At 45.1% G+C, this 144,179-nt stretch overlaps 3 protein-coding genes across 5 annotated transcripts; 1 reads left to right on the top strand and 2 right to left on the bottom strand.

Moving 5' to 3' along the window:
• The first annotated feature begins 2,194 nt into the window (after nt 1–2,194).
• Nucleotides 2,195–28,722, top strand: LOC128303669 (calcium-transporting ATPase sarcoplasmic/endoplasmic reticulum type). 2 transcript variants are annotated; one of them, XM_053040711.1, is made up of 9 exons: nt 2,195–2,320; nt 5,640–5,788; nt 13,379–13,396; nt 15,932–16,014; nt 16,956–19,124; nt 19,204–19,319; nt 19,399–19,635; nt 19,707–19,824; nt 19,901–26,336. In XM_053040711.1, exons 2-9 carry the CDS (start codon nt 5,671–5,673, stop codon nt 20,096–20,098), a joined length of 3,057 nt encoding a protein of 1,018 aa, XP_052896671.1. In that variant the 5' UTR covers nt 2,195–2,320; nt 5,640–5,670; the 3' UTR covers nt 20,099–26,336. The 2 variants fall into 2 exon arrangements, with proteins under 2 accessions (XP_052896671.1, XP_052896672.1); XM_053040712.1 differs by lacking the exon at nt 2,195–2,320 and adding an exon at nt 27,848–28,722 and having other exon boundaries at nt 19,901–20,018.
• Nucleotides 28,723–45,889: 17,167 nt separating this feature from the next.
• Nucleotides 45,890–46,925, bottom strand: LOC128303893 (uncharacterized). The gene is made up of 3 exons (XM_053040976.1): nt 46,780–46,925; nt 46,514–46,711; nt 45,890–46,430 (listed from the first exon to the last, which is right to left on the bottom strand). Exons 1-3 carry the CDS (start codon nt 46,859–46,861, stop codon nt 46,087–46,089), a joined length of 624 nt encoding a protein of 207 aa, XP_052896936.1. The 5' UTR covers nt 46,862–46,925; the 3' UTR covers nt 45,890–46,086.
• Nucleotides 46,926–57,437: 10,512 nt separating this feature from the next.
• On the bottom strand, nt 57,438–135,374 carry LOC128301212 (triple functional domain protein). 2 transcript variants are annotated; one of them, XM_053037576.1, is made up of 13 exons: nt 135,324–135,374; nt 79,894–80,887; nt 74,238–74,324; nt 65,384–65,507; nt 63,261–64,116; nt 61,954–62,867; nt 61,719–61,880; nt 61,435–61,638; nt 60,228–60,486; nt 59,871–60,143; nt 59,478–59,808; nt 59,016–59,405; nt 57,438–58,946 (listed from the first exon to the last, which is right to left on the bottom strand). In XM_053037576.1, exons 2-13 carry the CDS (start codon nt 80,597–80,599, stop codon nt 58,645–58,647), a joined length of 4,608 nt encoding a protein of 1,535 aa, XP_052893536.1. In that variant the 5' UTR covers nt 80,600–80,887; nt 135,324–135,374; the 3' UTR covers nt 57,438–58,644. The 2 variants fall into 2 exon arrangements, with proteins under 2 accessions (XP_052893536.1, XP_052893537.1); XM_053037577.1 differs by lacking the exons at nt 74,238–74,324; nt 79,894–80,887; nt 135,324–135,374 and adding an exon at nt 69,579–69,678 and having other exon boundaries at nt 57,441–58,946.
• Nucleotides 135,375–144,179: the final 8,805 nt, after the last annotated feature.

The following is a 144,179-nucleotide window of genomic DNA, read 5'->3' as shown; positions in this document are numbered from 1 at the left end:
CATTCTTCCTTGGGTAAAATTTATGCAGTACCAGTAGTCACCCAACACCCGGCGAAGAAAGTATAAACAAACGCCTTCCGTAACAGTGACTGGGGCGCAAATATCGGATTATTATAATATTAACGATCGCAACTACGGGATCGGGCCGTGGTCGTTGAAAGGTGATCCTCTTCTGTTGTGTGTATGCGTTATCCACAACAAGGGTGGTTGTTTTCGTGCTTGGAACAATACGCAAACAACGCGCCAATATGGACAGGATTAAATTACACCTCATATGTACTGGCGGAACAGAACTACATCAGTTGTACTAAAGATACTGGGATCTTTAGTACACGTGTTTCTAGTGCAGGAATACAAATTCCATTGGCCTTGATGCTACGAAAGCAATAGTCGCAAGATTTCCTAGCGCTTCGTGTTCCAGTTCCAACCGGCAAGACATCATCAGTTCACGCGCGGAGTTCAAGTACACGATCGTATATTTATTTATTTATTTATTTTCAACATCAAAACTACATCCCACACGCGGATGAGTAGATGATGGTACACGGCGAAACAGGGCAGGAAACTGCAGCTAAAAGAGCGGGGAAAAAGTTAAATCACCCAGCCATATAATTCCAAATGGCGATGGAAATCATTTTCTAATTGCTTCCACCGCCTCTCGCATGGCGGGTGTATTTAAAACTGCCAATTTTTATGAGTTTCGCCCCGTTACGATACCGCCTGTCGTCGGGGAAGTTTTGTGGATCTGGTCGCATATGTTTTGCCAGACGGTTTGTGGAACACTTTCGGATAGGATGTGAACACTCAGCACGTTGTAAGATGTACATTAGGATGAGAGAGGAAAAAAAACTGGAAACCCGTGGAAAAGTGCACTCAAGAAGCATTTCTAAATTGAATAAAAATCAAGAATTTTACCGCTCAGTTGCTGCGAGGAATCAAGCGGCTATCGCCGGATTACAAGACCTCAATTTATAATTCCATATCAACCCATATCTGTCCATCAAAATGTAAACCCAACACGTTAGCGTGAGCTGCTCCTTTCAACTTCATTCAGCCTGTGCTGGCCCTATTTTCCGGTTTCAATTTTACCCCGTTCGGCAGCCGGAATGCACCCAGGGCGGGAGCGTAACGAGAGTGGGATTATTTTATTTTTAAAATAATTTATCTGCACCTTCTAATATTAACCGGCCGACCCTGGGATTGGGTAAAAATAATTGACCGATGGCTGTAAGGTGCACCGGGGTCCGAAACCAACAAAAAAACTCATTAGATCGCAAAACCTCCAACTACACACATCAGCATCGCCATTTACCATGTTGCGGATGTTGCGAAATATGGTTCCGAACGGACTTTTCTTTTTGCAAGTGAACTATACTTGGTGAGAGATTTCAAGTGGTTCACTGTTCGACGCAAAGGATGAAAGATGGAACGTTGCTTCCACTGACTCATTCGCATGATGGATTGGATTGAATTTAAACCGATCGATCAGTCCGCTCTGCCCAGACCACATGGCTGAAGGGTAGGGTTTTAAAACCGCATCGTTAGAAATGCTAGTGGTCGATGTAGCCAAAATTCATTCTCCACACGAGCGTCCATCATGTGTGGTGGACAACGATCGAATGGAAACCGAAAGAGGATAGCTTCTGGTGTAGTTCTTCTGGGATGACCGTAGTCCTAGGTACGGTCGAGCGTTCTAAAAGTGGTACCTCCATTTCCCGGGGACTTGCGTTGACTTGAAAAGGCCATCTGGGGACCGCCAAACTTGTAGAGGCAGCCGGACTTTGGCAGGTGGTCTACTGCGCATGTCCGACGCAGACGATCTGACCTGGCCCCTCTCGAACATCTTGAAAGATAGAAGAGAGAACTGTATCTCTCGTGCTCTCTGTATTGTGATCGCGATCGTACGGGTTTTCCTCGTGTGTTAGAGGGGTTGATTGTTCGTACAGGTTGGTAGAGATTTTTCTTCCCTTGGAAAAACTAACAACAAGTGACGTTCGGATAGAACAAAATTACTCAAAAAAAAACTCGCGCTTTAGCGTATCAAGAGCAATGGATTGATTCTTTTTCGTCTTGAACAACATGCTACTCTCGGAGATACTTTCTGCACCGATCGCTGTACTCCACGGCAAGAGATCTTTAGTTGTTCACGAACGTTTCACTGGTGTGCACAGTTTCGGTCAGTTCGTTACTGTCCTTGTGTGTAACGTTTTGTGATCACTGTCTCTACCCGCCTGCGTGTAGAGCCCCAGCGGCACCAACTGACCGCGACTAGTTGGCTGCTCAAGTGCACTGTTACATAACGATCGCGCAGATACATTCGGTGAGTGTGTTCCGCCTGTTCTTGGTTATGCAGATGTACAAGAATTATCTTACTGTTTGAGGATCGTGTAACATTTGCAATGACTTCTTGATGGTCCTTTGAAACAGCGGAGAAACAAACTGTGCCTATATTAAGAGGATTTGTGAGGATAGATATGGACCACAATTTAAGAAAACGTGTAAAAATGTGCTTTAAAAGGGGGGACTAAGATCTCATGCAATTCCTAAAAGATAAAAATTGCAATGATACTGTGCAGTTTCCCAACGGTTTAGTTAATTTTGTTGAACGAAATAGCATAACGTGTGCGCAGTAATTGCGCCGTCAACAAATAAATACCATCCGCTGGACGTCAACAACCATCGTCTGCTTGCCGAATGCAACTCAAGGGAACCCATGCCGATGCCGAGGACATGACTGTTGATCTCCCACGTGAAAGCCCAACCTATGATCAAAGGCGATCAAACAGATTCGGTCAATGGCAGTTTCACTTTCCCATGTGTGTGTGTGTGTGAGTGTGTGAGTTTTTTTCAACTGATTTGGCTTGTCAGACAGTTTAGTCCCAAAAATAGCTTCAGCCCTTTGAACGGTAGCTGTATCTTTATCGGTGAGCTAAATTAGTGCAGTTCGTGTAGGGACGGCAATCCTCATGAGGAGGTGTAGTTTGTAGAGCAATGTTAAACTGTTCTAAATTGCTAGTCCTCATGTGCCAGCCATTTGCGCGAGAAAGGAAAACCCCATTAGCAGCATCGTTAATCAATTAACGCGAGGAAATGCTACCTTGGTCCATATTTTCATTCATTGAACCACTCTACAGTGGAATTCATGAGATATGCTCTCAGAGTTTTACTATTGAACAGTAGCGCCACACGGATTTAAAATCCTTTATTTACAATACCTTAAGAATTCAAATGAGTTTCAAGGATTACATGAAAATTAGAAAGCTTCATTTGTTTGCAAGATGTTGGGAATTCCAGGATTACACGAACATTTCTCTGTACTAATAGAAACAGATCTTGACTCCTTAGACTCATTTGTTTAGTACGTTGTTATTGATTCAATTTAACCTAACATTGAAACGATCATCAATGCTAGGAAAATGATGGTAAATAAATACAGTACAAGAGCTTACACGAAACGAAATCCGATACCAGTTAAAATGTTGTCAGTTGAGATTCAAAATCAAGCGAAACCAGCAACTGACAGCTCCTCATTCTCATTTTCGCTCCATTGCTGCTTGGGAAATGTCCGGGTGTCCTACGTTTACGACCGTCCACTACAATACTTCTGTATTGAATTAATTTTTATTAGGCTCGAAGCTGCACAATTATCCAACCAAGTTGCACTAATGGAAAAGGCCTACTCTAAGCTGTTTGCACTAATTTTGCAACACAGCATCACACTTGCCCATTCGTTGCAGGATAATAACTTATCCGCGCAAATGTCAACGTGGTGTGTCCGTTGGATCGCCCACTGTGGAACATTTGGCAGCTGGCAGCGAATGAAAAAAAGTAATCAAAGATCCGGTCGCATCGAAAAAAAGCAAGTTAATTTGTCGTTTATTTCCTTGCAAAGCGAACGGTTCGTACGCGGTCCGTCCTTTGTGCTTGCGATTGTTTCTCGTGTTGCGCGCGGAGTGCAGTTGTTGTTTCGTTGCAGTTTCCGTGCGCTTCTCCTCGCTGAAGCGGGGGTGCGATAGAAAATAAAAAAATCCTGGTTAGTAATAGTGGAACAGCGGTTGTTATCTTGGAGAGTCTCCGGGATTAGTTGGCGATTTTTTTTTTCATTGCATACCCTACCTGAGTTTTACTCTTTACTTCGAGATGTGCGGGATTTCCACGTAAAATACCCAGCTGGTGCTAGGTTATTTTTTTTGCGATGCAATTGCAATGCTCTCCTGCAACAAAGCAAAATCATGCGTTTTCAGTTACTGATGTGCATGAATGTGTGTGAGTGTGTGTAAAGAGTGAAGCAAAGAGCGGGCAAGTGTGATGTGGAGCATCTGCTGTAAGGACGTTTTCGCTGATAGTAAAAGCCCATACACGGTAAACATTGCTCCACCAGCTTAACTGGAAACGATTCGGTGAGAATTGTGTACATTATCATGCAGAGTCATAATGTTAAGAAATCTACAATCTCCGCGCAGACATCGCGGTTTTGGGCCAGCTCATTTCCTACCGTTTGAAAGCTATACTCTAGAGCGGGAGAGAGAAAGAGAAGGTGTGTGAGCGCGCGTTGAGTGTGTGTACGATCGCACCGCGCGCGTTTGGTTGTGTGAGTGTGCGTGCGATTTTTTTGCTGTTCCCGTTCACGGCTCGGTTGCGAATGCGTGTTTCCTTTTTCCGATTCCCTTCTCTCTCTCATTTCCCGCCCTTCCCTTAACCGTGGCGCAATACACAAATCACCACGTAAGTGTTTATCGAAAAGAGCGAACGCGAAGTCTTGCCTACCGACTCCGCAAACCAGAAGGAATGTTTCGTGAGATAATTTTCCTACGTGTATCGCTTTAGATTATCTCGTCTTTTGAACACAGTAGACGTCGTCCTTCTCGGTGTGCTTAAAGTTGTCCAAATGAAAGAATCTTCGCTGCAGTAACAAAGTGACCTGTGAAGCTGTTACGCACTGAAGCAAGTATTGTGTCAACCCGTTTGCCCATTCCAGGAGGTCCCCGTCATCCGGGTTGGAAGGTTTTTTAGGTTATGTTTCGTTACGGCGGTACGAGTGCGAAGAAAACGGTGCCAGAGCTCTTGTGTCGCGCAATTTTTAGGGTTGGAATTGTTTTTTTTTTTGTGTCTGTAGAAGATTTATAGAAGTATGTTACTTGAACCCACCGTGAATTCGAAGTGGGTTTGCGTTACACCGGTTGAAAGCGCCACCGGGTAACTTATAAACGTCAACAGTGCCACATAGTGCGGAAAAAAGGGTTAACGAACTCCGAAAATGGTGCCCGGTGGGTCTTCGCATACACGTGTACAACAGTTGTGCTCACTCGGCATTTCACCATCGTTCAAGTTGCTTTTACCGCGAATCGGAACATTAGTACGTACACAGTGTGTGGGTGCATGTGTCACAATCTGGGCCAAGCAATCTTCTTATACCACCTTCCCGTCAGAGTTGCTATCAGCTGTGACCGCTCCGATTGGATCCGCTGATCAACTGCCACCAAAAAACAGCGTCACCAACAACAAACGATCGTGCAGATCGGGGAAAATACGGATTCATAATTCCACTTGCAACATAGAATATGTCTTCCAGCAGAACCAATATATTTATGTTTTCGTTTGTTTTCTTCTCCTTTTTTTTATTTTTTTCATGAATACAGAACTGCCGGTAACACAAAATAATCACCCACCATGGAGGACGGCCATAGCAAGACCGTCGATGAAGTCCTAGGTTTCTTCCGCGTCAATCCGGAGACGGGTCTCTCCTCCGACCAAGTGAAGGAATACCAGAAGAAGTATGGACCCAATGGTAAGTGTCACGCACCGGTCGGTGTTATGTTTTCTGGTTTTTTCTAGATCTGTCTCGCTGTCTCCCAGAGCACCACGAAAGTCAATGTTGTCCCACGATCGATCCCATACAAGAAAATGCTTTTTTACCACGTTGGCATATTGTCGACTGAGAGAAAATATCGTGCGGCTATTGTCTGTTTTGTGAAAAGAAAGGGAAATAGGAGGATTCCAAATCTCGAAGAAATGACTCCCAAGTTGACGAAAGTGTGCAAAGCTCATACCGCACGAGGGACTTGACGTGACACGAAGAAGCACCATGACAATGTCGATTTGCTACGTTGGCCAATACACCGGCGTGACCACTCGTGGCGTGAGTAACAATATGAAGTTGTTGGGTGAAAATCAAAACCACGAGCGGTTGTGTTCGTACCGTTGTGCCGCTACCGCCGTTCGGTACAAAGAAGATAACTATCCGGTATCTCGCTGTGGAAGTGCTTGTTACTTTCCGGAGATAAGGTGTATGCGAGAGAAGGTCATTAAGGCGGTGGATGCCTATTAGCCTTCGGGGTGTGTTTTACGTTTTTCGTTTGTAAATGTAAATGAGGGAGCTCAGTACCGATAAGCAATAGCACGACTGTGAAATTCTAGCCCGCCACCACCTGTACTTCAAATAATAATCGTGCACGCTAAGGGACAATTTCATATGCTAAAGGCTTTAGATAATTTATGGTAACGCAGCATTTTATATAGCTCACGAATTGTAGACACCCGGCGTGGAGTAGTTAAACTGCTCGTAATTAAAAGAATGGAATAGTTTATAGTCGTTCTGTTTTGGTTTTCATCTGGAAAAAAGACCTTGAACCGACCACCTTGAACCAAATGAGCAAACCAAGGTGGTTTGGTGAACATATTTTATTCAGAAACCAGGAACATTACATCCCATTCCCTTTTCGGACATTGGGATCAATTTATACTTTATAGCTAAAACCTTTACCAGCTCCACCTGGCAATTTAGTAAACAGCAGCACCATGAAATGAGTCAAAATTTCGAACCGAATCAAGATGCTGCGATTTGTTTACTCGTGGCATATTCACCTCTCCCTCCCTTTTGTGTTGTCCTTGCTTCACGCTGACCTCAAAAAGAAGGCTCAAAAAAGGGCCCATTTATTACAATACATCACGAAAAATCAATTAACCGGCACCGATTTAAGACGGTGGAAGAGCGCTAAATATAGCATTTGCGTGGTGTGGCGCGTTCACCAACACTTTTCGCTAGAGCTCACTGGAGACTGGCTTCGTTCCGTTGGCTGGAAGAAAACACAGTATCATTTTCATCAAACTGCGGCTTGTCGTGAGGAGGTTTTCCTATTCGCCCGACCCTACAAGCAATCGAATGAAAACTGAGTCGAATTTGGCAAAACAGTGGCTCGAAATTTTACGATCAATGTAATTGAGTTATTCGAACGGATCGTATAGGGGGGTTCTTTATATTGGCTGAATGGTTTTCGTTAAACAATTTACTAATGCCGATAGCAACGTTATACGGCGCTCCAGATCCGATAGCACGCTGTAAGATTAGGTTATCAGTAGCAAACCCGTCTACGAAACCACCTGTTTGCCCAAGTGTGAGCAATACCGAGCGACCTAACTCTCAACCGTGCTGCACCATTCGTTCCGGTTGCTTTCGGTAGCGCATGCCTTTGACTTACCAACAGTTTCTTTTACTGTCGCACCATTCGTACGAGTTTGTGATAATCCAATTAGAGATGGTGCCATGGCTCGTTCGTCTTTTGCCACTACCGCTTTCCATCATTAATCAATCGTCGGTAATTAGTCAAATGGATGAATAAAGTGCCTGGTTGCTCATCAGAGAAGGGATCCATTTTCTTGAAAAGAAAATTCTACAACTGGTCTAATTTTGAAAAAAAAAATTGCTATTGCAAATGTTTGTCGTGAGTCAATAGGTGTACGGTGCGATGGTAAACATCCGGTTTTGTAATCGGTTTGGTACTAGTAGTAGATAGTTCAACAAAAGCCTAAAACCCACACTACACGGTAGCATAATGTAGTGAAGTGTAGTGTAATATACTGGGTAATCTTATTACTCCAGAATGCATCCCAAACCCAGTTTGGGTTCTGTTGGACAGGATACTTTTCGATGTGCGTACCATAAATTATGGGCTAAATTGCATTTGGTAGTAAATTAAATCCAACATTTTGTGTACCCCTGTGGGGGCCAAAACCACGGGGTTGACAACAGCACGGCAAAAGTGCTCTTCCACAAAAGGGTCCTCTTGGTGTGCAGTAGCCTAAACCACCGGGAACTTCCATCCATCGAGCAAGGCAGACACAAAGGAAAAGTGTCATTGACGGTGTGGAGGTCATAACCACTTGAAAGTTTTCACCCTTTCATCGATGGGGCTAGGCTGGCTGGGAAGGACAATGTCAAGCAAAATTGCACTCCCGTTTTAAATAGCCAAGGGCCCCAAAAGGGAGGCAAAGGTTCCGTCGTAGCTAAGCCCTTTAACCGGGTCGCAGCACGTTTTTCGAACGCCTGGGCTGTGATTGATAGCAGCGCATGCATGCAAAGGCGCACCCTTTTGAAGGTGTAGAGGCTTTTGTGTCTGGTCATTGTGATTGAAAGAGATGAAGGAAGAAGCACTGGAGGTTGGTGGGTTGTACGATTACTTGTACCACGTGTCCTGTGCAATCGATTTCAACCAATTATTTGAGGGATCGTTCCAAAAAAGGTAATCTTGGTGTAAACGAAACCGAAGTATGGAGGCCCATTACTTAATGCAAATCTTATCTTGGTTGTAAATGAATAATTTACCTTTTTTACGCTTTTTTAGATGGCACGGAAAAGCGAAAACATCACAATAAGGTGTAAAAACAGGTGGACGACGTAAATAATGTTCCAAAATATGGTGCCTCACACAAACCCGAGGCTAAACCGTGAACAAAAGCAGTGGAGCGTGATGTTCTGTTGCAAAAGGGGGGTTCGGGAAGATATTGGTGTGATCTATTTTCGACATTCTTCAGCTGCCTTGACGGTTAGTGCACGCCTTGTGTTGCGTCGTAGTCAGTAAACGTGGGGATTAGAACGAAAGGTGCTAATCGATTGTGTACATCCACACCTTTGCTGTTTTGCGTTGGTCAAGGTGATTCGCGTTCGATATCACGAGATTCGCTAGCAAGAAGCTTAACTCGTGTAAACAAACGACCCTGGCGGCGGGTGTAGTGTAACAGTTTTTTTTTTCGTTGTGCGAAATGGAGATACCGCAACTTGCTCTGATACTGGTTTGTAACATCTTCAGCTTCATAACCATTTCAAAGGAGAAATGGGGATTTTTTTTTTGGTGTAGATTCGTCACAGGATGAGAAATTTCTCTCCCGACGAGCTCTTCTTGTTGGGAGAGCGCACTGTGTACAAGATGTGGCCACGTGCGTAAGCATCGCTCCCCCAGACGCAGGCCGCATGTACTCACTATCGAGCCGCTTTGACGTGTTGATCGGTGGTAGGGGTACGAACCTGCTCGGGTAGGCGCCTTGTGGAGTAAACCGCGATCGCGGAGAATCGCGTTGACGTCAAAGAACGTTACTGCTCATCCCACCCTTATTCGCCGGCGATCGTGCGGTTTACACTAACACACCAGTGCCCGCGAACGCCACCCCAATGTCGAGGATCGATTCCGCTCGCGTAGGGTGATTGCGGTAGCAACCGACCATGTTGTCTTCCTTCGCTAACGCTAATCTTCGAACGGGCGACAACCACGACGACGATGATGACGCTAAATGGCAAGGTGTTCCAGTACGTACGATGGTTTGCTTGGCGATAATCGGTGGAGGTAACGGTCGGGTGGCAAACAACGTCTACGTTCAGCTGTTTTGTCCTAAAAGCTCATTTGCTCGGGGGTGGTATGAGCCACGGACGACGGGCCCTACCGCAGCGTACCTCTGGCCGAGCAGCTAATGCGCCCCGTCGGGACAGTTTTTGTCATCTCAATTATTTTATGGCAAACATCATGACCCACACCGGAACAGAACGGTTTCGATTAAACTCGGGAGTTTCGCTCGATGGTCAATCGACGGATGAGAAGGTTTCCCCGGTTTGTTTTTCGTTCTTCTCCTACAGCTGCGCTAGCTTGTTTCATCCATTTGCTAATCGCGTGAAATGTATACTGCATCGTCGGCATTGCCGTCGGCGCAACAACCTCCAACAGTGTGCAAGTGTGTACACATTCGAATTGAGGTCGTATGTACGCGTGAGGTTCATCCAGCCCCCCGGGTTATTGGTGGGTCCTCCGTAAGCGGTTGGGTTCGGAAGTTAGTTTATGAATAATTCGCACTGTCGCACACCACAGCTCGACAATTTGGTTAACGAGTGAGTGCTGCTTAGCAGGTGTCGCTGTTACGCACCATGTTCTGCAGAAAATACACCCGGGACAGGTTTTACCTTCTCGGTCAAGGAACGATCGAAATGAAATAAATCATTGGGAAATTAGACACCCAATCCAATGCGTTGATTGCAGCGCTGTTGTACTGTCTTATATGGTTACGTTTCGATTGGCACCAGGGTTTTATGCAATACTCAACAGAACAATCTTACTTAATGTGCTTTTTCTTGTAGGTGTCTGGTATGTCTGGAATCTGAAACCTCACCACCCTAGTGCCATCGAAGAAGCATGCGCGCTGGAGATATAAAGTGAAGATCGATAATAAAAATCCCAACTTCAAACGATCCCTGGGTCGTCTGCTGTTGTTTTGGTACGACCGCTATTGAGACCAGAATAGCAGACTCCGAACGAATTCGTTTGGTGGATATTGATGTTGTTGCACGCGGTTCGTGGAATGAACTCGCATTCGATCGTTGATCGATTTACGAATTAAAGTTTAAACCGCTCTAGCGGGTTTGAAGGATATTTATAAAACCTCGCTCTTTCCGGGAAAAAAAACCATGAGAAGCCACGCATACGGTTGTGCGTGTATTGATTGCTTTTAACATTTTTTTTCATTCCAACTCTTTGCTGGAGAGATCCAGAATGGAATACAGTGTTCAGTATATTAATGAGTAATGCCAGGTTGACTGGATTATTCTGTTGCGCCGATACGATTTATTGAAGTTTCGTTACAAGAATTGGCACCCTAAACCACCTGCTACGTGTGGATATTCATTGTATGGGATTCCACATTCCAAAAGGCGGAACGGAACGGCAAACAAAAAAGGCAAACATAAAATATATGTAGCGTTGATGAAAGGTTTATGACGTCATTAACTAAATTCCCATTCCATGCCTCTTGCGTGTGCCACAACGAAAAGCAAGGGCAGGGACATGATCATCGCGAGAAGAAAGTGTTAAAATGTGGGAAATTAATATTCTGTTCACAGTGCCCTTGAGTTTGAACATGTGGAACCTTTAACACATCGATGTGTATCGATCCATCCTACCAGAGTCTGGCAGAGAGATCTGGGAAGCTCTCTCCATGATGATGTGGATCAACGGTTTTATTAGATCAGATTGCTTTGCAAAACGATAGAAGGCGAAGGCTAGTAGTTGAATATACCCTCTCCAGGCCCGGGGAAGCATGAGTTATAACATTCGTGTTTACCTTACTTTGGTTCAAATGAGAGTGATTCATCGAGGAAGAACTGCTGGTGCAAATTGGAGATTCCCTCGAATACTCTGCGGATATTTAGTGAAATTATGTTCAAAGCAGTTTCACTTCGACCAGAGCGTTTATGATCACGAAAAGAACGAGAAAGGAAAAGAGGAATCCGTTAAACTAACCCAGCAAAGCGAAGAATAGGTTGCTATAAGGGAAGGCAAAACCCTCACACACAATCTGAACAGCAGCAGAAGTGTATTAACAGATGTTCGATGTTTTTAAAACAATCTCACTTGACACGTGTTTTTTTCCTTCCACGATATTGTGGCGGAAGAAACGTGGCTCAACGCGTTGCGTAGATTTTCGGATGATGTTTAGACGACGGATTCCTTCGGGCCGAGCCATTGGTGGTTTTGAAGGACTGCGCACTAAATAATCTCTCTGTCAATCGCAAGGACAGTTGGGTTGTGTTGGACCATGCATTGAATTGAACTGTGGACGGTTGCAGTGAAGAATATTAAATGATTGGCACTTCGAAGTGTGTTTAAGGCCACAGATGAGTAATATTCCTCTCACGGATATCGGACTGGTCTGTTGTTCTAGCAGTTAGTGGATCTGTTTTATTCACATATCTCTTAGACGAGTACATTGATCCAGATGGCGAGAGAAAACCTTAGAATTGATTCAGAACACACATCATCTCGGAACCTCCTTTCAAATGGGAACTTTTTGTTGAGTAATGCTTAAAACCTTTAAGACAGATCTGGCTCCACATCCTTTCAAACATTGCAAACAGCAACACAGCTCTTCCGGGACTCGTTACCGCTCGCTCGGCCACGTTTCCGCTCAGTGGTGCGGCACGTTCATAAAGAAACACAATAATTTAATATCATATCATCGAGAGATTGTAGTAATGTGTACTTATTTATAAATATACAACTGTTCCGTCGTCCGTGTACGGGAGCGCTCCCTGCCGGCATTCTCTTGTGTTGTGCGTTTTTCACACTATGGTTTTCCGTCCCCCCGGGCGATAGGCTGGATTCTTGGACTGGATGTGTGGAAACGCACCAACAAAAAAAAAAAAAAAACAAACATCGTTGTCCATGCAGGAAGCCAAGGCTACAGCTGATGGAAGCGTAGAAAAACGCGTAAAGAAAACGGTTTTTTACCCATTCTATCTCTATCTCTCTTCACCGGTAATTCGGGAAAACGAAGTTGCGAAGGAAGTTTGTTTGCCGTTGCTGCTATTGTTGGTGGTACTGTCCGAGTGTGTTGTGTATTATAAGCGCGGGCGCCCACCTGATTGCGTACCGTCCTTTTACCCCTCGGCCCCTTCCGGTCCATCTTAGCTGCTGTCGGTTGTTGGTCCCCTCAAGTGGAGATGCGTCTATTTTTGGGGCGAACTAGACGGTTCCTCCCGTGGCACATTCTTACCAGAGTTGTGTTGCCATCACTGCGATCATCGCCAGCGCTAGCAGTAGCAGTAGCGAAGAATGGTTGTTGCCTTTTTGCGTGAGGTTGATTATTTTTCCTCCTCCCCTCCGCAAGATCGTCAATGTTACTGTTACTGTGTCTAGAGCAGTGTGATAGTAATACCGGTCTCTTATGTGTGAGAAGACGGCTCCCGGTATCAAATTGGGGGGGTGCGTAACGCACTGCGAATTTATGAAAAAGTTTCACCTTTTTTTCGATTTTCTTTCTTGCTTTGCGATTGTTCTGTTGGTTGATATTCAAATAAATATTGACGTCAAACTGCAACTTCTTGGTTGGTAGATCTTCTGGATGACCTCAAGTGGGATGATGGGCAAATCTTAACCGTGCGTTGCTCCAATTAGCACGTGAACGATCAATTGATCTTCGAAAACGTGGTGCTCTCCGAATCAGAAAGTCTGGGCTGCTATGCACGACCTTCCTTCCGTCATTTGTCAGTTTGTTTTCGTCCGCCCATTAACATCTTATGTACTAATCAAATGTTTCCTTCTGCATTTTCTCTCCTCCACAGAACTACCCGCTGAAGAAGGTACGTATCATCTACGAGTTGTGGCAGCGTTACGATAGTTGCTCGGTTTCATCATCAGCTGTGTACTACGCATCGCATGGCGAGAATCGGCCGATAGGGTTTTCTCGTTCCATACTAGAGAAGCGATTCTAGAACCTGGATGTTTATGCAAGTGACTGGCATATGCTTGTGGTTGCTACGAAGAATAATAGCAAAATATGGTGAAAGAAAACGCCAACGTCCGTACTGTGGATGGAAGTAGCGGTGATGGATGGTGCGGCGCAGCAAGAATAAATAAAATCGGTACCCTTTTCTGGGTCCGACGACGTCGTCACATTGACGTTTCGGAAACTGGTTCTAGACGTCCAGTGTAAGCGCACGTCAACGGCGCTGGTAGAAACATTAACCTGATAAATGAAACCACCGAGAGGCACTGAAGCGAACATTCATCAAACAAAGGCATCCCGTTGTCGTTGGTCGCCGTCCAGCAGCAGCACCTTCGCGGTTAACCTATCAGACTTTCGGTAGGGGTGGCTCCATCGAGATGAAACGGTTTTCATAAATCTGGATATTTGTACGCGAAAGTCACACGAACTCCCTTCCCACACAGACGTAGCTGTCTTCGCTTCGTTCGCTGACGTGGTGCAATTTCATTGCATGTGTATGATGCGTCCGCCCGTTCTTTGTTCTCCCTGTGTACTGTGCGCGGAACCCCGCACAGCAGCGTGCTGTTGGTCCCGAATGGTCTACTGGCGCCATAAGATAAGAAACAGATGAAGCTACCAATCTGTTCGTTCACAGGTACTATAACACGGTGGGCTAGCAATGTATGGAACGATTCACCAGGCGCGAGTTTAACCACAGACCAATTCATGTCGCTCTGTGTGTAAATGTTTGTGCCTGGACATAGTGCCCGTACATGATTCCATCATATCAGCCCGTATGCTTGTTCGTATTACTCGAACGAGTGTGCACGATGAAATGAGACAAAAAATAGGGCATGTAAATATGGGATGCATCCAACGTTGCATCTTTATCATGGACCAATGGGTGGTGTGGGAGCTCAAGGTGATGTATGCCGTTTGAAGGATGAAAATATTTATTCGACCTACGTCAGGATCACCCAACGGTGTACCAACCCCCAGGCGCATTACCCACCCAAATCCAACCGTACATCGATACTAATGAGAAGCGATCGTATGATGTGTATTTCGTTTACTTTCGAATGGAAAGCGGAAGTAAAATTAAGGCATGAAAAAAGAATGTGCACCGTAAAACTGGATAGCTTCGGAAGGATATGATGAAAGTAGCATTCCACCGGGAAAGTGGAGCATTATTCAACAAGGCAAATAGGTAAAGGCAACAAGGACACTTTTCATTCGTGATGTTTCTATTAATACTCTCCGGTTGTTTACCCGGTGGTACAACAAATTCGTACCGGTATCGAAATATATCGAGAAACTATAAGACAGGGATCTGGAAGAAGAGCACGCTGCAATCCCTTTTATTGACACAGCACTGTACACCATATCAGGTGACAAATGGAAATCCTGATGATATAAATTGCTTTCGTTTGTTCCGGAAAGACGGCACTGTTGATAATGCCGAACGCTTTTGTGCTGCTAATGCCTCGTAAAACAACACAGATTAACTGAAACCAAATGTTTGCCTGACTGGGGGTAATCAAGCTCGGCTGGTACCGGATTCATCATCATACGGGAGAGCACGGCTTCATACGGTCTGTGACGAAAGAGATACACACCACGCCATGCTGGGAAGGCGCTATTTTTATGCGCCCCTGACAAAAATAAGTATTACGTGCTAAGTACGTACGTGCGTACGTTCTCGCCACGGTTGCGTACGTAGTTAGAGCGTCTATGCGAAGTCACGGTGTGGTTGGAAAGCCGACGCACGAATCGCCTCGGATGTGTACGCTTACGGTAGGCGTTTGACCTGTCCTCATCCGATAGCATTCTTGATGCGAGCATCGTTACGCATGTGAATGAGCACCGAAGGACGAAATCTGTTATGCGTGCCGTAACATATGGCGTTTTGGGCCTTACCACGGTTCATTACACTCCAATCCAGTGGCAATAATTTTAAACAAAAGTGTCATTATGCTCTCTATTAATCTTTGCACGTGCAGCCATCGTCATGAGTTTTGGCGTTCATTGCGGTAGGACGGATTGGTTTACATGCACTAATGTAATGGTCCTGGCAGACTTCTGATATGAAAATATGAAAAAGTAAAGAATATGTAAATGCAACTTAAGCAACGAGAATATGCGAAGAACTTCGTGCCAAAAGATACTTCACCACCAGCGACGGGAATTAATTGGATAGCGTAGCAAACAATGTAATTGCCGGTGTTAGAAACGGGCGGTACCGCATGCTGATGAAAAACTTACCGAGCACTTCTATCGTAACGCGCGAAAGGCAACAATCTTATGGTAGTGAGACATCCGGGTGGATACGAGTGGCACACCGGAATAAACAATTGTAAACAGCTTCAGCGATCTAATCCCTTCTATCTCTCCTTTTCCCCTTTTTCCACAGGAAAGACACTCTGGCAATTAGTGCTTGAACAGTTCGATGATCTTCTAGTTAAGATTCTGCTGTTGGCCGCTATCATTTCATTTGTAAGTATTTGTCCATGAAAAACAGTAAAAGACCTTCAATGAAGATGTTTTGGATTCGTATGTGAACATTTGGTTGGCCATGTCTAAACGAGGCGAGCTGTTTTTTTAGAATTTTCCCCTAATGAATTGCTTTTTTTTTTCGAAAGTGACGATATGTTGTGATGCAAGGATGGTATTCTACACCGTTATTTTTGGGCTAATCCAATATTCATGAAGCATCTCCAATTCTGCACCGTTGTATGACGTTCTTGTCATATTCGCCTTCCAATGTTCTTGCCGATGTGCCAAAAAGCTGTTTATGTTACTCACTTCATTTTGAACGAAACCGCAAACACTGTGCAGAGGTGTGGTTGACAGGTTTTTTCCCTTTATGTTTGTATCATCCAACCTTCCTGTGTGTCTCTCCACTCTCCAAAGCATTTCCAACGGTCTGTGACGATTGTGGCGGTGTGATATTTGAAGATGTGGTTCTTTTTTTTTCTAGTCACACATCCAAAAATAACTATCCTTTTCGGTGGTGACTTTTGCCGCCACTAGACTAAAAGTTCTGGCAAAACTATGTGACGCGATGTTGTTTTCGTTGACACGAACCATTTTTAATATGTGCGGGAAGTTTTCCACGGTTTCCCGTGAAAGAGCACATAACCTTCAGATAATTTTGCTTGCGATTCTCCCTATGATATGGTTTCAGTGGAGCTGAAACGATAAGAATATTGTTGCTAAAAATAATATTGTCCAGATTTGAACTTCGAGCAGAAAGGCAAACGCGATCTGTTTTCATGTGAAAAATTCACCAGGAATTTTGTATATTGTGACGCAGTTCAGTTGATAGGGAATTGAAAAGAACAAACGAATATCAAAATTCTTCATAATCTGGATACGAAATACGAAATTACCAAAATATCTAATGTGTTTCTTTTCCGTTTACGCCAATTCCACAGGTACTAGCTCTATTTGAGGAACATGAAGGTGTTGAAGCTTTCGTTGAACCTTTCGTCATTCTGCTGATTCTGATCGCTAACGCCGTCGTCGGTGTGTGGCAGGAACGCAATGCCGAGTCTGCGATTGAAGCTCTGAAGGAGTACGAGCCCGAGATGGGCAAGGTTGTCCGTGGCGACAAGTCCGGTGTGCAGAAGATCCGCGCCAAGGAGATCGTCCCTGGTGATGTGGTCGAGGTGTCGGTCGGTGACAAGATCCCGGCTGATATCCGTCTGATCAAGATCTACTCCACCACCATCCGTATTGATCAGTCCATCCTGACTGGTGAGTCCGTGTCCGTGATCAAGCACACCGATGCCGTCCCGGACCCGCGTGCTGTCAACCAGGACAAGAAGAACATTCTGTTCTCCGGTACCAACGTCGCCGCCGGTAAGGCTCGCGGTGTTGTCATCGGCACCGGTCTGAACACTGCCATCGGTAAGATCCGTACCGAGATGTCGGAGACGGAGGAAATCAAGACCCCGCTGCAGCAGAAGTTGGATGAGTTCGGTGAGCAGCTGTCGAAGGTTATCTCGCTGATTTGCGTCGCTGTCTGGGCCATCAACATTGGACACTTCAACGATCCCGCCCACGGTGGCTCCTGGATTAAGGGTGCCGTGTACTACTTCAAGATTGCCGTAGCTCTGGCCGTCGCTGCCATTCCGGAGGGTCTGCCCGCTGTCATCACCACCTGTTTGGCTCTGGGTACGCGCCGTATGGCCAAGAAGAACGCTATTGTCCGCTCGCTGCCGTCCGTAGAGACCCTGGGTTGTACCTCGGTCATCTGCTCGGATAAGACCGGTACACTGACCACCAACCAGATGTCCGTCTCGCGTATGTTCATCTTCGATAAGGTGGAGGGCAGTGAAAGCAGCTTCACTGAGTTCGAAATCTCGGGCTCGACCTACGAACCAATCGGTGAGGTTACCCTCAACGGACAGCGCGTCAAGGCCGCTGACTACGAAACCCTGCACGAACTCGGTACGATCTGTATCATGTGTAACGACTCCGCTATTGATTTCAACGAAGTGAAGAAGGTATTCGAGAAGGTCGGTGAGGCCACCGAGACCGCTCTGATCGTGCTGGCTGAGAAGCTGAACCCCTTCAACGTTGCCAAGCAGGGACTGGACCGCCGCTCGAGCGCCATCTGCGTCCGCCAGGAAATTGAAACCAAGTGGAAGAAGGAATTCACCCTGGAGTTCTCGCGCGATCGTAAATCCATGTCGACCTACTGTACCCCACTGAAGGCCTCGAAGCTGGGAACTGGACCGAAGCTGTTCTGTAAGGGCGCTCCGGAAGGTGTCCTGGAACGTTGCACGCACGCTCGCGTTGGAACGACCAAGGTTCCGCTGACCTCTGCCCTGAAGCAGCGCATCCTGGACCTGACTCGCCAGTACGGTACTGGTCGCGATACCCTCCGTTGCTTGGCCCTGGCCACCGCCGATAGCCCAATGAAGCCGGACGACATGGACCTGAACGATTCGACCAAGTTCTACACCTATGAGGTAAACCTAACCTTCGTCGGTGTCGTCGGTATGCTGGACCCCCCGCGTAAGGAAGTCCTGGACTCGATCGCTCGCTGCCGCGCCGCCGGTATCCGTGTCATTGTCATCACTGGTGACAACAAGGCCACCGCCGAAGCTATCTGCCGTCGTATTGGTGTGTTCGGAGAGGATGAGGATACCACCGGAAAGTCGTACTCTGGTCGCGAATTCGATGATCTGTCCGTGTCGGAGCAGCGTGAAGCTTGCGCCCGTTCCCGTCTGTTCTCGCGTGTCGAGCCGGCCCACAAGTCGAAGATTGTGGAGTTCCTGCAGAGCATGAACGAAATCTCCGCTATGACTGGTGACGGTGTCAACGACGCCCCTGCCCTGAAGAAGGCCGAAATCGGTATTGCCATGGGTTCCGGTACCGCTGTCGCCAAGTCGGCCGCTGAGATGGTGCTGGCTGATGATAACTTCTCCTCCATTGTCGCCGCTGTTGAGGAAGGTCGTGCCATTTACAACAACATGAAGCAGTTCATCCGTTACCTGATCTCGTCCAACATTGGTGAGGTTGTGTCCATTTTCTTGACTGCTGCTCTGGGTCTGCCAGAAGCTCTGATCCCCGTCCAGCTACTGTGGGTCAACTTGGTAAGTAATAATCGCAATCTTTTCATTGTCGAATGCGCGACATTTGTTAATCTTATACCGATTTTCTTTCGATACCAAGGTCACTGACGGTCTGCCAGCTACTGCCCTCGGCTTCAACCCACCGGATCTGGACATCATGACCAAGCCACCGCGCAAGGCTGATGAAGGTTTGATCTCTGGATGGTTGTTCTTCCGGTAGGTTTCCGTGTGTATACTCTTGAAATTTTCCCACGATATTTAATTTTATGTATTGTATGATTCTTCCGCATTATAGTTACATGGCTATTGGTGGTTATGTCGGTTGCGCTACTGTTGGTGGTGCTGCCTGGTGGTTCATGTTCTCGTCGGAAGGCCCGCAGCTGTCGTACTGGCAGTTGACTCACCATCTGTCCTGCCTGGGTGGTGGCGAAGAGTTCAAGGGTATTGACTGCAAGATCTTCAGCGATCCTCACCCAATGACCATGGCTCTGTCCGTGCTGGTCACCATTGAGATGTTGAACGCCATGAACAGGTAGGTGTTGATTAACGATGCGAACTTTGATCGCATTGAACTTAACTTGCCTTGTCGTTTCAATATTACAGCTTGTCTGAGAATCAGTCCCTCGTCCAGATGCCGCCATGGTCTAACATGTGGCTGATTGCCTCCATGTGTCTGTCGTTCGCTCTCCACTTCGTCATCCTCTACGTTGACGTTCTTTCCGTAAGTTTCGGAGGAGTGCCTAACCTCGCACCTGCACAAAATGACATTCCTCAATATCCACGTCATCTCTTTGCAGACCGTTTTCCAAGTTACTCCACTGAACGGAGATGAGTGGATGACCGTCATGAAGTTCTCGCTGCCGGTCGTGCTGCTGGATGAAATCCTGAAGTTCGTCGCCAGAAGGATTTCGGACGGTGAGAGTTACATAAGAAATATGCATGGACTAGTGTTAGCGTGGGCAGTTTTCTTTGCTTACATCATATGGGGTCCATAATGGCAGTGAGATGATAACAGAACATCTGCGATTGCTACCATAACTTCTACCACTACTGCTACGCTAGCAAGCGTTTGCTACTAGGGACAAAAGGGAAGCAAGTAGACACGATCACACGCAATACATGGTAAAGCAGTTCGGTGAAAGTGTCGCCGGCAGTCGGCCGTCACAGAGTACCCCGTCACACTTTCATAAAGCACGCATATATAATATAGAAGAAGCAAATATTACACCCACATCTAACATTCATACACCCTCAATCGGAAGTACGGATAGAAGAGAAAAAAACACAAAAAGCTAGTAATACACGGATCCACTATCCCTAATTGCGTAGATCGGTTTGCTCATCATACGAAGAAAACGTACGAAAAATCCTCTTACAGTAATTTTTATCATACAACTTCCTGCACCAATGATACTTTAGAGAAGCGAAAAGGTGAACAATGATGCACGCAAACATTATGCGGACCCTCATTCGCATGTTTGTGTGTGTGAGTGGAAGTGTAGTAAGGGATAGAAAATAGCGAAACAAAAGGTTAAACAAACAATACGAGAGAGATAAGACAAAAGAATCATTCATCCTTTGAACGGCATCGTCCCCGGGTGTATTGAGACGGTGTGACGGGCAGCTCTCCCTGTCCCCCTATTGTCAGTTTGATGTTTATCGCGAGTAATCGAGAGTTTTCCCCATCTGTTTTTAATCGTTACTATAATCATTACTTAGCAAACTACTTCTATCTTTTTTTTATATGCTTGATGCGCACCTTTTGCGTGCGGCGCTCGGGCATATATATATATTTGAACTATTTAGCGAATACCGTTTTGTGTAAAGTTTAGATAAAAAAAGAAACGTTGACCGTGTAGAATCGTGTGCACCCACAGAGCCGTGCGTAGATTATTTTTAATGTGTGCCTGTGCTGCGTCGGATATCGTCCCCGGTGATGGTACCGGCGATTAACGCCAACAGTGGGCATTTAGGTATAAATCGGTCGAGGCAAAACATAAAGTCAGTGTAGGTTGATGAACGCCTTGATGATGCGTGCGCCACATATGTGTTAGTGTTTTGCATATCGTGGATGGAACCCGGAGCTAGTTTCAAAGCGAAAGAGGGTAGTAGTTGAGATATTGTTTGTGGTTGATTCATAGCTAGGGCCGTATCTCCATTCTATTTCATCTCTTCAAGATTGTAATCCCATTATATGTGGATTTCATTCATTCACCGAATCCGTATTTTTCGCCAGTGGAAGAAAGCTCATTCGTTACATCCCCGTACACTCCCACATCTCTTTACAACAGCACACAAAAACAGTCAGCAAAAAGAAAGTTTACACACCAGCGCAGGATGATTTATTTTACCAAACTTACCAATCAAAGAGGAAAACAAATTAGACAGGATAAAAATTGTATAGATTTAACAGCATTCTTTTTAAAACAATCTCAGCAGTATGATGGACCCCATATAAGAAATGTCAACAATTGCGTACTATTTTGTGTGTGTATGTATAAGGCTTATGGATGATGATAGCGCAGTACCGACATTTACGATCGAGCCCACATACTACAAAAGGGCGTGCAAGACGCCACCGTATGTGAGCGCATGCCTGTGTGCATAACAGCAGGAATGAGTGAGCAACAGCGCTGTTGAACAATTAATTACTATCTACTTTTAAAGCTACCATCCACCACTTCTACTTGTTAAATTATAACCCAACCCTCCCTGCTAGTTCCGGTTCTTCGTCCGGACCTTTGTTACTTTCTTTCTGAATGGCATGCCATCCGGTCCGTGATATCTATCTTCACAGAGGTTTTGCCTTACTACCACCACCTATTGAACATCCAACCTCTGCTCCTTTAAAACATCCCATATCAATCTTCCAAAGTTTTCTCGACATAATAACCCTAATACGGCATTAGTGTAAACAGTAATTTTGTAATCTATTTTACGGCCCAAACATGTTGTTTCACACCATACAACGAAGAATGGTGCGCTTAAGAAAGTGTTTTCTTTTTTCGTGTGTTTTTGTTTTCATCTTTACTCGGTTTTAGCTCGGAGTGTCTGCGACAGCTATGTTTACGTTACTTGTTTGATTTCATCCGTTTGGCTTTAGTTTGGTTTAAGCTTTAAGAACTTAATCCCCAACTTCGCTGTTGGTGGGAAGCTTTAAATACTTTGAAAACATCATCACTACACAGAAAGAAGAGGAGTTATCGCAAAGTAGCGTAATGCGTTGAGAAGAGACATAGTTTTTCATCAACTAACCACGCAGTAGCTTCCGTCAATCCATTCAAGCGAGAGCATACACACCAGCCGCGGTTCAACACGGTTCTTCCTGCATTCTGAATCTAACCGAAAAATGCCTCTAGTTTTAAAAATGCCCGGCACGCCCGACAAGAATGACACGCTTCTTCAGAGATTTCCTCTATCGCAATACGCATATATCTCTCTCTCACCCCCACACAAACACACCCTTTTCTAACCCATTCGACCATAGGTTTTTGTGCGTGAATTACTTAACTTATTTAAAATCGGAACATACGAAACACAAACGAAAGGGTTTGCTGTGTGGGTTTGTGTTTGGGAGTGTGTGATCAATCAGAAGGAATGATTACTACACGGTTTAGAAGGGAGAAATCTTATATAAGTTTCAATAAGTCTACATCAAAGCTTTTCGTGGGGGGGGGGGGGCACGCCAATGAAGCGAATCTGTTTTGCGAGTTATTATGTTTAGAAAAGTGGAAACAGAAGAAAAAAACAAGAATCAGACGAAGCCGAACGATAAGAAGTAGTTTTACGAAGAAAAAGTGGAACAGAAATCAAAGAAGAAATCGATTGTTTATTGATTATCGATGACAACACAGTGGCACCGGAGGAGAGACTTACTTGTGCAGTAGTGTCTGATTTAAGTGCGATGATAAGAACTTATCTGACTCTATATCCTTTAACGTTACCTTTCGCACAAACAGCGAAAGCTTTTCTTACAACGATTCACAGCATACTTATTTATGTTTTTTTCGTGTGAAAGGAAGAATCGTTCCTATTCCGTTCCTGTTTCGAGCGTTCTTATGCCTCTTCTTGCGATGGTGGTGGCTGTGCGCTTCCGGTGTGTGGGGAATGAAAACAATGAGACTAAGTAGTTGACGATGATGTGTGCCTAGAATAGGAATGAAATGATTGACGATGTGAGGCGAGAGGGAGTAACAAGAAAAAGAAAATACCATTGAGAGAGCATAGTTTTGCACCGTTATTCCATCCAGCGAATGCTAAAACACACAGAATTGCTTTAAAGAAAATTGTTCGTAGATAGGATTTTCTCATCTCCCCCCGTATTCCCCCGTTCTAATCCCTCCTCACCAGTGTAGGGTCACTTTTGGTAGAGGTCCTTGCGCGCACACGTCAAGTTGTACTGTGTGCATCCTTTCGAGGGAAGCCAAATCTTACATCGTTACGCCTGATTAGTGCTGCTTTTTTTGGGTTGAAAAATTCTTGTTGATTGTTCTTTAGTTTCAACACACAAATTTGCATGTCTATTTTTAACCTCTTCGTCGTCGTCGATTCGAAAAGACGACTAATGTGCGCGTGAACGGTAGAAAAAGTTGGGGTCGATTATTGTCGAACTCTTTTGGAAAGTTTTTTCTTGTTTTATTTATATAAGAAATCATAAATAGAAACTTCTGCCAACATTGTGGGCAACTGTGGCACATTGAAAAGAAGGATGATTCATAGCATCCTTTTTTCACAAAAACTCGATGCCACGCAAGCATAAATTGTGCTTGCGTGAGATGAATTGTTGTTTCCTCCACCCTTCCCACAATATAAAAGTAACACCCAGCAGTTGTTAGAATCATGCAAGAAGATTAAAATAAACCTGGAATCATAAACATTAAACCGTAACGCGTAAAGAAAGAAAGCTGTAGGTTAGAAGGACGAAAACTCGGAAAGAAGTTAGATTAAACAACCCCAGCAACCACTAAAAGGAGGATAGCAATCTAAGGGGAAAACTAGCAGTTAAATTTTCCCCCGCCCAAAAATCCTTGTTCAAATCGGAACATAATGAGGAAAACATAACTAACTAAAGGAGGGCGTGAGTGGGCGAGCTCTCTTTATGATATGTCTTCTTTCAGTAACTAGTATGAACCTCAAACAAGTCAAACTCTAGTTAAAAACGATTGGTATGATTTCAAACAGCGAACTAATTCGTTGATTAAACATCCCAAAAAAACCAGCAACGGTAAAGCAAATAGAAAAAAAAGGAAAACGGAAGAGTAAAAAGGAAATGTGGGAGTGAAAGTGAAAACAATGGAAAATGGGATTTAAAAGCAAGAAGAAAAAAACACACCCATGCAATCTTAACAGCAAAACGGAGGGGGGACAAGGAACAAGTTAAACTCGTTGAAGTTGATAAAGAAGCAACTACAGTAAGAATAAAACAAAACAAATAAACAAAACAAAAAAAAAACATTTTAAACATACCGAAATCCAGAATATTGCGATATACACTAACACTACACTGCGAAGTGCGTTTGCGTTCTTCTGTCCTTAATTCCATTTAGGCTACTTACTACTAACCTCACCTAACTGCGTCGCGCGTTTGTGTGTGTGAAGTAAATCAAGCTCGTACCTTGAAACTTTACACGCAGGTGCGCATACCATCATCAAACCAGCAGCACGTCACTTAGAAGATTTTGAGAAACATCATCACTGCTACCAACAAATATTTCCCACTAAAAAGTTTGTATCCGCACGCGGTCTAAGCTGGTTATCAATTCCAGCCGATGCAAAAACGATCTTCTTGTCACCTCAAAAACAAAAAACCGGATGCTGTCCTATCGCTATCCTTTCTCTAATCGTGTGCAAGTGCGAGTGTGTTATTCTTTTCAAAAGCTTTTTAGGCTAAGTGAGTTACTGGAAGCGAAAGTGATCACAAACAACAACTACCGTTCGTCACCGTGTCTTCCGGGTATGACGAAGTGTCTACGTACCAGAAGTCGAAATAATTCTGCATGGTTTGTGTGCGTGTGTGATTGTTACAAAAGCTACGAATGTGAAGAGTGCCTGTTGTGTGAGCATTGCAGCATCTCAATCAAACAAAATGGAGGATGGATACACCACGCATATTACGCTATTCCACTCTGTACACACCTGTACGCAGTTTGTTCATCTATCTTTTCATCACTCACACCAACAAACCGTACCCGCATGCACGTGAAAATGGAACGACTCTTATCAAGATCGGTAGGATAGATAGTGTTGTTGGTGATGTTTAGTCTCGCTAGTATTGAGATCGGTCACGATCGATCAACTGTGAATATGAGTAGACTGATTTTGTATTAGATTCAAACTGTACAAAGTGTTGATTTTACATAACGAAATTGGGCAGATTGTTCTAAACCAACATTTGCAAACAGATGCTTTATGCATAGAAATAGACCAATAGAGTAGATAGTGATCTTTGTAGTGGAATAGTACTACCGTTTGCCAGCGAAAGTGAAAATCAATGTGATAGTGATAATTTCCGTTTCTCTTCTTCTCTGCCCTTCCTACAGTCAATCCTGATTTCCATTAGAAATTTTTCTAAAAAAAAAAACAAACACACCAAAAGCAATCCTCCCCTCCCAAAAACAAAAACCCGAAACAATAGCGAAAATGGCGCGTGTGTGTAGTGTGTTGAACGCCACCAACCATTGTGCCCACCATCGACCGCAGCTCGGCCATCTTCTTCATCTACCTTTACACGCGCCTTCCAGAACTCCCAAAAACTTTGAAGCTTGAGCTTTTCTTTGCCGTTAAAAAAAACCAGGAAAATGCCACAAACCCGCAGGACAGTCGTGGTTGTATTTTGCTCCAGGTGTTTGTCCCATGCTCTCCAGTTTGCCCTAAACACACACACACACACAAACTTAAACCAAAGGAAATCATCAGCCTTCCAACAAAGCTTCGACCCTCCTGTTCGATGTTCTAACATCTTCGAAACGAGATCAAGTTAAGGATGCTTGTTCGAGTGTATGTGTGTGTGTGAGAGAGAGAGAGAGAAAGAGAGAGCAGATAAAGCAACAACAATCCGGAAACGATGGAGAGGAAAAATGCCGTGTCCTTCATGCTATTATCCTTCCGTGCGAGACTTCCTACCGCTTTGCATCATCCCGATCGTTTCCTCCCGGGTGGGGGAAAGGTGACAGAAAAGAAGCAGCATTCAGCAGAAGTACTAACACACCGAGTAAAGGATGAGTGGCGACTCCAACACGCATTCTCTCCCAACACAGCACGTGGTCCCTGGTGGAAGCAAGTCCTGGTGACGTGTATTTCCTCCCCAAACCGTGCGAAACAAAGATCTCTCTTCCACCGTATTATGTTGGAGGGTACAAACACCCAACGAGCAGCAACCTGCGGCAGACGACGTTCGTCCATTTTCTTTTTATCTCACACACACACACACACACATGCCCCCCTTTGGCTCTTTTGTTCTGTGATCATCATTCAGTTTTATCGTCGGCGGCCACACAACTTAAGCAAAGCTTTCGAGAAAAAGCTACCCCTAAAAACCTTTATGTATCCCCCCCCCCCCCCCTTGCAACAGCCCCTCCACCCACATCAGTGTGTGTTTGTGTACTTTGTGATGGCTTTATCTCTCGCGCCAAACAACCCCTCCGATTCGACGTGTCCTTCTGCTGTGTGTTGTGTACGTGTTCGTGTCCCACCAAACCGCCATTCATCAAACCACCACCTACCTACCTACCCTGCGCGATCAGCTTCAACACACATCCTACCCGCCAACCATCACACCCGTGTGAGTGCCCATCGCCCTTACGCGACAAAGACAACACAGTACGTGTGTTTGTATGTATTGTGGGTAAGCAAAGAGAGAGAGTGTGGAAGGGTAACGGGGAGTGCAGTGGGGATCCTTCCCCATACGGTTCTTCGGAAAACTTCCAAATTTAAGCAATACCACCAAGAAAACACACATTTGGTCAAGCTTGTTTCCTTCTATTTTTATCTTGTTTCTTAAATGTTAAGAGCTTCTTGTTTTGTTATGCTTTCCAAATTTTATATTCTTATAATGCTTTCTTTTCATAAATGTTTTCTTCGCTTGAACGATTTTACGTTAAATCAAACCCTTTTTTTTCAAGTGCTTTCGGTCCCTATTCCCATGACTTTTTTAATGATTCTTGTGCAACGAAAGAACATAACGCACACATCTTTACATCCAACAAAATGGATACAGCAACGATTGGCTTCACAGTTTATTCAAATGTTCTACCACACCCTTCTACCATTAAACAACAGCTCCCTTCCGTTTTCTTACGAGCTTTTTCTTACTTCCATTATGTTCTTGTTATGTTTTACAAATTTGCTTCAAAATTATAAACTTTGCTTTCGTTTTCTGTTGAACTATCGAAATTATATATTCTTCTTATCTTCTTTCATTATATTATGTTTTCAAATTACACTTACTGTATGTTACACATTGTGGGTTATCTATAATGTTTCGTTCTCTTTCTTTTTTCTTCTTTCTCTTCCTCTTCGTTTGGAAATTATTTTCCTTTTTTTTTGTTGATCAATCGTTGCCCAACTCCCTCCCGTTCACCGTTGTCCTTCTTCGTACGTCTTGCCAACCATCGACCACCAACCACCAATGTTCTTACCTGTGATCCTGATCTTGTGCCAAAAATCGTGTGTGTGGAAAACCACCGACAAAACTTCTACCATCTACCTTTTCTACAAACCAAAAATTAAAAAAAAAACAACAACAGCCAACGAAGTCATTAAGACCTGGGAGTAAGCATTAGGTTTGAGAGACGTGTTACGTGTTAAGAGATAAAAGTTGAAGAAAAGCATCAGAAAGAGAAAGAGACAGATAGTAAGTGTGTAAGAATGGAAATTTAAATAAAGAAAAAGAAAAGTTAAACCAAAAAAAGCATAACAAAGAAGAAGAGACACAGGCTGTAAAATGTGCCGTACCGAGAACGAGGAAACGAGTCCTTGGATAGTGTGAAACATGGATAAAAAAGCATAACAAAACCGTGCGAAAATACTCGTGGCAAAAGAAGAAACAAAAAAAAACAACACAACTACGCATCCAATGTGAAGAGAAATAAAATCGTGTGTGAGTGTGTGTGTCTTATGTATTTTTTGATCTCCGATTCTGTTAACCAAATAATGGCCCAAAATTAAAACAAAACAAAACGCGAAGCAAACCAACCCCTTTCTGCGCGCATCCTATTGTTTGCTACTCTCGTGAACACGAAGTAGAACAACGCTAAACAACAGCACAGCAGCGGCAGAGAGCAACACACAAACAACCCCCTTGAAAACCCCGTCCCCTGAGTGAGTGTGTGTGTAAAAGGAGGAAAGGTTGTTTGTAAAATAGTAATTAATATTATTAACTGCTGTGCGCGCGCGGACACAAACGTCACCACAGGGACCGCGCTCTCAAAGATGGTGAATGATAGGAACGGCAAATGGAGAGGTGTGTTCGAGGAGAGGAGAAACCAAACCAAAAGGGGAAGAAACAGCTTTAATCCCGCGAGAGATGCAACCAAAAAAACAAAGAAAAGAATACGAGAGAAAGAACAGTGTTAAACGTTAATTCATGCAAATAGTTAGCAAACGTGCAATTGTTAAGTAAGACAAAAATAAACTAAACCGAAAAACCAAACCCAGATTGTGCGATGGTGTGCGTTTTCTTTTCAATAGATCTATATAGAAACGTTTGTATGCGCTAAGGAGGAGGACGCGTTTGTATGCTCCATAACGCCACTACTTGGATGACATTTTCTACGATTTACGTACATTTACGAATCCTGATTAGTCCAACGCCTTCTACGATTTTTCGCCCAAGGTACAGTTTTCAATCGATTTACTTCGGTAATCGGTTTACGGGATCAATCCCTTGGAGGCCCAGGGCGGAATTATAGTTGAGGCCTCTAATTTTTAAAACGTTTAAGGAGGGAGGGGGGGGGGGGGGGGGCATTGAGGTCCTTGAAATGATCTGCAACCACATTTGTCCAATTTTCCTATGATAGTCCCGGTGCAAGAGTCGGTTCCTGTCGCGCAAATGAATCCAACAAAACAAATGAAACCAAACTGAAAATACAAACAGCAATGCAAATTAATTATTGTCTTTCGACTCTTAAATTCGCGATTTTCGTTTCGCAACAAGTACCATCCGAAAGTATTTTTATTGATAAAACAATACGTAAGTATAATGGGGGTGTATTATTTGATGAACGTGGTTATTTTTGAACATTCTGTTTTATGAACTCCATCCTCACCATGTCGATCGTTCCACGCACATTATTTTCGTGTCTTGCGCATGCGTTTGAATCTCCACCAGTCGATGAAAAAAATGCGTAAAACCTTGCCGTCGGCCGGTACGAAATTCCATACAAAACGGGCTGTTTTCAGATTTCCTACACCAAGAGAGCATCCAAAACAGGAGCTGACATCAATTCCCCTCCAGCGTGCATATAGCCGAACCGCTCTCGCGTGTTATCATTGCCGGTGATAGAAGAGTTTCTCATACGTTGGCTATTATTACAGGGTTTTTGGGGACTATATTGACATGTTCAGCGTGATGTTGTTTGGCTCGTTTTGGTATCTCAAATAATTGTCCTTCATATCTCATATAATATAATATAATATCATCATTGGCAAGTTATCGTTGCCAGCAATAACATTTGACGGTCATTCGATAGCTCTACCGAACTTGTCAACGCATATAGCCTTTCCCGAACAAAGCAATACCGAGTTGGACTTGTCAATACATACGACGCCAGCCCTGCAACGCACACCATCGCTCTCTTCAAGATGAAGAATCCCCTCCCTCATTCGCATACCTGGCTGATCACGTGGGAGTCTTATCACGCGGTGCTCGCATTTAGCATCGGCAGCCGATCTCGCTCTCACCATTCGAGCGATACGATCGCCGTGTGTGGCTATGTGTAGCGTGTGTGATCTATATCCACATTTTACTCTGGCGAGGGGAACTGTTTGCTCTTCGGTATGATCGCCTTGTGTGGTTTTGTGTTGCGTGTGTATGCACAACTGAGATAATCAGCTGCGTACCGTCGACTGATACGAAATTCCATACAAAACGGGCTGTTTTCAGATTTCCTACACCAAGAGAGCATCCAAAACAGGAGCTGACATCAATTCCCCTCCAGTATGCATATTGCTGATCCGCTCTCGCGTGTTATCATTGCCGGTGATAGAAGAGTTTCTCATACGTTGGCTATTATTACAGGGTTTTTGGGGACTATATTGACATGTTCAGCGTGATGTTGTTTGGCTCGTTTTGGTATCTCAAATAATTGTCCTTCATATCTCATATAATGTAATATAATATCATCATTGGCAAGTTATCGTTGCCAGCAATAACATTTGACGGTCATTCGATAGCTCTACCGAATTTGTCAACGTATATAGCCTTTCCCGAACAAAGCAACACCGAGCTGGACTTGTCAATACATCCGACGCCAACCCTGCAACGCACACCATCGCTCTCTTCAAGATGAAGAATCCTCTCCCTCATTCGCATACCTGGCTTATCACGCGAGAGTCTTATCACGCGGTGCTCGCATTTCGCATCGGCAGCCGATCTCGCTCTCACCATTCGAGCGATACGATCGCCGTGTGTGGCTGTGTGTAGCGTGTGTGATCTGTGTCCACATTTTACTCTGGCGAGGGGACTGTTTACTCTTCGGTATGATCGCCTTGTGTGGTTTTGTGTTGCGTGTGTATGCACAACTGAGATAATCAGCTGCGTACCGTCGACTGATACGAAATTCCATACAAAACGGGCTGTTTTCAGATTTCCTACACCAAGAGAGCATCCAAAACAGGAGCTGACATCAATTCCCCTCCAGTATGCATATTGCTGATCCGCTCTCGCGTGTTATCATTGCCGGTGATAGAAGAGTTTCTCGTTCGTTGGCTATTATTACAGGGTTTTTGAGGACTATATTGACATGTTCAGCATGATATTGTTTTGCTCGTTTTGGTATCTCAAATAATTGTCCTTCATATCTCATATAATGTAATATAATATCATCATTGGCAAGTTATCGTTGCCAGCAATAACATTTGACGGTCATTCGATAGCTCTACCGAATTTGTCAACGTATATAGCCTTTCCCGAACAAAGCAATACCGAGCTGGACTTGTCAATACATCCGACGCCAACCCTGCAACGCACACCATCGCTCTCTTCAAGATGAAGAATCCCCTCCCTCATTCGCATACCTGGCTGATCACGTGGGAGTCTTATCACGCGGTGCTCGCATTTAGCATCGGCAGCCGATCTCGCTCTCACCATTGCTGGAGAGCGAGCGATACGATCGCCGTGTGTGGCTATGTGCAGCGTGTGTGATCTGTGTCCACATTTTACTCTGGCGAGGGGACTGTTTGCTCTTCGGTATGATCGCCTTGTGTGGTTTTGTGTTGCGTGTGTATGCACAACTGAGATAAGCAGCTGCGTACCGTCGGCTGATACGAAATTCCATACAAAACGGGCTGTTTTCAGATTTCCTACACCAAGAGAGCATCCAAAACAGGAGCTGACATCAATTCCCCTCCAGTATGCATATTGCTGATCCGCTCTCGCGTGTTATCATTGCCGGTGATAGAAGAGTTTCTCGTTCGTTGGCTATTATTACAGGGTTTTTGAGGACTATATTGACATGTTCAGCATGATATTGTTTTGCTCGTTTTGGTATCTCAAATAATTGTCCTTCATATCTCATATAATGTAATATAATATCATCATTGGCAAGTTATCGTTGCCAGCAATAACATTTGACGGTCATTCGATAGCTCTACCGAATTTGTCAACGTATATAGCCTTTCCCGAACAAAGCAACACCGAGCTGGACTTGTCAATACATCCGACGCCAACCCTGCAACGCACACCATCGCTCTCTTCAAGATGAAGAATCCTCTCCCTCATTCGCATACCTGGCTTATCACGCGAGAGTCTTATCACGCGGTGCTCGCATTTCGCATCGGCAGCCGATCTCGCTCTCACCATTCGAGCGATACGATCGCCGTGTGTGGCTGTGTGTAGCGTGTGTGATCTGTGTCCACATTTTACTCTGGCGAGGGGACTGTTTACTCTTCGGTATGATCGCCTTGTGTGGTTTTGTGTTGCGTGTGTATGCACAACTGAGATAATCAGCTGCGTACCGTCGACTGATACGAAATTCCATACAAAACGGGCTGTTTTCAGATTTCCTACACCAAGAGAGCATCCAAAACAGGAGCTGACATCAATTCCCCTCCAGTATGCATATTGCTGATCCGCTCTCGCGTGTTATCATTGCCGGTGATAGAAGAGTTTCTCATACGTTGGCTATTATTACAGGGTTTTTGGGGACTATATTGACATGTTCAGCGTGATGTTGTTTGGCTCGTTTTGGTATCTCAAATAATTGTCTCATATATCTCATATAATGTAATATAATAATGTCATTGGCAAGTTATCGTTGCCAGCAACAATATTTGACGGTCATTCGATAGCTCTACCGAATTTGTCAACGTATATAGCCTTTCCCGAATAAAGCAACACCGAGCTGGACTTGTCAATACATCCGACGCCAACCCTGCAACGCACACCATCGCTCTCTTCAAGATGAAGAATCCCCTCCCTCATTCGCATACCTGGCTTATCACGCGAGAGTCTTATCACGCGGTGCTCGCATTTAGCATCGGCAGCCGATCTCGCTCTCACCATTGCTGGAGAGCGAGCGATACGATCGCCGTGTGTGGCTATGTGTAGCGTGTGTGATCTGTGTCCACATTTTACTCTGGCGAGGGGAACTGTTTGCTCTTCGGTATGATCGCCTTGTGTGGTTTTGTGTTGCGTGTGTGTGCACAACTGAGATAATCAGCTGCGTACCGTCGACTGATACGAAATTCCATACAAAACGGGCTGTTTTCAGATTTTCTACACCAAGAGAGCATCCAAAACAGGAGCTGACATCAATTCCCCTCCAGTATGCATATTGCTGATCCGCTCTCACGTGTTATCATTGCCGGTGATAGAAGAGTTTCTCATACGTTGGCTATTATTACAGGGTTTTTGGGGACTATATTGACATGTTCAGCGTGATGTTGTTTGGTTCGTTTGGAATCTTAAATAATCGTCTAAAAAAGCCAGAAATGGTAGGTTTCAATATCCTGAGGATGTCGTGCCGATTAAGAAGAAGGAGTTTGAGTACACGGCATATTTCCCTTGCGTAGCCGTGTAAACGGGCCGATAAAGCTAGTTAAATCGAAACAAATTTTAATTAGATGTTGTGCTATGAATTAACTCTGCTGTTAAATTTCGAAAAACCGCACAATCGGCACACATTTTTTTAGGCTCCCAACACGGTGAGGCCCTAGGCGACCGCCTACTCCGCCTACCGTTTGATCCGCCGCTGCCCCTTCCAACTCCATCGCTAACTTCCCGGCGCTTCCCGATAGTTGCAAATCCCAAGTGCAAGTGAGATGGATGAAATGGAAAGTATCTCTCATCTCTCTCTCTCAAACTTTTCATTGACTGGTACAAATTTCCATGCAAAACCAGCTGTTTTCAGATTTCCGACACCATAAGAGCACGTTATTCAAGAGGTGACATTTTCCTTCCCCTCCCCCCCCCCTTCTCCATCCATCGCTCACATCCCACCTCCCACGTGTCACCTCCCATCTCCTACCTGTCACCTAACAACTCCCAAGTGTCACCTCCCACCTCCTACGTGTCACCACCCATCAACCACGTGTCACCTCCCACCTCCCACGTGTCACCTCCCACTTCCCACGGGTCACCACCCTCCTCCCACGGGTCACCTTCCACCTCCCACGTGTCACCTTCCACCTCCCACGTGTCACCTTCCACCTCCCACGGATCACCACCCACCTCCCACGGGTCACCACCCACCTCCCACGACTCGCCACTCACCTCCCACGCGTCACCACCCACCTCCCACGGGTCACCATCCACCTCCCACGGGTTACCACCCATCTCCCACAAGACACCACCCACCTCAAACGGGTCACCACCCACCTCCCCCTGTACACTATCTTGTCCGCCATCTTGTCTGCCATCTTGTCCGCCGTCTTGTCTGCCATCTTGTCCGCCATCTTGTGTCCGCCATCTTGTCCGCCATCTTGTCCGCCATCTTGGCCACCATCTTGTCCGCCATCTTGTCCGCCATTTTGTGCAACATCTTGTTCGCCATCTTGTCCGCCATCTTGTCCGCCATCTTGTCCGCCATCTTGTCCGCCATCTTGTCCGCCATCTTGGCCGCCATCTTGTCCGCCATCTTGTGTCCGCCATCTTGTCCGCCATCTTGTGTCCGCCATCTTGTCCGCCATCTTGTCCGCCATCTTGTCCGCCATCCTGTCCGCCATCTTGTGTCCGCCATTTTGTCCGCCATCTTGTCCGCCATCTTGTCCGCAATCTTGTGTCCGCCATCTTATCAGCCATCTTATCCACCATCTTGTCCGCCATCTTGTCCGCCATCTTGTGTCCGCCATCTTGTCCGCCATCTTGTCCGCCATCTTGGCCGCCACCTTGTCCGCCATGTTGTTTCAACCATCTTGTCCGCCATCTTGTCCGCCATCTTCTCCGCCATCTTGTCCGCCATCTTGACCGCCATCTTGTCCGCCATCTTGTCCGCCATCTTGTCCGCCATCTTGGCCGCCATCTTGTTCGCCATCTTGTCCGCCATCTTGTCCGCCATCTTGGCCGCCATCTTGGCCGCCATCTTGTTCGCCATCTTGTCCGCCATCTTGTCCGCCATCTTGTCCGCCATCTTGGCCGCCATCTTGTCCGCCATTTTGTGTCCGACATCTTCTCCGCCATCTTGTCCGCCATCTTGTCCGCCATCTTGTCCGCCATCTTGGCCGCCATCTTGTCCGCCATCTTGTCCACCATCTTGTGTCCGCCATCTTGTCCACCATCTTGTCCGCCATCTTGTCCGCCATCTTGTGTCCGCCATCTTGTCCGCCATCTTGTCCGCCATCTTGGCCGCCATCTTGTCCGCCATCTTGGCCGCCATCTTGGCCGCCATCTTGTCCGCCATCTTGTCCGCCATCTTGTCCGCCATCTTGTCCGCCATCTTGACCGCCATCTTGTCCGCCATCTTGTCCGCCATCTTGTCCGCCATCTTGTTCGCCATCTTGTCCGCCATCTTGTCCGCCATCTTGGCCGCCATCTTGTTCGCCATCTTGTCCGCCATCTTGGCCGCCATCTTGTCCGCCATCTTGGCCGCCATCTTGTCCGCCATCTTGTCCGCCATCTTGTCCGCCATCTTGTGTCCGCCATCTTGTCCGTCATCTTGGCCGCCATCTTGTCCGCCATCTTGGCCGCCATCTTGTCCGCCATCTTGGCCGCCATCTTGTCCGCCATCTTGGCCGCCATCTTGTCCACCATCTTGGCCGTCATCTTGTCCGCCATCTTGTCCGCCATCTTGGCCGCCATCTTGTCCGCCATTTTGTGTCCGACATCTTCTTCGCCATCTTGTCCGCAATCTTGTGTCCGCCATCTTATCAGCCATCTTATCCACCATCTTGTCCGCCATCTTGTCCGCCATCTTGTGTCCGCCATCTTGTCCGCCATCTTGTCCGCCATCTTGGCCGCCATCTTGTCCGCCATCTTGGCCGCCATCTTGTCCGCCATCTTGTCCGCCATCTTGTCCGCCATCTTGTGTCCGCCATCTTGTCCGTCATCTTGGCCGCCATCTTGTCCGCCATCTTGTCCGCCATCTTGTCCGCCATCTTGGCCGCCATCTTGTCCGCCATCTTGACCGCCATCTTGTCCGCCATCTTGTCCGCCATCTTGGCCGCCATTTTGTCCGCCATCTTGTGTCCACCATCTTGTCCGCCATCTTGTCCGCCATCTTGTCCGCCATCTTGGCCGCCATCTTGTCCGCCATTTTGTGTCCGACATCTTCTCCGCCATCTTGTCCGCCATCTTGTTCGCCATCTTGTCCGCCATCTTGTCCGCCCCATTGTGTCCGCCATCTTGTGTCCGCCATCTTGTCCGCCATCTTGTCCGCCATCTTGTCCGCCATCTTGTCCGCCATCTTGTCCGCCATCTTGTGTCCGCCATCTTGTCCGCCATCTTGTCCGCCATCTTGGCCGCCACCTTGTCCGCCATGTTGTTTCAACCATCTTGTCCGCCATCTTGTCCGCCATCTTCTCCGCCATCTTGTCCGCCATCTTGACCGCCATCTTGTCCGCCATCTTGTCCGCCATCTTGTCCGCCATCTTGGCCGCCATCTTGTTCGCCATCTTGTCCGCCATCTTGTCCGCCATCTTGGCCGCCATCTTGGCCGCCATCTTGTTCGCCATCTTGTCCGCCATCTTGTCTGCCATCTTGTCCGCAATTTGTCCGTCATCTTGTCCGCCATCTTGGCCGCCATCTTGTCCGCCATCTTGTCCGCCATCTTGTGTCCGCCATCTTGTCTGCCATCTTGTCCGCCATCTTGTCCGCCATCTTGGCCGCCATCTTGTCCGCCATCTTGTCCGCCATCTTGTCCGCCATCTTGTCCGCCATTTTGTGTCCGACATCTTCTCCGCCATCTTGTCCGCCATCTTGTCCGCCATCTTGTCCGCCATCTTGTCCGCCATCTTGGCCGCCATCTTGTCCGCCATCTTGTCCGCCATCTTGTGTCCGCCATCTTGTCCGCCATCTTGTGTCCGCCATCTTGTGTCCGCCATCTTGTCCACCATCTTGTCCGCCATCTTGTCCGCCATCTTGTGTCCGCCATCTTGTCCGCCATCTTGTCCGCCATCTTGGCCGCCATCTTGGCCGCCATCTTGGCCGCCATCTTGGCCGCCATCGTGTCCGCCATCTTGGCCGCCATCTTGTCCGCCATCTTGTCCGCCATCTTGACCGCCATCTTGTCCGCCATCTTGTCCGCCATCTTGTCCGCCATCTTGGCCGCCATCTTGTCCGCCATCTTGTCCGCCATCTTGTCCGCCATCTTGGCCGCCATCTTGTTCGCCATCTTGTCCGCCATCTTGTCTGCCATCTTGTGTCCGCCTTCTTGTCCGCCATCTTGTCCGCCATCTTGGCCGCCATCTTGTCCGCCATCTTGGCCGCCATCTTGTGTCCACCATCTTGTCCGCCATCTTGTCCGCCATCTTGGCCGCCATCTTGTTCGCCATCTTGTCCGCCATCTTGTCTGCCATCTTGTGTCCGCCTTCTTGTCCGCCATCTTGTCCGCCATCTTGTCCGCCATCTTGGCCGCCATCTTGTCCGTCATCTTGGCCGCCATCTTGTCCGCCATCTTTGCCGCCATCTTGTCCGCCATCTTGGCCGCCATCTTGTCCGCCATCTTGGCCGCCATCTTGTGTCCACCATCTTGTCCGCCATCTTGTCCGCCATCTTGTCCGCCATCTTGGCCGCCATCTTGTCCGCCATTTTGTGTCCGACATCTTCTCCGCCATCTTGTCCGCCATCTTGTCCGCCATCTTGTCCGCCATCTTGTCTGCCATCTTGTGTCCGCCATCTTGTCCGCCATCTTGTCCGCCATCTTGTTCGCCATCTTGTCCGCCATCTTGTCCGCCATCCTGGCCGCCATCTTGGCCGCCATCTTGGCCGCCATCTTGCGCGCCATCTTGTCCGCCATCTTGTGTCCGCCATCTTGTCCGCCATCTTGTGTCCGCCATCTTGTCCGCCATCTTGTCCGCCATCTTGTCTGCCATCTTGTCCGCCATCTTGGCCGCCATCTTGTCCGCCATCTTGTGTCCGCCATCTTGTCCGCCATCTTGTCCGCCATCTTGGCCGCCATCTTGTCCGCCATCTTGACCGCCATCTTGGCCGCCATTTTTTCCGCCATCTTGTATCCGCCATCTTGTGTCCGCCTTCTTGTCCGCCATCTTGTCCGCCATCTTGTCCGCCATCTTGTGTCCGCCATCTTGTCCGCCATCTTGTCCGCCATCTTGTCTGCCATCTTGTCCGCCATCTTGGCCGCCATCTTGTCCGCCATCTTGTGTCCGCCATCTTGTCCGCCATCTTGTCCGCCATCTTGGCCGCCATCTTGTCCGCCATCTTGTCCGCCATCTTGTCCGCCATCCTGGCCGCCATCTTGGCCGCCATCTTGGCCGCCATCTTGCGCGCCATCTTGCGCGCCATCTTGTCCGCCATCTTGTGTCCGCCATCTTGGCCGCCATCTTGTCCGCCATTTTGTGTCCGACATCTTCTCCGCCATCTTGTCCGCCATCTTGTCCGCCATCTTGTCCGCCATCTTGTCTGCCATCTTGTGTCCGCCATCTTGTCCGCCATCTTGTCCGCCATCTTGTCCGCCATCTTGTCCGCCATCTTGTCCGCCATCCTGGCCGCCATCTTGGCCGCCATCTTGGCCGCCATCTTGCGCGCCATCTTGTCCGCCATCTTGTGTCCGCCATCTTGTCCGCCATCTTGTGTCCGCCATCTTGTCCGCCATCTTGTCCGCCATCTTGTCTGCCATCTTGTCCGCCATCTTGGCCGCCATCTTGTCCGCCATCTTGTGTCCGCCATCTTGTCCGCCATCTTGTCCGCCATCTTGTCCGCCATCTTGTCCGCCATCTTGTCCGCCATCCTGGCCGCCATCTTGGCCGCCATCTTGGCCGCCATCTTGCGCGCCATCTTGTCCGCCATCTTGTGTCCGCCATCTTGTCCGCCATCTTGTGTCCGCCATCTTGTCCGCCATCTTGTCCGCCATCTTGTCCGCCATCTTGTCTGCCATCTTGTCCGCCATCTTGGCCGCCATCTTGTCCGCCATCTTGTGTCCGCCATCTTGTCCGCCATCTTGTCCGCCATCTTGGCCGCCATCTTGTCCGCCATCTTGACCGCCATCTTGGCCGCCATTTTTTCCGCCATCTTGTATCCGCCATCTTGTGTCCGCCATCTTGTCCGCCATCTTGTCCGCCATCCTGGCCGCCATCTTGGCCGCCATCTTGGCCGCCATCTTGTTCGCCATCTTGTCCGCCATCTTGTCCGCCCCATTGTGTCCGCCATCTTGTGTCCGCCATCTTGTCCGCCATCTTGTCCGCCATCTTGTCCGCCATCTTGTCCGCCATCTTGTGTCCGCCATCTTGTCCGCCATCTTGTCCGCCATCTTGGCCGCCATCTTGTCCGCCATGTTGTTTCAACCATCTTGTCCGCCATCTTGTCCGCCATCTTGTCCGCCATCTTGTCCGCCATCTTGTCTGCCATCTTGTCCGCCATCTTGTGTCCACCATCTTGTCCGCCATCTTGTCCGCCATCTTGGCCGCCATCTTGTCCGCCATCTTGTCCGCCATCTTGTCCACCATCTTGGCCGCCATCTTGTTCGCCATCTTGTCCGCCATCTTGTCCGCCCCATTGTGTCCGCCATCTTGTCCGCCATGTTGTGTTCGCCATCTTGGCCGCCATCTTGTCCGCCATCTTGTCCGCCATCTTGTCCGCCATCTTGTGTCCGCCATCTTGTGTCCGCCATCTTGTCCGCCATCTTGGCCGCCATCTTGTCCGCCATCTTGTCCGCCATCTTGTCCGCCATCTTGTCCGCCATCTTGTCCGCCATCTTGTTCGCCATCTTGTTCGCCATCTTGTCCGCCATCTTGGCCGCCATCTTGTCCGCCATCTTGTCCGCCATCTTGGCCGCCATCTTGTCCGCCATCTTGGCCGCCATCTTGTCCGCCATCTTGTCCGCCATCTTGTGTCCGCCATCTTGTCCGTCATCTTGGCCGCCATCTTGTCCGCCATCTTTGCCGCCATCTTGTCCGCCATCTTGGCCGCCATCTTGTCCGCCATCTTGACCGCCATCTTGTCCGCCATCTTGTCCGCCATCTTGTCTGCCATCTTGTCCGCCATCTTGTCCGCCATCTTGTGTCCACCATCTTGTCCACCATGTTGTCCGCCATCTTGTCCGCCATCTTGGCCGCCATCTTGTCCGCCATTTTTTGTCCGACATCTTCTCCGCCATCTTGTCCGCCATCTTGTCCGCCATCTTGTCCGCCATCTTGTCTGCCATCTTGTGTCCGCCATCTTGTCCGCCATCTTGTCCGCCATCTTGTCCGCCATCTTGTCCGCCATCTTGTCCGCCATCCTGGCCGCCATCTTGGCCGCCATCTTGGCCGCCATCTTGGCCGCCATCTTGCGCGCCATCTTGTCCGCCATCTTGTGTCCGCCATCTTGTGTCCGCCATCTTGTCCGCCATCTTGTCCGCCATCTTGTCCGCCATCTTGACCGCCATCTTGTCCGCCATCTTGTCCGCCATCTTGGCCGCCATCTTGTTCGCCATCTTGTCCGCCATCCTGGCCGCCATCTTGGCCGCCATCTTGGCCGCCATCTTGCGCGCCATCTTGTCCGCCATCTTGTGTCCGCCATCTTGTGTCCGCCATCTTGTCCGCCATCTTGTCCGCCATCTTGTCTGCCATCTTGTCCGCCATCTTGGCCGCCATCTTGTCCGCCATCTTGTCCGCCATCTTGTCCGCCATCTTGTCCGCCATTTTGTGTCCGACATCTTCTCCGCCATCTTGTTCGCCATCTTGTGTCCGCCATCTTGTCCGTCATCTTGGCCGCCATCTTGTCCGCCATCTTTGCCGCCATCTTGTCCGCCATCTTGGCCGCCATCTTGTCCGCCATCTTGACCGCCATCTTGTCCGCCATCTTGTCCGCCATCTTGGCCGCCATCTTGTCCGCCATCTTGTCCGCCATCTTGGCCGCCATCTTGTGTCCACCATCTTGTCCGCCATCTTGTCCGCCATCTTGTCCGCCATCTTGGCCGCCATCTTGGCCGCCATCTTGTTCGCCATCTTGTCCGCCATCTTGTCCGCCATCTTGGCCGCCATCTTGTTCGCCATCTTGTCCGCCATCTTGTCCGCCATTTTGTGTCCGACATCTTCTCCGCCATCTTGTCCGCCATCTTGTCCGCCATCTTGTCTGCCATCTTGTGTCCGCCATCTTGTCCGCCATCTTGTCCGCCATCTTGTCCGCCATCTTGTCCGCCATCTTGTCCGCCATCCTGGCCGCCATCTTGGCCGCCATCTTGTCCGCCATCCTGGCCGCCATCTTGTCCGCCATCTTGGCCGCCATCTTGTCCGCCATCTTGTGTCCGCCATCTTGTCCGCCATCTTGTCCGCCATCTTGTGTCCGCCATCTTGTCCGCCATCTTGTCCGCCATCTTGTCTGCCATCTTGTCCGCCATCTTGGCCGCCATCTTGTCCGCCATCTTGTCCGCCATCTTGTCCGCCATCTTGTCCGCCATCTTGGCCGCCATCTTGTCCGCCATCTTGACCGCCATCTTGGCCGCCATTTTTTCCGCCATCTTGTGTCCGCCATCTTGTGTCCGCCATCTTGTCCGCCATCTTGTCCGCCATCTTGTCCGCCATCTTGTCCGCCATCTTGGCCGCCATCTTGTTCGCCATCTTGTCCGCCATCTTGTCCGCCATCTTGGCCGCCATCTTGTCCGCCATCTTGTCCGCCATCTTGTCCGCCATCTTGTCCGCCATCTTGTGTCCGCCATCTTGTCCGCCATCTTGTCCGCCATCTTGGCCGCCATCTTGTCCGCCATGTTGTTTCAACCATCTTGTCCGCCATCTTGTCCGCCATCTTGTCCGCCATCTTGTCCGCCATCTTGTCCGCCATCTTGTCCGCCATCTTGTGTCCACCATCTTGTCCGCCATCTTGTCCGCCATCTTGGCCGCCATCTTGTCCGCCATCTTGTCCGCCATCTTGTCCACCATCTTGGCCGCCATCTTGTTCGCCATCTTGTCCGCCATCTTGTCCGCCCCATTGTGTCCGCCATCTTGTCCGCCATGTTGTGTTCGCCATCTTGGCCGCCATCTTGTCCGCCATCTTGTCCGCCATCTTGTCCGCCATCTTGTGTCCGCCATCTTGTGTCCGCCATCTTGTCCGCCATCTTGTACGCCATCTTGTCCGCCATCTTGTCCGCCATCTTGACCGCCATCTTGTCCGCCATCTTGTCCGCCATCTTGTCCGCCATCTTGTTCGCCATCTTGTTCGCCATCTTGTCCGCCATCTTGGCCGCCATCTTGTCCGCCATCTTGTCCGCCATCTTGTCCGCCATCTTGTCCGCCATCTTGGCCGCCATCTTGTCCGCCATCTTGTCCGCCATCTTGTGTCCGCCATCTTGTCCGCCATCTTTGCCGCCATCTTGTCCGCCATCTTGGCCGCCATCTTGTCCGCCATCTTGACCGCCATCTTGTCCGCCATCTTGTCCGCCATCTTGTCTGCCATCTTGTCCGCCATCTTGTCCGCCATCTTGTGTCCACCATCTTGTCCACCATGTTGTCCGCCATCTTGTCCGCCATCTTGGCCGCCATCTTGTCCGCCATTTTTTGTCCGACATCTTCTCCGCCATCTTGTCCGCCATCTTGTCCGCCATCTTGTCCGCCATCTTGTCCGCCATCTTGTCTGCCATCTTGTGTCCGCCATCTTGTCCGCCATCTTGTCCGCCATCTTGTCCGCCATCTTGTCCGCCATCCTGGCCGCCATCTTGGCCGCCATCTTGGCCGCCATCTTGGCCGCCATCTTGCGCGCCATCTTGTCCGCCATCTTGTGTCCGCCATCTTGTGTCCGCCATCTTGTCCGCCATCTTGTCCGCCATCTTGTCCGCCATCTTGACCGCCATCTTGTCCGCCATCTTTTCCGCCATCTTGGCCGCCATCTTGTTCGCCATCTTGTCCGCCATCTTGTCCGCCATCTTGTCCACCATCTTGTCCGCCATCTTGTCCGCCATCTTGTGTCCGCCATCTTGGCCGCCATCTTGTCCGCCATCTTGTCCGCCATCTTGGCCGCCATCTTGTCCGCCATTTTGTGTCCGACATCTTCTCCGCCATCTTGTCCGCCATCTTGTCCGCCATCTTGTCCGCCATCTTGTGTCCGCCATCTTATCAGCCATCTTATCCACCATCTTGTCCGCCATCTTGTCCGCCATCTTGTGTCCGCCATCTTGTCTGCCATCTTGTCCGCCATCTTGGCCGCCATCTTGTCCGCCATCTTGTCCGCCATCTTGTCCGCCATCTTGTCCGCCATCTTGGCCGCCATCTTGTCCGCCATCTTGACCGCCATCTTGGCCGCCATTTTTTCCGCCATCTTGTGTCCGCCATCTTGTGTTCGCCATCTTGTCCGCCATATTGTCCGCCATCTTGGCCGCCATCTTGTCCGCCATTTTGTGTCCACCATCTTGTCCACCATCTTGTCCGCCATCTTGTCCGCCATCTTGTGTCCGCCATCTTGTGTCCGCCATCTTGTCCGCCATCTTGGCCGCCATCTTGTCCGCCATCTTGTCCGCCATCTTGTCCGCCATCTTGTCCGCCATCTTGTCCGCCCCATTGTGTCCGCCATCTTGTGTCCGCCATCTTGTCCTCCATCTTGTCCGCCATCTTGTCCGCCATCTTGTCCGCCATCTTGTGTCCGCCATCTTGTCCGCCATCTTGTCCGCCATCTTGGCCGCCATCTTGTGTCCGCCATTTTGTGTCCACCATCTTGTCCGCCATCTTGGCCGCCATCTTGGCCGCCATCTTGGCCGCCATCTTGGCCGCCATCTTGTCCGCCATCTTGTTCGCCATCTTGTCCGCCATCTTGTCCGCCCCATTGTGTCCGCCATCTTGTGTCCGCCATCTTGTCCTCCATCTTGTCCGCCATCTTGTCCGCCCCATTGTGTCCGCCATCTTGTCCGCCATGTTGTGTTCGCCATCTTGGCCGCCATCTTGTCCGCCATCTTGTCCGCCATCTTGTCCGCCATCTTGTCCGCCATCTTGTCCGCCATCTTGTGTCCGCCATCTTGTCCGCCATCTTGTCCGCCATCTTGTCCGCCATGTTGTTTCAACCATCTTGTCCGCCATCTTGTCCCCCATCTTGGCCGCCATCTTGTCCGCCATCTTGTCCGCCATCTTGTCCGCCATCTTGTGTCCGCCATCTTGTCCGCCATCTTGTCCGCCATCTTGTCCGCCATGTTGTTTCAACCATCTTGTCCGCCATCTTGTCCCCCATCTTGGCCGCCATCTTGTCCGCCATCTTGTCCGCCATGTTGTTTCAACCATCTTGTCCGCCATCTTGTTCGCCATCTTGTCCGCCATCTTGTCCACCCCATTGTGTCCGCCATCTTGTCCGCCATCTTGGCCGCCATCTTGTCCGCCATCTTGTCCGCCATCTTGGCCGCCATCTTGTCCGCCATGTTGTCCGCCATCTTGTCCGCCATCTTGTCCGCCCCATTGTGTCCGCCATCTTGTGTCCACCATCTTGTCCTCCATCTTGTCCGCCATCTTGTCCGCCATCTTGTGTCCGCCATCTTGTCCGCCATCTTGTCCGCCATCTTGTCCGCCATGTTGTTTCAACCATCTTGTCCGCCATCTTGTCCCCCATCTTGGCCGCCATCTTGTCCGCCATCTTGTCCGCCATCTTGTCCGCCATGTTGTTTCAACCATCTTGTCCGCCATCTTGTTCGCCATCTTGTCCGCCATCTTGTCCGCCCCATTGTGTCCGCCATCTTGTCCGCCATCTTGTCCGCCATCTTGGCCGCCATCTTGTCCGCCATGTTGTTTCAACCATCTTGTCCGCCATCTTGTCCGCCATCTTGGCCGCCATCTTGACCGCCATCTTGTCCGCCATCTTGTTCGCCATCTTGTCCGCCATCTTGTTCGCCATCTTGTCCGCCATCTTGTCCGCCATCTTGTCCGCCATGTTGTTTCAACCATCTTGTCCGCCATCTTGTCCGCCATCTTGTGTCCGTCATCTTGCCCGCCATCTTGTCCGCCATCTTGGCCGCCATCTTGTCCGCCATCTTGGCCGCCATCTTGACCGCCATCTTGTCCGCCATCTTGGCCGCCATCTTGACCGCCATCTTGTCCGCCATCTTGTCCGCCATCTTGTCCGCCATCTTGGCCGCCATTTTGTCCGCCATCTTGTCCGCCATCTTGGCCGCCATCTTGTCCGCCATCTTGTCCGCCATCTTGGCGGCCATCTTGTGTCCGCCATCTTGTCCGCCATCTTGTGTCCGCCATCTTGGCCGCCATCTTGTCCGCCATCTTGTCCGCCATCTTGGCCGCCATCTTGTGTCCGCCATCTTGTCCGCCATCTTGTGTCCGCCATCTTGGCCGCCATCTTGTCCGCCATCTTGTCCACCATCTTGTCCGCCATCTTGTGTCCTCCATTTTTTCCGCCATCTTGTGTCCGCCATTTTGTCCGCCATCTTGGCCGCCATCTTGTCCGCCATCTTGGTCGCCATCTTTGCGGGGGAAGGGGGTGGGGGATTCGCAATTTTTGAGGGGAAGTGGGAAGGGGGATGGAAGATGTTACCTCTTGAGCAACATGCTCTCCTGGTATCGCAAATCTGAAAACAGCTGGTTTGTATGAAAAGTTAGTGTATAAACATTGCATACCCTACGGCGGAAAATTGGTTGCAAAGATAGTGTATAAACATTGCATACCTTACGGCGGAAAGTTGGTTGCAAAGATAGTGTATAAACATTGCATACCTTACGGCGCAATACCAAGAGCTACCTCTTCCGTGCATGCTCTCGTGGTACTATACATTCAAAAACTGGTTGTTTTCGAAGAAATTTTTCACGACCAACGGGAAAGTTAGTGTTTAAACATTGCATAACTTTCGGCGGTTTTTGAGCAAAATTGCTGCAAAATTTTACTCGACCAACGGGAAAGTTAGTGTTTAAATATTGCATACCTTTCGGCGGTTTTCGACCAAAATTGCTGTACAAGGTGCTACCTCTTCCGTGGATGCTTTCCTGGTATCGGAAATCGGAAAACAGCTGGTTTTGCATGGAATTTCGTACCAGTCAATGAAAAGTTTATGTGTGGAAGATATTTTATGTATATTTGTTTTATTCACTTGAATTTCGCGCTATGAACTAACTGATGCCTCAACAAATATAGTCAATCCCCACTACGGAGGATCGGTGTGGGACTGGCGCCGCTACCAAATACACTACCGGGCCACTCTTGAATAGTGACTACAAAACATCGACTTTACGGTTGGAATATCCTTTAAAAAGCCAGTTACTAAACCACAGTGCAGTTTAGAAGCAAGGAATTGTACAAAACGTTCGTACTCTTAAGAGGACAATCATAGAAAAAAATCACGTCCTTGTCCCACTTGGTGATAGCCACATAATTGGCAGGAATACGTCTACTATCGGTGAACGACAGGAAAGGATGATCTTGTCCGTCAATGCTAACTTGTACCTTGCCGTTGTGGAAAACTTCCAGCACGAACATGGTGGGCTGAAACTCTGATAATAAGTTCGGCGTTTGGGCCACGACCAGCTGGTTAGTGTTGCTTTCATTCGAGGCTTTACGATACTGGTGTCGGCCAGCACTTTGTGTATTTCCCCATCCTCCCAATACTGTCAAATAAGCAAAGCAAACCAAAAGTTATATACACACTGATATACTTACTAAACTTTCCACACGTCCGACATCATCTTACCAATCTCTACCACGTACTTATCGTATGGAAACAAGGAGTCCCCATACCGAATGATTCCATCGTTCCGACCCAGGACGGCGATTTTAAAATACTTAGAATTTTCTGTATGGCCAACATGGAGTAGACTTGTGGTCGGGAAGTATGTAAGAGTTGCGTCGTAGGATTCAACTTGGTCGTACTGCTTACAACCTCTGATCACTTGGAGAAACAAGGTTTTTTTTTTTTCAATGTATAACATCACTTTTCATTCGAATTTCGATGCTTACCATCGAATGGATTCCTGTGCAATGCCGCAACATCAAACACTTTAACGAGCAAAACAATCGCTACAACTGACCACAGTTTCATGACGATTCTGATGAGTGATCTTCGGTGTAAGTTTACAAACTATTCTCAATCGCGATTTGTGTCATGGTATAAATAGGAAGATTCGATACCGTAAGTGACTTGGAACTACTTCTGATGCGGTGTTTTGATAGGATTTATACAAACACTCAAGGTACAACAACTATTTCCGGACCCCTCTATCAGACATCTTTGCTCTACTGAACCAATTCAGATAGGTCATTTGTTTGGATAGTAATTAAGCCTTGATAAGGTTACTCGTGAATGTATTACTAAAAATCACGTTTCTTAAAACAGGTTTGATAGTGAGTGCTTGTAAACGATCAGATCAAGTTGATTGTTATCAGTTGTTTTAATATTATCTAAACAGCTTTAATCACTGTTGTAACACAGTGTGGATATTTTATTGTTGTCGTTTGATATTAATTTATGGTATCTATTCGGTTGGGATTCCCCAAAGGGCAATCGTAACAGAAAATCAAATCTTTATCAGCCTTGACAAACGCCATGTAGTCAACATATGCACGGTTGCTGTCGCTAAACGATGGGAAAGGTGTTGATTGACTATAGCGGCGAGCTTGACCATCGTAAAACACGTCCAGCACAAACAAACACAACAAACACGTCATCAAAGTCATGCTTTGTGCTGAAGTAAATCATCATTGGAACTCTTCCTTCTATTTGATATTACAACCGCATGGATCTTGGAATATCATTTCTGTCTTTCTTGATTATTACTTATTCTATGTTGGATTGTAGGTCCAGCTTATGGACCTAATATCTTCGGAAAACTGGGGAGAATTACGTTCAAATGCATAAGAAACTGTTAAAAAACTTTATGATATCCCCGTGTAGAATACTGTTCAAACTACATTGTTGTAATCTCGGTAACATTTGCATCGTTGTTAGACTGAAATTGTTCTAAAATCCATACGGTTGGAGATCATCACCGCAAAATCGTTGATCTAAACTAAAACAAGAACATGTAAAAAGATACTTGAAGAAATCAAGTATGCATTGATCTAAAAACGCTGTATTCATTGAAGAGCCTGTCATAGTAGTCTTGCTAAAACATTGTTGGCAACATCGTGCGTGCTGAAAGTGGACTCGTTTTTTGCATTGAAAACTCAGTTTGTTTGAGAAAAATTAGTGAGTGCTTTGTGGTGTTGTATCCCTATAATTTGCTACTGCCAATAATAATTTGCTAAATCCGGCCAAGAAATCGGTCCAGAAATTTCTGGATTTCTTGACGCACGGACAACCGACTCAAAATTGGAGCATCAACGATAGAAATTCACATAAATAGGCGCAAGGCCACGAGAGTTGACAAAATGGCGACAAACTTGTCAAGTGGCAAAATCGGCTTGTCAACTGCGACAACCATTATACCGTTATACCGTATATAAATAAATAAAATATTGCATTGCATACTATCCTTCATCTCGCTCAAATTTTCCGTCCTCTGGTACGAAATTCCATACAAAATCAGCTGTTATCAGATTTCCGATACCAGGAAAGCATCCACGGAAGAGGCTGTTGTGGGTACAAGCAGCCAAGCAGAAAAGAGCAAGGGTGAGAGGAGGCGCATGGTAGAGCGGATAATGATCGTTTTCGTGTTTTTTCCGGGTTTCCGAGTGAATTTTTTCGCTTGGCGCAGTCATTTTGCGATAGAGGACGGTCATCGGCGTTTGTGTTTTTTTTTATGGAGTTTGGATGAATTTATGCTTATGATTGTTGTTAGGGTTGTAATGTGTAAACAAATATTCGATCCCTGAATACTAAATTTAAACAATATTATCAGGAGGATACGGATATGCGGAAATTCGAGTTACGCGAATCTTCCTGATACGTATGATTCGCGCATCTCGGAAAATTATGGTATTATTAAATTCTAGGAATTTGTTCAAAACCGCGTCATTTCCATGCTCCATTTCCGTTTTCATGAGGAAAGTAAACAGCCCCTGTGTGTATTAACGCGCATTTTACAACACCCACTATCCAAGATAGTCGATAAATAGGTGTAGAGCTTCAATTTTTGAGTTCCGCTTCCATGTAATGAAAGCTCGAAGGCTGTAAGATGCTTAACCCTACCCATAGATGACACTGTATCGAAAAGAGCTTTTCATTTTTACACATAGATGGCATTGTATCTAAAAGAGCTTTTCATTCTTACACATAGATGACACTGTAGCTAAACTAGCTTATCATTCTCACACATAGGTGACACTGTATCTAAAAGAGCTTTTTATTCTTACACATAGATGGCACTGTATCTAAACTAGCTTTTTATTCTTACACATAGATGACGTCTCCAACTTTCTACGCTTGATGCCCAAAGGGTCGCGCGACCCAACCCAAAGGGTCGCGCGACCCAAAACTTGGAACTAATCGCGACCGTTTTTAGACGTCGCGTTTCGGTCTTGATTATGTGCCAAAGGAAGCAGGTTTGACCTCAACTCGGTCGCGTTTTGAGGTGTGTGGCTTGGCTAAAGCGCTTTTTTTTAGCTTTTGCAAAATTTAACGAACGGAAATTTAGCGAAAGGCAAAAAAATAAATTAAGGTGGTGGTGGTGGTACACGTGTCTATCAGTACTATTTGTCCTTTTTACTCTACTCTTCGCCCTAGCATTTATTCCTTGGCTTGGAATGTGCTGTTCTGTCGTCCTGCTACTGCTACCACATATCAGCTGTGTGTGGGGAAAGTGAAGGGAAGACATTTTGTGATATTTGCCAACCTGCTCAGGTCTGTATTTCTGTAAGGAAACTTCTGAAGAGAAAACGGAATTGAACGGATTCTTACCATGAGTGTTGCGGCGCTCGTCTGAAGATGATGCTACGGCGATAGCGTGTCAGAGAGTTACTAACTAGTGCGTTTTATTCTACGCGCAGCGCGTGAAACTTTAATCTTAATCTGCTGCGTTGAAGTCATGGTTTTGGTTCGAGGATGCATCAAAACGTTGCGTAATGGGTGTGCGCAATAATATGTTGCGATTTTTTTAGTTAGTCAAATGATATTCTTTTGGTGTCGATATGGCAAACAAAACTGTTTTTGTCAACGGCGTCCCGTGGATTATTGTGGAAGATGGATCGTTTCTAGAAGAACCATATTAAAAGAGACGCTGCTAGGCAAAGACAGGCGATTGAGGAATTTGCAGCAGCAACCCGGCCAGATGAAGGGCTTCTTCCTCGGTCGGAGTTTGAATCCGCACCGGTTGAAACTAAGGAACAGCTAGAGGATTTAGATCAAGGCCTACAAGTAGATTCGGATTTCAAGCCACAAGTAGAGAAATTTTTTGCGCTGGTAAATTAATCGCGCATACTTAATAATCCTTAGAATGTATATGTATAATACGAATGTATGTATAATACGAAGCGCGAGGCTACATAACGACATCTATGGCACGATATTCTACCGATCTGCATCAGGTGGTCGATTTGCTGTTCAGGAAACCATTTTTCAGAAAACAACACATAACTGAACTCTGTCGTTTATTTATTATACTCCAGCTATGGGAACTTGAGCAAAAAACAATTTTGTAGTTGTTGTGGTTTAAGATAAAACAATCTCAGAAATAGTTTTATTATGTTCTACATATCACAATGTAGCGACAGATGAATGATGCGCTCAAGAAATTAGTGCTGTGCTCTGGAGGTATTGTAAATGTGTACATATTTGTGCGCAAAGTAACATGACATGTTTGGTCAGAAAATACATAAGATGTTAATGTCGTTTCCGCCACTGCAGTTGACCGCCAACTACCAGACTTAGGACGTCGCTCCAGTCGTACCAAAAGGTGTGTAGCAGTGACTCAAAAATCAACTGGTCAAACACAGAAGATCAGCACCATTCGACAGGTCACGGGTGTATCCTTTGCTCGATATACAATAATTGTGTAGTGTTAAGAGGACATAATTTGTTGAAACAAATACGGAAAATAATTTGTCTGTCCATAAAGCTTAACATGATGAATCTTATAGTCTAATCTTAAATCTAATAACACGTCAGAGGAGGAGGAGAAAACAAACTAAACATAGAGGATTATAAGGAGCCATTAATTAGTCGGACTCGAAAAGCAGATATCGAGATGTTACAATCGAAATGATAAAAAGCAGTTAAATGATTTCATAGCTCGCAGAAAAGGATCGTTTTGGCCGTAAGAGGTAAGGCCCGCCGGAATGAATATAGATAGTAAGGATGGGGCATCAATATTGTTGAGGAGAATCTTAGCGATGAAAATAACTTGCGTATGTGAGAAGAGTGATTTGAAGTGAACCGTGGACAGGTAAACACTTTGGAGATGAATATTTTCTCCTGGGAGGGATAGGTTATGGTCTGCTAAGGTGGCTTTGGCATGCAGAAGTATTAAACGCAGAAGCAGTACGCAGAAGTTCATCGTGCACGTGCATCAAATTGTGATGCGTTTCGTTGTTAGATAGCGCCCAGTAACGGATTCCTTCGTCGATCGACATGGACCGAAATCCATCAATCCAGGCAATTCCACAACCGCTTCGATAGGAACTGAAAAAGCGAAGCCCTTATTTTAGACGACACATTATCACCCAACAGTAGAACTTGCCATTCCAGCTAGGGCTTACGGGTCAGCTTCTTCGGCCGCGTCCACCTTTATGAATTTAGCCACCTGTTTGTAAAAAGCACCGGTACGGCGTTCACGGTTCAAATCACTTATGTTGTTAAAATAAAAATGTTTGAACACTTGCGATGTAATCACTGGAGTTGGTTGCTTGTGTAGTGTCTTATTTCTTTCGGGAGATGCAAACCTACAGTTCTTTAAAGTTAAAGCAACCGATCCTCTTGTGATATACATGGCGGTACCGTTCGTTACCATAATGACCTTTTTGTAATAAGGGCACCGTTTAGTGTTACAAGCATAAATGTTTGGAATAATAAAAATTATACATTAAACCATGCTTCTACATATCGTGCCATATAACTTATGACAGGATTTTCATCCGAAACATCAGCGCGCTTGCAAAATCATCCAGTTCCTCATATCAAAAACCGGTGCAAAAATGTACTCTTTCACACGGCGAATTTGACGAAGAAAATGCACATGTGTGTGCGCAATATGAAATAATGAGCACGAGCGAGAGCGCATGACGCCGAAGAAGCGAACAGCATGAGAATATCGTTCAGTCATCGAGCGAGCTTTCAATTCGGCGAGAGAGCAAGCAGGAGAGCAACAGCGGTTAGAAAGAGCACTCTTTAATTTTGGCCGTTGAAAGTCTAATTGTTCTCTTTGGGATGCCCTAACCCAAGGATAACAGTTCCGAGCAGAAAAATTCTCGATTCAAAACAAACAACACATAAATTAAGTACGAGTTTTGATCACGGCAGTGGGTTTGCTTTTTCAATAAAAAACGATTTGTATTATAAATTATATGATTTTCCTACTAGTAAGCTCTAAGAAGATTACCAAAAGTATGGTATTAAAAGTTGATCTACAAGTTCGACAATATATACGCTGTATGATGGTGAAACACACGCCTAACCTGATGGCCTGAAGTTAACCTGCGTTGTCCCGGATACAAAAGATTAATATGCGAGTTTTCGATAATTATATCAACCTAAATAATAATGTGATATTCATTGCGCAAAACGAAAAGTCAAATTGAGTATGTTTCATCATGCATAATTGACTTCTACCGCTTCAGTTTAAATACTTTCATATGCTTACCACAAAGCTTCATTCTGAGAAAACAGAGAAAACAGAAACACTGAGAACACTTTTGCGTTTGAACTTGGCAACTTTTTATTAAGCAACAATATTCGAATGACGAAAATAACATAAAACTTAAAACGTGAAACTGCCGGCAACTATCACAATTCCTTTGTAGACCAAACGATTTTTTTCTTGTATCAACACATGTGTGTTTTGATCGCGCCGGTCTTCCTCCTCCTTTCGTTTTCAGCTGCCAAATCGCTCTAGACGAAGCGACCTGTACACTTCATAGACCTTGCCCTTACCCACAGCTACTGACGCCGTCGCCAAAGGGATTTTATTATCAAAGCAACAAAGTTTGGAGATGTTTGAAGCGATCATTTTGCATTTCAACTATTAATCATCATTCATACAGACGTATTGCATAGCCATGAACAATTGCGAAAAGTTTATCTTTCTACAACTAAAGACGTCTAAACCTCTAGCTAGCGGGATCACGGGAATAACATGCTTCGCTCCTGTTACTTTTTTGATTTTCGGGATAAAATTTCCGTCCGATCGAAGTATCCGATCACGGGTGATAAACATGCTGAAGTTGGTGTGAAAATTAATAAAATGTTTCCTTCACGCGCGTTCTTCGCTTCTGTTACTTTTCCGATTTTCGGTATAAATTGTCCGGATTTCGTATACGGAGTGTTCAAAAGAGTTGGAATATGCTTCACTATTTTATCTATCTCACTTACACTAGCGATCGTTGTCATGAGTTTGTTGGTGTGTGATCGCTAATGTATTAGAAGATCTGCTATAATGCCATTCTTTTTCGTTATATGCCGTTTCATGGGATATGACCCTTGATGATTGTGTGAAGAACAATAGCTATTTTAAGGAAGTGATTCGAAAGAATATTTACAAAAATCTGCTGCATTCGACGTCTGAAGAGAGATCATCGTATGAAATCGGCATTTTAAAATGTAATTTTAACCTAATTCTTATCTCCACTGGGCTGATGCAGCGGCGGATCAAACGGTAGGCGGAGTAGGCGGTCGCCTAGGGCCTCACCGTGTTGGGAGCCTAAAAAAATGTGTGCCGATTGTGCGGTTTTTCGAAATTTAACAGCAGAGTTAATTCATAGCACAACATCTAATTAAAATTTGTTTCGATTTAACTAGCTTTATCGGCCCGGTTACACGGCTACGCAAGAGAAATATGCCGTGTACTCAAACTCCTTCTTCTTAATCGGCACGACATCCTCAGGATATTGAAAAGATTCCAAACGAACCAAACAACGTCACGCTGTACATGTCAATATAGTCCCCAAAAACCCTGTAATAATAGCCAACGTATGAGAAACTCTTCTATCACCGGCAATGATAACACGTGAGAGCGGTTCAGCAATATGCATACTGGAGGGGAATTGATGTCAGCTCCTGTTTTGGATGCTCTCTTGGTGTAGGAAATCTGAAAACAGCCCGTTTTGTATGGAATTTCGTATCAGCCGACGGTACGCAGCTGATTATCTCAGTTGTGCATACACACGCAACACAAAACCACACAAGGCGATCATACCGAAGAGCAAACAGTCCCCTCGCCAGAGTAAAATGTGGACACAGATCACACACGCTACACATAGCCACACACGGCGATCGTATCGCTCGAATGGTGAGAGCGAGATCGGCTGCCGATGCTAAATGCGAGCACCGCGTGATAAGACTCCCACGTGATCAGCCAGGTATGCGATTGAGGGAGGGGATTCTTCATCTTGAAGAGAGCGATGGTGTGCGTTGCAGGGTTGGCGTCGGATGTATTGACAAGTCCAGCTCGGTGTTGCTTTGTTCGGGAAAGGCTATATACGTTGACAAATTCGGTAGAGCTATCGAATGACCGTCAAATGTTATTGCTGGCAACGATAACTTGCCAATGACTTTATTATATTACATTATATGAGATATATGAGACAATTATTTGAGAACCAAAACGAGCCAAACAACATCACGCTGTACATATCAATATAGACCCCAAAAACCCTGTAATAATAGCCAACGTACGAGAAACTCTTCTATCACCGGCAATGATAACACGTGAGAGCGGATCAGCAATATGCATACTGGAGGGGAATTGATGTCAGCTCCTGTTTTGGATGCTCTCTTGGTGTAGGAAATCTGAAAACAGCCCGTTTTGTATGGAATTTCGTATCAGCCGACGGTACGCAACTGATTATCTCAGTTGTGCACACACACGCAACACAAAACCACACAAGGCGATCATACCGAAGAGCAAACAGTCCCCTCGCCAGAGTAAAATGTGGACACAGATCACACACGCTACACATAGCCACACACGGCGATCGTATCGCTCGGATGGTGAGAGCGAGATCGGCTGCCGATGCTAAATGCGAGCACCGCGTGATAAGACTCTCGCGTGATAAGCCTGGTATGCGAATGAGGGAGGGGATTCTTCATCTTGAAGAGAGCGATGGTGTGCGTTGCAGGGTTGGCGTCGTATGTATTGACAAGTCCAGCTCGGTGTTTCTTTGTTCGGGAAAGGCTATATGCGTTGACAAATTCGGTAGAGCTATCGAATGACCGTCAAATGTTGTTGCTGGCAACGATAACTTGCCAATGACATTATTATATTACATTATATGAGATATATGAGACAATTATTTGAGATACCAAAACGAGCCAAACAACATCACGCTGAACATGTCAATATAGTCCCCAAAAACCCTGTAATAATAGCCAACGTACGAGAAACTCTTCTATCACCGGCAATGGTTACACGTGAGAGCGGATCAGCAATATGCATACTGGAGGGGAATTGATGTCAGCTCCTGTTTTGGATGCTCTCTTGGTGTAGGAAATCTGAAAACAGCCCGTTTTGTATGGAATTTCGTATCAGCCGACGGTACGCAACTGATTATCTCAGTTGTGCACACACACGCAACACAAAACCACACAAGGCGATCATACCGAAGAGCAAACAGTCCCCCCTCGCCAGAGTAAAATGTGGACACAGATCACACACGCTACACATAGCCACACACGGCGATCGTATCGCTCGAATGGTGAGAGCGAGATCGGCTGCCGATGCTAAATGCGAGCACCGCTTGATAAGACTCTCGCGTGATCAGCCAGGTATGCGATTGAGGGAGGGGATTCTTCATCTTGAAGAGAGCGATGGTGTGCGTTGCAGGGTTGGCGTCGGATGTATTGACAAGTCCAGCTCGGTGTTGCTTTGTTCGGGAAAGGCTATATGCGTTGACAAGTTCGGTAGAGCTATCGAATGACCGTCAAATGTTATTGCTGGCAACGATAACTTGCCAAAGATTATATTATATTATATTATATGAGATATATGAGACAATTATATGAGATAACAAAACGAGCAAAACAATATCACGCTGAACATGTCAATATAGTCCCCAAAAACCCTGTAATAATAGCCAACGTGTGAGAAACTCTTCTATCACCGGCAATGATAACACGTGAGAGCGGATCAGCAATATGCATACTGGAGGGGAATTGATGTCAGCTCCTGTTTTGGATGCTCTCTTGGTGTAGGAAATCTGAAAACAGCCCGTTTTGCATGGAATTTCGTACCGGCCGACGGCAAGGTTTTACGCATTTTTTTCATCGACTGGTGGAGATTTAAACGCATGCGCAAGACACGAAAATAATGTGCGTGGAACGATCGACATGGTGAGGATGGAGTTCATAAAACAGAATGTTCAAAAATAACCACGTTCATCAAATAATACACCCCCATTATACTTACGTATTGTTTTATCAATAAAAATACTTTCGGATGGTACTTGTTGCGAAACGAAAATCGCGAATTTAAGAGTCGAAAGACAATAATTAATTTGCATTGCTGTTTGTATTTTCAGTTTGGTTTCATTTGTTTTGTTGGTTTCATTTGCGCGACAGGAACCGACTTTTGCACCGGGACTATCATAGGAAAATTGGACAAATGTGGTTGCAGATCATTTTAAGGACCTCAATGCCCTCCCACCCTCCCTCCATAATCGTTTTTAAAATTAGAGGCCCCAACTATAATTTCACCCTGGGCTTCCAAGGGATTGATCCTCCACTGGGAAGGGGAAGGAAAATGTTACCTCTTGAAAAACATCACGGCGAGGCCCTAGGCGACCGCCTACTCCGTCTACCGTTTGATGCGCCGCTGTGTCCAAAACCAAGAACATCAAAACGGCTAGAAGGGATTGTACGATTAATTTAAAATACGAACGGATAATAATCGATTATAATCGGATATTGGTGTATTTTCGTATGATTAGCTTTACGGCAATTTTTAACTAATTGGAAGATATTTTATGTATATTTGTTTTATTCACTTGAATTTCGCGCTATGAACTAACTGATGCCTCAACAAATATAGTCAATCCCCACTACGGAGGATCGGTGTGGGACTGGCGCCGCTACCAAATACACTACCGGGCCACTCTTGAATAGTGACTACAAAACATCGACATCGTCAACCGTTTTTTTTTGGTTCATCGCCTAATACATCAACATGAGCGAAACAGGTTTTTAAGAAATTTCTCTGTTTGTTACCGCAGAAGTAAACCGATTAAAAACTGTACCTTAGGCGAAAAATCGTAGCAGGCGCTGGACTAATCAGGATTCGTAAATGTACGTAAATCGTAGAAAATGTCATCCAAGTAGTGGAGTGATGGTTCTCCTTAGCGCATACAAACGTTTATATATAGACTAGCTTACTAGGCCCGTTTACAGGGCTACGCAACAGTACTCCGAGGTGTAAGCAAGGGAGCTTTCTTTCCGAGACTTTGCTGGTGTTGTTAAATCATGTTTGAAGTACACCTTCCTAACACCGATAATGCCGTAGCAAAATTATAGGCCCCCCTTCAAAAATTCCGCCCAGGAGATTGACTCACTGGTTGAACATAAGGAAATTGATCATTTTCCCAGTACACAGTTGCCCAGAAAGCAGTGTTATTCATCCAGTGCCCGTGCCCGGATGAACCGCTAGGCAACACGCGAACTATACAGGTAAATAAAATAGTATATATATATATATATATTTCTTATCATGCTTTTATCGTTCACACTTTCCCTTCTCACGCGGCACGTCCGTTCCGTTGGCCCTATGAATGTATTACTACCAGTAGCGGATAAGAATAGCACTTACACAGACACACGATAGGTTTACACACTAAACAAAACGCAAACGCGGTTTTATTTCGTACACAGTTTAATTAAAACAGAAAAAGCACGAACGGAAGAAGAAAACAGACGAAACATAGCACGTGTGAAATGGGAGTGTTCGAAGGAAATATGCGCATTAAGAGACGAAGTAAAACGAACCCTGTTTGCTCTCTTTTTGTCTTTCTGCTAAAACTAATCTGATCTGATCTGTTTGCGAACGTTGGCCAAAAACAAAAGAAACGGAATTTAATAGATACATTTAGTTTTGTTAGCTTGGATATTTTGTTTTTCATTTTTTCGCTTTATAAGTTTTGCCCCACTTAGCTAGGCGCACATTGTACAGGTTCAATTCCCGTTCTTGCTAAAGATTACAATTTAACACGCTAGTACAATAAATTAATTTCCTCACATTTAGACCTTTCTCTTCCTATCGAATGTTTCTTTCCCCTACCTTTGGGGTGGCGTTTTATGTGTGTGTTTTTTTTGTTGCATTCAAAACTGTTCTGTATATATTTCCCTACATTTATTCGATCAACAATTGATTTCGTTAGTTAATTGTTTGTTTTTGTTTTACTTTCATCCTTTAGACTTTAGCTATTTAGAAACAGCATTGTTCTTGTTAAACCTTTCTAAAGCTCACCATCATTGTAAGCACCTAAACAATAGTTATAAAATAGCGATAGAAGATAATAATAATACTAGTACGAAATGGTATAAAACCTAATTACGATAATAACGCACGACATATCGCGGCCAGGTTAATTTACAATACAACTTATGCAATACACGCGCACACACAACATGCACTCGGACCGGAGGAACGATGGTTTGTACAGGGTGAATTTCGGTTGTCAGGTTCCTTAAGACAGTTCCTACTGCTTAATAGCAGCAGTAGTAGTAGTAGTTCCGTTGGATCTTCCACTTTAAAGATGAACGGTTATGGTATGGTGATCGTTTGTTTCGACCGTCGGTGACATGCTGTCCGGTTTGCTGCCGTCCGGTTTGCTGGCGTCCTCTAACGCACCGGTGGGTGAGGGTATGGAGGCGGACAGTGAAATGGGACCTGCTGTGCTGAGCGTGGAAGATGCCAGACTGTGAGTCTTCTTCAGGTTGGTATGCTTTGGTAGATGATGGTTACTATGGTGGTGATGGTGATGGTGTGGCCAATGCGGGTTGTCCAGCACCTCATCCGGGCTGAGCGAAATATCAGCTATGATGCCACTCTCTGTGGATAAAGGATGGAAGAAGATGAAGTGTGACGATAGCAGCCGGAATGGAAACCTGCGAGACCTACCCATAGAACATTGGCTCACGAGAGTCGTTGATCGCTGATGCTTCTTGTAGCCCGTTTTGAGCGGTGCCGGAGCGTTCGGGTCGGTAATGTTGAGCGTTAGCCGCTTGCACGTGGTGATGCTGGTTGTGGTGGTACTGCTGGCACTGCTGCTACTACTACTGCTGCTACTGCCACTATTGCTAGCGGCGGATGACGATCCGGACGAGCTGTTGCTACTGTTGCCGCTGACACTAACCGTCGTTGCCTCGCAGCCACTGGTCGTCGAACTCGTACCGGTACTGACCGACGAACTACCCGAGGAAGATGAACTGACGGAAATGATCGACTGAGGTCGTTTGTTCGACTTTGACTCCGGTAGCGTACCCATGAACGAGTGGCGCAGTTTCGGTGCTAAAACAACAAGATCAAGCCGTCAGAAAAAAGGGAGCTCGGAATATTAAGTAATATAACACTATGTGTTACCCTTGCCAAGCTGCGAGATACTGATGGACCGATCGTTGATTTGATCTTGGCTCGGACGAATGTCTAGACACGGCTTGCTGCCGATACCCATGGACGACATCTCGGCCAGCCGAATCTCACGGTTACGCTTCGCCTGCTTCCACAGTAACTTCGAGATCTCCTCCGTCCAGGCATTCTTCACGTCCTCGCTCATTGTCTGCAGTGTCCAGGTGTCGCCGGGTTTGCGCTTCCGGAACCAAATCTCAAACCGGTACGGCGAATCGCCAACGTGTGCCGTCAGCCCAATGTCGGACGTTTTGATGCTGTTTTTGTAAATGTAGATGTCCAAATTCTAGAAGCAAAACCAGACATTAGCAAAATCTTACTCCATTTCAAGCGATCCTAAGCATTTACCTTCCGATCCGGGAATCTTCTCGCCTTGCTAAACAGTACCAACTCCTCGAACAGGAACACCTGCCGGAGTGACTTCTTGCCCGCCTTACCCTCCCACACGAGAAACTCGTTCTGGCGCAGTAGACGTCCCTGCTCCTTCACGTTCACGTCGCAATCCCTCAAGCTGTCCATCGCCAACAGATCGTTACCGTGGCGCAGCTGGAAGCGTACCATCTCTTCCGCCTTCTGTAACATTTCCAGGTCTTCCAGTATCTCCGGATTACTGTTCGTGTGCTACGAGGGCGAAAGGAACAAAAGCAAAAGTTAGAACCATTTAATGCTGGAACGTCGCTTGCACGGGGTTTGGATGCAACTTACCTGCACTTCAGCGCACGCCTTCATTAGCTGCTGCAGTAGCAGTGCGTACTTGCCCATCCGCTGCACCGGTTTCAGCAGGTACGAGGCCAGATCCATCTTGTCGTTCAGCTCGATCTGTTTCGCCTTAAAGAACTGGGTACCGTTTTCGCTCATCAGCGAGTCACTTTTCGGCTTGTTCTTGTTGTACAGCGCGTACAGATAGAACTTGGACTCGTGCCGCAAGAATGCGGTCCCGACCTTCAGCGGGTGATGTTCGCAGCTGGGAAGGGGAAAAGATACAAATGGGATGTACAACAAGTGGCAGAATGTTAGTATCTAAACTCCGCTGTGCCGTTCATCTCTGGGTCCTTCTCTCTTTGTCGCCGTTGTCTTTGGCTGAGCTGTGTAATGTCGTCCTGAGTGCGTGGCGCAGATGACAAATCGCTGTGTTCGGTAATAACAGCTTAGCCCCGTGGGTTACTGAGCAGGCCCAGCTATACTTGGGCAGTTGACTACTGTGGGTACAAATGTCTCGATGGGTTAAATTGACCCATTCGTCAAGAGTGTGCAGTACTCAATTTACAGGACGCATCACAATAGCTGAAAAAGGAACTCTTTTGCGGTGAATTATGTCCTTAACTGCTAGGTCGTTGGTATTTACAAGAATATGATATATTTATATACAAGAAAGTGTTAATTCTAAGCTGAAGAATGAAATCCATCAATCGTCCTGATTATTAATAATAGGTCTTGGCTGATCTGCGTTGTTATTCTACAAGAAGAAGGAATCATATTAAGGACAGCGCTACTATCGTCCTATATGCCTTATAATATATAAGGCCAGAGCATATTGTTAGCGAGTTAAAAAGATGCAGAACAGTGCTCTGTATGTAGTACAACTTCAAATCTATACCGTAGATGAGTAAAGTTCCCCAGTCTTCATCTACAATTATTTCTTCTCTTTTCACCTCCCAAGGTCTACGTTTCTTCCAGTCAGTTCCATGCAAACATAGGGTATACTTGGACGTAAAATGGTCTCAACATATTCAATTTGCGTTGTGTCCCTGGGTCGTCATGTCGGTCTGTTCCTTTCATTCATTCGCACACACGCACACGCGCACTCTAATTCCTGCAAAGTGGGTGATGTTACCTACGGGGATAAAGCATACACAGCCATATGAAACACACACTTGTCCTAGTCTGTAAGATCCCATACCGAACCAATTACCTTTCCAGCTCGCAAAGGAAATGCTGCCGGTGAAACTCGCAGATACGCTCGATGTTGCCGAAGATGACGTTCCGTTGGCCGCGCAATGCCTGCGGTATGTCCTCGCGCAACAGCTCCTGCGTGTAGTTTTCGATCACGTACTGCAGCGAGCGGACGTAGTCGCGTTCTGTGCCAATCATTTCGCGCATGATCAATAGAAGCGTCCTGCGATGGGCGAGAGAGAATGCATGTGAGAGATGAATTAGTGAGTCCTCACTCGATTCATTCACGAAACACTTTGTTACTTTTGCGTCTTCTGGTCAAACGGATTGTTCTCTTCGTAGTCTAGCTGCAGGTTCGAGGCATGACAGTACAGATGTGCATTCGCCTGCAGGGGAATTTGCAGATCCATCGGTGGCTTTGAGATCCCTTCAAAGCAATCCTCGTCCAGATCGTCACTGTTGTTGCTGTATTTAAGGGTGAGAGCGAGAACATGTGTTAGGTTCGTGCACTGGTTGGTGTGTCTGGGGAGATTCTTACCACACATTCTTAGGATCATCGAAACTCTGACAGGAGCAGGTCCTCTCCAGCTTGCTGTTTCCCTCGCAACGATCGCACCCGCCAAGCCCCGAGTCGGCCATCTTGGATAGCTCCTCGTCCTCTTCCTCGTGGCGCTGGTGATGGTGATGATCGTGGTGACTATGGTGATGATGACTTCTCTGGTGTCTAACCGTCGTCCCCTGACCCTCCCGACTATGGTCGTGAGGTGGTTCCGTGGTCTGCTCGGCGAGTGTTGGCAGTGACTGTTGCAGAGGTGGCGGTGGACCAAACTTGCCCTTTTCCGGCGTGCTGGTAGCGGTGATCGTATCATCCGACATGCTTATATCTAAACTTATATTATCACTGGTACTGTTTGTGTTGTTGCTGTGGTTCTGATGGTTGAGGAATTGTTGGTTATGGGCACTGTGGCTGCCGGACTGTTCGTTCATGGAATCGTCCCTATTATGCCCAGCTGAAGGGGTGCTGGTGTCGTGTGGTTCACTGTTCACCGTCGGTACCAAACGTTTGCAGCGTTCTATCAAGCGCATCGGAGCTTCTATCTTCTCCGCCAGCTTTAGCATCTCCGTGCGGATGTCGTCGTCCAGCTTGAGCTGCTGCATGCCGAGCAGGGTGTGTAGTCGGGCCGCACCTTCAATCCGTTCGCGCACCCGCTCCAACCGTTCCTGGAACTCATCCACGCAGTCCTTCAGCAGCTTGAGGTTGTCGCGCATAATTTCCAGCTCGCCGGATGCATCGCACAGATCCCGTCCCTTGCTGACATGCTTCCGGGCGGTGTAGTAGAACTGCTCGAACTGCGTCTCGCAGTCCTTGGCCGCGTCGGGGCATTCGAGGGCAGTCGGTTCGCTGTAGGTGCGGAGCGATTGTTCACCTTCGTTGCGCATCCAGCAGATGACCTGTGGGAAGAAAGCCAGAAACACATATCAAAACCGAACCGGTCGGAGTGTGGATGAAATCGAGAGTTCGCTTCCGGTCGAATGAACCGTTTCATCATCGTCGGCGTTGGGGAGATGTGATAATTTATACAACTCCGGCGACCAGTACAGTTAAAGAGAGCTAATGTTTAATTTATCAATCGGGTTTGCGCCGACAAGTTTCTAACTTCTGCTGGAATTCGGAAAGGGTCTGCAATGGTGGTCAAGGGGAGAAAGTAACTAAGGTGTGGTTTTTAGAGGTCATTCCACGGTAGTGTCCGCCTAGCAGATGCGAAAAAAAGCGGATCTTTTACAACTCGTTTACCGGACCCGAAGCCCAGATGGTGTAAGTGCGCTGGAGTTCCTCATACCAACCTCATTGATCTCATCGTCCAGGGCGCGCTGGCGTGTCATCTCCCGCAGACGCTCCCGGCGTTGTTCGGTCAGCTGCTCCAGCTTGCGTGCGGCGCGATCCACCTCCCCGTAGATGCCGATCACCTCCGCCAGCCGCCCATTGATTATGTCCTGCTCGAGTTCGCCCCGTGATTCGGGCCCGTGGCCGGTAATACTAGCTCCGTTAACGCTACGCATGCTACTATCTACACTAAAGGCTCTAACTAAATTTTTGGTTTGTTTAAGCGTTTGTCTGTTGTTGATAACCGTCAGCTTGTCCTGCAACCGCTGTATGGTGTTCGGCCCTTTGCGGCGCAAACTCTGCAGCTCCGAGTCCATCAACGCCCGACTAAGCGCCCGGTGCTGCGAATGTAGCTGGCGGCGTGTCGTCGCCAGCCCGGGCTGCTGCTGGTTCGCTGGCTGGCCGGACTGATGCTGCTGGGCCTCCATGGCGCGCAGATCGCCCAGCACGGCCACCAACCGACGGCCCGTTTCTACGCACTGTTGCTGCAACGATTCCAGCAGCAGGAAGAAATCAACCCACTCGCGCTGATTGTGCACGTAGAAGCCGCAGCACTGGATCGGTAGATTGTCCGTGCTGATAAAGTTCTTGATCGTTTCGTTGTTCAGATAGCGTACGCGCACACTGCCCGGCCGGAGGTATTCCTTCGGTTGCTTCAACCCGGCTTGCTGTTCCGCTGCATCGTACACCCCGGACACGAAGACGGCGCACAGCTTCAGGTGACCGTCGAGCAGTTGCAGCGTGCTCTCGATCGTGTCGAGAAAGGCAAGCTGTGCACTTTCGTTGACCAGCAGATGCAGTGTGTAATGGGCGGGTCTGTTTGTTGCGGATAGAAAGAAGAAGAAAAAATAATCTTTAGTGCGACGTTTGGATCCCCCGAGCTGATTCTTGCTCGCAGTGTATTTATTCTAACCCCAGAAGAAGCGGAACGGAGAAAAAATGTCTATAATCACCACGTTCAACCTGTGATAAATGATCGAACATGGCATTCAATTATCTGTTTCTGCGAAGCTTTTTTTCTCTTTCCATTCGTACAGTGTCTTTAAAAGTTGCGATTTATAATTTCTTGTTGTTTTTGGCACGAATTTGGAGCACACGGAGAAAAGAACACCAGCTTGAGGGCATGTCCACCAGCATGGTATTGGTTCCAAAGAAATTGTGAAAATTGTTTGTGATAAAAACTCACAGGCTGAACTGAATGATAAATTAGACCAGAAGGCTAAAATTATTCTCCGTCGAACCGGATTTCATAATTTCGTTTCATGGAATTGTGAGCAACAGTCGGAATGCGTTGTTTTCGGACTTTATCCGGTAAGCGAGCTTAAATTCAAATCTTTAGTTGAGTCACTAATATTGTGCTACAAGTACTCCCATAACAATTGTAATGTGTTGGAAGAAAGAGACACTCATGTATTAGGCGTATTCAACAAATACAAAAAATGGTCTTCATAAATAATTTCTCGCGCCATCTTGCTCGGCTGGTACTAGGTGTTACCTCTTAAAACATGCTCTCCTGGTATCGGAAATCTGAAAACTGCTGGTTTGTATGGAAAGTTAGTGTTTAAACATTGCATACCTTTCGTCGGTTTTGGAAAGATCAGCATTTTCACTAGAGAATTTTCGGGTAAAAAAGATTGTTATCAACAAACACTCCAAGATCTCTCTTACAATCTCGTTCACCTTGCCAATATGTGCTACAGCTTAAGACAACCGTGGCATTTGTAGTTTGGCAGACATGATTTATGCTTCACCGTCGATTGCTTGCAGTGCGTAACGGTATGGCAACATATTGCAACTGTCTGTCCCTTTGGTAAGAAGCCCTATACGCAGCCATGATTTACGGTATCGGTAAAATCAATTTTAAGTTCACCGCAACAGAACGGTAAAGGACGCCCATCCGCGTCCGCATTATGCATCGCGTTGCATCAGTTTGCGTGGTGCATCAAGATGCATTCGTCGTTTGAAGCTTCTGAGCTCGTAAATCTTGCCCGCTCGGTCAGGAAATTAGTATGGCGGGTTCGTCTTCAGGTGCCCTGTTCGGGGGGGGTTGTTGGATGTTGTGGTTCTTCGCTGGAGTGCTTACCTTTGGATCGGTAGGGTATTGTAGTACAGTAGCACTGTTGCAATTTCGTAACAGTTCAAGCCTGATGCGAGCGTTTTCTCCACCTCGATGTAGATGATCGGTGCGCCGGAGCGATCGTGCGTTCCTGTAGGAGAAGATAGATAAATTAGAGGTTAGCATGGTAGCATCCTGTAGGTGAAAAGTAACAAGATGTAATATTGAATGCAACAAACATTGTAGAAATCGTCATCGATCAAGCTAAGTAAGACATTTCCCATTTTCTACCAGCCAGGATCAAACATCCAGACTAATCACTTCCGAATCGCACCTGATCACGACTTCAAGGAAGCGAACGGGTGAACCTATCCATCTCGTTACTGTGTAATGTAATGTAACCGAACCCAGCTGGCCTTCTTGACTGTGGACGTGGAAATCCCGAGCTGTACACTTAATCAACCCGAAAGAATCATTCCACGGTGGTGAGACAAACCCGGGGGAAATGTAAGGCATATAAATCAATAGAAATCGCCTATCGTGTTCGTGGTTCGATAGGCGAAGGTGGCGCATTTATGTTTGCTCGATCGCACCGGAAGGAACAGTGAGGCGAGCCCGGCCGAGACCGCAGAAAGGTGAACCACGTGAGACTTTATTTACGACACATTGCGCCACGCAAGACGGTATAAATTCGCGTGAAAGTGATTTATATTTAATTTTATCGTCGTAGAAGTGTAAGTGTAGAAAAATAAATAACTACTTCCATACCAGGCCCGGGCCCGGGTTGTGGTGATTATGGGGGGAGTATCCTGGAATTTCTGTCGGTTAGTTTCCAGTGAGCCCTATTTCCACTGACATTTGTTGCCCCCCTCCGTTAACAGCAGAGTTAGCAAACCGATTTTAAAATCGGTCCCGAAAAGCAACCACCTTTTGCAGAAGCAGATCAATTTCCTTCCTAAGGGCAAGGATGAAGACACCCGGCAGGTCGGTGAACCGAACACACTCATTGCGTACATTGCGATAGGATCTTCGCCAGAAAAGTGAGAGCGAAAGTGCGTAAATCTTGGGCTGTCTTCTTCGCAAAACGCAACCTCCCTTCATGCCTGCAAGTGCAAATCCTTTCTTTTAGGGGCTCCGAAAAGAAGAATGATCGGCCGCGGTCTCTGACCCACTGTCCGATGGACGAACGGTGTTGTTATCTAGATTTGTATGCTCTCCCTTTCGAAGATGAGCGTGGAAATGGGATTTAATGGAAATGTACGAAATCCAACGACGGAGTTGGCCATGCGCACGTGGTCCATTCGGCCGGATGCAATCGGTAACTTTCGATCTTGCGGGTCAATTCTTTTAGGGGTTGGTTGGATGGCCGGGGACGACGAGGTTTTAGATGATGCATGAAGTTGTAAGTGGGTTTATGAAATGTGTGTTTCGGGTGATTTGTTGCCAGTGGAATGTTCATTCAACACCAGAATGCTTGATTAATGTGGAAGATGATAATACTGCTGTCGATTAGTGCTGGTAGAAAGCAAAATATTAGTGGGATCGGCTTATAGGCATTACTGGATAGAGTATCGTTAGTTTTGTCGACTTTACGAATAATCGCAGGGAACTAGACAACTAGTTATCTTTTACATTGAGATACTACGCTGAGGACTATTAATTGAAAAGTGCATTCAAGTTTCACATGGTACGGTTCCTTATGTTCTAGCCTAATAAAAGATCGCGATTTGAATCTCGTCTATATCGCATCTCATAACAAGGATTTTGTGGTTAACGTGTGGGAAAATCACATCCTGGCTGACATTATGTAACCGGTCACTTCTGTCAAACCGCAAGGTCTCGAGGATCGGTTTGTATTCTAGGCTCCATCCTAGAGTGAAGACGTGACGACTTCGTGAGGTACTTTATGTTCGTTGGACGTAACATCAAATCATTCGAGGAGATGGACTAACTAATCATAACAAGTTTTCGAGAAGATCATCAAACCCTTACAAAACCCGAGGATTCCCGAGGATCACCCAATATCCCAGAGACGGGACCAAAACAAAAATTTTTGGACAACCTTCAATACATCGGAGGATTCCAAAAATTTGAAAATCAAAACAACGAGGTTGATGATGTTCAAGTCCACAAAAAAACTGATCTAAATACTGCCAAGTATCTTTCAGACTTTGTTGAAGTTCCTGCCAACTTCAGGCTCATGACCCCGACAACATTTCGTTCTACTTAGTATGTTTTAGAGATTGTCAAAAATATCGTTATCCTTGTTTCAGAAAAAGGAAATATTTAGCCCCAAAATGAAAGAAAAAAATGGAATTCCATTTTGACTCTTCTCTGTGCGCAATATATCTTTTCGTAATGCAGAAAGCCTCCATCGAACAGTGTGGCACCCCCATTCATCACCATCCACATCTCACATGGTGGCAGGCTGCAAACAAAACGGTCCATTTGAGGCTCATTAAACTGGCAGCTGACGGGCGAATCTATCGCTCCCCACATCAGCAGCTACAGAAGGTGAAGAAAAGGCATCCACCAGGATTGATTGACACTTTCATTTTTCAATAATGCCCTCGGGTCAAGCCATTTTTACTCCAGCTGCTCCAGCATAGAAAGAGGCTTTGTGGAAATAAATGCTCTGAACCGAGAGAAGAAAGAGCAGCAAACGATATCATAAAATTTACTAAATCACACACACACACACATGCACACGCAACACACCGTGAGGGAAGCTACGGCCTGTGGGACAAATTTCGACCCCCCCCCCCCCCCTCCTCCCCCGTTCACCCTTTTGGGTAGAAATTCTACACCCCTACCGAAGGAGAAAGTCCGATGTAATGATGTCGAAAGTGACACATTCTACCTGAGGCAACGCGCCCGAATGCAGTAACGTCGAATGAGACGAAGCGGAGATGAATCAATTCAACGGTTGCTGTGGTTGCCCGATGACGCGAAGACAGCACAGCATCGCTTCAACACCCACTGGTTTGCATGACAGAAGACAGAACAGAAAAACTCGCGCCAAAAGCCAAAGCCCTTCAACGCCAACGATCGGCTAATTGTGCGCATTTGCGCGACTTCATTAGTTAATCGGTGACTCTCCGTACGACGGGCGCAGGACTTTGCCTTGAGGTCCTTTGTCGTTTTCCTTTGCCCAGTATGTGCGCACACACAGACACATCGTCATAGCAACCCACAGCCAAATGGCAATAAATTTTCGTTAACGAGCAGAAAATCACGGCACCCGGTACGGATGAAGACATCGTTAAATAAGGGCAGCTCGTGTGTGCATCTTACCTGTCGCACCGAAAACCGTTGTTCGTGATTTTAAAGCCACGGGGTAAAAAAAGCAAGAGAAGAATTATTGCAAACCACCCCACGAAAGTTGCATGTTAAAGCGAATGTAAATGCGTAAAAAAGAGGAACTACTAGCGGTGACTATGAGCGCTCCCGCTTCTGTCAGTGGTCCGAACACGTCAAGAAGCCGGCAAAAACCCCGTGGACCCCATGTGTGTGTGTGTGTGTGTGCGAACGCCTCCGGATGGGAGTTCACGCTTAATCGCTCGGATTACGTTAATACATAAATACTGCAACCGCGAGCAGCATGAAAAAAAAACCGCCCATCTGTTTTTGCGCTTTCCTTTTGTTGTTTGTTGCCGGCTAAAAACGGCAGTGCGCTGAGCGATGCACTTAACGAGATGCATTTGTCTTACCGGGTGCGATTGGGAGGCGCTATTGGGTTCCGGCCCGCACTGTGTGGGATAATCTTTTCTGCCGCCCTCTTTCGCGGCACGTATCAATTTATGATAACGATTTGACGGAATTCCTTCGGAGCCCCGGTTTACCAAAAGTCGAAAACAGGCTTTCGTTTACAGCGCAACAGCGTTCGTTAGGAAGAAAGCATACATGATGCGATGATTGAATGTATGTACACAATTCGGACACTCGGGCCACGAAACGAATCCTCTTTCAATCACACTCATTGTGCACCGCGAGAAAGCCACGAATCGATCCGGAACGAAGCCAATTCGTTACACCAATTGAGGATCGAATAGAAAATGTGGTGTTCCCCGCGGGCTGTTCCCGGCCGTTGCAGAACTCACCAACCCTCTAACGATCATGCATAATGTGACAAATTGTTTCGAATCAGCAAAATTGTGGCTTTGCTAGCAAAGAACAACACACTCACTCAAAAAAAAAAAAAGTGGCAGCCTCCTGTACTGACCTTGGAATTGTTTTTCCTCGTTCCTCGTTCCCATATGTAAATTGAAACCACTCTTCCAATTTCGCGATCCGGTTTGGTTTTTGCATAAATAAAACAAAAGGGATGTCAGACAGTGTGCCACATTCCGACACATGGTGAGGCGTTCTTGGGTAAAACATGGGCGAGGCTCCAAACACAGAACCCGGACAGTTGTGTACGTACGCGCCGGGAATGTAAAACTACTGATGCCCGCGGTCCCGGAGGCTCATGTGTGAACTCCAACAGAGCCCGACCCCGCGGGAAAACTAGGTCGGTTGCATAAATATGAACCCAAAACATACGGCCCCGCATATACGAGGGTATTAAAATTTGATCATACCCGCGGATCGGTGCAACTGCAGCACACTGCACATTCGTCACGTATTTCGCATGGTAAGAAAAAAAAACACATGTCATGTTCTAGGCAGAATATGGGAACGGCTCTCCGTGCTGGTTTCTGTTCTTATGTAGCAAAACATTTTTTACGCCCGTTGCATCGTGTTTGGTTCTAGGGTGTGTGTCTGTATGTATGTGGGGCTGTTGATGTATTTCGTGTGGTAAAAGCATGTTTAGTGTCAGTCAATCATATCAAACATCGTGTACGGCACGAAACGTTAGCTAATGAGCCTTGTTCTAAGGAATTGTGTTGAATTTGATACAAATCAAAATACCGAAAGTTTGTTGCAAGAGTTAACATGTGGAGGGAATTAAAAGTGAAAAAAAGTCCCTTAAATTAGGTTAGCAAAACGATAACGAAAACAATGTCCTAGGATTATGTTTTTTTAATTAAATAAAAGTTGAAGTTTGATAAAAAATCAGGAAGATTAACAAAAAATATTTAAAAACCAATTGAAACAAATAATAAAATCAGAAATCGAGGAGGATAGATGAAAAGAATAGTAACATATACAAATAAATTAGAAAAAAATTGGGCGCCGGAGAAAAAATATCAGAGAAATTAAAAATAAATCACGCCACGGATTTAAAAACAAACATCGAAAAAGACATTTTCATCATAATTTAAAATAAACTTAGATGCTTACTATTTTCTTCTAGGGTCTAGGATTTAGTTTTCACCGTTTTTTCCGGAAAATTTAAGGGATATTTATGAAAAAATAAAAAAAAGGTATATATTGTAAATTCGAAGTGTGGTCCATTAGAGACACTAACTTTTTCCCAACTTTTTGTAAAATTATGAACTTTACATCAAACTAAATGCTCGCTTTAAACAAAATGGCCAAGTTAAATACCGTTCATCCACTGATCCACTTAGAAGCTGGATGTATATGCACGAGGACGTATAACATATCGTAAAAAAACAAATATTATACTACTTAGGAATAAAATAGTAGAATAAATCGATAAAATCAATCCAATTAAACTCGAATGCAATAACAATCGAATCAAACCCCATCACTCAGCATCCCGGACAGGAAAAATATTTTTATTAGAAAATTAAAGACGTTGAAAGAGCATGGAAACGTTTCCTTCTTCAGCAAAGTTTCCAACACATCCACTTAATATGAATATTGCCCTTTTGCCGATCGCTCGAAAGGATCAGTAACATTTACAGCCAAACAATATGGAACTATCGTCCATCTGTTTTGTGGTACTACAATACATCAACCGAAGCACCAAATTGGATGCATTACTTCTTCCTCTGCAATACAATGATTCATAAACGGCCTTCATATAAGCGAGGGATTAGCGCGGCCCCGACAACAAAAAAGGGTTTGTTTCGTGATTGTGCAACATGTATGCAACAACTGCACGCGTCACACTCCCCCGCGCGTACCAGTGCACGGATATGATGGATGGAAAATGTATAAATATGATCATTGGATCTGATGGCATCCATGGCGATTAGTATAATGCCACAAACAGCAACCGCATCGCGCCCGCTTCCTTTGGGCAGAAACACCGGCCCACTCCGCACACACGTATCTAATCTCGCTGGTCGGTAGGTTTCTACGAGCCACGGCTGGTGGTGGCTCATATGGGCCGCTCAACACTGGAAGCTAGACAAGATCGCTTGAAACTACTGAAGTACAGCGGGAGGGAAAAAAGCAACATTTATGCCCGGAAAGCGTTTGGGGCTCCTCACCGGGCATCACCTGTGTAAAAGGAAGGAGCGAAAACCACATGATCCTCGGGAATACCGATCGATGAAAGCCAAGAGGAACCATCGGGGGAGAAGCAGGGTGGAACAACAATAGCAATAAGCGGTGCAGCATAAATATTAGTCATTTGTTTCCGCCGCAGCATGCGCGGAAAGCGCCACGCTGTACATGTGGGGAGGGAAAAGGGGACGGTTTTCGCTGCTGTAAAAGGGAAGGGAAGCAGGGATCATGCAGTGCAGTGTGTGTGCCTATGCTCGTTCCAAAGTTGGATCTTTAAGCGCAGATATTCGCCCTCCATGGTACGCGGGCCAGGAATTATGTGGCACTCATGTTCCATTCACGGAACGAAACAGCTGCTTGAAGACTGCTTGTTTGAGCGGTCCGGCGGTTGCCATTGCTTGGTTTGGGGCGGGTGAGTTTTATGTTCATGTTGCATGTCCACTGCGGGGTCCATCCACCCGCACACCATCCCCACCATCCAGCCGGCTCGCCGGAAAGCGATATAGATTTTAGGAGTTGTTGTCATTTGTTTTCCACCAGTTATTGAACACGAAAACCGGCTTTTGTGTCTTGGCGAGGTTTGACCAAAAAGGGCACCGTCTCTGCGCGAGGAGTAGCCCTTTTCTGTGGCGCAGTTTGCGTTGGAGGATGAAAGTGTTTCGGTCGGGTCGATGCGGTTATGATGCGCCGTGTGCGCGATGATTGATGTTCGGACGATCGCTATCGATCGATCGGTACATGTGTTCGATCTAATCTGCTCATGCAGCGCACAACGCGCCTCCCTGCTTACGGGAAACACCGATAGCGCACAGATAGCCGAAAACCGTGCCCAAGCGCATCGGGAAGGGTGTGAAACTTTCATGCACAGGCTGGGTCATCTTGAAGGGTGAAAGTAATTAGTAATAGCTTGAAGCGTGGAGCAAATGAGACGGCAGTGATTTATGCCTTAAAGCTGATCGAGGGATTTCTAGTTCAACCGACAAAGAAAGAGTTATTTCTGGATTATGCTTAGTGAGCAATAGTAAAATATCATATCGGTAAATGATTGACTGCAAAGCTTTCAGTGTGTCAGTCGAGATGACTTTGAGGAGAATCAGTTTCATTTAGAGATCCAGAATGGGCGAATACATGTCAGATCTCCCTCGGACATACTACGTAAAGTTAGTGAAACTTCTTCTGGTCAACTTGAAAATCTTTTAAGTAGTAATCATTAAATAGTTATTGAAAAAACAATTTCAAAGTAAAAATTCGAAATATTTGTTGAAGAAGCTATGTCTTCACATAACATATTTTTCTACTAAATTACAAAGTCATGTCCGTAGATCAAGTATAGATCAGAAGCTGAACTACTGTACTAAGTAGAAAATACATATACAATACTCCAACTTCCGAATACTTTAGCTCATAATTATCAAATAAAAGAGGAATACATACAAGCTAATGAATTCTTAGGATATATTGTACAGTGTGTCATTGTACAGTCGACATCACTGGTTGCGAAAGCTCACCGAAATGGACTCCCCAAGCGTAGCGGAGTAAGAAAACCGAACCCAAACGAACGCAACCCAGGGGACGTAACACGTATTGCAGAGCGTTTGGTTTGAAATATTAGTCCCAAGGTTAGGATATGTCAAACCACTAATTTATATCGACAGCAAAGTGGTGTGGCACATTTGTGGCCGGACGACACCGTCGTGGACTTTCCCTTTCGAACGATCACTGTCCATGATGTCTTCCACAGATTCTTACCCTCATCCACAAAAAAAAAAGCCACCGACAATGCGCCACGAGATGGTTGACGGGTATTGTGTCCCACAACCGAGGGGTCGTCGGGAGTCGTCGGCCTCATATTTCACCAGGATTACTGTAATCCCGGATCGTGCGGTTAGCACGGATCGGTACCGTTCGACCAAAGGATCGGTACGAGACACCCGGACAAGAGCTCGCCGGAAGCTCAAAGGCCAGTAACGGGTGACCCTTATCGGGGATGACAATCTGGCTATTGGTGATTGACCGTACCGCACGTCGCAGGTTCAGGAAGTCGTGTCTTCCGACGGTGTGCCGTTCACAAATACAAAAAGAGCCAGTAACAGTCTCGCCGAGCCTTCACACGCACGCACGATCCTTTTCGGTTGCTGATGTTCACCCGACATTGGCAAACGATCGATCGGGTGAAGAAAGGCCCCAACCCCGATCGTCATCCATCCGATATATCTGAGATGTATGATGTTCGAAACCGCAATCGAGCAATTTGGTCACCGTACCGTTTCCCGCCAACGGAACGATCGTTTTGTGCGATCTTCTACACGTTCCCTCGACAATTGCTGCCGTACCGCCAATTGCTACCTACAACGCCCCGAGAGCGATGGAAAGGAAAAGTGTTTTTCATTCCCATCCCGAAACCAGCACAGCTTATACGCCTGTGGCCGTGTGACGGAGGGCATCGTGTGACAATCGATGTGGGAAATCATCGGGGCTGTTTCACTGTTTGAAGGGGATCTTGGACAACGTGTGCACGTACCTGGTATTGAAATTCCTGATGTCAAAAGTTTCTCCGGTAGCTCGCGGATCGATCGCGGGGCGACGATTTCGTGCGGTAGATGAGGTGCTGAAAGGAAGTGAGCAGAACGAGATGGAATGCGTTTAGTTGTGATGATGGTGAGTGTCATTAGTATCAATATATATTTTTAGTAACAACTTGAAACTGAAAGGTCGTTGAATTAGGTGTGCAGTTTATTTATCAGAGCCGGACTCAATTGAGTTTCAAATTTAAATATCTTATACCTGGATGTTTGAGTTTTATTCCTTTTTGTTCTTCTATCTTGAGTGCTTCCTATAGTTTCACCAGCTTTTGGAAAACATTGTTATTTATGAATTTTCCCTACGATAGTAGATTGTTAGCCAACAAGGTGTTTCTGATATCGATACGTGTTTAATGGTTCCAGTGTAAACTTGCCACAGTTCCACAATGACAATGAAAAGATAACAATTTGCTTAAAAGAAACGTAACCACGCAATAAAATTGTTTACACTCGAAATTGGCAACCTCTGCGTCCAAAACAAAAGTAAACATAACTTTTTATCATCGTCGTCTCTCCCTCGAACCAAGAGTACACCATTGGGTTGTTTCCAAACACCAGAAACTCCTGGGTGTCGGGTGCTTTGCATCTTACCTTACTTCCGGCCCCGAGCGCGACCAACTGGCCTTCTTATCTACTATCTCCATTGACTTAACCCAGATAAGAAAATTACGCAAAAATCGTGTATCAACTCGTTTTCCCTCCACCATTAGTAGCGGCGAATCGTGCGGCGAAGATACCTTCCCTGCAAGGGAAATTGTCGGCTGGTCACCGTCACACGCGCACTACAAACTGGCGGTGCTCTTTTTGAACGTCTCTTTGGTAGCTGGGAATAAAAGGGTGGCGTTCCTAGAATGGCCGAACGCGAGTTCTTTCTGCTGGACGCATCGACGAAGTGCTGGCGAAAAAGGGGTCGCGCGAATGTACACGATTTTCTTATTTCAACCCAATTTTCCGACGCACCTTCGGGCCAATCACGACCACGAGATCGCTTGTTCGACCAGAAGGTGGATTCTGTCCAACTGAATATTGTACAGGACCTGCAAACATCTTCCTCCCAAGTGTGGTTATGAAATTCTTGTCCAGACCCGTTTCCTCAGGTTTCCCAGTGACCTCTTTTGATAAGCAACATTCGTTCCAAATTATGGAATTATGATGGCGGAAGGTTCGTTTGCTTCCCCGGAGGGTTCGGATTCGGTGCGCGAAATGATCACGGAACCCGCTGATCTGACCCACAATTCCGGCACAGGTCATGCCGGAACCTGTTATGTTTGGACAGTCGTTCACCGAACTTTGAAGATGGCCCACAGTGTCTCCATGTCTCCATGCCTAATCGACCCCAAAACTATCGCACCACTCAACAGGTGACCCTGAGTTAGGGCTCTCGATCAGCTCCGATCATCTTTTACACCATCATTTTCGTTGAAGCGGGATAGATTACATTCATTCATTAGGGGCGGCATTTGAGGCTTCAATCCAAGCCGGAGTCTGTGTTGGTAATATGTAAATAAGGTCTTTTTTCGTGTGGTGGATAATTTGGTGGCCAGTGTTCCACACAAACACGCCCGTTTTGTGCATCTTCGGAACCTTGGGTGGGCCCTTCAAAACGTCGGGCCCGATTCAAGGGTACGACCCGGAGGAAAAGAAAAGCCCAATTTACACCATTCTTTCGATGTTTGGATCGCGGCTTTCATCTGTGCGATGGAGGGGGAACTGTTATTTTAACCTTTTTTTTTTTTGAAGCGGGTTTGAAATTTGTCTAAAATGGCACCGAGATTTTGAAGGTTTGTAAGGTGTGTGACGGCATCCGTAGTGCTTTGGCCCTGTTGATGCACGGCGCGAAGATGCCACGCATGTATGTAGGTCAGTCGGTCGGTGATTTATGAGTGACATTGATGAACTTATGCCCCAGAGTGCGTAGGGTATTTAGGTAGGATGCAGCGAAATACACGACGCCAGGTTTGATGAAGGGAAATATTTTTTGAGTACAAATAATTATCAAATAAAAGTATTTGCTTTCTTCGGGTGAAGCCATGGGAAGCAATTTGAGCACAATTTCCCATTAATCAGTGTTTGATTAGCCTGGAGAAAGGGGTTTTATTAGGATTAGGTGGAGTATTAGGTTTCATCTAATCGTCAGTGTTATTTTGATTTTCCAAGCCGAATCCACAAGATCTTTAGAATATCTGTTAACAATATTAAATCTCTTGAGAAGTGACGAAGTAACTGCTCAAAGAATTGACATATTTAATGTATAATAAACATTTATATCAAATTAAGGCAAGAATATTGCTGAAGAATTCTTCACTTATGATTATTAACAAATTCCATTATGTTCAAGCAGCCATTAATAAGCAACAAATCAAATAAAACTGCTAACATTCGTCATGATCAGTTGTCATCACTTGCAGACACTCATCAGCGGAGTGTGGAGTGTTGAATAAACTTCTTTCTGGCTTGCGGCCAATTCCAATAGTCATATCTCATCATTACCGAGTAGCAATTTTCACATCTCTTACAGGCGCAATCCCATGTCAAACATGCATAAGCCAATGTGCAGCTGTCAATAACTCGCCAATAAAAGCTCACGATCAATCATGATCCACAGAGCGCCCTTCCGCACATGATGCTTGCTGCTGCTGCTGCTGCACGTGGTCGAATGATGGAAGTTTCGCACCCGCACTTTTGTAACGTGCAGCGGAAATGTAAATCTTTCCCTTTCGGGCACGGGTTGTAATGTATACAAGCGCGCCTACCGATAGCCGCCACACACTGACCGCTGATTTCCAGGGCATGTTTGTCTGTCAGCCTGTCGGCAGCGAGGCAAACCCCGTACTGCACCGGACATCAAAGCGCATCACATTGCACAATTGCACACAAGACTCGCTTTCGGTTTCGGTCGCACCGCACCCACGGGTGATGGAATTGATCGGTCGAAGAATGTTTTCCTCGCTGCTCCGTAAGTCACATCTCGCTTCGCTGCAAGATGAATGTGTTTACGATCGTCATCGATCGGTGCACGATTGGCGGTTGCATTGCGATTGCGCGTGTGTGTCGATCGAATGATCGATGATGGTGCGGTTTCCATACCGACCCGGGACCCCGTTTGTTTCGTGACGATCGTGGCACAGATGTCATCCCACAAAACGGATCCCGTACGACCTGCAATCTGTCAAGTTCGGATCTTGCGTTTTGATGTACTTTTGAAAGTCGACCGTTTCTGATCCGATCGTCACCAGGCTTTGCCGTGCGTTTGTGTGTGTGTGTACGAATAGGAAGTGGTGGTGTAATTTAATTACCCACCATCTTCCGGCAGCAAATGTCCGCCTTGCTTTCGAATTGTCGATTTATAATCCGGCCAAGTACACCACAATCGTGACCGTTCGCTGGTATTGGCGCGATATCATCAGATTGTTTGGTGTTGTTAAGCGAACAAGCAAAGAAAATGTGGAAAAATCGCCCCGTTGGCGGGTGTACAATCGGGGCGAAAAAAAAAAATAGACGGAGATAAAGTCACTGCAAGTCACCATGTACACACACATGGTTGATGCGATCGGTTCCGTTTGCGTTTCGTTCGTGCGTTTCGGCTTAAGGTTGTGCGACCCATTAAAATTAGTCGTATCAAGAAATTCGCTTCCTCTAGTGCGCTTGCAAACAACCGCACAAACGAAAACCGCTTTGCCTCGCATAGTGGACGTGTTTTCCGGGAGTTGTTTGGTACAATTCTTACACATGGGAAAAGCAAAAAAAAAGAAACAGGAACAGAAACATTTTCTTTCCCAGTTAATTTTATCTCCACTGCTTACCGGGGCCACTACCTTTCAGCGGCCTTATTAGCACCGATGAAAGACATTCCATTCCATTATGCAGTGTGTGTGTGTGTATGCGCGCGAGCAGGACGGAGCACCGCTTCATAATTCCATAATTTGCAACAAACGCGTTGACAATTGTGTTTCGGCAACGGGACAGCGCCACACGCGCATTTTTTTTACTCCTTAATTCCTTTTCGCGCTGCATTTAAGTAGTTCGCTTTACATGACGGTCATTATGTCACCTCTCGCGTACAGGCAGGGAGTTGACACACTCAACACGTGTACAGCCGCTCCGTTCGGTTGCGCCGGCCCAAACAGCTCATCCGCATGAAGAAGGGTCGCGCGACACGATGTTGGTGAGGCAGATGTTTAATGTAGCTGCGTATGCTAATTGCGACACGGTTTTCCAAAGTGCGTCTAGACAAACTTGTTATGCGTTTGCAACACGCGAAACTGCTGTCACTGCGTGTTTAGCGCATTTGTCATCATTATCTATGCTGGAGGGATAAGGCATGCAGCGCGATGGTTGGCTGAAGAGGGAAGGTGAAAAACTAATCCCCATGAAGTACTCTAATTTGCTTGTGAGTGAGTGGTTGCAAATTGATGTACGGCAAGCGTTCGAGATTGAAATGTACGTGCCGGCATAAAAGCTATCTCAGTTGAATGAAACGCTTGATATCTTAGCCTTATAAAATAGCGATCAGGCAATAAGCTAAATCGAGATCTCAAAATGCATCACAAGGTGATAAAAAGCACAACAAATTATACTATTTGTTAAACATGCTCATAGGAAAGGGTCATATAAACCTTCGATTCTCCTCTACAAGTATCGACAATCGTTAAAATGACTCGCTCGAAAACCATCTCTCCATTTCCCGTCCTTATCCTCCGGATCTCGATCTAAACTCGAAAATCGATTTTTCTAACCGTTCCTCGCCTGCCCGGTCGTTAAAGTCTTTCGTACGGTGCAATCACACTGCGGCGCGTTTCTGGCTGCGTCCACCGATAGGCGGCTGCGATCGTTTTAACTCAGTTATGTGTTCGTTCTTTCACTGTAAATGAACGACTAGCACACATAAGGACGGTCGGCTGGCTAAACGAACGAAGCAATTAATAATCTCCACTAAACAGCACACCTTTCTTCTGGTGGAGCTTATTAAACGTTGACCCGTATAAAAAAAAACAAACCCACCGGTACATTGGCGGTGTTTCTCGCTTGATTGTACGCATACCGAGCCTTCTTGCGAGAAGTGTTTCGATTTAGTTTTCTTTATGCTAGCCATAACCATTCTGATGGGGCCCGGTATCGGTATCGGGATAGGAAGCAAACTATTTTTACCGCGCAACTGTGTGGCGCTTGCCGACCAGCCAACGCATCCCGTTACACAATTCGAACGCAACGAGCGTCATTCTTCGTCCAGATATATGGGTCAATAGGAAAAGTGGCTGCATCATTGGCACATAATCAAGCAGGGGCAGCGCGTAATACCTGCACTGAAGTGTCCTGGATGTAAGGGGTTTCGGGAAAAGTGCCTTTTCATTGGGAAATTAGGAATTAGGATAATATCACCTAACTACTCAAATTGTTTTGCCAGAAATTTTATGACAAACTTTTATACAAAAATTGGGTAATTAGTTCTTATTTCATATAGTTTTCCATCTATTTTTATAATAAGAAACGATATTCTTACAGCCTAATCTAACGTGAAATAAATAATTTGCAAGTCAATATTGTTGGATAACCTTAAAAATGGCCCTCATTGCATAACACATCCGCTCGACTTACCTGTTTCGCACTTCTTTTGCTCGTCACTGCTCTCCTCGTCGCTGTCGATGTGTGGAAAGGAACCGCCTAGACAGAACAGTGGCATCCCTGCCGCTGCGGCCGCTGCAGCCACCGAACCCACCTCGATGGCTGTTGATTGCTGATTATCTCCTTCTTGGCCACCACCACCATCACCACCACCGCCCTCCTCCCCGCCGGTGTCACAGATGGTTACGCTTAGACCATCATTACTCTGATTGCTGCCGATCTGTGGTGCATTTTCACTTTTGCCACCGATGGCGTGCGGGCCGTTTTGATTGCCACCGGTCGCCCCCGGCACTGGCCTGCCGGCAGCCGTTGACAGGTTCGCACCGGAAACGACGGTCGCCAGCGGTTGACGCTTCAGCTGCGTGTACTTGCTGTTGATTAGCAGCTTGTTGTTTTTGGTGATCAGTTCGCGACGCTTCAGCAGCCCGAGCTTGGGTGTGCCCGGTGCGCTGCCGGTGTGCTGCTGCTGCTGCACGGTGCTACGGCCAGTTTCGCACACCTCACCGCCGTTCGCGTCCGGATCGTGGAGTGCGTGGAGCGGTTCGGTGACAGTAGCCGGAAGCGTCGAACCACCGTCGACGGTGGGAAAGGATAGGTCTTCCAGCGGGACGCGGCTGATCGCCCGCTCGATGCCGACCAGAAGGTTTTGCAACAGGGCGGGCAGATCTTCCGTCAGCATCTCCACAGCTAGAGGGGTGATCGGATCGCGGATCGGATCCAACCGACGGTACACGATCGACGGATGATGGGTTGCGTTGGTGGCAACGTTTGGTGCTGTTGCTGCTCCTGCTGAGGATGTCGATGTGCCGCGCCAAACTGCATAGAGCTCGGGTTTGGTTGTGTCCGGCTCGGGTCGAATGCAAAGGTACGTATCCTGCGATCGGACCAACGATTCATCAAGAGCCCCAAGATGGAGCACTAGGGCTCCCGCGACAGCCAGTGGCCAACCGTCACACCAGCTTAGATCCTGAAAGGGAGAAGCAAAAAACAACAAAAATTAACTTCAATTCCTTGAGCAATATTTACGATAGTTGATTATAATTTGTTTAATGACATTGATAATTCAAGAGTGTTCAGACCATAGTGATAAGTGTCTTACGATGTCATGATGATCTTATTGTCTCACATCAGCTGGTCGAAACTTCAATTATGTCGTTTCCCGATGGCCAATTATTGTAGAAATTCATCCAATAACCTCAAATATTAGGTAATACTAGCATGTGGTTGATTATTGTTCAGTTATTCAGGCCATCTTCACTCCGGAAATAGAAGTTCGATCATATTTTTTTACAAATCAACTACCAACTTATAATACATATTTAACTTAAACGGATATTAATTTGATGATTTTAGTTGCAATATTCGTATGCTTCAACGTGAATTCAATATCAATATCACTCTGTAAGTTTCACGGTTACTAATAAAATCCAATGTCAAGCCATAAACATTACATTCATAGTTACACATGTTCTACTCAAACTGTACCGCATCGCTCCATTTATTTTTATCACACGCGTAAAATGGTCGGTATGTGACCGTGTTAAAATTAGCCCCACTCAAGGTAATCATGCTGCACATCAGGTACTGAGTTTCCACCCCCAGTAACTTGCCCTCATCCCCCTTTCACACCACGACACACAACACGACACCATTTCCGCGGGTTTCGTGTGGTTTTGTCGAAATGTTTATTTGATAACCGACCTGGCCGGCCTGTGCGCCACACCGCTAGGCTCAATGACCAAACAACAACAAAAAAAGCGGGAAATAGCCAGGAAAGCAAACTGGAGTTATGACCCACACTGGGAACGGTAATAAATATCAAATCGAGTAGCTAAACATGTGCTTGTACGTGCCAACAGACATGCCTTTTTACATGCCGCGCCACTGATTCCGGTGCAGGCGGCACACACACACACACACACGGGTCCGTGCAATGCGCGAAAAGAAATTGTCCAATTAATTTCCATTCGCGTTCGGATTCGTGATCCGATTACACGCACTTAGGGGAGGAAATCCGGATTGAGGGGCGGGCGGTCCGGTACGGGAAAAGGCCAAAGTAGTCGCCGGTGGTCCGCTGGGTTTATCGCTATCATTTTTCGTTGCTTTTTCCAGGCTGTTTGTGGTGCTTTCCTTTCCTTCCGATTTGCCTGCTGGCCAGTCTCGCGGTGTTGGTCCGAAAAGCATAAAGGGCCCACCGGCCCGCTCTCGATTAAACGTCGAGCATGAACAAATTGTTTGCCGATTGCCGTGGTTTGGGTGGTGGGGTTGGCGTGTTTTGCTTTTAGGTTTTGTTTTGATAGATTATCAAAAAACGGAAAACGTGTGTACGTGCCGATTTATTGGTTTTTGTGTGTGTATACATTGGAAGGATTTATTTCGCAAGATCGCAAGATTAAATTGCGATCGTTCGCAATGGTGTTTGCCCATTTTCGGATGAGCAAAAATCATAAAAAAAGAAGATGGTTCGATTCAATGAAGCATAATTTTACTGAGTCCCATTCCAAAGATCCGTATTCCTGGAAGGGATATTCAAGCCAACAAAAAAAAAAACAAAAAGCCCAGATTATGGCGTGCACCTGCAACCTTCACGCCCCATTCGCTACCAAGTGCAATCGGAAGATAACGCCACCGACCATCGAACGATCGTGTCCGAAAGTTTTATCCAAAACGCATCAACGATTCGTGTCCAACCAGAAGAAATACCCTAAAACCGGCAAAAGGGTGTAGGGTAACGATTTTCCCCGCGATCTTCGACCCATTCCCATTCTTGTCTCTCCTCCCACCATCCCACGACCCGGTCAGCGCTTCATTCTGTGGATCGATTTTCATCCGTAAGGCGGGTAATTTTTATTAATATAATTAAGATGTAGATGCGATGCCGAAGATAGTTTATGGCTGGGGAAGATCGAAAAACGGTATCCCTTTCTCCACGCGCGAATGTGGACGCGCGAACTTTTCACCCGACTTCTTCGCATCTCAATCCACCTTCCCGGTCCTATTGGTTTCTACTTCACTACAACCATTTCGGTTCAATACTTAAAATTAGCCTTAAAAGCTTCATCGGTCGCGGTTGGAAATTCGGAGGCACGAACGATCGAGAGACGGAGGGTTTACTTTAGTTTGCCGTACCGTTTTTTTTTTTGCTCCGGTGTGCCCACGCGGTCGAAAATTGGGGTGGATGCCCACCATTAATCATCGATACGCGGTGTGATTTATTGGTTGTAATTGCTCAATTAAGTCGCGGCGTCATCGGGTTTCGAATCGGTCGGGTCATCGGTCGGGGCCTTGCCGTTTCAAATGATATATACGCGCGGTGTTGAGTGCTTTGGGTGGAGTGGGCCACGTGCGACATTCGCGCCATGCTGAGCTAAATGTGTGCATCGGGTGCAATGAGGTGCATGTTGGTGGGTGCTCTGAGATCAATCCACTGATGTGGCGCGATACAGTCATCGGGATTTGAGCGTGAACGACCCAATGATCCGCTGAGTCGGTACGTTGGTTGCGTTTGAAAAATGGAACCCACCCCCGAGGGGAAACCGGACCGTTCTTCCTGGGACACACGCTGGAAGGATGGCGAGCTCCTGCTGAGCATTACCGGGCTCTTGCCACTCAGGGCGCCATTTCCCGCTGAATGAGGTGCTCGAGAGCTCCAATTAATCAACCGTGCCAAACACCCGAAAGGGTCGACTGACGAGCTGTCCCGAAGTGAGTGACTGGTTTTGCTGACGCCCGGGAAACATAACCCGCAAACGCGATCCCACCTTCTTTTCTTTCTTTCCCATTCATGCTGCTCGAAACGACGCGTTGCGAGATCGTCGTGAATGATAAGATTACAAAACGAATTCAATTAATCAGTCCTATCAGCCTTTGTGCGGAGAAAAACGCGAGATGCGAGAGGAGCGTGTACGCGATCTTGTTACGGTGATTAGGGGAAAAACGCGGCCCGGAAACCGACAGATTCCCGTGTCGGACTGAAGCTTCGGTTGCCGGCAGTGTCCGATCTTTTAACGCTCAGCTCCAGCCATCCATTAATCAAGTACCGAACGGTCAATTTTTCTATTTTGCTGTCGAGGTTTTGTATGAAAAGTGAGAGTTCATCATTGCGCAGGGAAGATGCAATCGGTGGTTTTGGAATCATTTCTAAGTTGTTATTGTTGCCAAAGGTTAGCACACTAAATGAGTGTATTGAAGCGGATAAATTACAATCGAATTAATGAACATTGAATGTTTTCAAATGAAATTTCAAACAATAAAATGAATAATTACAAAGCCTATCGTAAGACACACGTTACAAGCAAACTCTTCGTCCACAATATTTGGCAAATACGTTAACCCACTCATGGGCAATTTCCGCGGCTCATCAAAAAATCATTTATTCACTTGAGCAACCATCCAGCCGCCACGGTACTCGCGGTGGTCAATCCGCACTCCGGAAGATGTCATACCAGGCACCGTACATGTGCAAAGCTCCCTTGAAGCAAACCGCCTGGCAAAACGCTTCCAAATGGCAGAGCCAATTGGGTTTCGTTTAATTTATGATCCTTAGCAATTATCGTAATTACTAATTTCAATTTTCGCTCGTCGAGTGCAGGCCGTGAAGAGGAGCTGTATCCCGCACGTCAACGTTTCGCGTCAACACGCGAAGATACGCGCGCGGCTCGTGCCGGTGCCGGATGACCGACCGGAGGATACCGTACGCGGCACAAAACAAAACCGGCAAAGCACCGCAGCCTGGCGTCGACACGCCAACGACTAATCAGTTCCCGGTCGGGCTTAAACTCTTTGACTTTAAGCTTAAAAACGGGCTACGGAAACTCCTTCGCCCATGTAGCAACACGGGAAATGGTGCCATTTTTTTAACCTGTGTGGCCGTGTGGTTGCTTCGGTGCTGTATTTTTCCTACCCTTCGACGCTTCCTTTGCTAGCCATGTGAGTGATGAGGGGCGTCCTCTTAAGGGGGCGTGCAGAATGATGATAAAGTATAAAATAATACACGGAAGAAAGGCGAACGCGCTAAGCGTTGGTGGCGTGTGATGCGGGAGTGTTTGAGCGAAATTAGCTATCGCCGGACCGATCACCACCACCGGGCGATCCGGACAGGAGACGGGCAGGGAAGGCATTCCATTCCAGAAATTTTGCACAGCCCAGCGATGGGGTTAAACGACTAACGGAAATGGGTACGATCGGTTTTGAAGGAGTTGAATGAGACGTCACGAGAGGTACGATTAGTGCGTCACATCAGGCTCGGAGGGTTTTTCGCGAGCCATAGTGTGCTCTCGACATACATTTTTCTTTTCTCTGCATTTGCGAGGGATTATCCCGCCGAGTGGATGGACAGGTCGATGTTGCCAGGGATCTTATTCTTCACATTGCCAAAGGTGCCTATTGCGCAACGGAAGACGGAATATTTTCGCATCACTTCACAAAGGTCGAAGTACTGGTAGCGCGGTGTAGCATACCGATGAATTACGTGAAATTTTTGCAGGATACTGTTATCGCATCTAAGTCGGAACGGTTGCGTAAGAAAAGTATCGGCGCAATTAGGGCTTTATTGTCAAGTGTAAACGGGCGGCTGTTTGGTGATCGATCGGTGAAAGATTGTTTCATTCATCCGCACGCATCTGTGCACGTCCCGAGGGCATGAGAAGCTGCAATTAAACATCAGCCCATCTTTCATCGAGTAATTAACATTGTGATAGGATGCTTTTTTGGTGAGTTTGCGAAAAAAGCAATAGAGAAAGGTGAAAAAGATCAACTCAATAGGCGATATGGGAAATTTGAAATAGGGTTAAATTACGACACAGTTTACTTGTAAATAACACACGGTACACGTTTTACATTTAAATTCCGTATTTTTTCATCATATTCAGAACTCTGTCTTTCTCTGTTTCAGTAAACATGACTTTCAGTCTGTTGTTTTCTTAAGTGTTTTTATATGTAATGGGATTTTCCTTATTTTGAGCTGATTGTTTTTCCTATTTTGAATGTGAATGTATTTCACGTTCTTTTTTTCTGATTTTTAAATATTTTGCTTACTTCTTTGTTTATCTTTTTTTTTATTTTACTTTCCGTTAGTTTATACTACTTATTTACTGTTTTTAATTAGCTAATGTATGACTTCCTGGCAAATGTTATTATTCATTTTTGGTTTTATACAATCATCTTCATTATATTTTTCTTTTTGTAAATAATTTCAACAAGTTTACTCTGTCTCTTCTACTGTTATTCCATTTTTATATTTCATTTATGTTTGACATTTCTGCTTCTTGCATAATATCCAGTAATGTCTACATAACACATTTTAAACTTGAATTTTGCATGAAATTAGTATTTAGAAATGCAAGTAATGTGTTCAAATCGCAAATGTCTTTCAAGCATTATTTTCATCCACCTCAAATGCGTCATTCAACTTCATAATAATCCAATAAACTCGCCCAGTAATCTTATCAAAGAGTCTAGCGCGGCAAGAAGCATGCAAATCAACCTCCGCGTTGCGAACGGCGTCAACAGAAGAATAAATCGTTCACCGCCACATTAACAACGTTTGTCCCGCATGCACTAGTAGTCTGTTTTGTACACACAAACAAAGCCCTTCCGATCGGTATGTGTCGGAACTTTTCCTTTCAACTATTACCCGAAGCTCCCGCTACGAAATGGTCCGCGCCAGCCATGGAACGTAATGCACCATCAACAGGCAGCACACCAGCACGCCACCATTCCGTCATCACATCATCCCGGGGATTCGACATTGTATAACAAGTACGTCTGCTCCAGACACGCCATTGTGCAACATCTGGATCACGAGCGAGGACGAAGGAGAATCTCCCGCTTTCCTTCACCCGATATGCTCCGACCTTCTAAAAAGACATGAACATGTTGTGTGCACCGTTTGCAACAGCAGTCTTCCGCGTCCAACCGTCACCGGTTCCGTCTGCGCTCAGCATCGCGCACTACAGGCCCGGGTCTTGGGTCACTCCACTGCTCGACACACACACGCCCCTAGACGAGCTACTTTGTTGCTCCGGTTACCGAGGGCGTATGTTTGCTCCGGCACTATTCGCGATTAACGTCGCGAACGGGGGCACTCTAGGGTCACAAGATAAGTTAATTTCTGCTTCCAAGGGTTTCTGTTTCGAACGGTTTCATATGGGGCGTGTGGCATGTGGCAAGGCTGAGGAGTTGATGTACAATTTTTATTTGCCATATACAACAACGAAAAAAAAAATCGGCTCGTGAGAGCCCCCGGTAGGCTTGTGACTGGCAATTGGAGATCAAGTGTTAAGTCGCCGGTAATCAATCGTTGGCAGCGTTTGAGGGCGCGCTGAAAAGGCCAAGGATTGGTTTTGTGTAGGCTCCCGGGAAAACCGAACCTTGGTTCCCATAATTATTTCGCGATGAAAAAGTGAGTAACATTTTGCCTCAACCAACCAGATGGATTATAACGAAATGCGGAAATTGTATGTTTATGTCTGAAATACATACATCAGCTCGTTATAGTGATAAGAACAAACTTAAGCTAAAGATACTTATCATACCGTAATTAACATACATTGTTACAGTGGTTCATATAGTCGAAAACCATTCCGTCCCATACAATCAACCAAATGTTCATAGATTTAAAATTTCCCTCCCTCCGTATTATTCGTCCCAACAATTGCAAAACATTCAGCGATGCATCCCTCTGCAGGGTACATTATCGGAGTTTAAATGATGCAACAGTTGCAAAGTACGAAGGGGAATGTATCGGCTTAGAAATCAATTACCCGTGTGAGGGTTTTCTGTTTTCCGCACCCGTCCAGGACCTCCAAGGGGAAAGTGAGAACAAATTCGAAGAAATTAAATCAAAGTGCGTGGATCGTGCGCCGGTCGGTTCATTAGGGAGGGATGACATAATGGGAACATATTGCGTAAAGATTTACGCAATTGATCGGAACGCAAAGATTTGGTTTTCTGATTGAATCGTTTAAATGGTTTTATTGTAACTAGGAGAAATTATATTCGTCTTTTAGTTCATTAAGAGTAAGAAATTGTATTTAACTAATGAAATATTCAGAGAATAAAGTAGACAAATTTAAATGTTTTATATACATATCATAATGTTTCCACATAGTGTATTTCTATTTCTTAATAAATATAACTGTGGCACTACAAAGAGATAACCCAACAGACAATAATAAATAAAGAAGAGATATAAAACTTCTCCACACAGTTCGCCATCAAACACTTCCCAACATCAAACAAATGTTTGGAAAGTGCTGCTTGCCGTCTGCCGTCGGCTTGTTATTTCACAACAAATGCTGTCTCGTGCTGTCTCGCGCACAGAGCCGGAAATCCAATTTCGACGGATGCACCGGAAATGAGCTGCGATGAAAAAGGAAACCGGCGATAGCGAATGTAGCGAGTGAATCAATATTTTGCCAGGTCGGGACCGCTTCGCACATGGCACCCGGGGCGGCGGACCGGTGGACCAGGCGGAAGCTGCGCGTTCGGCATAATGTTTGGTGAATTAGTTCTGCGACGGGGATTTTTATTGCCCATCAGGTCAGTCCATTTCCGCTGCGGGTAGTGCGCAATGTGGTAGGGTGTTTTGTTGCAAATTTTCCCTTTCATGTTTGTACCAACTCGGAAGATGATGCGGAATAGTTCTGGGATGCACACGTGTCCCAAAGTGTGTGTTGGGCACGTTTTGTTGCTCCTTTTCGGTAATTGGTTATTAACGCACCACAAAAAAGGTGTAAACAGAAAAATGTGTTTTATTACCTCGCTCAGTGACAAGGGACATCATGCACAGGCGATGGTGCTGTTGCAAGATTATTAGAAAAAATGGCCACTCAATCATCCCTCCATGCATAACGAGCATTGAGGGCCTTGTAAGGTATTAAAATAAAATGCACGAACCCTCGTTCGCAACAGTGTTTCGCTTTTCATCAATGCTCAAAACTCGGCTGAAGTAAAATCCCACTCGTAACGCAAAATTGATTCGCGGTGGAACTCGTACCCGAAGCAAATCCACCGGAACAATAATCCCTTCTCGGTGAGAGTATCCTGTTCGTTTAACGATATGCTTATTCTTGTTTCGCATAAAATACTTCGGCAGACACGGCATTGCAAACGTCATAACACGTGCCATCCGCCGGGCGGTTGATTAAACGGCTCGACTCTTTCTTTCTTTCCACCATCTGTCCAGCCCTATGCATGTCCACCCGACCGGATGTGCGCGAGTACGTTGAGAGCATTGGCTCGCAGCAAGCTTGTTAAGTCTCCGGGCGTAAGTAATTCGGAAACGTGTCCATTCGGACGTTGGATGGATTTTGTGTTTGCCAGGCACGCAGCGGGTATCGGCGAACGGAAATCGCCCAAACCGAACAGCCAACCGGGCACTCTGTCAAAACAAAGTCATACACCATTAGGCTTGAGTAGCTTTGCCCGGTGTGGATGTGATATGCATTGACGGTTGACACCGGGTTGGGTGTTTTTCCTTCTTTCCTTTTTTTCTTTGCTGCCCGTTGACAAGCAGATGCTGTTGGCTGCAGTTGTGGTGGCGATGCAACGCCACGTTCTGTGGCGCCAGGTTAGCAAAGAGTGAGTGGCGCTGCGGTCCTGGGGTGTTGTTTGTGCCGTTCAAGTGGTCAGCTTGTTTGGGTTGGATTGCAAGCGATGTGAAAGTGAAATTGTCTTAGAGTGGCGAGTGTGTGTTTGCCCAGCCCTAGAGCAAATAAAGGCTGCGGCACTTTCGTTCTTGGGCGGAACACAAAAGGGAGAGACACTTTGGTGGTTGGTTAAATTGAATTTTTCTTGAAGGATATTGAAGAAAAGAACCGTTTTTACTGTTTGTGAAAATCAATGAGAACATTATCTTTATCCCCAGGGCACAACAAAACCTTCTGGCATGTACTTATCAGATGATTGAATGCACAGTGTGTTACTTAATTATATGAGTCCTTGTTTTAGATCATAAAACCAATCGGAATAGATGATATTCCGACACGAGAAGAACTTCTTGGTATAGGAGGACCAATGACGCCTCTAAAATGTCATTTTATCTTATATTGTATACGATAATTCACGAATTCCACCCTTAAATATTGAATTGATTATGGCCGCTTTGCAACTAATAACTTAAAATATGTTTTGAAATTTTAAAATTTAATCTTAAATATAAACAAAACTTTAAACAAATTTGAAATTACTTCTTAATTTATCCTCGCGATTTTTAAAGACAGACAAAAACTAATTTAAACCAACTTTTGGTCTTAGTTTATTTACCTGAATGATGCTTGCTTTTGTAGATTATCATTTAAATTTCCCAATTTTTTATTCTAAAAAGCAAGCATTTGCATAGTTATGTTACACACTGTACCTGCGGTAGGATGATGACGGATAAAAATAAATCAACTTTGTACACGTATTATTAACATTACATAAAGACTATATAGTATGTTTGCAAAAGTGCTGTGATTTTCATGACATTTAAAATGTCAAAAATTCAATCTACCTTCTACTGACATGAAATAAGATGTAACTTGAAAAACATGAAGCAAAAAACCCAACGGCGCATCTGAATCCTTTCCCCCAAAATAATAAGGGATAAACAATAACTATAATTAAGCTAAAGAAAAATGGTTTAAACCACACAATGGAACGTAAAGATAAAAATAATCACCTTATCTTCGGACCACCGTACTAGTTCAGGCTCCCAAAATGCACCTTCTTTACGTTGAGCCAAAGCAATACGAGTGACTCAGGTGCGCAGGGCAAATTATTGAACGAAAAAAAAATCGTTGCTGCGTTTCACTTTTCGTTTCTTCACTGCACCACTTGCACACGAATTCCCTAATTACACGTACTCGATGCAGTGCTCGATGCAATTTCGACAAGCTGCCCCCGATTATGACGAACCGCCTTCAAGATGAATCCTTTATCTTATCAGCACTCACAATATCACCCCCTGTTTCCACTGGCAATCACTCTCACTCTTCCCATGCACGTACGTCCGGTACGTGCGTACCGACGCGAAAAATTGCTTAAACTCACTTGCACATCATCCTTTCACTTTCACTGCCACCAGCACCGGAGAGGCACAATGTGCACCAAATTTTTCCAGCAACACGCCCTGGTGTACGATCGCGAGGTTGCCGAAAATTCGATCGCCCCAACTTCGACCCAAACCCTACAATTTCCACCTGTGTGTGTGTGAGAGTGTACGGTTGGTGATCGTTATGTGATTTTTATGCTGCACTAAATTTAACGCTGGCCCTTGCAGGATGGTCGATCAGGTCGAAAAACCAACCAAAAAATGCACTTTTCTGTTCGATCATTAATCATTTGGCACAAACGAACATGAGCACGTTCGCAGAAGTATTGCTTTCGCACGAACAGCTCGCAACCGACAGAAAACCGTCCTAACCGCACCGTGGCTTACCGCAAACTCTCGAGCAAGAATCTGAAACCCGGACAGGCAGCAGGCCGGCATCCGTTCCCTATCCGCGTGGCTGGAAAAATGTTTCATATGTGTCAGTGTTGTTTTTTCTTTGCTTTCTGCGTTTTATTTTCGTTCTCGTTGCACACAGAACCACACATATGTGCGCAAGAAAGGGAAGAGGGTTCTAGAGCTGTGTGAGAAAGAGAGAAAATCCATCGACCAAACCCGCGTATCGCACACGCGTCCTTTATTTATTTTGATTATTCCCCCGTTTGCGTCCTTCGGACCTTCTCGGCGAAGTGTACCGAACAGCCCTACAGGCAGAAAAGGGAAATTACCGCCGGCGCAATTAAAACGCACCGATGCGCCAGCGCCCCCGGTACGATTCCGGTATGCGAAGGAGTGGCGTTTTTCCCGGTTTGCGTGAGTGATTCGTTGTGACAAAGTAAACGTTTCCCTTTTTATATGCCTCGCGGATGCTACTCGCTCAACTCCGTAACGACACCGATCGCTGTTCCCTTGCCCTTGACTTTCGTACCATCGTCACGGACTCACACACACCCTCTCTGCTGTACCGTCCCTTCCCAGTCCGGGATGTACGTTTTGCCAATGCGTAAAGGTCCCACAGAGAGCACTCTGAGTCCCCTTCGGCTCATCGCGCCCAGTTTCATTTCCACCGGTCGGCCAACGGCGGTGGAAGGTATTTATAGCCTTCCAGTCGTTGCCCGGGTCCCCGTGTGCGTCACCGTGCGCATACTAATGCAGGCGCTGGAAGTGCACGCACGAGCAGTTGCATACGAAACCTGCACAGAATGCACAGCGTGAAGCATAAGAACCCTCGATGCACGGCACTGGTTCGGTTGGTCGATCGGTCCAGTGCGATATCGGTCTTTCCTAGAGGACTTCCCGACAGTCGCACAGGAAATGATATTTTTGTCTTTATATGTCTCTTCGTAATGCCGTACCGTGTCATGATCGGTTGTAGGAGTTACCGGCGCAAAGGATTTCCTTTCGTCTCGCTGGGAACCCATCACTGCTGGATCATTTCTTGGAAGATACCTTCCCTACGTTGGCGGGTTCCGACGATACGCCGGTCAAGATAAGACCGCAAGACACTTGGATTTACCACCGACCCCGGTGGAGGGATAGATGATCGGTTGTAGATAAAGCAAACAACAGCGAAAAAAAAGGAAGAGCCGTTGTCGATTCATTTCGAGAGGGAAAGTCTCTACTAGCGGGATATGGTTTTGTTTTATTCTGCTGACAGTGGCTTAATTCGTCACTTGTTGTGATGAGTTTGGGGGTACGTGGAAACGGGGAAACATGGAATAGGGCGATTTACCCCGGGAGGATTAATGGTTGATGTCGGGTTGATGGATGTACGGATGGGAAATTAATCAACTGTGCCCGATGAGATTTTCGTCATGTGCGTTGCGTTGAGTGCGGCAAGTTATGAGCCGATAGAGACATTGCTGGAAATGAGTATGCGGTGGGAAGACTAATTACAAGTCAAACAACCTCCAAAATATTGGATTTCTTGTAATGTAATAGTTATTACTATTCGTTTTATATAAATATATATATTTTTTTGAAACAGTGTTCATATTTTTTCATTTAATGGAATTTAAAACTGATCAATTTATTAACAAGTGTATGAGCCTCAAGTGTTTATTGTAATATTTTTTTATTATTAATTCAATAATCTTTAACTCTTAAAATTACATAAAAATATATATTTTGTAGATCTGTAATCATGTACATTTAGCTCTTTATGTTCTTTAGTTTAATAGTATCTTTGTAAATTTTACTTTTTTACATAATTTTCAAATAACCGAAAAATACAAACGGGAATCGTAAAATCAAGTGGCTTAGTAAGTTTTAAAACCACAATAAAATAGTTGTAAATGTAAGATTTACAGATGATTAAACATCTCGATTTACAGTAGAAAATCTCATGCAGCACACATCGTCACCCGTTCATCATCGTTCGATTTCAAAAGATTTCAATTAACCCCTCAGTGAAGTATATGTTCATAATTTATTATCATCCGATAACAGGTCTTATTTCCACCTTCGCTTTGGCGTTCCTCACGCTAACCACGAGCAAATCCCATCTTCCACCGCGGTAAGCAGCCAAACACCACCATTACGGCGCGTAATGCATGTCAAAGAAGCTCGTCGATGATGTACCGGATCCACCTGGACGACCCGATCGCAGCAGCGATCATCTAGCGCCGGTAGGTAGCGCGATAATCGTGCTAGGTGTTTTATTTTCACGAAGCCAAGCGCGGTGTCTGTACCGTAAAAAGGGGCCAGGTCGGCATCTTCGTGCCGTGGCCGTGAAACGGTATGTTCACGCGTGCGCACAATTTCAATTTCACAATTTATGGTACGATAACATAACATTAAACGGAAGAATTAACCGAATGCACCGTTTCCGGCGGTACATAGGGACGGGGACGGATAAAAGGAGCAGCTTGCACCGAACAAGCTTGCAGCCACAGAAAAACACGTTCCTCGGGAAGGAGTTACGTTTTATTGCAAAGCCGGGTGGTGAACAGGCCGTCATGGACCGTAACCGGCGCGAAGGAAAAGGTTAATAATTCAATTAATAATCATAATTAAAATAATCAATTTTAATGAATTATTGTTGTAAATTAAAGCTTACAAGCGATCGCAAATCTCGGGCTACATAATGCGGATACTGTGCGTGTACGGGACGCTGGAGATTTGCATGCAACGTTAAACGACGGGAAAAGAAATTAGCTGGGCTTGCAGAATTCATTAAGCAAAAGCATTCAAACAAAACAATCAGCCGGCGGAAGTTTAGTCTCGCTCGCCGGCATTAATCAGATGTCATGTAAACAAAACCAGCGTAACGGTCCTGTGTGTTTATATCAAGTTGATAGTTTCCGTTGCTCATTTGATTCAATGCGGGAGGAAAATTGAATTGAAAACAATATTTCGAACCATATTTCATGCACAAATCGCATTACTTTCTTACCGCAAAACACCAAACCATCACTAATCGAACAAGAGCTTCTGGTTCGGGTGCTCTTAACCTTCACATATGTTCGGCTAATCAAGCGTGACAATTATGCTGTGCCGCCCGCTAGCACAGAATTTGATAATGCTTATGGGTTGTTTGTTTTATGTACTGGCTCAAACTAGCCCAACTTCCCGTGGAAGGCACAAGTGCTTTTTTTTGCTAGCTGAATGGTGGGTTGAAAGAATTTTGTCCCAACCATTCACGCACCCTACTCCTTTTGCTCAGGCCCCATTGTGTCACCCTAGTTTAGCTCTTGCTCGCCGTAATCAATTCCAATACACCCTCCCGGAAAACCAAACACACAAAACGTGGAACCAGACACATCTGTTTCGATTTTTGACGCTTCACCAAACGGTCACAGATTCGCCGGATTTTGATATTTCCACAACCACAACGAACCGGCGCACTCAACTGTTGATACGGCCCACCGAAAAACCAAACCCACCAGAATGTGACGATGTATGTCAGCAGCACGAAATGCGGTCGTTTGCAAAAAGTACAAAAAAAAAAAACGAGCAGAAAAAGCGCATATAGGGAACGAAAGGAACGGGATGGCCTCGAAGATTTTGCACATTATGCCGCCGGAGGAGAGGGTACTACCTTCGCCTCGGAAAAAGTAGCTCAAAGTCAATGTTAATGAGGGGCTTCGGGCGACCAAGTTTTGCTCTTTTGCGTCGAAACTCATAAAGCGTCGCCCGCTTTCCTGTGCGTTCGCTGCTGCTATCGTTCTGCATCGTGCAACGCCGTGCCCCGTCAACGGATGAGGATGAGCGATAAGAAGAGAAACGGTTGTCGAAAAATATACCACGCAGTCAGCAGAAAGTCATAGAACCATTCACACACCGCGTGCAAAAAGGGGCAATTAGTTGCGGCAAATAATTTTTCCAAAAATAAATAAACATTCCCGATGATTTGATGACATGTCCCCGGGGTCGCATACTTCGCTGTTGAGTTGGTCTGTTTCCCCCGTGCATTGTGGGGTTCAAAAGCGTCTGGTGCAAATGTGGCTTGTCCTTCCTTACGGAAAGGAAACGTTGAAATCATTTTCGTACATCTCCGTTCGTCGTAACATCGTAATGAAATTTTCCGCAATAAAGAACAATTTCAGAAGTACAAAAGTCATTTGCGAAAGAAAAAAAAGCGAACTCCACACAATTGTCCACCAGCGCATAAGCAGGGTGCGGGCACCGGGACAAAAACATAAAATCAATACAGACAAAAAATCAGTCTTTTATGCGCTGCCAAAAAATCGATAACTGTGTGACAGTTTTGGAGGAGTGCCGTATATCAATAAAGAGAGAAAGAAAAAAAACAACGGCTACACGCTTTTATCGTCCGTTCCGTCTGTCAACATAAAAGAGCATAAAGATCGTTAAAATCCACAGCACAAAAACACCCATATCCGATCATCCGAATGCGATTAAGTGAAAGATACTAACTGTCAAATAAAACAGACAGGTGTGGTAAAGTTTTTGCCAGGGTTGTGATTTTATTGCGGCGAAAATATATGTGCGTTTTTATGGAAATTAATCACCTTCCCCTTACATGGATGCCGGGGACAATCCATTACCGGATATGGCTTGCTGCACAACAAAAAAACGCTTAAAACTTGTATATAAATTGATTTTGAAAGCGGCGAAATTATGTTTCCACCAAACTATGCCTTGTTTTGATGCGATTCCGATAATGCATTAAATAATAAAATACTCCCAGCGTTGCACGTTTGGAGGCGGTAAAGCATCGTTTGGTTGATTTTTGCACATGTAGATCGTTCCGTTTGCGATAAAGCACAAACAGGAGGCAACCCGGCAGGGTGCAAAGTGAACGAACGAATTTACCCGGCAGTCAGTTTTACGGGTGACCAATTAAACTACCCTTTTTGTGACATGAGCTTTTGAGAAGCAGAAAAAAACTCATACGACATAATGTGAATCCAACGATCAGTCCTTGGACCACCCAGTAGCAAAACCGGCAGCAGACTGGAATTGAAATTGGCAGCCGGTTATGATGTTTTCGTTGCTGTTGTTTTGCTTTCTGCCTTATCGCACCTGGAAAACCGGTGCCGTAAAAATTGCGATTAAATGTTTATGACAGTCATATTTTCTCGTCAAAAAGGCTCAATTTTGATATCAATCGATGCTGCCGTATCATTAATTATGATGAAATGTGACTGATTGAACGTGGCAAAGGGAGAGAGAGAAACGAGGTGGGAAGAGGCCCAACGTGGTTGGAAAATGAATATAAGACACGCAATGGGTCAGCAGAACCGCGTCTCACATACCCAAATCAGGTCACATCCGATGAAACAAATTCTTTACATACCTTGCCGATGTGATCTTAGTTTGTTGATATCGGACATTAGATACAATCCAAAACCGTGTCATCAATTACGCATAAGCTTCGGTCGAAATCAGCGTTTAATCTTGCTGTTGTGCCTTTAAAAACACATCGAAACGGGAACTTGGAAGAGCCCAAGACGCACCAACCCATTCCGATCTGGAAGAACCTGTTCCAACTTCAGTCGCTTGGAGAGAAGTCAAACCTTAAAGTGTATGTTATCAAGCTCAGTTAACAAGATAGCTGTCAGGGAGATAGCAATCTACCAACCGTTCAACCAACTGGGACAGGACAGTCGAATGAAAATGATGTCTTCATAGTTCATAGTTGCTACTAGCGCGAAGAAAGCTACACGGCGGAAACATTGAAGGGCTCCAGTCGCTCTAGTAAGGAACCAGTCTTCACTGGAGCTGGACCACAAACAGATCCGAATCTGGAGGTTTCCAGCACGGTAGAAAGAAGGAAGCAAAAGAACAACAGTCAAATTGGTGGCAATGGAACATGTTCACACAGCAAGAGCCCGATGACGTCTGTAACTTCTGCCCGTGGCGTAAGTTCGGGGAATATGCCAAACTATATTTGGTCAACTTCACCCCATGTCACCACCAGTGGGGTAGGTTGGTTTCCAGATAAGAAAACCCGAAAACCAAATTCCATCATCAGCGGCTAGGCTGGTTTTTGGAATAAATCATAAATTATGTCCCGATAGCAGGCTACGGGCTAGTAACGTACTTGAAAACCCCGGGATTTTTAAAGGTACAAGCTTTTACCGAAAAGTGTCATTAGGTGACAGTTGACACCCTGTTTGCTGTACCGGCGCCAGGTTGGGACGGTTGTAATTCATGGTTGTAAATGTTTACTGTTTGTTTTGTACCACAGGTCAGCTACATTATCATTAATAGGTTCAGTTCTTGACAGCACTTGAAGAAGGTATCAAGGTTTTTGGGTAAACTCTCATTAAGACTGAAGCATACATCAATAGTTTCAATGATTGACAGGCAACAGTGTGATTAGTTTTATTTTCCTTTTAGTTAAGAAAAAAAAGTAATACAGTCATCTCGCAAGAATGAGAACAATTTTGTTTTCAGCTGACTATTCGCAAGCGTTTAGAAAATGCGGGCTTTGTGGATAATTCGCCTCACAGATCTGTATCCAATGGCAGTAATAATTTTGTTTTATACACTGTAAAATATGTAAATAATCATGTATTATGCGAACAAGCAACAAATAACATAATAATGCCACTGTGGGATGGCAAAATTAATTAAAGCATTATGATGTCATAAAAGAAAAATCAAGTACAATTGCAACATCGACCAAAACTGAAAGAATAATCAAGACAAAAAATAATTGCTTCAAAAGTTACGGCCATTCTAGCAAATCCTAATGGAATCCTCTTATCAAAATACGCGAATAAAAACTTCCAGCACACACCGAGCGTTACGCGTGCCTTATGAATGTTTCCATCCTTGCTGCGAAACGAGGAACCACCACCGTGTGTTCGATTCTTCCAACAACAAAGTTGGCAAATAAATCATCCCTTTCAATGTGACATTGAATGTGCATCCAATTTATAGATTCCTGGCATCGGATGCATACGTGCGTAAGCGCTTGAATGGCTTATCCTCTCCATTCTGCTACTTTCCCGCACCATTGCACCAAGAATTCGAGGCTTCTTCGTAACACTGCGCGGTGTTGCTTGCAATTGGATATCGCTTTTCTTCGCTCATCGCCATCTAATCCCACAAAACGTTGCGTCCTGCGTTTGCATACACACCGAACCCACGTAGCACAGCCCACGGGTCGCGACACAATCAAGCGATAAATCCAATCACCACAATAAACATTTCGTCACTCTTTAAATCACGCCGTTTGTGGTCACATTGAATGTGGTCGCCACAGGTAGACGGCGGTACCTCTCTCCCAGCAAACCAGCATAATGCGCGAAACGCGACTCCAACGATCGTTTGCACTGGCGATCGCGGGCATTGTGGCTGTGTATCGGTTACCGCCGTCGCAGCCTCGTGGATATGGTCAAGTGTCCGACCTTCCGGCTTCCGTGGCGTTGCGGGGGAGCGCATTCGCACCGACGTAACCGGTTGTGGTTAATAAACTCCCGGATCGAATCAAATTTTCATACAATCGGACCAAAACAAATGAAAAGCCAATCAATTTTGTGCAGCTCGTTGGCGAAAGGAGCAACACGCTCTGAGGAATGGACTAAGCGTCCGGAATGGAATTGGTCAGAATACCATTGCGCCAGGCTCTGCCAGCTCTGACGGCGTTTGATGCCGAATGGTGAAAAGATCGATCGATGTACGGTGGATCGATGCACGGTTGAGAGTTTGATGTTTGCATACGCGGGAGGCGATGTGCTGGCTAAGCTTTGCCGTCCATGATCACCATCGATCGTGAGTAGCATTTACCATCCATTAGCCAAAACTTTCCTGATCAACTTCACACACGCGACGCGAAAACCGGATGGCGTATGTGCATGCGCGAAAAAGAATTATGCTTTTCGAACCGAAGTAAAATGTTAAATCTTTGTCCACCATGCTACCGAACCGTTCGGGGAGACTTTCGCGCTTGAAAGACGGATGGTTGACGATCTTTGTTAAGAAGCAATCGTTACTAAAGTGTCTTCTATATGTTATTTTTTTACCACACCACCATTGGCTTAATTAAATGACCAATGATCAAAGTGAGTGGAGGTTAAATTAAATAATAAGTCCAAAAAGGACTTTCTCAAAATCATCAAAAACAAGTACATAAAATAACTATCGATCTTTCCAAAACGGAAGATAGGTGGATACGTTCAACTGCATACCTTCATTCGTATACACTCACATGTCATTTGAGCCACCAGCGAGTGGAACATGATTTCTTTCGTCTTTTTTTTTGCTGCTGCGTGTGAACCGGTCAATTCAATCGATTCGATTGGTTTCAATGCCAATGTTGGAATAAATTAGCGTGCTTTTCCCTATCGTATGGCGCTTGTTCCGTACGATTTTTTTTGTTTGTTTTGTTTTGTAATTTACTTAAAGGACCATGTTTTTGTTCGAGGCTTGAGGTATGGAGAAAGATTTTTTGTTGTTGTCGCGATACGTAATGTGACATTTGCGAGGGAAATGTTTAGCGACTGTAGATTTTGCATATATGTTTACGCTTTCGCTGGGCTTTTCTTTCATTTAAGCATGGCTCATAGGAAGAAAAGGGGTGACCGGTTTGGTCGGTGAAACATTGATGATGTATTAGATGAAAGTGAGATTTTTTTTGTAGGCTCGATAGCCAAATGATAAAAAATCACAATAAAATTTAAAACAAAACAAAATCATTTCCACCATAAAATTATTAAATAAAATACAATAAATAAGAATATAAAAACTGGGGATTAGTTGAAAACAAAATATTCACTGCTTATTAGATTTAACAAGTTGGCGACAAAATAAAGACAGACCGCGAAACGGCGCCATATTAAAGCCACACTTTAGCAACACAATGCTATCTTATCCCTTCGACAGCGTGCTAATTCATGTTTCCCGTCTAGCTATCAGGTGCTATTTTCACACCTTTTAATCTCATCCTTCAACAGCCTTGATTGGGCTTTAAAAGCATACATGCTTAGCGAAACATTCACGTGTGCAAACAATCGTTAGTTCAGTGCATCAATTTGACATTTTGGTCAACTTGGAGCTTAGTGTCTTAGCGACATAAGTGACTTGTGACTGTCTATAAGGAAACATTGCGCAATTTTCTCACGATTCGCAAATAGAATAGGCGTATGAGTTATAACTGAATATTTAAAAACATTTACAACTGTACATGCTTTATAATAAAATAATATAACTTAAATGATATATACAATCCGAAGACTAATTGGACCAATCCGAAGACCTATATAATTATTATTTCTATTGGTAAATATATTTTCAAAGGAAAGGTTCAACTTTTGAAAGTCTGTACAATCCACAAATTTACGATTAATAGCTTATCGTCAAAAACAGCTGAAATTCAAAACTCTAATAGTTTTTTTCAATAAAGATACTCTCACCAAGTACTTATAAACATATTTTAATGTTTATGTAATTTTATTGGCTTTGTTTTATGTTTCAAGAAAAATTCGTGGAAAACTTCAAATCAATTTTCCGACCAATAACGAAGTCAAAAACCAACGATTTAATTTATGCCCGTTCATTTATTTAAAAAAATTACCTTTACTTGTTTGGTTTCTTACGTTAAATTGATTTGCATAAAATAACCTTAAAACCATACCATTATCGTTGAATTTCTGCATCCACCCAGCCAGTAGGACATCTTCCCCGTTGGCGGAAGAAAACACAACCAACACGACATCGCACTAATGAAAAATTAATTCACCTTAATTGCATTTTAATTAAAGCTCTTCGTCATCCGCACTCCGCGCATCGGTACGGTCGCGGCTCGTGTGTCAGTGTGTAACCTACATTCCGCGGCGGAGATGAATCAGTGCGCCGTTTGCAAACTGTAACTCGTACGAAATTACCGCACCTGCAGATGACAAACCCTAACCGGGGATCCCTTTGATGATGAGCCGATGAGATCGCGCTGCGCTGCCAGCCGCCAGTAAACTGTGCGCTAAAACAGGTGCCATCGAGGATGCACCATTAGCCCGGTTGGATGCAGTAGGTGAACGAAAACCTGTCTGACCGGCAAACCTAGAACGGTTGTTCGGTTGAATGTAGCGACCGTGTACGGGCTGACCTAATCGGAACTGATCCCGAGTCGATTCAAGTGGCTTAATAGATCTTAATTAGATTACGCTACGAGAAACCAAACCAAACCAGTTGTGATGCAATTGTTAGCGTTTTTATGTGCATTTCCGTTACAGTTGCACCAACCAGGCAGTGATCAAGTTCTCGATCATCTTGGAGATCTTGGTGGAAGATGTACCATCGCTGATGCATGGTGTCAACCCGATGCAATCTAATCTTCAAGATCATCATCATTAAAGGCATCTTTGAGGAAAAGCATTTTAGCAGTGGAACTGCGCTACGATTCAATACCTTCGGCTAAGCCGCGCATACATACACTCAAGCTCATAATGTTTTCCTATCGCCTCATAACGTCTCTATAAACAAGTTTAGCACCGTTCATCAGCTTTGTTAAATTAATAGTCCCTACTATGAAATTTAACTGCCTGTGTGGGCCGGTCAATTCGGACTGGTCGGGCTGAGACACCGTTGTACAAATTTCCTTCTTTATCCACACACGCATAAATGAATTTTCGATCACACGGTCACAACAAGCACGGTCGGCAACTGTACAACACGCGGTGGTGGGCCTGAATTATGGATTCCACTTTTATGGTGTCGTAAAGTGTATGCAAATCATGCTGTAATAGGCTCAAACTAGCCACCGACAACACCGCCAATGTCGATCGATCACGGACTGTGCGGGGTCGTTCCCGTATAGAAAGGCGAGGTTAACAAATTTGATGACTTAGGAAATTGGTTTTGAAATTTTCCGTAATTTATTACACACTTCCAAGTATCACCACCATCACCGTTCGCGGATGACAGTGACAACTTGCACCCCGTGGTCGATGGAAATGCACGCGACTGCAATTTGATCCATTTCGGCCAAGTAAACGTGTGTTGATCGTTGAAACAAAATAAATTTCGTGTGTTACCCTGGCCAATGGGAGTATCACACACTGACCGATCTATAAATATGAGATCAATTTCATAAGATTGCAATGGATAGGGAACGTGGAAAGTGCTGTTATCAAATAGTAATAGCAGCTGAGAGCTAAATTTGCATAGCTTTTTGGGGCAATTTTTCTGAGAAACTATGTTGACATTTATGGGTTTAGCTTATTCTCTATCACAATTTACAGTCCAATTTATTGATATAACATATTTACATATTTGTGGCTGAGTGGTTGTTTACATTCAATCGCATAATTTGCAGAGATCGAGGACACGGTGGAAAATAGCACAGCTATTACGCCACCCAAGAGAGTCCAGCATCCACAGGAGTACAAATGCATCGTCGGTGACTAAGTGCCAGAATGATGGCGGCAAAAGCAATAAGCCATAGCGAAAACGTGATCACACGTCAAGGAGGTCCACCGTAGTGCCCACCATAAAGGGTGCATGGAGCAATCGATTTAAGGTTTTTAATAAGCCCGCAGGATAATTGTCAATAAATAATTAAAAATTCAGCCTGTTTCACTCCGGGTGAGTGCGTTTACGACCCACCACACACGTCCACGAGTTCCTCTGCCTGTCAGCAACGTTGCTGGGGAGAGTTTCCCCAGACGCGTATACGTATACGTATCCAGTTGTTCCATCTAAACAGCGGATCTCCACAGGGCGGGAATGTGTACGGTGGCACTTTTCGATTGAACGGGGTCTGGAGCACTCCCCGTAATCCGACGTGACCGGCGAAAGTAGAAGCTATTTGCAAAGTCGGTGGACAGTTGTCGGTTCCCGTGTTCTCTCGGGTCTACCCAACTCCAGACACCGCTAGATGGCGTTGCGGTAGGCGGTACATTTTGAACATTTTGAAGAATGATTAATTTGTACCCTAATGCTAATTTGCCAAGCTCTATAGGGAGGGTTTGTGTTTCAGATGGAGAAGCGAGATGTTGGACTGCGAGGAACGGCATCTAGACAGGAGAAACTTATTCATGTTACGCGGCAGACTAATTTCAATTTCAAAGTACAAGTAATCAACAATTGTGGCCGTTGCCCGGTTTAACTTCCGCGTAGCGATTGTTAATTGCGCGCAGGCAGTAGTGTTTTGAGTTGCGTGCGAATAGACAGATTTTATGGTTTTAAAGTTTTTATATTTTGTATAACTCAAGAATTGAACACAGATCGACCTTGGTATTGATCACGAATTGATAATCCTATCTCGCATAACAGAAACAGAAACTTGTCCTGTAGAATTACGATCTATAGCTCAACATAATCAATCTCGATCGATTTCGATAGGATAACTTCATGCTCATGTTGTCCCTGAAACTCCCTGGAACACGAGCATCACCCATTCAACATCGTATAGCAACACCTGAGATGTTCGAAGAACGCTACTAAAAGTGAGAGCAAATCGATATGACAATTATCTTTCCCAGCTCATCAAACCACCCCTGAACGGATAGTTGTTCGAAAGTGATCGTGTACGAAACGAACACGGGAAACATGAAAAATGTCGCTTCGGCTTAAAAACATTGTCCAACATTTTCTAGGGTAAAAACCCCATTCACAAGTCTACGACATTGGAATGTGCCCTGGAACGGATGGGGGGGGGGTTACACGGAACATTCAGCTACAATTTTGCAAACGAATGATGAATCAATGACTGTTCGTGTCTTGTTGCGCATGTTGGCGCATGAAATCCTTTCTCATCCTTGCCAATGGAAACGCTGAAAACCTGAACCGGAGCGTCAGGAGAGAAAACAAGGTGCTGAAACCTACAAGTGATAAAAATCTATGCCATAGTCCGTTCCGGCCAGACATGTTCCCGTTTTTGCATTCTGAGGAACTGCTGACACGCTGGCAGACGGTGGAAATGCGCGAAAACGTTGCTCAAACGCTCGTCGACAAGGGAGTAAATGCTTCATTATCCGAACTAGACATGTTTTGCTTTTGGTGGACGTCTCGAAGGGAACTCTTGGGAACTCTTTCGCATCCGGTGTGAAGGAGGTTGAGTTAGACATCCTATTTGTGGATGTCCAATTTTTTTTATCGACGCTGATTTAGTATTGTAACGTGTTTTAATAAAATAAAAGCGAGATAAAGCTTGATAAAGCATCTTTTGAGCACCAGTATTGATGATCTTCGCCGTCATTTACATACACTTTCAGTCAATTCCAATGCTCACGTAACCATCACGTTTGGTCACTATCCTGCATCATGCATGGTGTTCCCGATCGATTGACCATTACCTCACTGTAATCATAACTGCTTCCCTTCTGCAGTTGTGCTGTTCCAAAACGCAACCAAACACTTCTTTTCCGTGCCTGTAGGGCATTGGGCCATGGATAATTAATTGAATTAACTGTTGATCAATTTCGCCTCGCACTGTATCATTGTTCGAGGCAGCGGGACTGCAACCTTTTTCAATGCATTTTCCTCCGCGCACACCCAGCAGGAAGACGGCATAACCACGTAGAAACGAAAGAAAAGCTTTCCTACGCGGCTGCGTCGAATACAACGTAACTGGTGCTGCCTGGTGGCGGCGTTTGCGCGCTGGAAGATTACCGAGATTTCGTGGCCAGCTCGAGGCCACAGTCTCGCATCCGCGGTTACGGCTCCGTTTGGAACCGTTTGGCATCGCTTTATCGATCGGGCTGCACACTCCCCCTAGCTTTTCCTGTTCCTTAAACCGAAACAACAACCGGCTCGTTTATTATTAATGAATCGATCGGTACACTCTTTATCGGCCAATTTCTCCAATTTAGCGTCTAGCGCGTCTGTCGTACCACCGTCGTAACGCGGCGTTTAACGCGTTTTTCCTCCCCCTGTAGAGCGTAGCTAGCCACGGGACCACATCCACACCGTTGGCGTCGTGCCGGCTTCAAACGAGAGTGTTTGAATGGTCGCAGGTCGCGCAGATGGATCGCGCATCCGGACGCTGACCAGACAACGAAATCCGTTGGGAATTTAAGCAAGACTGTTTCGTTTCTCTGGGCTCGGGAAAAAATGGCCCTGGTTACGGGGGTGGAAAAGTAAGGCCGCCGTTCAAAACACCCATGGGAGAGAAAATGACCGAATGCCCATTATTATTGGCTAATACTTCAGATGGCTAAGGAAGCTGTGCCTAATATGCATTGACAACGGCAAGAAGTTGTCGTAAGTTTGCCTAACTATTGAGAAAAAATGGGCCTTGAAATCAATGTTCATTACGGATGACACAATCACGCATTAGAAATCAATGATGAGTAAATAATAATTAACATTTACATGAAACAATGTGTTGAACAATTTTTCACATTACTTTTTCCTTGCATGAACATTTTATTTTCAGTTTGACATTTTATTTTATAAGCAAAAATAATCCATATTATAAATATTTCCAACATTTAAAAGACTCGCTTGAAGAGCGCTTAATGAAATTCAATAGATTTTCAATTTCCTTACCTAAAAATCAACCTACTTCTGTGATGTCTCGGCTTCAACAGGCTCGGGTCTTGGTTTGTTTTCCTTTTCCATGATAAATATCACCACAAAAAAATGATCCGCTTGCCTTTCAAAACATGTCGTTATTGATGGCACTCTCGCTTTCAACAATACTATCTCGCACTGCAGCTGATGGATCTTGCTAATCAGTTATGTCTCGACCGACATCTTAGAAATCACACCGTTCCCAGTCCGTAATGTTCCGATGGTGGTACATTTTTTCCCTCCTTGCAACTCTTCTTCAAACGGCTGTGTCTTTGCAGCAAACAGCAAGACCTCCGCCAGACACTAACGATGCGATCAATGATAGCGCAAAAGGCTCCCATCCCCTTCTTGGTTCCCCAAGTTCCCGGTTGTTTGTTTCGTCGATGCCGTTTTCATTTTCCCCTTCGGTAATGTGAGCTGCTCCAATCGAGGGGGGAAATAAAAGAAAAGCAAAAGAGTCTACACCGCACCGGCGAGAGCCCAATTTCACTCTCGTTTACTGAAATCAAAGCATCGATTGCCACCCCATGCTACGGGTGTCCCGGTGTCTTACGGTTACGGGTACGGGGACTCGTTGTAATACAAATGTCACTCATTCGCGTTCGCCAATGAAAGCAAAGAGGGTCCCCCCATAGGGATCTTCCCGGAGGGAGGAGGTTTTCGCCGCGAAAGTCTTCACGCTGCGGGGGAAAGATCGTAAGGCGTGTAGGGCTAATGTTTTAATTAAACGCAAACCCGGCCGCATTTGATGAACCAAAGTCGGTGTGGAACCGTTCGATCGAACGCTCGATCGCCGGGTACCGTGCTGCGCCGTGAGCCCGTGCCGTTCCAACAGGGGTCTCGTGGGGTCTCCCGGAGGTTGAGTGTTAATGGCGGTTCGGAGATTCAATCAACAAGTTTGCCGCGAACCTATCCGGTAGGTGTTGCATCCAAAATGGAGGAATTGTTTAGAGGAAACACGGGAAAATGACTTATTGATTTACGATCACGATCGTTTTGCACGTCGTTTGCAAACGGAATGATGAAATGCCACTGATACACAGCAGATTGTGTATTGTTGCTGTTGGTTCCCCGCGATGGTTCAAAAGAGCAAAAGATTTCTATCAAACCTTCATTACAAAGCTAACACAAAACATTGAAAGTTAAAAAGTTTCAATGAAGAATCGTTAAATTCAAGTATTGCGAAAATAAATTTTTGAAAATTTAAAAAAATAAAACAGATTACAAAATGAACACTAAATCTGAACATAGGACATAGATAAAATTACATAGAGTTGAAAACGGTATTAATGACCAGATACAAAACAGAAGATTTCCCAAGATGATGTGTCACCATATTTAAAAAATTCAAGAATCGTTTTAAAAAGTCAGAACTCAATTTATCACGATCACAAAGAAAAATTCAACTCAAGGTCGATTTCAATTGCCAGGAATGGTGTAGTAAGAGGAATGCCAACTATACTATAATACCTAAGTACTATTTCAAAATCGTTAAAGCGCTACTATTTGTAACGTACAGTATAATCATTCTTTAGCAAAGTGTTGTATAATGTTTATTTAATTAATATTTTTATTCCGGTTTGAGTTTGAAGGGACGCAAGTACACAATAATAATCTCCAGTTTAAACAACCATTTAACTTATAAGCATAAGTCCAATTTCCTCTTGTAGCATAATTTTCTCCCCGCAATATACGAACGCGTAATTTAGCCCGTGCCGCGACGTTACGCCGCAAACTAAGGGTTTGCTGCTAAGCGGTGTTTTATGTATGCACGATCACCCAAAAGATAAACCCACCGTTTTTTTTTGCATTTGCACCGCCGAGTTCCTCTTTGCATTTTCCCGGCACGATCGAGGACGGTCGGCCAAAAACTATTTACCGTACACACCAGGGCTCGATGGCCGCCCAGTAATCGATCGCACCAAAACGGCGCATCAAAGCCCACCATGGATCCACGGTCGTTCGGTTACGGTTCGGCTTCGTTCGCGGACCAACAGCCGTGCAAAAGATTCCCCTAAACACCGTGCGGTTTTTCGTTTTTCATCCACCGTTCGCTTTTATCTTCCCAGTGTGCCGTGGCGTACGATTGCGGTGTGCGATCGTGAGGCGCTGGTTCTGGTAGGCGCTTGCGCTAATAAATGGCTTGCGAAAAATTTGTTTAACGCCAAACACGGCACACTTCTCATCTTCTCACTCTCGACCCAACGGCGGCCCTGGTTCCCGTCGGTGTCTGGTTTTGCATATGTATCTGCCGATATTTTCTGTCAACTTGTCAAACTTCAGTCAGTCAAGTTTTTCGCAGGTAAATATTGACTCGAGGCCGCGCGCACGAGCGAGGACTACTTTACGAGGCCGGGCTGCCGGAAGCTTACCCGCGCGCCCGTGGATGCCGCGATAGCGGATGGAAGGAAATCGACCCGACAAACGTGACTCGGGAATCGACGATGGTGCTGCTCGTTGCGGACGGAAAATGGGCGACCGTTTGAAGGCGAGCAATGTCATCGAAATGGCTGTTGTCGCCCCGGTTCGGTGCGGTGGTCGCGGAAAGAGATAATTTTTCCGAATTGGCATCCAATTAATCATCATCAGGCTGGACCCGTTGGAGTCCGGACGGTTAGGTCAGAACAAGCGGAAACGTCTCACTTTTTGCATTGCCAAGCAGCGGCGGCAATGGTGGAAATTAGTCTTTACTTGCTGTTGGGACGATTTGAAGCCGAAAGCCGCATTGTGGTCGATGCGGTAGGAAGTGTTATGTAATAGGGCTTCGCACACCAAACGACCGGTTCTGTTGCTGTTTGCTGTAGCTTTGTGTACTACAGAAACCTTCTTGCTTTATCCGACCCTACTGGCCGGAGTGAGATTGGAGCACCCAAGCCAAGAAGCTGCTTCTTTTGGCCTCGGCATTATCATCATGGCCGGGTGTGCGACTGTCAGTATAAATCATTGCCAACATTTGCGACCTCGACATTTATGTGCATTAAGGTGGCAACGGGAATCGCGCCAGGTTCGCACCTCGCGTACCAGGCGAGTCAGGCAATGGGTGTCTTGATCTTCACGGCAGGTCCAACATCCCGAGGCTTCCTGTAGGCTTTTGATAAGCTTTGAGGACCTCTTGCCGATAGCGTGTCGTGGTGTTGTGTTTTTATAACTTCTTGCACGAAGCGGTCGAGCAGTACTATTGAGGAGGAAAGGGAAGGTCTACAGTAGCAACCAGATGAACCCTAGTGCGGCATTGAGCCTGTTATAAATTATCCCAAAGGTGGCGCATGTCCGGTCGAATCATTATTTATGAGCTACGAGTATGTTAAGTCGGTCATGCATGAAAATGTACAAACTAGAAGTAATGCCGGATTACTGTAGCATATGCTGATAACTTTGATGTATAAAAAAGGGATTTAAAGTGCTGAATAGTTTAAGAACAATATTTGTTTAAAGTCAATAGTTAGTTTAAAGGTAATTCAAAGGTAGATATTTCAAACGTAAAATCATCACCTTTCCATATAGAGATTACATTGCAAAACGATTGGTCTGAGTGAATAATAGAATTAAACTAAAACCCGCCTAAACATTATACGTTTATATTCGAACGACTCTTTAAACACCACCACACACACCGATGGCCTTGGGATGGCTTTAGGGCTAGAGACGAGAGATTAAAATTAACAGCAAGGCCCTTTTGAAACCCGTGGCCGGATTATGCCCATATTCTTTTCAAGATCGATTTTTCACCACGATGACATCATGTGGCGCAGGGTATAGTGTCTGAGCGTCTGAAGGTCGTCTGCGCACACAGACAACCCGGCGGGAGTTGCAACATCCACACGGTACGTATTGGGGGAATGAGATTATGCATGGACTAATTACCAGCGTCTTTCCACACATTTAGCGTACCGACGGGCCTAGAACCTACGAGTTTCTTCAAGTTGACTCTCAACCCTTAACGGTCGCGCCGCTCGCCCACGGCTTCGACGAGTGCCTTATGCGAGTGCATTCTTTGCAACACTCTTGAGCCATGGAGATTCCATGTTTTTGCTTCCAACGATGTGGGCGCATTTTCTAGGTTAATGTTACCGCGATCGTAATCGTGTGATCCGTTAGGCGGTGGTTTTGTGTTTGCAGACTTCATTCCATGCACGATCAAGGCAAGGAAGGTTGCAAGTCTGGCTTGTCGCCGGCTGTCGCACGATTGGCATCGTATCCAGTGTGCAAAGGGGGTTTTTATTTGATCCAAGACACTGTGATTTGCTGTTTTCGCTTTCTATCGTGCCTATCCGAAGGGAAAACAATCGATGTTCTTGTTTGGGGTGCGCTGCACAGTACTGTTTCATCTCTTTTCCAGCAATTAGACATTTGCTTGAGGAACATGTTCGCATTACAGCTGTTTTGGTTGCAAGCACATTTGATCTAGCTCAGGACGTAGTTCGCTAAGGTCAGTGACCGTCAGTGGACCGGAGCGAGCGCTTCAAGAAGCGCAATAGGTAACAGCTTCTAGCGTTTTATTTTGCAAAAAAAAAACACAAAGGCCACCTTCATCGTGCAGAAGGCATTGATCATCGTTACCGTGCGCGGAACCCTGCGGGATGCTGCGATCGTGCCAAGTCCCGGGAGTCACTAACGCTAAATGCTTTAATTACAGTGGGGCGTACCCGGGCGGCAGTGGCGGCATGATCTTTCGATCGATCTGCGAGGTTTTTTTTTATAGCCGCCAACCATAGATACGCCCGTCATTGCACTATCCTTCTCCGTGTATCGCTCTCTTGCGCTACCATGTCTTTCACATCGCAAAGAAGAGAATACAAAAAAAAAACTTCCAGACGATACAAACCGTCAGCCGACTATTATGGGTGTGCGCTTATTCGCCATAAAACTTATGATAAATCCGCCCGAATGCATGAATGACTGCGAGCATAAACAAATGTGCGAGATGCGCGGTGGCGGCCTCCCTGCTTAAGCGCTGCACGGCCGAAAGGAAGCACAAAAACTGCACAACCTACAGCTTCATTCAGATCGAAATTACGTCAGAAGGTGTACGGGAGTTAACTATTTTGCCGCCTGATCTGAGCGTGAAATTACATGCTTTATACCTTGGGGATGTGACTTTTTTCCCTTCTGGGTTGCGTTAAAAGGAAGCCGTTCGGTGACTGGAGACACATGCATGAGCTTGAATGGTGCGCGTACCACCACCGCTTTGCTTTCATCAATTATGCTTTTTTGCATCGGCCAGGAGCTTCCAAGCAGGTAGTGTTGTTGCAAATTTGTCTTGTGTTTTTTAAGTGAAATGGTAAACATGGAGGATGTTAGTATAAATCAATGTTCAAACATCCATGTGCGTATAGGTTTTGTTGTGAATTGCATAGTCATTTTTTGTTTGTGTGGTGTTTTTATTATATTTGAATTGTTCAAACATTAAAGTATTTTTATAAACATACTCTAAGTTCTTATTGTAATGCACATGAAAGACACAATTTTCAGCAAATCTTAAAAAAACAACTCTAGGTTTAATATTTCAAGTGAACTATTTAATTTCATAATTGCTTCATTTGATAATGAAAGCGGACCAGACAAGCAATCAAGCAAGTTCTGGAATTGATACTTGATGTATCAAATCCTTACACACAAGTAAGAAAAACATAAGTTGCTAAATATTATCTTAAAATATTTTAGTTGGATTGTAATTCCATCACAGGAAAATAATAATAATTGGATTTTCAGTAGTCAGCCAGTCAGACAAATCGGCTTCAATATTCGTGTTGTAATTTTCTGATCGTAAAGTAATTTAATATTTTGACACTTACAAAAAAATCACCAAACACCTTAATTCATGGGATGACATACCTGCAAATAAACATAAAACAAAAAAGGCGTTATTAAACATGCAGAACAGTCGCAAAATCTGTAACACAAACAGAAGAAAGTATTTATTGAGAAATGCAATCACCAATAAAGTATGCCACCGTTTAGCTCCAAGCGACAAACGATAAATTCGTTATTTTCTCAGATTATCGCACCATCGGTCCCTTTTAAATCCACCATCCAGCGGGATGGAATGCAACTTTTACGCAGAGTATTTACACGTGCAATAACATACGGATACACAGCACGTTCGGTGTCCACTGGCCGCTCACACGCTGGAACGATATATGTATCCATTCGCAGCTCGCCGTTTGTATGCTGTTGCAAAAATGTATTTCCCAACTTCAAATCTCAATTATCCGGAACCCGTTATCTGCCGTGCGAACACACGAAAACTGTGGACCCGAGCTGCCCGAGCGATGTCCCGAAATCGTGTGCGACCTGCCGGCGTGAAGAATCTCACAACGGTATCGCTGGCCAACCCGATACAAGTGTCGGGAGTGGTTTGGAACGGGCCAATGAATGAATTTATCATTTCCCCCTTGAGCGGCTGGGCGGTGACCTGGTCGAAAGCTGGGCACTTAAACGTGCGAAAGGCTGTAAGGTATGTTAATTTGTTGTTCTTCCCCAACACAACATAATACGGAAGGGAACCTCACGTCGGAGACGCAAACGTCCAAGAACCCGCTGTGCGAGAAATTCTTTCCACGCGAGAGAGCCTTTTCCTGCACGTGTAGAGAGTCCCGAAGGTTCCTGTTTGCTTTCCGAGGTCCATGCGGTTTGGGGTTTGCTAAACATGCGAAATAAATCACCTTCACCCGCAAACCGTGCAGGCGCAGCACAGGCCGGTGAAATAAATCTGGAAATGAATCGTACCGGTCACCGGCGGTCAAGAGTCGCAGCAACCCTGCCGCTTTTGGCTCACACCGTTTGATTAAAATTCTTGATCCCGTTGGAGGGTGGCCCATTTTACTTTTTACGGGCTACGACCGTTGATTTTTTTTTCACTATCCGAAACTCGATTATCTGATGAAAAGTTTCAAGAGAGGGACAAGCAAGAAAAGGCTGGTTGATCTTAGTTGAGCGTACCTAGGGGGTGTTGCTATCCAAAAAACCCCAGCAGCGACATCAAATTGAGGTATTAAAATCACAATTATTCATAATCATGCGAAAGTGGCACAGTTTCGTGTTTCATTTTCGGAATTCTATGTATACGTGCATTCGGTTCGTGCCTTAGCCTTCAGTGCTCTACCAGTCATTGTCATTATTGCAGCAGTACCGCTGTGGTTGACATTTTAATTAATTCCGTAGAAAAGGTAAGACGTGCTTTATTACAAACACAGTAATTTGGGTTATCGTGGAATAAAATCTATAACATTTAAAAACAATGTGGAAGAAGAACAGGAGAGATGCAATTATGTTTTATTGATAGTCAAATAAATCATTCTAATTTGCTTTAGATTCAGACTGGTAAGAAAAGTGTTACTCATTGGGACATTGTCCATGAGAAATATTCCATAGTGTTAATTCAGCTGTTCAACTGCTGTTGTTAGCTCTGCGCGATTAAAATTTAAGTTAAACGCATATGTAGTTTAGACAATAAAATGAGTGACCCAAACAAGCCGTATCCAGCCGAAGTTCAGTGTGCACCAGGGAGCGTCAGTGCTTTGTGACCACTGCTTTTGTGGGGGACGGCTAAACTCGCTGATTGATCGTCGTACATTAGACATCTGCCATCCCGAGGCTTGCATTTGTAGCTGGGAAAGTTGACAGCAAGTTCAAACCCCGGGTTCAACAAAATGCGGGTTCCACAATCCGTCGGATGAATATCAGTTACAATTGAGTGTGAAATTTGTTTGTGCCCAGCCTTAACGACACTGCCGCCTATCGGGTTCGGTTTAATGCTGAACGCGACGCGGTCTGACTTTCGACCCGATAATACCCCCGTGCACTACAGTGTATATAGGTTTGTGCATGGAAAACCGGAGCAAAACAATACATACCGCACTCATTAAACGACCCACAACATGGTGTTTGCTGTGGCTGCACCGAAACCCTTCCGATTCTCCGGAATGTAGATTAGTGCTGCGTGTGGAATAGCGACCCAAACCGATGATCGGTCTGGACAAAAAAAAAACATGCAAAGCAAGAAAAAAGGGGTACGAAATGGAAACACTTCGTTACATCAATCTGACAAAATAGCAGTAAAAGAAATGGGATAAACCTCCCCCAAAAAAAAAAAACTGCGCACATTCGTATGCATCGGAAGTTGACCCGCGCTGTTTTCGTGGGGTGCCAACGGTCACGGTATGTTTCTTATTACACGCTGCTTCCACCCGGTTTCGCTCTCAATTATGACTTAACTCAATTGAGTAATTGATGTAACGCGAACGTACGACTTGCAGTCTATTAATCTTGTAGCCAAACCAGTTCCTAACCCTTGCCTCCAGGTGCCTGCGGGAGCTGCGTGTGGACTACGCGTTGGGTGGACGTTGTGTTTTTCTATTCTCTAAATAAGCACTTTTTTCTACTGTTGTGTGTGTGTTTTTTGTAGATTTCGAATGCACCTAATCTAGATGAAAATGAAAGTCAAGGGAGATGGACACTGGGATTAAGGAGAATGAAGGTAACGATACAATCGTACTGAGGGCAGGAAACTGATTACTGGAGTATTATGTAAAGTAAACAATTGACTGCTCATCCTCTCAACATTCGTGCACGAATTACAATGGATTAATTTGAAACCAGTTACGAAGATTAATTGTAAAGTAAAAGTGATTGTTTTGAAATTGCATGGTAATGAGAGGTTTTGAGTTAATATGAGCTTTTGAAGAAGATATCTTTTTATCGTATGCAATTTTCTATTCCTATTTTTTTTCAGTCAAAGTACTCTATTGCACAAATAATTAAAATATTATAATTCAATATCCTTCAATTCCATGACAGATCACATTTCACAGCCTATCACATCACATAGTGGAAGCCATTTCAACTCGGGTAGTATTCGGACATACTATTTTAGTATACGGGGTATATTATTTTGGTATACGGAGTATTCTATTTTAATATACCGATATACAATTTCAGTATACAGGGTATACTATTTTAGTATGCGGGCTGTACTATTTTAGTATACAAGTGGCAGAAAAATACCAAATTAGTATTTTTAAGTACAGATAGGAATACTAAATTAGTATTCCCCGTACCAGGGAACCCATACTAATTTACGAATCTTTCTCTCCCAGACTTATTTTACATGGTAAAATTGTGTACTACAGATTGTAATACTGGTATAGGTATACTATAGCTACTATTGGTTTACGCAATACTATACTACTACGTTAAGTTAAATAACTATTAGTTCTCCAGGAATCCTTTAGTCAGTGCTACAGTCAACACATCAAAGCATAAATCTGCTGTACTGGGCATATACTAATTTAGTAATCGTATACCAACAATTTACTTTTTAAGGTATGCTACTAAAATATACCCGGAATATGCTATTTTAATATACGCTGTACTATTTTATTAGGTGGGAATATACTAATTCAGTACGCGCTTTTCTGGGTATATACTAATTTAGTATACGGGTGGCAGAACAATATTAAAGTATTTATATTTTTAAGTTTATATGGGAATACTAATTAGTATTCCCGGTACCAGGCATATAGGCAATCTGCTGTACTAGGCATATACTAATGTAGTAAGACGGATATCAAAAATTTCTTATTTACGGTATGGTATTTAAGTATGCTGGAACATGCTGGTGTAGTATACGCTATACTATTTTAGTAGGCGGGCATATACTAATTTAGTACGCGTACTGGATGTCCCCTGCTAATTTGGGTACCCATACCCATACTGCTTCACGAGCAGTTGAAACATACTTCTTTCCTTAATTATTCCAGATTGTTGGGGTTCAACACGAATGAATTTTGCCATTTTAGTAATATATATGTTATTATTGTGCTATAAGTGCCATCGAGCTATAAACAAAACACCAAAATGGCACCTTTGTTATAAAATTCGGCTAACCAAATGCATAACTACAATAGTTTTGGACCGTGACTACGGTACGATTATCATTACCCGGCCGATAAGTAGCAATACATGGCCAAAGTGCGCTTTTTATGAGCTAAACCCCATGCGCTGAAATCGATCGTTATGAAAGAGACGCCGAAGACGGGAAACGGCTGCACTAAGCAAACAACTCATAAAACCGTCCAATACCGCACAGCGCCCCAAGAGAATCAAGATGTCGATGCGATGTACGTATTAGAAGTCGCACAGGAGATAAAACGCGCCGGGAGGAAAAGTCCAACGTTCCGGTAATGTTACTTCGTTGCCGGGCACTTATCGGAGCGGATACGACCTCGAGGCTACCGGTGATGTCGATGCACCGCAGAGGGAGTTGAATAAACATAAATGAAATTTAATATTTTATTCCATTCTTCGGATCAGGGCCCGTGGTGCAAGGGATCCTGCGCGATCTTGACTCTATCCGGCAATGGGGTATATGAAGGGAGGAGGGAGAGGAGGGGGGGATTTTTCCCTACTGTAGGAATGATGTGTATACTGTTTATTTTTTTTTAGTGTGCGCTCGTGCGGCTTCTGCTGCTGTTCTCCTTTACATGTTTGTTCGTTCATGCGATACTATTGCGGGATCGGGAAAAAGGAAAGACCCTAACGAGATAGCGATTAGTGAAAGTTTGTGCCCTCCAGCCACCGCGTACCAAAACGGCGAACCCTCATCCACCCTCATCGCGGTTGCTTCTTCCGCCGACGCGGAATTACCTCAGCCAGTGTGCCGAAGCTTCCTCTCCGAGCGTGTGTTGTCATAACTTTTCTTTTCGTTTGAACTTATGCAGCCACCAAAGGTGGGAGCGTTTTTCCTTCCGTTTTTCTTCTCCCGCATTTTTTTTTTCGAATCGGAAGGGAGCTATGGGAACGGTGGGCAGGGTTGGGGTACAAACGGGCTATTACGAGCACTGTTATTATGTGGCGGGTTCGCGAGCCAGTCATCGCGATGCTGTATTGCGCGATACACCATCAGAACACGCGCGAACAAAACGCGAATTTAAAAATGAAAAAAAGAAGAAAGACGCGATGAATAACACACAAAAAAAAACAGGGAGAAGCAGCTGGGAGGGTGAAAATGTGTACCATGCGAAACAAATCGATGGATCCCAAAAAAGAAGAAGGAAAAAAACAAGAGTCAGTTCGATTATGTTTTCCACCATGCACCAGGGTAGGAAACGGATCGATCGTTTGATCGCGCATTTTGATCCAGTTTTTATTTTCTTCGCTCGGGCTCGGATCGGAAAGGGCTACGCGCGAGGGGCGCTAACTCTCTAGTCAAGGATCTTACCGATCAGATCAGCTTACCGCACACGCTGGGCGGTAAAATGTGACCTCGTTCTCATCGACGCAATTTGGCGAACCACACTCCCTGTATTTTTTTTTATTGTACTCCCTTCTACCGTGCCGAAGTTTGGCCGAAAGCGAAATTTCCTTTCAGCCGATCAGTTTCAAACGGTTTTGCCAAAAACGTTAATTGACGCGCATTTTTTTGAGCGCCAAAAGGGTTTTGAAGCGCTGGGGGGTTTTGCTTGATTGCCGATTGGATTGCCAGCACAATGGCGCAGCAGAGGAAACGGGGAAGGAGCGAGTTGGACCAGACAAAAAGCCCGGGTAGGTTACAGGAAACCCTACTGACCGATCGTGTAGGGAAGATGACTCTGGCGAATACTTTGCAAGCGGTTTGAAGGTGTCGGCGCCTACCCGAATTTTGCAGAAATCGAAAGTGATCGAAACTTAATCGAGGTCCAAAGGCGCCCTGCGATACTCTTGGTGGAGTGCAGTAAGAGATCCCCTGGCTTCCATCAATCCTGGGGGTTGTTTTTTTTTGCCAAATTGACCTTAATGGTTTCTTTTTTTCGGCAGGAAAGGTGAAAAGATCGAACGGAAACTAATTTAATTTAGACTTTTATCGAGAGTCTAATTAACGGAAGATGCTGCCGGTTTGATGGAATTGTCCGTTCGCCGTGTTGGAAGTGAACATTCCATGGCGGCACCCACCGGTGATGAGATTTCCTTCCCCGGGTGTTAGATCAGTGTGACCGTTTCGTTTTGCCCTTACGTCCGGTTGGGATTGTATGGTGCATTTACCAAATATACGCGATCGTAAGGTTTTGTGCGTCTTTAGTTAGCGTGTTGCTGAGCGAGTTTTGCAAATTAAAGAACTGCGGAAGAAAGAAAACGTGTTGTTGGAAGTCCGAAACGTTGGACCGCAAAACGGCGGCTGAGGGTTTTTTTTATCTTTCGTTGACGTGAAAGTCAAGATGTGGTGTGCTGGTTTGGTCGAGATTAGATTGAACTTTTTGATTGATTAATTCCGGACTGCGGGCTACAAGTAACACCAGGGAACGAACGAGCGTTCGGTAAATCGCGATAGTTCCGGTTGACAGTGTTTCCTTCACTAATGGAGACGTCATTTCAACTAATTGATAAAATAAATGAGACTAATTTATGTTATCTGCAATCTGTTGTACCGTTTTTTGTGTTTTCCACCATGTAACTTATTTGCCAGAAATTCCAAAGATCGTAGATCGCAGGATAGAGATGGCAGGATTTATGTGTTAATTTTGTAATGTCTTTTTAATTTATAATATTTCCTGATTTTGTGTAAGATTAGGAGTTTTCGATAATAAAAATGTTTCTGTTTCTTTTCATTAACTAAAGTACTTTTAAATTCTTCAGCGAAATAAATTTGAAGCTGCTTATTAATGCTTATCGTTGGAGCTTGATGTAAAAATAAAAGCAAATTTTGTTCTTTAATTGAGCTGAACAACTCCATTTGGATGCAAATGGCATTCCTTAGCCATGGACTTGGTATCGCGATCTTTGTTCTACTTCCACTCACCGGTGAAGATCAAATTAAAACGTCACTCAATAGCAACGTGACAAATACCACCGATCACAATTGGACAGAACCAATTAATTTATCCTTCCGTTCGCGACACTTGCGTTCGCTGCAAGTTACGGATCTCCGTCCCGGCGGTACTCACCATAAGGACCACGCTGCCCGACATACAGTGCACCGTGTGTCACCGAGCCCTTTGTTGATCTGGCGAGACCGATTGTGCGCGAAAATGCAAACCAACCCGATGCAAGCTATAATTGATCCGTGTTTCCTCACCAGCGTTGGCAGAAGACAAACGGGACACAAAGCGCCGGGCACCGCTTCGTCTTGTTGCCATCAATTGAGTTTTTCAAACGGGGCCGGCTAACAAAGACGGATTATGAAATTGCGTAAAGTAGAGTTTAAGCGGTAGTTGCCACGTGCCTGGTGTATGTATTTACGGGCCTTATAATGCAACAAGAGGTGAAGGTTGCTCGGGAGAGAGCGAGAGATGGCGGACAAATTTAGCATAAAACAAAGCATTGACACAGTGTGCCATTTGAAGGCGAACTAGAAACGGTTCTGTTTGACGGGCGAACCCGTGGACGATTGATCTGAAATTAAAATCCTTCCATTTGCGTCGCTACCATTGCTGTTGGGAATGATACGCAAAATAAAATCGCTTGATTCGTTTCATACCGTTGCGTTGGAATGAATTGTTGTGGGTGCAGCATACAGAGAGGATTAGTGCAAGAACACTTAAATTCATCCTGTGCACATGCATGGATCGTTTCGCTTTCCTAAACCAAATCTCTTGGCTGATTTGTGGTAGCGATAAACATGATCTGGTTTGAGGAGTGACACGTGCAATTGAAACCAGTTTGTGGAGCATAATAGGTGTATTTGTTGATTTTTGAGCCTGTTCGTGAGAAATAATTGTTAGATTTTAATTATTTGCAGTATTTAAAACATGTACACTTGAAAAACTAAAAAACTAATATTTATTATTTAATCAAATATTTGTCGCGCAACATCTTAATTCCTACTCCTTATGTCACTATCAAAAGAGCTGGATGTTGAGTCTTTAAAAAATTTTTTGAATTCATTTCTCATATCAGAGTTGATAAGCTTTGAAAATCTCTCATTTTTACCGCATTTAGTTCATTCTTTTTCTTCCTTGGCGATCACCATCCTCAGTTAAAGTTCTTTCGACTTTTTAACTTTCGACAGAAATTCGCACAAGCTTCATATATACATCGGTATTCAACACGTAGTTCCTTATAAGTACCCAGAAGTTGAGTCAATTCTGACATGGTTGCTTCTTTTGTACCAATTCAATACTGTATGTATTAAAAATATTTATTATTGACATGAGATTTGATTTACTGAAAATATTTGAAATGCACTATTTGCAGGCAAATTCAAGATCTAAATGAAAATTTTCAAGCTGATAGTTTGCAAAAGTTCAAACATTAATGTTTTATGAATGTAATGATTGATTTGAGTAGGTGAATGAATTCTTATTTGAACCATTTCTTCTAAACTACAGAGTGGAATTTTTGGAACATTCGGAATAATCGTGTAAATGATATCAAGTGCTGAATCGCAACAATAAAACATATTTGGAACACCGCAATGCATACAAAACTGCACACGCACAGACACGAAATGAAATAGCAATCGCAAGCGAAATAAAAATGCAGTCGGAACTAGCTTGATCCTGTTATGCTACTCACGTTTCTTTGAAAAAAGGATGTCTTGTGCGTGTTAATATTACGAACACGAGTATTGCGAGCATCCAGAGCGGCGTTCGAATTTACCTACCGTCTTCAACAGTACGAACCGCATAAAATGCCAACCCAAAGCTTTCGTTGAATTCGCACACACGGTTTCGTTTCCGTGTGTTCTTTTCTTGGCATGTTCCAATAAGTTGCTGCGTTGATAGGCATGAAACTGTTGAGCCGTACGAATGCAAACAACTCTGACGAAAAAAAGGGAAGCTAACTAAAGTCGGAAGTTCCATCAGGCAGACGGATGCAATGCAATTGCAATGTTGGTACGATGTGTGCATGTTTTTTTTGAATACGCTTCTGCACACACTGTGTAAAGTATCTCTCAGGGGGCATCTGGAGCGGATTTGGCATATTGGTTCGAGCTTTGCCATGTCGTGTAGGTCAGTTGCTTCCATCCTTCAGCGTGTTCGGCCGCTGAGTGATTTTCTCTTAATTGAAAAGCTTTTAGGTGAAAGTAAGCACGGAACGTACCAGTACGCGCGCTTCAATCCCCAATGCTAACAATGTGGCCGACCATATTTGGGCCGGCCGATCGGTGGCTGGCGCCTCTGTTTGTCAAACGGTGGTCCCTTTTCTGCGAGCGAAAGTGATTTGACAATGACAAAATTTTGCACCGATCTTGATGCTTGGCTGTGGTTTTGGGTTCCGATCCTGGTTGGCTAGGATATACGGAAATGGATGTGGAAGTGATTGCGTAACGAGATTGCAGTTGTGCAATAAATCCGTTTAGGTAATCTGTTCCTAAGAGGTGTGTGCTTATTACAACATTAATGTAAAATAAAGCTCTACGGTCTTTACGGGTTTATTTTAATGTTGTGCGATTAAAATATTCAACTGGTGTACGTAGAAGGAAAGCTGTTTTAAATTAATTATTCATTCGAATTTTCAATGCTCGACTGAACACAAACACTTTAACATTGTAGCCAAAGAATGTTTTAAGATTTGGAAGCTATTATTTCTGTTGATATTTACATCAGAATGTAAGAATGTCTCTACAATACTTCTCAATAAAAAAATAGAAAAAGAATTAGAATCGATTTCATCCCAATTTTCAAATATTAAACTTCTTCACTTTTATCAAACGAAACAAGATTGTAAGTTTCTTCACGCAACTAAGATACTATCGGTTTCGATCCGTCTTATCCCGCAAGCACACTCATTAGCTGACAGTCGGACAAGGCAACCACCAGTGTAAAGCCTGCCAATTCGCACCCGACATTCGCCACCTTCTCGTTGAAACCACCCCCGTTTCCCGTTTCGATTGCGTTCGTCCAACCCGTTACGATTCCATTAATCGATCACTCCCTGTCACAGCTGTGCAGTGCACCGGCGATGCACTTTACAGCGGCTAACGATGCATGCACCATCGTACCATCGTTTCATTTTTGTTGCCAAGGGAGGTGATCTTGGGGGGGAGGGTCGCATACGTGTAAAACTGTCACACTAGGCTGCCATAAATTGGCCGCAAGGAATGCGAAATGTGTTGGCCAGATATCCAGTTCAACCAGATCGTAGCGCACTTGGTGGCAGTGGTATCAATAACAGACTCACCTCTGATACACTGCCGTTTGGCCACCGCGGGACACTTCCAGTGGCGCAAAGCTTGGGGAATGCATGACTACTTTCGCGCCGCGTTTGTAATGAAGCTGCAACATACTGTAAATGCCTGTTGCACTGAATGCTTGCAGTTCCATAGTGTACTGCATAGAGTGATACGGTATGGAACACAATCAATATATCTATCAATCATTAAATGTTTAAATTGAATTTACCAAACCTAAAAATTTTATTTTTCGTTTTTGAATAAAAGTTTAATTTGTCACAAAATTTTGATATAAGTTATGGATAATTTTATTCTGACACCGTAAGCATTCCTGGGTTCAAACCAACCCTGATGTCAGCTATCATCATCAAAATCGGTGTCACGCTTCCAGAACATATCAGCACCTAATTAAGCTAATTTCCAAAACATAATAAAAATTCCGTTTGTTTTGAATCCCCGTTCCACCCACAAGTAAAACACATTTGTCTTAGACATCCCCAACGTGCATCGGAAGCCAGCAAAGTCTGCCTTGCCCATCATGTATAATGTAAATTATCGCTTGCATTCTGATTCACCGGGTACACCCAATTTTTCACTACGTGTTCACCATTCACCCCAAAAGGGAAATTCAGCTGCTGCTGGTTTTCAAACAAACCCAACGATCATTAACACACGGGTCAAAAATAAACAACATTTTTGTCTCAAATATCTTCAGCGTCTTAGTCTGCCGAGAGACATCCAACGAACCGAGGGATGTGGGAGCAGATGTGCAGCTGAAAAGTCACACTCCAACAACACCGACACACACTCTTCCACAGCGTTTGATTACGGTTTGCTGTTATGTTATTCTTTCCACCATCGATTATGTTTGCACCGGGAGTCTTTGAGACTCATAAAAACGGGAGATGCCATGAAAAATCCAGAGCAAACAAAGTAGGTCACCAAGGTTGCCTTTTCTTTGTATGTGCGTCCGAGATGGAATTGATTGCGTACGAGGATTTTTTAGATTATTTTTGCTGCTTTATTACATCCGGTATATTAGGTAAAGATTCGGTTTTGAAGGATATCGAGGAATTGGTAGTAAATTTCCCAAAACTTGCTACAACATTATTCTACGATACAGAGCTAAATTTATCGTGCTTAAATTAATTTAACGTTTACGTTTTTTTGTTATTTTCTACTTCAATTTTATCTTTAACTATCCTCCTTTCTTCTTATATCAACTTTATCCTCAAAAAAAATGTATGGAATACCTTACCTCCTTACAAGCCATGTACGTGCACGTGCTACAAGTGAGCAACACTAATGCATGTCACTTTTACTTAACGTTCCAAACAGCGCCAACTTCTTTTTATGCTGCATTACTCTTCCTGCAGTTCTACCCTGTACGCCCGAACGCACATGGAAAACCTCGCTGACAAATACGCAACGAATGTTTACCGTACATGCTTGCTAAAGATTGCCGATCACCGCCGTTTGAACTGCGGACGGTTGTTGTTTTCGGGAGCCGTAGCACATCTGTTTACGATCCCCCATGGAGTCACACACAAACACACAGAGAGCAAAATTTAAATGAATAATTGAATGTGATAAAATCGCTACATGATTTTCGATTAGAATCGTTTACTTTCATGTGTTCGTACCGAAAACCGACGTAATTGATGCTGGTAAAACCATTAACCTCACGTAGCCAACCGATGGGGCCAGTGCTGAAACAAAACAGTACGGAGGGACTCTTTTTTCTCTTGCAAACTACAGCAACGCACTGCAGTAGTTGGTGCTGACCAAAAAAGGGTTTCAACAGGGTAGAGAATTTCCTCCCGAGCCAACCGCATACGCGTGTGTGCGCGCGCGGCAAACATTTTTCACCGCTTGCGCGAAAAAAGGGAAAAGCTCTCGCAGCTGAACCGGATGGCATCAGGGGCATAACCGCAAAACGTAACCGATACACACACCGGGCGCTATAACGCTTCACTCGTGGCAGTCGTCGTGATCTTGAATTTTACTTTCCAAACCAACCTCCCGCCCGACGCGGTAACAACACATCTTCCCATCGAAAGGGAAAACGAAACCGCCCGCACGCGCTGCGAGAAGGAACTTTCCGTCCGCGGCGCGTATTCACTTTCCTTCTGGTCTCGGGTGAAACGACGAGTTTTCGCCACGGTAACCATGGTGGCCTTCTATGGCTTCTTCCCCGGTAGTTCACTCCAGGCAATCTTCCAGCGGTCCTTCTTCCCACTGCTGGGAAGGATCTCACCGATAGGGTGGGCTGCGGTCACGTCCACAACCACGAGGGTGACAGGCGCGTTAAATCAATTTCATGTTCTGCGTTCACGATACAAGGAGCTAATCGCTATTCGCGGCAACTCGCCAGGGACTCGTACCATAGGGCGGCACAAAAGGGAGTTTGGGGAACGCTCCATAATCTGCTGGCGGTGTTCAAGATCGGCACGGGATGCTACTGCAAGACGATCACCGATCAACGGAATTCTTGCATGAGAGCTAATGACTCAACTAATTGCTCCCGAGTGTAGCGCGTCAAAGTTAGGCTAGAAAATTGCGCTGTCGTGATGGCCACACTCTAGTGAAGGCTAGCAGAAGATGTGTGGGAGGATAGATGTTACCTTCGCTAGGTGAACTAAGTTAACCTATAATCGATCTTAGTAACGCATGAACATGGAATAGTGTGAAATTTTTCATAATTTAATTTAAAATTCAAATCCAAACTGCAAATATAAATCTGTTTATAGCTTTAACTTTAAAACTTCCAGCAACGTTAATTTATGGGGGTTTACAATTTACCCATAAGTGGTTTTTACAATTTGCTGTAAATTTTAATGCAAAATTATTACTCAAGAATTAGTTTTATTTATTTTGAAATTTATTATACTTAGTTTTAAATGAAAATACAGCTGAATTGATACAATGTTGCTGCCGAGCCGTAGGATTTTTCTGTATTTAATGAACAACTGCGCACGTACCATCGTGCACCGCGATTCCCATATGTTTTATTGCAAAGCTTTTTAGTCGAACTGTTCGCCATCATACATTATTACCAATCGGCCTCAAGTACACCGCCGATCGGCCGATCAGCTGTATTCGCTGCACCACCAGCCGCATGCATGCCCAGCCTTTTAGAGAAGTGTTTACTATTAGCATTTATTTTTTAATGAAGCTTAAGAATGTCGCCACGTTTGGTGCGCTTCGCGGTGCGCGGTTTCCTCCCCTCCATCGCGCTCCCCGTCGGCTCTTCACGATCGTGCGCTGGCGCAAAAACGAAATTGGTGATCGGTTGCGGGTGTCCGGTTTCGGTTCCACCATCCAGCCGATGGATGATGTGCGTGCGAATTGCGATTGGTGATGCGTGCCGGAGGGCGCGCTTAGAGGATGAAGGTGGAAAAAGGGTGCAAATCTGCAAATCCATCCTCCCCCGGTTGTAGCCCGCATCCACCGCGGCAGGGCAGGCACATTTTGTTGATGCTGGGATGCGAAATTCTTCTCGATCGTTGAAATTTTTCTGATTCAATTTCATCCCGCATCGGCAAACCCCGTAATGCCGACGACCGTCGACGATATAGGGGAAGAAGTTGATGAAGCAAAAATAAAAAAAAAAGTGTATGCTTAAAACTTGCTGAAGTAGCTTTCGCTTTCAATTTACCAGACATTGAATGCGTTTCCCCGGCGTCCCTTTTGCTCGATAGTTAGTTAGCCCGATTAGGTTTGGGAACCACATTTTGCGCCATCGTGATCGTGACACTCGCGGGTGAACACTGCTGCTTCACCCGGTTGCCCGGTGAAGTACTCAGCCCTGTAATCTATTTCTGCGAGTGTCCGCGTGTATTTATGAAACGTGCTGTTCCAATCATATCTCGTCAAGATTATCTCGATCGTCGGAGTGAAGGGGGTTACGCGTACCAGCCGTGGGGGCGCGGGCGGAAGGATACGCGGAGTCCGAAATCAACAACTGTCCGCAGTCGCGAGTCCCGCGTCGACGATCGGTCTGTGCCCGCACGCTCGTATGGTCAGGGCGACATTGCGCGCTTAAAGAGCAGATAATTGCTTAATCTACAACAGATCTTATGCCATGTTTGTGATCCACGGTTGGCAGTGGATTGCGCCCGTACCGGGGATCGGGTTTTTTGTTGTTGTTGCCGTTGTGTTGCGTGTTGCCAGGCTGGATGATGCCGGGCGGCAGAATGTGTGGTGGAGCTTATGTATCGCTGGTGACGCTATTTGGAACAGTTGTCTCCAGCACCGTATTCAAGTAAAGGGGGAGAATATGTAATGGTACTTGGCGAGGTTTGAACGTTCGCTGACATCACTTGAGCTTGCACTTGAGAGCACCGACGGCGCGGGCATACCTTTGCCGTGGGCCCGCCGAAACCCAAACCGAGCTAAATAATTGACCGTAGCGAAGCGAAAGAAATGCGTCCTTTAAGCATAATCGCTCGCCACTTACACCCTGGGACACTGGTCGGTTTAAATGGAAGAAAATTTGTGGCATATTTTAAGGCCACCGGTTTCCCTTCGCCGGTCGAGTTTTGAGGGTGAGCACGGTTTGCAGGTGCCGTCATCGGTTGAATGCACCGACAACCGGTATGCGATGACAGTGATTGGTGCGGTAAAATCAATTTTTGAGGAATAATGCATCAGGAAGATGCATGTGAAATCACTGCAGAAAAGCGTAAGTGAAATTTAAAGACCATTGCGTGGAAATGGAAAATAGACAGTGAAAGGGAAGGAACAGCGTTCTCACGATTCATTACGTGAGTCGTTTCATAAACCGTGCCGTTGTCAAATAAAGTACCAGAAAAATGAAGGTATTCGAGCCAGCAAGTATTTGGAAATGCCAAAATTGTCATGTAAAATTTTAATCATTGCTAATTGTTTACTTTTCATTATTGCTTGTAAATAATCTTGTCGACCAATCCACACGGAAAAAAATGTACTAGGGTTTCGTCAGTCACTCGTTTTAGTACGAATGGGAAATCGAAGAATCACATAGTCGATAAAATGCAATTAATATTCGCATAACAGACACAACGGTTTCATTTTTGACATAGGATATATTAGACAAGCTAGCAGAGTTTGTGTACATTATTTCATTGTTATAAACTTTAAGATCTTTTGTGTAAAAACTTTGAACAACTATAAAGTACTTCATATAGAGCCTTCGAAATTTATTACTCGCATATTTGCCGTTTGTCACTAGCTCGGTAATCGAATTTCCCTTTATTTATGCTCGCTGCGCTAGCGCCCTCTTCCGTCAAACTGGTAGAACTTTCCAAGCGGCTAGACCTGTTACAGTTCTTACAGTCATTTTACGAAAGTTCTATGGGGTTTTTTTTATAAAATCTTTACAGTGACCTCTATTTTTAGTCTATTTTTCATCTGCCTTTGTATGCCTTGGCTATTTACATTAATTTCTTTTGTATTAAAGAAAATGTATCCATTGCATAAGAAAATTGAACCATAAACAAAAATTTATCTGGTTTATATTTTTTCTTTAGATCACAGCTGATATGCGATCTTTCGCAGTGATAATAATTAATCACCTGTCGTCACTAAATGGACTTCCTTCGCAAACTACTACCATCAATTGCACCAACTGTCAATGCTGCACTGCTGACTGCAAGAGTGGAAGTGCAAGTGCCGAGTGCCGACCGCTACCGTAGAGTAAAGCAACGGAAACGCATATCTTCACTCACGATCAATATGATTTATTAATGCTCGATGGTCCGATCGATCTCGCCCGCGTTCTGCCTGTCCGACAGCGGCAGGTGATGTGTGAGTGTGCGTGTGAACGTTACTGACTGAGTGTGGGGCTATTCGGATTTGTCGCGAAGTGTCAAAGAAAGAGAAAATCAGCTGTCCACAAATGGTGAACCATAAACAGAACCGGACGACGGATACAGTCGCACAGCCGCCGACAGGCTGGCAGGCAGCGGCAGGTATGAGAAGTGAAAACCCTACGAAAGCAACCAGCCGCCTGTTGCGCTTGTTCCCGACGGAAATGCAAGCCGTTGCACCCACACGGCAGTTTTTCGTTGGTCAGTTTTTCGTAAAAACAGTTTTCCCGTCAATCCACTGTCGACAAGGTGGCTCACGGTGCCCAGTTGCTGGGAGGGAAATTGTCAATTCGTAACAAACGAGGAACGACAGCGGGGGTGTGCAGCGTCAACGCTAACTGCACCCGCACGCTCATACCAAATATGAAAATTAATGATTTAATGCAACCGATAGTGAGGCGACACCGAACGCAAGGTAAGCTTCGGTCGCTAGTCCGTTCCGCAAAACCTGCGCAAAACGTTGCGAGAGGAATGATATCGATCGAGGTACGCGACGCCGCGTGCTGTCCGTTTTGCGCCCGAAGTTTGCGCAGATAGAAAAAGCAAGGGGGAAAAATGTTAGAAATTGATTTGATACCAATAAATTAATAAAAATATCACCCCCAAGGTAAGATGCCATGGGTGTCTGTCCGATACGTTATATGTGAAGGAGGAACATGTTTGTCCCGCTACGTACAAATCAACTCTCCCATGGACAATGGTAACGGGTTACACTGGGAAGACTTGAACTCGTACGTAAGCGACGAACCTTCGTTACGGACCGAAATGCGCAGCGAACAGTGCGAATGATTGTCGGTTTATTGGCACGAGTCTTGGTTAGGGGATATGTTTGCGATTACATCAATTGCACACTGTCTTTAGACGGAGAGGAGCTAAACAGTCCGCCAATTAATTAACGCATTAACGGGTGAGAGGTATTTTCCACATGTTTGATCAAGACAACATGGTCCCAGTTTTACAACCTCCGAATGCGAAAATGACCCAACGTGCATTTGCTTTGTTTTATGACCAGTGTCACTTATCTAGCACTTATAAAAGCTTCGAATTAACACCACCTCATTATAGCGCGAATGTTTTTTGCTGCGCTTCCCAAAGCAACGCAGAAAACGAAGACAGTTGAAGCTTCGTTTCCTCCCATTTCGTTCGGTTCCGTTTTCACGATGCTAATTTATGCGTTTTTCTTTCACATCAATAAAACATGCCTAGCTGTTTTTGCCCACTTACAGACAACTTCATTCCGTAGCGGTGTGAAATGTTAAATATGCTAAATTACAAACCAATGCTCATCGATACAATTTTTCATTCTGATCGAATCGCACAACTGCTTTCACTTTTTTTCACCCCGCTGTTGTTGTTTTTACCATGCAGGGAGTGATTTGTTTTTCCTGCGGAAAAAAAGTCACTGAATAGGGTATGAGAAAAACATATGAACATCCATCTCTTATCGTGTATTCCGTCCGGTGAACACTTGTCACCCATTTCAGCACACGGGTTGGAATGGGTGCGTTTTTAATTAAGTTATGTTAATCGATCTCCGCACGCAATGTGATGGCTGCTGGTGCGACGTGGTTGACTCGGTGTGCGCTTTACATCAAATTTATCTACTGCAATGCACTGCGAGCGAGTGCCACAAAAGCATACCTGGAACCGCGCTTCGGGAGAAGCCCTAGTACGTGTCCCGCGTGAGACTTGCTCTAACGTCACCCAGCTGGCTGGCCATAATTCAAGGGAACTGGAGCTTTTTGGAGCGACTCCACGAGCAGTTCATTAGCAACAGAAGCCTGACTGGTGTGCATTAGATTATGTTGATTTGCTATGGTGACAACAGTCGCCCGTACGTTTGCCGGTAAGCTCTTCCTTATTTGTTTGCGACCGCAAGTGGCGTAGTAGGTAACGGAGCGAACCGTAAATGCAACATACCGTCACCTACTTTATCTGTTTTTGATTGCTTCTGGCAGTTTGATCTCGATTTAGGTGAACAGACATGATTTCTTTTGTTGCATTTTTTTACAATTTCATTTTCTATATTTGTTATTTGTACAGAGATTCGCGAATTTGCAAAATTCCAAACATATCTTTGCTTTCGTTTAATTGACTTGTCTATTTTTATTAATTTGACAAGTAAACATTTTAAGTGAATTTTTAAATATGAGAGAAAGTTATAATAAATTACATGCACCATAAAACAAGCTATCGCCAAATTGAATTCTTAATTCTCCTTGCATATACTATACGCCTCGAAGAAATTACTCCATTAATCTCTTTTGACACCATAAACAGATACCGGATGCTTGAAAAATGTTAACCTTTTTCCAGTCAATATATATTTCGGTTTTCATAAGTATATGATGGACATGCACCAATCAGTGTGCAATAAAAATTAATGCTCCAATTTTATTCAACCATTTATGGAATGATCCAGCTGGTACGAAGGGCTGGTTTTGCAAAAAGGTGTTGTTAAATGTAATATTCCTTTTCTCTTAGCCACCACACGGGACATTATTTTCACGCAGCAGTTTTCATGGATGTTCACCAAAAACGAGCCCGAAACGCTGTTGAGCTTAATTGATCCACGCCGAAGCTAAATATCGACACTTTCGGTAATTTATTCATGGTACAAGCGGCATGAACAGTGAGAGAAGATGTTCGATTTATGTATTTCAACATATTTAGTTTGAATTTACAAAATTATATTCCATTTTAATATGTTGAATTTAGACATACAAAAATGTCAAATATATTTTTTTAAACATTCATGAAATAAACCATGCTTAATATTTTTGTCCATCACATGCGCGTATTTTCCACAATGTTTGCCGATAGTGTTCTGATAATTGTTTAGCACCTAGTCACGCACCATGTTTAAGGAAATTGGCGTCGAACCAACGTTCCCAATTGCCTTCCGAAACCGTATTAAGTGATCAATTGTAGGTTACTGCGGCATGAGTGCAGTGTTGCAGCGCCCGTGTAAAGAAAGATGTTTCACCTGATTTGCATCCAAAACGTGGGATAATTAGTGAGAGGTGTGCGCACAAATTACAGATCAACTTTACCGCCAAAAAAAACATAAAAACTTCGAACACGATTGCAACTGGTTACCGTATGAGTTTGGTGATGATGATGATGATGACGATGACGTTGTGGAATATATGACAATCCTCAGACATTCGCGGCTTGGTTGGATGTCCCTTTCGACTTGTCCAACTTTCATTTTCAACAATCAACATTGTTCCTTTACCAGTGTGAGAATCCATTTCTCGGGTCTCACTTTTTTTTTTGGCAAGGCCGATCGTTTTGTCTAAAACGTCCTTGCGAAATTAACCCGAATTTTTTAATTGTATCAAAAAATTGAAACGATAGACGAACAAACGATCATGTGCTATTTTTGAGCAACCTATTATCAGGTCAACCGTGTGGTCAACGTGTTTTGAAAGTCCTGTCTCCTATGTCTATTGTTAATTCTTGTAGAAGCATGCAAAAAAAAACACCAACTCCCTCGCCGTATCCATTTTGACGCTCGGAGAATTTCTAACGTCACCCAGAAATTGAGAAGTAGCACCCAAATCACAGCCTTCTGCCGCAGCGCAGCAAGCAAACGTTGAGGCTTGCGAAGATAATGATTGTCTTTGCTTTGGCTCATGTTTTGGGGCTCCCTTCTGTCTACTGTCTACACCGTGGCGTATTGTGTCCTCATCGGTATCGCGCTAATAGTGAAACAGTTCGGACTGTGATTCTCCATTCCCAGGTGGTTGGCAAAGTTTTGGCAGCCTAAAACTTTATGCGGGTATTACACACGGGGGCGGTTCCAGTGATAGACCGAGAGTGCCGTGTGCAGTAGCCAATGTAAATGGGTCATTGGGTACAACACGGTGGCGTACGAAATTTGGCGGTAGAAAAAAAAAGAATATTACGCAATGCACTGGAGGAGAAGTGAAAGAAGGATTGGAATTCGGTGCTAAATCTAGGTTTCGTGGTAAGCGCAATGTTGCAATGCAAGCGCTGGGAATGAGCCCAATAGCAACCATTAGCGCTGTCGGAACATGCGTCATTTGTTTAACTATAGTTTGGCATCTGGGCAGTTGACAAGCACTGTTGGCTGTATCGATTGATTGATTTCGTACCGTATAAAGATCGGTGTGTTGCAAGGCGGATTTCATCGTCAGTTTTGCAAATAAAATCACAGTGTTTGGACAGTGTAGAGAACAAAAGTATGTTCTGGAATTCATAATATTTGATAGACGTGAGAAGTTTTGGTATTAGAAGCGTCTATAAACTAAAAAGACAAATAATCTGTGAACTATAAAACTGTACCGTGATAAATTTGTGTCGCATTATAAAAGCTCAATAAAAGCTCCTTTTGCGGTCCAAACGAGTCTACAGCAGGTTTAATGTTGTATCTTCCGGAATATTTTAAGCATGCTCTCCGGCTACTTGATCCATAACATGTACTGTACGGATAAACACTTCACAAGCGTCAGCTAATATTGCTATCGGCAAAGCAACCATAAATGGGTGGATTTAATTTCCCCAAGCACTTTATGGCAAGTGCGTGCCTAACTGAGCTCATTTTTCAGCGACTTTAATTGTAGGCCATAATTGTGCTGCAAGGAATCGCTGCTGTAATAGCAGTATCTGCACATCCACAGCAGCACGAGTAACGATCATAATTTTATCATTTTTAATTTGCACCGTTTTAACGTGTCGTGGCATGGCACTTGGCGTCTGTCCGAACTGGCTACGCTTCCCGTTTGATAGGAGTTTCATGATCTGTGATGCCATATTGCAATTGATAATTTGTTCAGTTGGAGTTCGCTCTTCCTACCACTCCATGTTTGTACCGTTTATTGAAATCTATTTCTTCGCGTTAAATTGTAAAGAGTACGGCTAATTCTGGTGACAGCGTACAGCGTGTTACAGAGTTAAGTCCGGTTGGTATTTTCAACCTGATTACGCATGCGCCGCTTAATAAATTATTACGTTTGCCTGCCTGAAGAGGGGGTCCTTTGCTATAGCCCGAGAGTCCAGTCTGGTCTATCTGGAAGTTGCGATTTCAGACGACGCACGGTGGTGGGCACGGTGCCATAGTAATGTTGTGACTTTTTGATTGAATTAAATTACAGTGCAAATAAATAACACGTTCACGACGGCCCTCCGGGAGATCGGGAATTCAGACCATCGAATAGACTTCCTTGAACGAGCCACCGGCACCAGGACGTCGGACGCACAAAAGGGGGTAAACAGCAAATCTAATATGCACCGGCAGCGTATGATCCGGGAAGCGTGTGATATGATATTTGCCCGAGCAATCGCGAAACCTTGCGCGTTTGCATATGGGCATATAGGTAAAATTGTACCACACAGCCAGCGGTACCTCCTGCCGGGCGGCGTAATTGTTTATGCTCGCGGACTGCGCACAACACCGAAATCAACACAGTGTTTTGCTTTAGTTTTTTTTTTATCTGCGTTTAATTTTTGTCAGCGCAACGTGCCGGGATGTTATTTCCAGTAACGCTCCCCACTTTCGACCGTTGTAAGCTGAACTTTTTCTAATGAAAATTTATTGACTTTTTGCCATGGTGCCGGGCCACGATGTGAGCGGGCCTGCTGCACTTGGACGAACCATTGCTATTTCCGGCACGGGCTTTCATCCAACGGTCGCGGCGTGTGATAGCGGCGTGTCGGGAAAGATGTGTGTGTCAAAACATTGTGTAATGGTTGGCGCGAACGATCGCACCACCTCCATTTGGCATGACGTCAAATGCGGCGGGAATGGGGGCTTGTAGAGAGGAGGCGTATATACTTGCTTCGGAACTAATCAAAATATCGTTCCGAAGGTAAGAATTTGCTCCGATCGCGATGAAGGGTGATTTGCGAATGATGGATTTGAATCCGGGGCTGCTATTTTCTTGGCTTTCTTTGACCGACCCCGATTTGCTGGAACGGTGGTGAACGGTTTGACATTTGTGATTTGACTAGGCATGGCGCACGCTGGTTAGCAAATCGCGTGCGCGTTTCGGTTAAGGGGAGCCACATAATTTGCAATATCGAAATATCGAAACGGGGCAAAATCATACGTAAATATCGCACAATCATCGATCGGGCGAAATAGGAGGGTTTTAGACATTTTAAAGGATCACCTTTCGATTTTGGATGGAACCGCCGTTGAAGTGGGTTCATTCGAGTGGCAATCATTTCCTTGCTTCTACACAAAGGAACGAAGTAAAGTGAATGAACAATAAAAACATTCTTCAAAATGCTGTTGTTGATTGATAAGAATCCAACAAGGATTACAAGGAGGTTTATCTTTTAAAGTGATTAAATTATTCTTCACTAAAATTTTTAAATAATATATTACAAAGATCTCTTTATTTAAGATCGTATTTTAAAATCTCTTGTTTTAAAACGAAGTGCCCTGGCCTTAGACCTTAGTTAATGAGATCCTTACTCCATAGATAATTGCGTCTGTCTTAAAGAAATAATTCAGAGTGAGGTAGGAGCTTAAAAAATAAATTAGAGTTCCATAACAAATGGGTTTCAATGTCAATAAGATAACAATTGTGCTTGTTTGATTTTCTCAAATCGACTGCAAATGGTTCGATCAAACAAATGCCATCCGTGTCTGTGTATGCCTTCAACAAGGTGTACAAGTACCCACGCAACAGACCACAACAGAAAACAGCTGCAACTGGCGGAAGATAACCGTTGTTGCCTTGCATTTAAAAACTTTACATACAAACAATCCACTCTTACATCGACTGACCGGTTATAAAACCGACCGACGGCAAAGCTGTCAAGACAAAGTGTGTAAATATTTGCCGCACTATATCTGGGCTGCGAAAGGCTGCGGTAAATCGAAATTGTCACACCGCAGCAAGTACGCTGGCTTTCCTTGCCGTACACGTGGGCCATACCCTTTGACGGCATGGTGTGGCATCATGGTGGAGGATTAATAGTAGTAGATCTTGCTCGCCTACAGCACACAAGTGCCACAATGCCACTAGTTTTGCCTCTCAACAAAAGCATCGTAAAGTGACGGGGGCTATGTTCATCATCCTCCAAACTGACGCAGGCTGTGTATTGATTTATCCAGCTGTGGTCTGTTTTTTTTTACGTATCGAGCTTTGGTTTCATTCTCAAAGAGGCGGTTTTCTGTTTCTCAGTACCAACGCACAGCCGGCGGTAAGGAAATGTCATAGAAACGTGTCTTGTTGACGCCTCGTGAATAACAACTGCATCTCGAAAAAAGGTGGCGAAAGATAAAATCAAGCAGTGTAGGTGCTTGAGACGAGTACTTCAGTATCTCCGCACCGAAACGAATGAAACCCACTATCGCGCGGTGTTGTGTGAATAAAGGATTATATATTGCGTATTAGGGAACGCACTTGGTGCGGAACTTACGCAATAATGAGCAGGAAGGCGAATAAAAGAACTCTGTTGACAAAGATCTCACTAGAAAATTTTGATTATTTTATGTGTATGGATCCTTCAAATGAAGTGTATTAGTTACCTTTGATAAGCGGTTGTTGTAACTGATACTTTTTGTTATAATGTCACAGTTATTTACCTGTAAAGAAAAAAATAAAACAATGAAAACAAAATTAATATAATCATTCGTTTCATAGCTTCAATATATATTCATATTCAACAAATAGAACAAAAAATGTCTAAGAAAGAAGAACGATCGTATATCACACATAAAAGTACAATTATGAATCGGACAGGTTGTTGGTGTCTGTATCATATACAGCAACACATTGACCTGAATTCCGTGCGCAGTGCTTATTGCATCATGATCACCACTAAGCACAAATTGAAGCAAATGATCCTACATTCGAATGCAACAGAACAACACACAGACGAAAACCATGCATCCATATGGGCACCATAACAATGTGAGCGCACAGCATGTTTATCAAAACCCAAGTGCTGACGAAGGCTTCATCCTACGCAAAACAGTGCAACCTGAGCTACCAGGCTCTATAACTCTATCGCCCCGCTGTACTTGTGTCGCCCTGTGTACCTGGTACAAACTCTGCCAGTGCAAGAAGTATAAATTTGATTCGATGCTGGGTTCATCACCCACCGAAACGGAAACGGAGGCCAACCGGAGTTCTACGGCGAAATCCCTAGCGCAACAACCCTGTCATCTGTTTCCTTTTTTTCCACCATCAACTTATACACACGCTGGATGTTTGCTGGATTGTTTTTATGCGTGGGCGAGCCTGTTCCAATAAATGGGGCAGGTTTTTTCCGTTTCATTTCTTCACCTTTCCAAGGCAAACTGCACGGTGCCCGAACGGTGCACACCAGTGGTTCGATTAGATGCAGGAGCATCGAGTTAATGGTTCTGCTACTATGTTTTTTTTTTGTCGTGTGCAGTGCTTTATGGATATGGCATTCCAGCAGGTTTCCATTCTCTGTCGTGTGGTAGCTATGAAAATTCAATTATAACAGCTGCAAATGTGTTGCGCTTTCGACAGCAGGGATGTTGTCGTTCTGGTTCAAGCAGGTTGGAAGTTTTACTGCAGCTGGTTGTCTAAATTACTGCTGATACGAAGTGTGGAATTTGAACAAATGCCCATTAAGGTTTTGAGCTGAAACTCCGAATATAACTGTTCAAGAACGGTAAAATGAGAAGTGAATTTTCGGTGAATAAATTGATTTTTAAAATGATCGTTTGCTAAAATTCGGAAATCTCAAAACTTGAGTTGTTTTTAATATAGTGAGCATAACTTAATGGAACTCTTTAAAACACTAGCCGAATTGAAGAGTGAAAGATTAATTTAAGAAGTTCGTATGAAATTGCTTTCATAACCTTCAAAGTAGATTGTGCAAGATGAGACACCTCGTTCTGAGAACTGATTTTGATCCGAAAGAAACCAAAACCCCCTATTTAGTCCACCGGAAATTCTGCATCTTGCCTGTGCGTTCATTGCATAATTCTCTCCGGATATTACTACCCTGCACACTCGCTGTCCAGCACAACTTACCAACCCCCTTCAATCCACCGTACACAACAAATCTCGAACTATCACCCGACGACCGAAAAGTCATTTGTTCCAACATGTTCACGGACACCGGGACGGAGGCGGGCAAGATGATTGTTTACATGTGCTGCTCATTGCTACGGTGCTATTCTTACGCATCAAGAAACACGCGCGGACACAACAACAACAACAAAAAAACTCGTCCCACGCAACCGTTCCTGCGATCTTGGAAATTGAGCGACTACGTGCTGCGGTGCATCGCTTCATCTCACCTCCGAGAAATGGATGACCGAGTTCTGTTACACCATAAAACGAACGACCGTACCGACCCCTTGCCAGCTCCGCACCAACAGTCTGTACTCGTGCGTGAGGCAACAAATTCAATCAAATGCTCATAAAATACCTACCCTGAATAGGGGCCACCCGTTGTTTGAGGCGCACGGACTTTAAAATGGATGACAAATTAAACGGACGTTCATAAAAATCTCGAATGCTTATTTCATATAAGAAAAAAAAAACAAGCACCGCTAGGATAGATGTGCCGTTGCATCTAACCTGCAGTAGCAACACAGAAGGCCCCCGTTCTGCCCTTATCCAATGCATGTAAGCATTGATTGGAGAAGTTTTTTGTGGGGCTTGGGCGTACCGGGTCGGGAACAAATTAGGTCACTAGTGCGTTGACAGATAAAATTTGTAAATTTACGATCGAATCATTCGTAGGAGTATTCAATTTTCGTTGCGACTTGGGATGGATATACGAACTACCTTAAGCGAGACCTATATAGGACAGTTATTGGCGGCAGCAAACATGAAACAGTTTGATTCCGAAGCTATTAAAATCAATCATCGGAAAGACCACGAAGACAATTTTAAATACATTACTGTCTCCTTTGTTTAGATAAAATGAAAATCCGTGCTGGAACTAACCATGTCATGGCACATTTAAAAAACACAATTGAATAAAATCAACACGATGGACATGCTCTTTTCCAATTAATTATATTCCTGCGTTGCTATCCTCTAATATTGTATATATTTCATCACCAGTAGCTTCACGAATAGTGCCTGGTAGTGTGCCGCTTAGTAATTGTTTGATGAAAAGGCAGCATTGGTAACCCAATACCAGCGACATTCAATTAACGAATTATGCTACAAATTTATGATAATCTACTAACGAAGACCACCCCTCCATGCACTGTAAATGACGCTCCGTGGAATTCCTTCTGCTCGTTCTGCATTGTGGCTGTGACATGCGGTCACTCATCATCCATTCTGCCCAACTACCGCGGTTGGCATTCGCTTCCTAGTTCATCGGATTCGCAGTGGAAAATGCCGCCTGGTACTAAACCGGTGTGCAACGGTGCTGAATAACCATATTGTGCACTCGGTGCAGTAAAACTGCACCAACCGTATGCGTTTCCTGGATGCGAATTGAACGCAATGGGATGGAAAACGATCCCCGCCCGGTTACCTGTCGCGCCGCTCGAGCACGATCGGTTCGCGCGAAGGTGGCGCTAATTTATTTACAGATCGACGGTGCGATAAGTTTTAATTTGTTGCCTGCCGCAGGAGCCGGGGGTAATCGAGCCCGCCACAACTGCCCGCGTTGTGGTGATAATCGTTTCTTTTTAATAAATGGTTGGATGAAAAATGTTCCAAAGCCCGGGAAGATGGCCCACGCGATCTAGCGGGAGAGGGTAAGAGATGCGAGTGCGGGGTGAGGAGGTTATGGTTCGAAGCCGCCAAAGGGTGGGAATGTTTCTAATTTAGATTTACGATAAGCCTAAGGTGGTGGGGCGTGCTCGTGTGTATGTGTGCTTTTGTGGGGGCGTCTATTTGTGAAAGCGTAGGCAATGTGAATTAGTGGAAAATATTCTCACTTAAGGAAAATGTATTCGCGAGTGGTCTGGGATGATTACGAATCTTGTGTCGAGAGCTAAATGATTGTTTGTTGAAATTTATTAAACAAAACATTTTTATTAAAACCATATCACTTATATATATATATATTATTAAGGAACACATTAAAGTACAGTAAATTACTATAAAATCCAAAAATAAAGGAAATTTCTGATAAATTGTTTCGATTTATAGGAAGACGGACAACTGATTTTTTACTCCATTTATCTATGTTTCATCGAATGATCGTTAGATTATCGTGGAAAGATCATTCACCTAGAAAACGCTTGAAATTTCCACGCCCAAGCACAATCTCCCCCTCAGCATAATGTTTATTTATGAGCGTTTATTTATTTACTTTGCGTTACGTTCCATTAGGAGGGAACTCGGTTTCGACGAGAACACGACGACACTGACCAATGGTGGTTTGACGATGCGCGACAGTAATCTGAAACTGTAGCAACCTTGAACCGATTTCAGCTCTGCCTCGAATGCATCTCCGGGTGTTCGGGATTGGCCACGGTGGCAGATTGATGGATGGATGGGCATTCTGCGTTGGGCTACATCAAACCCGTCTCACTGGCAGATAAAGTGTGAAAGGTTTAGTGTGAAGGTGTACCGGTGGACCTTCAAGAGCTTGGGCGATAGAAGCAGAGCCGCACGAACCTGAGCGTTGGTCCAGTGGGAAAAAGCAACAAGCTGGGAGAGGCCCTGGCTGGGGAAACTGGACCCACCAAGAAATACTACCGGACGCACCGGTTCAGCGGATCTATATCACTTTCTATCGCTTTGTGTGGTAACGATCTTTTGATGGTTTCACTTTCAATTGGTTGGTTTCAATTTGATTCCGGGAGCTTAGACACCGTGAGATAGGAGATCCGGAGCAACGCATTTGAATCATCAGGGCTGCATTTATTATTCCTTGCTGCTGCAGTGTGAATTTCAAACCGATTGAATACAATTCATCAAGTATTTGTTTGATGTTAAAAATGTTTCCAAAACCAAAAGAAACGTTAACTCTTTAGCAACTTCCGTTAAGTGTACACCAATTTTGTCACTGGGTAATTACGCACCGTTCGTCATCTCATCAACATTTTGCAGATCGTCCTAACATTAACCGCAAAATAACACTGCGCTTTGTGTGTTACCAGGTTGAGCATGCGTTCCCCAGCATTAAGGTCACCGGCTTGGCAAACACGCGTACGCGAAACAACGCGACCTACGTAGCGTCTGCGCGTAAGAAAAACGCACCGCACCAAATTGCGAATCTGATGACTTCATTACAGCTCTTCGTCATCAGGCCAAGGCTGAAGATGCGACCGAAAAGAAGCGAGCTGATGATAGTATAGCGTTTTGTTGTCGTTGACCGTGATCATCTTGCCATTTTCCACGAACGCCAACGGAAGCTGATTACGGTTGACCCGATTCCATGCCTCCGCGACATTGCCAATTTTTGGACCGATTTTCACCCGACCCGTGTGGAACCGAAGATTGGATACACCGCACCTTGCTACGGGCGAATGCTAGCACGGCATAAATGCTAGAATAAATCAACCTATGATCTGGAACGCGTGCACCGTAACCGATCACTACACCAGCAGCGTGGGTGAGTTTCGTCGGGCATCAATGGTTATACGCACGTCTCGCCTTGACACTAATAGACGACCAATTTTCAACGACACATAATTTTCCACACCATTCCGGCAGTGGCAGTAACCGGATCGGATCACTCGATCGAGCCAGAATTGTTCGCGAACAACAAACCATCTCCATACAATGGTTCTGCCGATCAGTTAACGTTAGGGTTACACTTCTTATTTATAGTTTTTTCCCCCATCTAGGAAGGCATGATAGTAGTATGTGTGATACAATTATGGTACAGATATTTTTTGCCGGTCGGTTCGTTTGTTCTCCTCGGTACAGCGCCACACCCAGCAGCAGAAGTGCACGCACATACAGCACACATCGGGCGCATCGTCGCGCTTGATTAGGTCGACTACTACCCTCTGGAAAAAATACGCATATTTCACTCGCCATCGTTTCGTTATTGCTTTTTTGCCCCAGCTTTTTGTTTGTGCTCTAGTTCTTACGACCAAAAAAAAACTGTTTCCCGTCAATCCGACTCTGTCCCCACAATCGATGACATTAAAGTCACCACTGCGCTTTGAGCTTACCTTCAAAGCTACACAGTTCGTTAGGGCTCGTTGAATCCGACCGCCAACACTTCCCGGGGTTCGTCGCTTGCCATACCATAGCGAGGCATTGAACTCTTTCTGCATTTAATTTCAACCGTTCCACCGCACACACACATCGGAAGAATTCGGTATCGCGCGCGCTCAATAACGGTGTGTTTGTAATGAAATGCGTTGCACTCACGAGTGACATGCTGGGGCGGCACGGACTTACTTCCTTCTCGCGCGATGCATTTCACCTACCGGGTTGGGGTAATCAAATAAAACATTAAAAAAACACTCCCAACCCACCCCCACTGGTTCGGTCGTTGTGGTCAATGTATCATGTACCCTCTAATTTGATAATCGAGTTGAATTATAGCAATTTTTGGCAGTGAAAATTAAAAACTCCTCCGGCAATGCGAACTCCCCGGCCACAGCCACTAACTCCGTTGCCGAAATCCTCCAAGCAAATCGCCCCCCGTCACGCCCATCCGCTCTATCCTGGCCTCATCCGCGGGGATCCGGATCCGGATTTGGGGAGGCTGTTTTTTTCTCTCTACTCTCCTTTTTTTTGGGGTGGTGTACGTGCGCACGCCAGGAAGGAAGCGGAGTTTGCATTAGCGTAGCTAATGATGATGGACCCGGCGCGGATCCGCGGAAAGTTTTCGAGTTGCATGTGTGTAGTGGAACATGCGTATTTTTTTTCTTCCTGCCTCCCATACTCTTCTCTTCACTGCCCATTCTCGGTCCCTCCTTGCGCAACTGCGTCTAGCGCTAAAGCTAGGCTTTTCTCAACATTTTTGTAGTAATCTTCGCCGCGAGAGAAAATGAGTGGAGAAAATACCGGCGGATGGCCGGTAGCGATGGCTAACGTGTGGTGGGATCGAACTACACTCCCCACAAACAAAAAAAAACGCTCACACATTGTGGAAGCAACTTACTTTCGGTTTCATCTAATCGACTATCACCACACCGGCTAGCCTTTGAGTGATTACGGATTATTATTGCCTCTTGCTTCTTGCTCGCGGATTCACTCGCCCATTGTGTTTTTTTTTTTTGGGGGGGGGAAGCATTCCATCGAAAGGAAAAGTTCCTTTTTGGTGTTCATGGATTTTTATCTTCTTTTCATTTTCGGGGGGAAAACGCAAACCTTAAAACCCACGTTCGGTTTGATTCGGCACGCACCACCAGTCTGGACATGTCACATCAGCATCAGGTGACATTGGCATTGGTGTGTGCAAGCGGTGTGCCGCGATTAAAACGAAATCGAAACGTTTCATTAAAACCTAATTTTCTACGCCAACGGCCTCACAGGGACGGCCTGGGAGGGAGATGATTGAAAGCCAGGCGGGTTTGAGTGGTAAGGGGGTGACTATTTCGTGTCATTCACCTTGAACCTTTGCTGAGCGTGAAAAAATTAATATGAATCGATCGGGGTAAGAAATATATTAAAATCCTTTTAAAGAATTTGATCTTGATATTAAATAAACAGAAAACTTTAAACAATGTTCTATTTTTTTTCTTAAACACCTAATTTATAAAAAGTAGCTTGATATTTAAAGTTATGCATTAACTTTTGAACTACTTTTTATGGGAAAAATATATCAGAATCCTTGGGAATAATCCAAGTTATTTAACTGCAATGGCAAGCAATTAATGTAATTATCCTTGTTACTTTCATGGGACATTCGTCGACGACCTATTTCACGTTCGTTTTTGGATTCAATGATATTTATTTTCATCATGCATTAATAACAATTCATAACCTACCATTCAACAATAAAAATATACCACCCGGACAATATATACGCAATCTTAGCAGGATTCAGTGCGTTGTGCTTAAACGTTAAGCGACCAAGGCCACCGAACGCAATTTACGCACGCATCAAAGTAATTCTCCATATTTGTCGACAGGAGTTTAAATGAAGTTTGATTCAGCCCATTTTCCGACTGCCAGCCGCCAGTCGTGAAACGCTATCAGAATGACCCAGCGCAGCAGAGATGTATATCGTAACGATCGTCGTTCGATTAAAGTTCGACACCCTTTTGGGTGGAAAAGGTAACCTCACCCTAGAAGGCATGTCGAGCCGGACGGCTAATGAGTCTGAGGTGCGAATGGATTGCGTTGAAGCGCAATCAATACACCATGCGTTGATTGGTATCGCCGAGCTGCTCGAACGGTGGTGCCCGCAGACGTGCACTATTTCGTACCGGTTTTTACCGACGAATCGTGCGCCTGTCGCGAACAAAACTTCATACGCGTGGACAGCAATGAAATGCACAATTTCGTGAACGATCCTGTGGCTTGGAAAGTTCAAGGGCTTTCGATCGGTTTAATTGTTGCACCGGCGACTCGAAATGCACCTGGTGTGGATGCATCGTCATGCATATCAAAACCGTAACGTTAAGCAGGGCGGAAAGAAATCGAGTAAAATGTAATCGTGATTATGATCGCATGATAACTATTTTGCACCTTCAACGATTAATTGCGCATCGATTGAGGCGGTCCCTCAGAGTTTTTTGTTCTCTATCTGTAATTCCGAGAGCAAAAAAATCCTTTCGCGCAAACATCATCGCCTCTTTTTTTGCAATATTTTACCTTCTGCAACACACTGCGTTGGCTTGGGCAAACATCGAAAGCAATAATTTAAAACATTGCAAAAATGAGTCTAACAAAAAATAGCAACACCTCCCAAAAACCCATCAACAGCACACCCACCGGGAACTTGAAAATTATTGGCGAAGATATAATTCCAACCAACGCTCGTCGAATTTGCGTTTCCGCTTTGCTGCGAGGCTGCGGTGATACGATGCATCACAAATGTGTTAGACAACTTTCGATTGTTTCCCCTGGACAGCTTCATCAGCCGTTCAGGGACAGGATTTTGAGAGTCAAGACAAAAAAATGAAGTTTCGATTGAACAAGAGCACTCTGCTGTATGTTGGGTATAACCAAACCGATAAAAATAATAAGTAAATAGCATCATCCAGAGAAGATTAATATAAATAAAAGACATAAAAAGATATATACATTTATAAGATATAGATATTAAAAAAAAATTAAACAAATTGTATGTCATAAAACAAAAAATTTGGATCGTTAGAGCTTCGTAGAAAATATATGTAATGTGCACCATAAAAATACTCTCGGGAGTTCAAATTTCAAAACAAATTCAAATGACAGGTAGTACGCAAAGTCTCTACCACCAATTCGCCCAACGAAAGAAGACAATGTTTCAAACCTTGAACCTTAAAACCAGCCTAAATGGATGGGTGTGTTTCGGTAAAATTATCGCTAACAGC

Source organism: Anopheles moucheti, chromosome 3 (genome assembly GCF_943734755.1).
Source record: "Anopheles moucheti chromosome 3, idAnoMoucSN_F20_07, whole genome shotgun sequence".
NCBI lineage: Eukaryota > Metazoa > Arthropoda > Insecta > Diptera > Culicidae > Anopheles > Anopheles moucheti.
This window is presented reverse-complemented; position numbering and strand designations above follow the sequence as displayed.

Excerpts from the sequence above, each read along its gene's own strand:
- LOC128303893 (XM_053040976.1), bottom strand. The coding sequence starts at position 46,861 with ATGAAACTGTGGTCAGTTGTAGCGATTGTTTTGCTCGTTAAAGTGTTT. Across the intron at positions 46,712-46,779 it reads GCACAGGAATCCATTCGATG|TGATCAGAGGTTGTAAGCAG; the intron begins GTAAGCATCGAA and ends TGTTTCTCCAAG. Across the intron at positions 46,431-46,513 it reads TAAGTACGTGGTAGAGATTG|TATTGGGAGGATGGGGAAAT; the intron begins GTAAGATGATGT and ends CTTATTTGACAG.
- LOC128303669 (XM_053040711.1), top strand. The coding sequence starts at position 5,671 with ATGGAGGACGGCCATAGCAAGACCGTCGATGAAGTCCTAGGTTTCTTC. Across the intron at positions 19,320-19,398 it reads TCTGGATGGTTGTTCTTCCG|TTACATGGCTATTGGTGGTT; the intron begins GTAGGTTTCCGT and ends TCCGCATTATAG. Across the intron at positions 19,636-19,706 it reads ATGTTGAACGCCATGAACAG|CTTGTCTGAGAATCAGTCCC; the intron begins GTAGGTGTTGAT and ends TCAATATTACAG.
- LOC128301212 (XM_053037576.1), bottom strand. The coding sequence starts at position 80,599 with ATGCTGACGGAAGATCTGCCCGCCCTGTTGCAAAACCTTCTGGTCGGC. Across the intron at positions 65,508-74,237 it reads ATCAGGAATTTCAATACCAG|GAACGCACGATCGCTCCGGC; the intron begins GTACGTGCACAC and ends CTTCTCCTACAG. Across the intron at positions 60,487-61,434 it reads TTCCTTTGCGAGCTGGAAAG|CTGCGAACATCACCCGCTGA; the intron begins GTAATTGGTTCG and ends TCCCCTTCCCAG.